The sequence below is a fragment of the Drosophila persimilis genome, unplaced genomic scaffold (assembly GCF_003286085.1).
Source record: "Drosophila persimilis strain 14011-0111.01,24,50 unplaced genomic scaffold, DperRS2 tig00000477-arrow-pilon, whole genome shotgun sequence".
Lineage (NCBI taxonomy): Eukaryota > Metazoa > Arthropoda > Insecta > Diptera > Drosophilidae > Drosophila > Drosophila persimilis.
The window spans coordinates 3,437,278-3,581,456 of NW_020825313.1; the positions used below are offsets into that span (position 1 = coordinate 3,437,278).

A 144,179-nucleotide genomic window follows, 5' to 3' on the forward strand; every position below is an offset into this window, starting at 1 on the left:
GTGAGATCTTACAGAAGTGCGGATACCAAATTTGGTTACTCTAACGTTAATAGTCTCTGAGATTTGTTTATATCTCCAAATTTTCGTCCTTTGCGGGGGCGGAAGGGGGTGTGGCGAAATTTTGAAACAAACTCGTCCCGGTCCGATATCTTGGGAGTGTGGATACCAAATTTGGTTTCTCTAGCTTTTATAGTCTCTGAGATCTAGGCGCTAATGTTTTACTCTAATCAAAGCCGCCTATGCTACGTGTGTGTTAGAGAGAGACAGAGCGAGAAAAAATGAAATTGTTTCCTTGATGCTGGCTATAATAATAATACGATCCAATTCAGATTCGGCAGTCTAAGAGATATGGTCATTCTCTACGATTCTGCGTTTTTGGTTTTCTCATATCTTCAAAATTGTGGATGCCACAGATTTTCGTCTTTTGTGGGGGCGGAAGTGGGCGGGGCGAAGTTTTGAAATATTTTTGTAGCAGTGACATATCACAGAAGTCTGGATCCAAAACATCGTTGCTCTAGCTCTTAAAGTCTTTGAGCACTAGGCGGTAATAGGGATGGACAGACGGACAGACGGACGGACGGACAGACGGACAGACTGACAGACAGACAGGGCTCAATCGACTCGGCTATTGATGCTGATCATGAATATATACACTTTATGGGGTCGGAAACGATTCCTTCTGGACGTTACACACATCCACTTTCACCACAAATCTAATATACCCCAATACTCATTTTGAGTATCGGGTATAAAAACGGAACTCCCGTTAAATTATTTATAATATACATACATATATTCAACCCGGATCCGGTATACACCACAAAAGTGTGATCAGTCAGCTCTCAGTGCGTTCGGTCGTGTTTTCGCTGTCGCTTTATTACTGCTCGGAATGCAATTCGGACGTCACTGCCACTTAGTTTCGTTGCTTTGAGGCTGTCCGCTGTTCTTCTTTGCGTTGCCTAGCGTTTCATCTGACGTGCATCGATTTGCATGCAGATGCAGTTAAACTCTTAATAAAACTGTATAATTTGTTGTGGCAGTGTGATAACTGTGTGGTTGCGAATGACTCGCATTCGAAAATAGACGAGCTTAACGACAAGGTTCTGAAGCTTGAAAGCCTTTATCGCGGTCTTAAGTCTAATTTTCAGAATGCCCTTTCAATTAATTCTCATGAGCGGGTGAAGCCGTTTGCTGCAAGGAAGGATTCCAATAGGCCAAACCCGACATCCGACTTAATGTCTCCACGGTTAGTGGCCGCCACCTCGCCTGAGGTCATTGACTTGGGATCAGCTCCCCCACCTGATTTGGAGGGCTTCGTCACTGTCAGAAAGAGAGATAGGAAGAATCGGGAGAAACATGTAAACACTCAGCGAGCAGCTGAGTGTGACGCAGAGCAGCAAATACCTGCATATTGGTAGATTTGCTACTTGGGGTCCCTGAACCCCACTTCCCCGTGGTCTTTGATGATAGATTCTGGCCAGTATCGGTAAGGGTTTCCCGCTTTGTGCATAGACAGAGACCGGAAGCTGATTTGACGGCAGTTAATCTGTGCCATTGCGGACGTCCACGCCGACTCAGAACCAGATAGAACCAGTTCTATCCACTACAAAAAACCCCCAGTGAGCGGCGCCTCTGGTTTTATGATCGCCGCTTCTTCACAACATATATTGCTTGCACTTTTTCGCCTTTTTGCTATGTGCAACAGCCCGTTTTTCATTTTTGGCAATCCTCTTCCACACAACAACAAAACATTGGTTTTTCGGTCTGCGCTTTGTGCGATATTCGCTCAGCTGCTGCTGGATCAGATGACGATGCTCTTGCTGGCACTCTCTCTATGGTCGTCTGTAGACCGGGTCTTCATGTTGAGTTTTGATCTCGTGCTTGATTGTACTTGTGAAAGTCAAATTGTCACCTTCTCTGTACTCATATAAGACCTTCTATAACTCTTCCCTCTCTTCGTCGTTTAAGTGTTCCAATCTTAATTGATTACATTACCTTAATTCACTGTCTAGAGCGGAAGCGAAGTATTGATCTCCCTCTGGAGATGGGTCAAGGCACTTAGGTGCGATCTTCTCTTCTTTTGTAGAGGGATCAGTGCACTTCTGTGCGGTCTTGCCGGCTTCAATAGCTTCTCCACTCTGAATGATTGGGTACGACCTAGCTCCTAGTGTTACAGTGTCATTTCTGTAATTGATGACGGCTTTACTTGCCATCAAGTATTCTCTTCCTAATAAAATATCATAATTTTCGGAAAAGTTATGTATGTAGAACTTTTGTTCGGACGGACATGTTTTGTTCGCATTCCTCATTATACTCTTAGTTAAACGGACAGGTCCATTGATGGTATGGACCGTGGGGTTATCGTCTTTTATCTCGGAATCTGTATAATTTTCTTTCATCATGTTGATCGATGATCCCGAGTCAGCGATACACCTTAATATTCTTTTATTAATGGTAATGTTTATATAGGGTCCTCCTCGGTTTCTTCCGAGGCGGCTTGATGAAAATTTACATCCATCTTCGTTTGGCCACTCTGGCTCTCCCTCCCTCTTTTAGTAGGTTGGTTGGGTCCACTCCCACTAGCTTGGTTTTGAGATATTTGCTGATTGAATGGATTCTGAGCCCTACCTTGATTCAAGGAATTTTTGAACTCATTGTATAATCCAGGATTTTGGGAATTTTGATTTTGATTTGTTCGATTAGTCTGACCTGTTCCAGATGAACTCTGAGTTTGATTGTGATAGTTAGTAGTATTATAATTTGGATAATAGTTTCCAACATTCTTTCGATTTGATTGAGACGATTTCGATTGATCTTTATTTGTACCTGAATCTGTTGTACTAGCTTCGTACAATCCTTCTTCTTGTGCTGCCTTCTTAAGATTAGACAATGTGGTAATATCTTTTCTTGCTAAGGTCATGAACATTCTGTCAGGAAGTTTTCGAGTAATGACATCTTTAATTGTTTGTTTTCTAAGTTTAGCTTATTGTTTATTAATAATGCTTTTATCTCTAATTCTTCTATAAACTTACGAAGACTGCCGTTGAATCTGGTGGTGTATAGTTGTCGTAAGAGTTCTTCATATGGTGTGTGATTTTTGAACTCGTTGATCAGCGCCGTCTTCCGTTCGAGCCACGTGTTGGGTTGTATCATTTGCGATATGCGTTGTGCCTCTCCTGACAGTTGGATCTCGGTCGCTCCAAATAGGATCCTTTGTTGGCGAAGATCTTCAGTTGGATATAATCCGCATACATATTCGATTCGTTTGATAAATGAGCTTAGCTGTCCAGATGAACCGTCATAGGCAGGTATTTGTCGGATCGACAGCAGTGCCTGGTTCAAGTGGATTTCGCTCAATGATAGTGGTGGTAACGCCATGTTGTTGGTGTTGATTGGGTTTTGTTTTGTTGTAGTTTTTAACTTTATTTTGGTTCACTTGTAAGTTTTTTTGATTTTGTATTAAGTGTTTCACTGTCCTTGGTGATTCACTATCTCCGCTTACTTCAGTTCACTTAAATTAGTTTTGCAAATCGTATGTGCTTGCAGCACATAGGTTCTTTGGCGGATTTCACAATTTTATTAACGATTCCGGGATTACGTGATCACAGTAATTATAAATTACACAAGCTGACCATTACCGAAATATAGGTGTTAATTTTAAACGAAATCCTACCGACTGCGCCAGTTAAATATCCGCAACTCGATTTTAAGTTTTTTAAAAAAGACTTTTATTTTACAACTTAAACATCTTTATGTCACAAGATTTAAATGAATTCCCCGACTTGACTTTGGGTCTGCTTGTCTCAAACGGAACTGCTCTCTCTGCTGCTGGCTGGTTTCCATGAGCCCTTCTCTTGGAACTCCCGACTCTGGCTTCGGGCGTTGCTTTACTCGGCTGCATCTTCGTGTCGGTGGCGTACGTGCCTGGATCGATATTTGGGGATGCGTCGGCTTTGATGAAAGGCATCCACTGCTGGCGATCGGTGTTGCATTACATGACGGAGCTAGGAATGTGATACTCCTTGGTTTTATGTCTAGCTTTGATTGGTCCTCATGAGTGGCGTGATTCTAAAGAATCGATTTCTCGAGAGTGGCGTGATTCTAATGTTGATGAAACAATGTGGTCCATTGTTTATATTATGGAGGGCCCTAGCTTGGAGTATGGGAAGAAACAGTTATTGATTCTTGAGTGGGGTCCTGTTACTTGTGTGGATGGGGTGGATGAATTGTACATAAACATAATGTGTATGGGATGTGGGGAATTATGGATATGTCGCTATATATGTATTATTTACTGTGAATGTCAAATAATACTAATTAAAAAATATACTAAATAAATACTAAAAAAAAACAAATGGACAAACGAAAAAAATTGTAAGAAAAAATTAAGAAGTCAAATTTTTAAAAAATCATTATATTTAAAAAGATGTTCGATTCAACAAAAACGAAGGGGAACGTTGTGAGTTGCTGCGTAGCGACCGAAAATTGATTTGTTACTTTTGGCCATAATAATAATCCGATCTTATCAAAATTCGGACATCTGGTATATATGGTCATTCTCTATGATTATGCGTTTTTAATTTTCCCGTATTTTCAAAATTGTGGATGCCACAAATTTTCGTTTTTTGTGGGAGCGGAAGTGGGTAGTGCGAAATTTTTAAATAAATTTGTAACAGGGAGATCCAATAGGAGTGTGGATACCAAATTTTGTTGCTCTAGCTCTTATAGTTTCTGAGATCTAGGCGCTCGCTTTTAGCGATAGGCAAAGCTGACCATGAAACCAATGTGCTAGAGAAAGACAGAGCGAGAGAAAATGAAGTCGTTTTCTTAATTCTGCCTATAATAATTATACGATCTGGTTCGTATTCTGCAGTCTAGAAGATATAATCATTGTCTTCGATTCTTTTTTTTTTGTTTTCTCGTATCTTCAAAATTGTGGATTCCACAGATTTTCGTCCTTTGTGTGTCCTCATACAGAAGTGTGGATACAAAATGTCGTTGCTCTAGCTTTTCTAGTCTTTGAGCAATAGGCGCTCATAGGGACGGACAGACGGACGGACGAAAGGAAGGACGGACAGACGAACAGACATTGTTGAATCGACTCGGTTATTAATGGTGATCAAGAATATATATTCTTTATGGGATCGGAAACGTACGGTTTTAAAGCAATAAGGCAAAATATGTAGGCTAACGGACACTCCAATTGAATGGGAAACACGAACATAGATACAACAGCCATGCGCTCGCGTGGACGCATCTGCAAACCTCTGTATCTGAAATCACGTTTTTGCAACCATTGCATATCTACAGCCATTGATTCCCAATTTAGTTGTAAGCTTCGATGGATGCGATCGTCCCAACCAAGGCTTAGTAGCAAAAATGTCCTCCAAAAATATATTTGCATTGGTAACCACTGGGCATAGCAGATCCAAGGGATCCCAATGACAGGCTATGGCAGACAATATTGCTCTCTTGGTAATGGTTTCGGACGAGATTATTGGCTTCAAACAATATTTGAAATGAATTCCAAATCAGAACAAGAGTTTTATAATCTTGCTTATCTCCATTCAGGGGGCACACAGAGGCACACCTCAAGGTGGAGTCCTGTCGCCACCACTGTGGAATTTGGTGGTCGAAGACCTCATGAAGAGATTTGAAAGGAAGGCCCAAAAAATAACAGCTTATGCAGACGACATAAGCATACTTATTACGGGTGTATGTCCATCGACCCTCAGCTCCATAATGGAACGTACACTCAGGAAGATACGTGAGTGGGCGGAAGAGGTAGGACTCAGTATCAACGCGGACAAGACGGACCTCATCCTCTTTACCAAGAGGTACAAGGTACCGATATGGACCCCCCGAAAATTGACAAAACTAGGCTGACTCCAAAATCACAGGTGAAATACCTAGGCACAGTATTGAACAGCAAGCTGGCATGGAGGCCCAATGTAGTGGAAAGGGTGAAGAAGGCTACCATTGCGCTTTATGCATCCAAGAAGATGCTCAGCAGCACATGGGGCCTGTCACCTGCTCTAATGCACTGGATCTACATCTCGGTGGTGCGACCAGCTCTGCTGTATGGAGCCGTAGTGTGGTGGCAGGCTACTGAAAAGAAGACATACCATAAGCTTATGGAAAAGACTCAGCGACAGGCTCTGCTCTGTATTACAGGGGCGCTGAGGTCAACCCCAACAAAAGCACTCGAAACTGTATCGGAATCGACCCCCTGGACATTCACGCTCGCCTGATTGCGGGAAAGGCAGCACAACGCCTTATAGGATAAGGAAATCTATCGATACAAGGATACGGGCACAGTTCAATTGGCAGGGACATGACCAGATCAACTGATTACATGACCCCCCAAACCTGCCTTGACGTCAAAACAACCACATCTTTGGGACCTGAAGACTGGACAATTGGAAGGGACCAAACTGAGCACCTCAATATATACACAGACGGCTCCAAGATGGACGGAGGAGTAGGAGCGGACCTATACTGTACAGACCCTGAGATAAGGCTGTCGTATAAGCTAAAGGACCAATGCAGCATATTCCAGGCAGAAGTTTTTGCCATCGGGAAAGCAGCGGAAGTCGCTCTCCTCACAGAACGAGCACACAATGCGGTCAACCTATTCGTCGACAGCCAAGCGGCGATAAGATCCATGCAGTCGTCCGCGGTCAGTTCCAGAAGTGTCTTGGCGAGCAGGTAGGCATTAGACATCCTAAGCACGACAAAGACAGTGCGGATCTATTGGGTTCCCAGCCACCAGGGCATCGAAGGAAACGAAGCGGCGGACGTACTAGCTAAGGAAGGCGTCGGGCTGGAGAATAGGAGAACCGAGAACGTGCCTGTCTCCCTTAGAACGCTGCAATGCGATCTAGAGAAGCCGGCTAGAACACAGACTGATAGCAGGTGGAGCAGTACCACCACCTGCAGAACCTCGAAGATAATGTGCAAGGAACGCAATGAGAAACTTAGCCACTACCTACTGCACCTACCACGAAAGGACTGTAGATTGCTAGTGGGAATACTTACAGGTCACTGTCTGGCTGCTGCACATGCAGCTAATCTAGGCATCACCAACAGAGACAGTTGTAGGAAATGTGATGAACCTGGGGCTATCGAAACCCTGGAACATCTCATCTGCTACTGTCCGGCTCTCTCAAGGGCAAGGAGGAGATACCTGGGCGCCCCAGTGCTGGCATCACTGGAAGATGCCTCCAAAAGGACGCCACAGGAACTGCTGGCCTATGCTAAAAACACCTCGATTCTCGGGGACTATAAAACCAGATAAACACTCCCGCGAGGGTTCATACACCCCCCCCTATCCGGATAACTAAGGGCCACCTAACCTTATCTCCATTCGAAATGACCAAATTTTTGTCTCTCAAGTAGTTGACAATTAGCAGACCATTTCGTCAGCATAAGTCCCGCTGGATATAGGATTTGAACTAGTCGTCGACGCAATATTCTTAGCTCGGATTTCGTGTCTGCTCCTCTAAGAAAAACGTAAGCATCAAAATCTCAAACAAGAGCAAGAGTGCCATGTTTATACACGGAGCGTTTTCCGCATTAATGTTAATTCACGGATGGGGGTGTGTTAGTTTTTTCTGCAAACGAATTAAAGTCTATATATGAAAGAGAAAATTCGATCGATCCAGTTGAGCATTTGGCAATAACTATTTATTACAAATCTTAGTGCTTGAGTACTGGTCATAAGAGAGAGAATACAGTGGTGAATTTAGTACAATAATGGTGAGTGTAAATACAAAAAGTGAGCGTAGGCTCTCTATTTTACGAGGGTCATTTGAGTACTTTGTTCCTTAAAGGAGTATGACCGAACATGCCCCTCACAGCAAGAAGTGGAGTGCTGACGGTGCCATAAGTCACAGTATTGAGACGGACACTTCCAAAGAGTCCGAGTTTTTTCGTCTTCAAATAATAAATTGGAATTTTCGCTGCGCCTTCTCAATGTGGACTGTTCATTTTTGTAATGTCTGTGCGAACGAATTTGCAAGATCGAAAACTCAGGAACGTGGCGTAAAGGCACGGCTGAATGGTTCCTCCAACCATGAGTAAATCATTGAGCGCGAGTCGACTCGTTTTTTTTTTCAAGTAATCGCCTTTGGCTGTCTCAAATGAGGAGCCGAGTGTTGTCGGGCTTGATCTAAATGGCAACGGACTTTCAATCGACCGGAGGGAAATCGTGTGCTGGTTTCAATGAAGGATTTCTCACACATGAAATCGACTTTTTGTGGCTTATTAAAGACAGGATCAGCTAATGGATAGTTCCCAGTACCAGCTATTAATGAACCCGGCGGAACAGTCTTTTCTGGGTGATGCGAGGAAATTTATTTTAAGATCACACAATCTGCCACCATTTCAAATGCGTGTATGCGGGAGCAAATTTTTGTTTGCACAACTTGATGTGCCCATAAGCTGGACTTTCCTATACCTTACAAGCTTATCCTTTCAAGTTCTCTATAGCGGCAGACTTTTTGTCAATTCATCGGTGGTAAGATTCACTTAAGAACCGGAGTCCAGAAATACTCTGTCTGGCTAATGTTGGCTTGAGCTGCAAATGCAGGAACCAAGCAATCCAGCAAAATCCAGAGTCCGCCCGGTTGCGCCAAAGAGGGCTGTGCAAAATCAGCTAATGATTTTTGGTTTTTGAATAACACTTAGAATTGTACAGACCGAAAGAAAAACTTGTGCGCTGCTTCGACTTCAAATTATAACAGTTACTTTTATGCGGAGTCGCTTTCATCCTGAACGTCCGCTGCCAGCAAACCTTCGTTTCTTAGCAGTGTATAAGACCTGTGATGTGTAACTGCATTATACAATATATATCTCTCGCTTGCAGTTAGTCCGTTAGCAACGTCTAACATCATATGGCCACAGCGATATCAAAAGACAGAGAGAGAGAGAGAGCAGGCGGCAGTCATCGGCTCCAATACAAAAGCCAAAACGGAGCTCCAAAGCATTATAAAAATAGTTTAAATAATAACAGTACATATTATCGTATATTTTCATTTGTGTTAATTTTAAGTATTAAAAATACACGACCTAATAACAAAACGAGGGGGAACGTTGCTGCTGCGTACACCGCAGCTCTACATTTATACCCGATACTAAGTCAGTATGGCTCTCCTCCGGCAGACGCCGCTAATATTAAACTACACGACAAAGAGTGCGTGCGAGAGAGACAGAAAATCAGTCTGAGCGTGACGTCGGGCGCTGCCTAGCCACTGCAAATTGATTTGTTCCTTTTGGCTATAAAAATGATCTGATCTCATTCAGATTCAGCCATCTGATAGATATGGTCATTATCTATGATTCTGCGTTTTTAATTTTCTCGAATCTGCAATATTGTGGATGCAACATATTTTCGTTCTTTGTGTGGGCGGAAGGGGGTGGGGCGAAATTCTGAGATATACGTTTTATAGTGAGATCTAACAGGAGTGCGGACACTAAATTTGGTTACTCTAGTGTTAATAGTCTCTGAGATTTGTGGATGCCCCAGATTTTCGTCCTTTGCGGAGGCGGAAGGGGGTCTGGCGAAATTTTGACACAAAACGGTCAAGGTCCGATATCACAGGAGTGTGGATACCAAATTTGGTTGCTCTATCTCTTATGGGTTCTGAGATCCTTGAACTCATATTTTGCAATTGGCAAAAGCGACCATGAAACCTGTGTGTTAGAGAGAGACAGAGCGAGAAAGAATGAAATTGTTTTCTTGATTCTGGCTATAATAATTATACGATCTGGTTGAGATTTTACACTTTAGGACATATAGTCATCCTCTACGATTCTGCGTTTTTGGTTTTATCGTATCTTTAAAAATGTGGATGCCTCAGATTTTCGTCTTTTGTGGGGGCGGAAGTGGGCGGGGCGAAGTTTTGAAATATTCTTGTAGCAGTGACATATCACAGAAGTCTGGATCCAAAACATCGTTGCTCTAGCTCTTAAAGTCTTTGAGCACTAGGCGCTAATAGGGATGGACAGACGGACAGACGGACGGACGGACGGACAGACGGACAGACTGACAGACAGACAGGGCTCAATCGACTCGGCTATTGATGCTGATCATGAATATATACACTTTATGGGGTCGGAAACGATTCCTTCTGGACGTTACACACATCCACTTTCACCACAAATCTAATATACCCCAATACTCATTTTGAGTATCGGGTATAAAAACGGAACTCCCGTTAAATTATTTATAATATACATACATATATTCAACCCGGATCCGGTATACACCACAAAAGTGTGATCAGTCAGCTCTCAGTGCGTTCGGTCGTGATTTCGCTGTCGCTTTATTACTGCTCGGAATGCAATTCGGACGTCACTGCCACTTAGTTTCGTTGCTTTGAGGCTGTCCGCTGTTCTTCTTTGCGTTGCTTAGCGTTTCATCTGACGTGCATCGATTTGCATGCAGATGCAGTTAAACTCTTAACAAATCTGTATAATTTGTTGTGGCAGTGTGATAACTGTGTGGTTGCGAATGACTCGCATTCGAAAATAGACGAGCTTAACGACAAGGTTCTGAAGCTTGAAAGCCTTTATCGCGGTCTTAAGTCTAATTTTCAGAATGCCCTTTCAATTAATTCTCATGAGCGGGTGAAGCCGTTTGCTGCAAGGAAGGATTCCAATAGGCCAAAGCCGACATCCGACTTAATGTCTCCACGGTTAGTGGCCGCCACCTCGCCTGAGGTCATTGACTTGGGATCAGCTCCCCCACCTGATTTGGAGGGCTTCGTCACTGTCAGAAAGAGAGATAGGAAGAATCGGGAGAAACATGTAAACACTCAGCGAGCAGCTGAGTGTGACGCAGAGCAGCAAATACCTGCATATTGGTAGATTTGCTACTTGGGGTCCCTGAACCCCTCTTCCCCGTGGTCTTTGATGATAGATTCTGGCCAGTATCGGTAAGGGTTTCCCGCTTTGTGCATAGACAGAGACCGGAAGCTGATTTGACGGCAGTTAATCTGTGCCATTGCGGACGTCCACGCCGACTCAGAACCAGATAGAACCAGTTCTATCCACTACAAAAAACCCCCAGTGAGCGGCGCCTCTGGTTTTATGATCGCCGCTTCTTCACAACATATATTGCTTGCACTTTTTCGCCTTTTTGCTATGTGCAACAGCCCGTTTTTCATTTTTGGCAATCCGGATGGGGGTGTGTTAGTTTTTTCTGCAAACGAATTAAAGTCTATATATGAAAGAGAAAATTCGATCGATCCAGTTGAGCATTTGGCAATAACTATTTATTACAAATCTTAGTGCTTGAGTACTGGTCATAAGAGAGAGAATACAGTGGTGAATTTAGTACAATAATGGTGAGTGTAAATACAAAAAGTGAGCGTAGGCTCTCTATTTTACGAGGGTCATTTGAGTACTTTGTTCCTTAAAGGAGTATGACCGAACATGCCCCTCACAGCAAGAAGTGGAGTGCTGACGGTGCCATAAGTCACAGTATTGAGACGGACACTTCCAAAGAGTCCGAGTTTTTTCGTCTTCAAATAATAAATTGGAATTTTCGCTGCGCCTTCTCAATGTGGACTGTTCATTTTTGTAATGTCTGTGCGAACGAATTTGCAAGATCGAAAACTCAGGAACGTGGCGTAAAGGCACGGCTGAATGGTTCCTCCAACCATGAGTAAATCATTGAGCGCGAGTCGACTCGTTTTTTTTTTCAAGTAATCGCCTTTGGCTGTCTCAAATGAGGAGCCGAGTGTTGTCGGGCTTGATCTAAATGGCAACGGACTTTCAATCGACCGGAGGGAAATCGTGTGCTGGTTTCAATGAAGGATTTCTCACACATGAAATCGACTTTTTGTGGCTTATTAAAGACAGGATCAGCTAATGGATAGTTCCCAGTACCAGCTATTAATGAACCCGGCGGAACAGTCTTTTCTGGGTGATGCGAGGAAATTTATTTTAAGATCACACAATCTGCCACCATTTCAAATGCGTGTATGCGGGAGCAAATTTTTGTTTGCACAACTTGATGTGCCCATAAGCTGGACTTTCCTATACCTTACAAGCTTATCCTTTCAAGTTCTCTATAGCGGCAGACTTTTTGTCAATTCATCGGTGGTAAGATTCACTTAAGAACCGGAGTCCAGAAATACTCTGTCTGGCTAATGTTGGCTTGAGCTGCAAATGCAGGAACCAAGCAATCCAGCAAAATCCAGAGTCCGCCCGGTTGCGCCAAAGAGGGCTGTGCAAAATCAGCTAATGATTTTTGGTTTTTGAATAACACTTAGAATTGTACAGACCGAAAGAAAAACTTGTGCGCTGCTTCGACTTCAAATTATAACAGTTACTTTTATGCGGAGTCGCTTTCATCCTGAACGTCCGCTGCCAGCAAACCTTCGTTTCTTAGCAGTGTATAAGACCTGTGATGTGTAACTGCATTATACAATATATATCTCTCGCTTGCAGTTAGTCCGTTAGCAACGTCTAACATCATATGGCCACAGCGATATCAAAAGACAGAGAGAGAGAGAGAGCAGGCGGCAGTCATCGGCTCCAATACAAAAGCCAAAACGGAGCTCCAAAGCATTATAAAAATAGTTTAAATAATAACAGTACATATTATCGTATATTTTCATTTGTGTTAATTTTAAGTATTAAAAATACACGACCTAATAACAAAACGAGGGGGAACGTTGCTGCTGCGTACACCGCAGCTCTACATTTATACCCGATACTAAGTCAGTATGGCTCTCCTCCGGCTGACGCCGCTAATATTAAACTACACGACAAAGAGTGCGTGCGAGAGAGACAGAAAATCAGTCTGAGCGTGACGTCGGGCGCTGCCTAGCCACTGCAAATTGATTTGTTCCTTTTGGCTATAAAAATGATCTGATCTCATTCAGATTCAGCCATCTGATAGATATGGTCATTATCTATGATTCTGCGTTTTTAATTTTCTCGAATCTGCAATATTGTGGATGCAACATATTTTCGTTCTTTGTGTGGGCGGAAGGGGGTGGGGCGAAATTCTGAGATATACGTTTTATAGTGAGATCTAACAGGAGTGCGGACACTAAATTTGGTTACTCTAGTGTTAATAGTCTCTGAGATTTGTGGATGCCCCAGATTTTCGTCCTTTGCGGAGGCGGAAGGGGGTCTGGCGAAATTTTGACACAAAACGGTCAAGGTCCGATATCACAGGAGTGTGGATACCAAATTTGGTTGCTCTATCTCTTATGGGTTCTGAGATCCTTGAACTCATATTTTGCAATTGGCAAAAGCGACCATGAAACCTGTGTGTTAGAGAGAGACAGAGCGAGAAAGAATGAAATTGTTTTCTTGATTCTGGCTATAATAATTATACGATCTGGTTGAGATTTTACACTTTAGGACATATAGTCATTCTCTACGATTCTGCGTTTTTGGTTTTATCGTATCTTTAAAAATGTGGATGCCTCAGATTTTCGTCTTTTGTGGGGGCGGAAGTGGGCGGGGCGAAGTTTTGAAATATTCTTGTAGCAGTGACATATCACAGAAGTCTGGATCCAAAACATCGTTGCTCTAGCTCTTAAAGTCTTTGAGCACTAGGCGCTAATAGGGATGGACAGACGGACAGACGGACGGACGGACGGACAGACGGACAGACTGACAGACAGACAGGGCTCAATCGACTCGGCTATTGATGCTGATCATGAATATATACACTTTATGGGGTCGGAAACGATTCCTTCTGGACGTTACACACATCCACTTTCACCACAAATCTAATATACCCCAATACTCATTTTGAGTATCGGGTATAAAAACGGAACTCCCGTTAAATTATTTATAATATACATACATATATTCAACCCGGATCCGGTATACACCACAAAAGTGTGATCAGTCAGCTCTCAGTGCGTTCGGTCGTGTTTTCGCTGTCGCTTTATTACTGCTCGGAATGCAATTCGGACGTCACTGCCACTTAGTTTCGTTGCTTTGAGGCTGTCCGCTGTTCTTCTTTGCGTTGCTTAGCGTTTCATCTGACGTGCATCGATTTGCATGCAGATGCAGTTAAACTCTTAACAAATCTGTATAATTTGTTGTGGCAGTGTGATAACTGTGTGGTTGCGAATGACTCGCATTCGAAAATAGACGAGCTTAACGACAAGGTTCTGAAGCTTGAAAGCCTTTATCGCGGTCTTAAGTCTAATTTTCAGAATGCCCTTTCAATTAATTCTCATGAGCGGGTGAAGCCGTTTGCTGCAAGGAAGGATTCCAATAGGCCAAAGCCGACATCCGACTTAATGTCTCCACGGTTAGTGGCCGCCACCTCGCCTGAGGTCATTGACTTGGGATCAGCTCCCCCACCTGATTTGGAGGGCTTCGTCACTGTCAGAAAGAGAGATAGGAAGAATCGGGAGAAACATGTAAACACTCAGCGAGCAGCTGAGTGTGACGCAGAGCAGCAAATACCTGCATATTGGTAGATTTGCTACTTGGGGTCCCTGAACCCCACTTCCCCGTGGTCTTTGATGATAGATTCTGGCCAGTATCGGTAAGGGTTTCCCGCTTTGTGCATAGACAGAGACCGGAAGCTGATTTGACGGCAGTTAATCTGTGCCATTGCGGACGTCCACGCCGACTCAGAACCAGATAGAACCAGTTCTATCCACTACAAAAAACCCCCAGTGAGCGGCGCCTCTGGTTTTATGATCGCCGCTTCTTCACAACATATATTGCTTGCACTTTTTCGCCTTTTTGCTATGTGCAACAGCCCGTTTTTCATTTTTGGCAATCCTCTTCCACACAACAACAAAACATTGGTTTTTCGGTCTGCGCTTTGTGCGATATTCGCTCAGCTGCTGCTGGATCAGATGACGATGCTCTTGCTGGCACTCTCTCTCGGATACGTTCGCTTCTGACGTCTTCATTACAACAACAACAGCTATTGCATCGCTTCGTGTGCTATGCCTGCGCCGTCGCTGCTCTCGGCATTTGGGAAGAGTCAGCAGCTCGTCGTGCGCTCTTATGTGGAACACTCTCTTCAACACTCTCTTCAGCATCATTACCTAGATTGGCCGCCCAATCTGCTGCTTCCCTGCCCAATCTTCTTTACGACGATGGTGTGCTGCTGGTTCGGATGGCGGCACTTGGGCAGGTTTTAAGCACGGGTCTCAGCACTTTGGCTCAGCGGGATACCCTTGACTCTCCTCTGGATCCATCCTCCGTGACCGCTAATTGGACGGTCCCGCTACTTTCTGCGAGCGTGCCGTTGGACGGTGCCAGGTTGATACGAATTTGTTTCCAAAATATTGCGGGCATGCGCACCAAGGCTCAGGCTGTCAGCTTGGCTACCTCTACGTGTGACTTCGATGTTGTCATTTTGGTTGAAACCTGGCTTAACGCAAACTTCTTCGACAACGAATACTTCGATCCTAACCTTTTCCAGATGTTTCGTAAGGCCAGAGATTGTGCCAAAACGAAGCGCTGCAGAGGAGGTGGGGTTATTGTGGCCGTCAGACGCACCCTACGCTTTGATCCTATTTGTCTCCTGGATGGGAACTCTGTTCTGAATCAGATTGGTGTGGCGGTGGCTGGCCAGTCGGAGACGCTATTTGTTAGCGTATCGTATATTCCTCCGAATAGCTGCTATGCGATATACAAGACGCACACTCAAAACATTGATGAAATATATGGTAGTCTGCGAGATCGTCAGTACCTCTGCGTTTTTGGCGACTTCAATTTGGGTTCGTTGGTATGGTCCGGCGATCCGCAGTCGCTGGCTATGATACCAAGTAATGTGCATTTGCCGCACGAGATTCTTTTGATAGATGAATGTTTTAGTAATTTAGTAAACTAGTAATTTGGGCTTAGCCCAAGTAAATAATCTTTTTAATAGTCTAAATAAGATTCTAGACTTAATTTTTGTTAGTTCAAAAATAGATTGCCATGTTACATGTTGCGAGCTGCTTATCGCAGATTGTGACATGCATCATATGCCGTTGGAGTTCTCAGCTAATTTCCACTCTTATTTGCCCTGGGCGGAACCATATTATGAATACTTCTTTTCAACTTTAAGCCTGAATGCTATTCGGAATAGTATGTTAAGCGTTGACTGGGCTTCTCTTCTCTCGCATCCTAGCACTGACACTTCCTATAGTATTTTCCTGCATACGGTCCGTCGTATTATTGGTAATAATGCTTCTAGAAGGGTGCATGGCTCCTATAGGCTACCGTGGTATACGAAGGATCTTGTGAAAGATCGTAACAAGTATTTTACGGTAATTCTTTTGGTAAGACCCGGAACCCTGTGGAGTGGGCGACGTATGTGCAGCATAAGCAGGAGTTTGCTTTTTTAAGCAAATTTTTGTTAAACTGGTATGTTGCCGACGTTGAAAGGGGACTTAAGATCAATCCGAAGTCGTTTTGGCATTTTATAAATTTCAAAAGGTCGACGAGCTCTCTTCCTTCAGCTTTGAACCTGGGTAGCTTGAGCGCTAATACAGATAGTGGTATAGCAAACCTTTTTGCTTCTTTCTTTAGCTCAAATTTTTAGCCATACGCAGCTTGGCATAGTTTCGATGTCTTAAGCGCTATCCCCGCGGTGGTGAATATTGGCTTGATGTATAGGAGGTGGATATTTTGGAGTCAATGAATGATTTTGATTATTCTAATAAACCCGACTGTTAAGCTATTAAGCGTTTTTAAAAACTGTTGCAATTTGAAGTTAATGAAAGTCGAGAGGCTGTTTATAAATCACAATTTATTTGCATATGTAAACCAACTTATCGCGTATGTACATATGGGAATGATTGGGGCGAACGATTGATGCGAGGATATTAGTCTAAAAGCTGCAACGATTAACTCAAGACTGCCCATGCAAGGGCTGACGGGCCAAATTGCCGGGCCCTATCCAGCAAGCTTAGACGCGAGCGAGAGCGTATTTGGGACTCATCGGGAACCACAGAGCTGCAGTTCGAGAAAATACGCATTCCGACGTTTTCGGGCAGATACGAGGATTGGTGTCAGTTTAGTGGCTTGTTCTTAGGCTCAGTCGACAAGAGGAGTAGTCATTATTTGTAGTTGTATTGTAGTAGTTTCATTATTTGAAATCCTATCTGGATGGTGGAGCGTTGTCTAATTACCAGTACTCATGGGAGTGTCTCGAAAATCGCTATAACAAAAAGTCACTGATTGCTCGTTCGTTCATTCAAAACATTCTTTCGTTGCCAACCGCAAAGGGTTCAAACATCGCCGAGGTGCGTAAAATAGTCGCCGACGAAAGTATACGTGGTCTACATGCGCTGAGCTGCGACAGCCGCGATGTGTGGCTGATCCATATCTTGCTCTCAAAGCTAGACCCGGAATGCAAGGAAGCTTGGGCCACCTCCAGTGAATCGTGCAAGGAAAATGTGACGATAAATGACCTGTTCGGCTTTGTCTTCGCCCGTTGCGATGCCTTTGAGTCTTGTCAAGATTCATTTGAGCATCAATAGTCTAAGCCGATCTCATCAAGGAGTGTAATTCCACAAACACGTGCCGTCTGTGTAAGTTGAGGCAGAACACTCTTATTGATCAAGAGGATATACGCTCTGTCACGGCTTCCGCTGACGTCAATACATCCGCTGACTTAACCGCCCGCTCGTCCAGTTTCCCTGCTGATGCTGATCCTGCCGTGGTCAGCCATCATACATTGGAGAGAAAATTCGTGGCCAAGAGTCAGGCCATATTGCCAACGATTTTGGCCACTATAGTCGACTGCTGGGGCAACGAAACTACCTGCAGGATATTGCTGCATACTGGTTCAATTATAAGGGTGGTCGCCGAATCAATTATTCAACGAATGGGATTGCCGCGCACGCATGCTCGTATACCAGTGGTTGATCCAGGCGCAAATCCTACTGGGGTTACTAGAGGTCGCGTCACATTCACGCTGCTCTGCCGCACAAGCTCAGCCTCAGTGGTGGTAACAGGTCTGATTATCAACACTTTAACATCATCGATTCCAGCCCAGAGGATAGAATCTAACACACCGATGTGGAAAAGGATTCGTGATCTACCCTTAGCGAACCCTACATTTGGTAAACCAGGCGAGATCGACGTGATTTTAGGAGCTGATCAGCTTTGGAACATTTACACTGGACAACGCAAAGAGTTTGGTTCTTAATATCCTTTTGCACTTTATACTAATTTTGGTTGGGTCATTACAGGCAGATACCATCTCAATAGTGATGCTCACAACCACCCACTAGCACATCACGCTCACGAGGATCTGGACACTTTGGTTCGATCGTTCATGGACATGGAACGAGCTCAACCAAGTGACGCTACCATTGATGCTAGTGATCCCGCTGAGCAACACTTCGTTCATACGCACACCCGCAGAAACGATGGCGTGTACATCGTCCAATACCCGTTCAATGAATCTGCCCCTCCGATGGGATCCACACTGCCACAAGCACTGCGCCACTTATCTTCTCTCGAGCGGAAGTTTCGAAAATTCCTGCGCTCAAACAACAGTATGTCGACTTTATGGAGGATTATATACAACGAGGACACATGGAGGTGATTCCTTCTACTACCGTAGAAAACGATCCCGCCAATCACACTTACTTAGCACACCACGCAGTATTTAAACCAGATAGCACCACCACGCAATGCCGAGTTGTATTCGATGGCTCTGGGGAGGACTGAAATGGATCTTCACTTAATTCACGACTACACATCGGACCACCTATTCAAAGGGATTTACTTGGAGTATGTCTACGTTTCCGTCAGTATCGTTATGTGTTTTGAACGAACATTGAGAAAATGTTTAGAGGCATCCTGGTTTCAGAAGATCACACGCAGTACCAACGGATTGTCTGGCGAAAGGAGGAGACTGCTACACTCGATCATTATCGACTGCTGACCGTGACGTATAGTTTAGCGTCTTCACTGTTCTTGGCGGGTCGAGCTCTCAAGCAGATCGCGCAAGATCATGCCAATTTGTATCCGAAGGCTGCTGCTGTGCTTGTACGAGACGCGTACGTGGATGATATTCCTACTGGTTGCGATAATATCGACGATCTCATTGTACTCAAAGATGAATTAATTTTGCTATTGAGTCAAGCTCAATTTAAACTTCGAAAATGTAGTTCAAACTGTTGGTCACTACTCAATTCGCTGCCAAAGGACATTTGTGAGTATCCACTCGAAGCCCTAGAGGGAGATAGCCCGACTCAATATGTCAAGGTTCTTGGAATGCGCTGGGACCCGGCTGTGGACGAGCTTTCCTTCAAGTTGACCATTCCTGACGACACAAGGATTCTGACAAAACGGATTTTGCTGTCTGAGCTTGCCAAGATCTACGATCCACTGGGGTTGCTTGCCCCACAACTGTATTTCTGACGGTTCTCTTTCAAGATAGTTGGCTGAGCTCGGTCGAATGGAACGAACCAGCTATGCGCACGGTGGCAACAGTTTGCCGCTGAAGCTCATTTACTGGAAAGCTGTCGCATACCTCGCTACCTATCCTCGCCACTCCGAGCAACGGAGCTGCATAGATTCTCTGATGCTTCGTCTCATGCACACGCCGCTGTCATCTACAGTCGCGTGAGATTCAATAATGACTATGCTGTAACACTGATCACTGATGCTGAACACTTATGTGTGTAATCGCACTGCTGAGATTCTGGAAGCTTGCCCACGTAGCTGCTGGCAACACATTCGCACTGAGAACAACCCCGCGGACTGTGCATCACGCGGACTTCCACCAAAGGATCTGTTAGAACATCAACTGTGGTGGAATGGACCACCGTGGCTTTCCCAATCACATCGCACTTGGCTACCTGCTAAGGCAAAGTTCGCACTGTCGACTGAGGATACTGCGCGGATGGAAGTAAAGGTGAAGCCCCAAGTTAATCTACACATTTCCGATGAAGGCAATGATCTTAATTGTATGATCGACCAAGCTTCCTCCTGGTCACATCTCTTACAGACAATTTTGCAAGGACCACCTGTCATCGTTTTTATCGTCATGGGAGCTTCAATATGCTCGCTCTAGGGTAATCAAACATGTCCAGATGGAGTTCTTCCAAGTGGAGTACAAACAGCTGAGCACTGGACAAGCCCTTTCTCAAAAATCCAAGTTGATTCCCTACACTCCATTTGTTGACGATTTGTTTCCTCCAGCGCAAAGGTAAGAGCACACAACTCATGGCTGATCTTCCCGCCTTTCGCGTTCAGCCCACCCGCTGCTTTCTACATTCTGGATTGGATTACGCTGGACCAGTTAACATCAAGACATCAGCAGGTCGGACACCAAAGTTTGGCAAAGCTTGGTTTTTCCATCTTTGTTTGTCTGTCCACCAAAGCAATTCATATCGAACTCGTCAGTGATTTGACGACTCCTGCATTTATCGCCGCTTTCAAACGGTTTTGGTCTCGACGTGGCCCATATCCGATTTGTACTCAGACAATGGCACAACATTCCATTGAGCCAGAAAGGAACTAACGGAGATGCAACGGATAGCTGTATCTCAAAGTCAGGACGAGGAAATTGCTAATTTTCTGACGAGTCAGTAAATCAACTGGCACTTCATTCCGCCGTGTGTCCCGCATTTGGGAGGTCTTTGGGAGACAGACGTGCGATCTATCAAACTCCACCTTCGCTGAGTAATTGGTAGCTGTGCGTTGACTTTCGAGGAATATTCAACAATTTTAACCCAGAAGGTTTACTCAACTCTCGCCCACAGTGCGCGCCCAGCGATCACAGCATGGATCCCCTTACCCCCGCTCATTTTCTTACAGGTCAACCTCACATGTCGGTACCGGAGTCGTCCTTGTTAGACGTCAAAATTAACAGACTGCAGCGTTGGAGACAACTGCAAGCCAATGTTCAAGAATTCTGGAAACGTTGGAGTCTGGAATACCTTACTTCCTTGCAACCTCGCACGAAATGGCAGCAGGAGTCCAACGACATAACCGTGGACACTCTTGTGGTACTGAAGGAGCCGAATCAACCGCCTAGCAAGTGGCTGCTTGGGCGAATCACCGAAGTTCATCCTGGCCAAGACGAGAGGGTTTGAGTGGTCACCGTCAAAAAAGCCCGAGGAGTTTACAAGAGACCTATTACCAAACTTGCTGTGCTTCCCTTGTTCTGAACCCTTGTTCTGTTCAGGGGGGCCGGTATGTTGAGAAATGAGCCTCGTAGTTTTTGGTTCAATGTTCATGTATATTATGATTGACATATTCATACGCTCATGAGTGTATTGCACCGCTTAAGTAGCTAGTTTTACGCGCATAGCTGTGTTGTTATTGCGCGGGTCCAGAACATAGCAGTAATGTTCTCACACGCATGGCCAGACTTGCAGCTGCACACGCATACAACGATATGTACCGTTTTGCATTGGACCGTCACATCGCCTGATCTTTCAATTCCCTTTTGGCTCGACTTCTTTTGTGGAGTGGAAGTCAGTCGAAATCTCTAGATAAAACCAACCGCACGCATAGTTTATACCGCCGCATCATAGACACCCCCCGCTATTCATATACATGTGTAACATAACCACCCATATTAAATAACCAATATATGAAAATAAATAAGCTCAATATATTAAAAGAATATAGTATAATTATTATACAGTCCACTAATTCATAACCAATTACATTAGTGTTATTTTAGGACTGCATTGGTTCAGTGTGCTCTCCACTTGTATTTTTTTGTAGTAAGTATCTTTTAATGGGTTATTTTTTTAGTGGCTGCTGCTTCCCCTTTGTGTAGCATAGGTATTGGGATCGCTCTCTCTCTCGGTGGCTTTTTCCTCTCCTTGTAGCTTGGGTATTGGGATCGCTCTCGGCTACCATTTGCCCTTCGTGTGACAAGGGTATGGGATCGCTCCAGCCCTGGCTCTCTCTTGGCTGCGATTTCCCCTTCGTGTGACGTCGGTATTAATGCTAGTGATGCTCGTCGTGTTTCCTGTGGGATCTGGTTCCGGGGTTGCTCCCCCTATTGTTTTAAATGAAAAACTCTCTCTGGGTTCCGCGACGGCGGCCTCTCTCTCGGTCTCCCTTGTGGGCGTTGGCTTCCGGCTGGCCGGGGAGAGTAGTTGCTCACATCGGCGTCACTGGTCGGAGTGGAAGAGATCCAACTATTCCCCTCTTCGTGGCTCTTGTTATGGCTGCTGCTTAGATATTTAACTACTTAAAACCAACGTGGAGTTATAAGTGTTTCTAAAATTCTCTGGCTAGCAAACCATCAATAGTCATTTTGCTTTAATATTTTTTAAATTTAAAGCGTAAACACAGACTGTCCCAGACAGTCCCAAAAAAAAATACGTTTGTCAGGGTTGTTGTTGGATTTTGCCGCCCGATATTTAGCCGCCAAATCCTTAAATTATAGCCAGTGGTGCAATCTAAAGAAAATCTCTTTAAATGTTCGCTATGTTCACTGCCCACTTAAAATAAACTTTGTTAACCGCATAACATTTCGACTCTTTATCCGCCTTCTTCGTTCCTGCAGTTCCTCTTGAGTTCTATCTATCCTTTGTTCTCGGCTTAGCTGTGGCCCGAGCTGCTCTAGCACTCTCCTGCTATTCCTCTTTTTCGCTCTCTCACTTTTATTAGAGCACGGAGAATTCGGTCCGCTTGCCCTTGGGAAGTTTTGCACCGATCGTCATACAATTAACATACAAGTTATCCGATCCAGCCGGATACCCCTCCCTGTGCATTTAGTTCTCGACCCTATAGCGGGTAAATGAGCTTAAACATTTTCATATGAGCCAAATACAGCACATGCCTCGTCGCGTTACACGACGGTTGCAGCGTTGACAGAGACACTTGCCCAGACAGCCCAACAACAACTATGGGGCCGTGGAACGTGGGAAACTGCCGCTGCTCAACATAACACCGGCGCGTTTGCCATGTCAGCAGATTAATGCACAGGCGACTGCGCAGCCGGCGGCCGGGGACTTAATATTAAGAATTTCATTTTCATGTAAATATAGATTGTCTAAGACCTCCAACGAGGAACGATAATTTTCGCTTCGACGGAATAAATAATAAACATTATAATAACCGTTGATTCTACTTTACTTACATACAAGCAACATACATACTTTCGCTTTCTCGACTTTTCATCAAACCTCAACAGCTATTAAAACATCTTGATAGCTTAACAGTTGTCTTTCAAGTGCTTTAATTGAGCGGGAACAAAATTCCAATTTAGTTCTTTACAAATTGTTCACAAATTAGAGACTGGCCAAATGCATTAGTACCTTTAGGTAACTCAGATCCCTATGAAAACCAACAAAATAAATAAAGAAAATTTTACAAAGCTATTTTTAAAATACTATACTATACTCTGGGCTAAAATTCTTATTTCTGCGCTTAAACTTTGAAAAATGAGTTCTCTAGAGATCCTGTGGTACCTACGGGTTTTTCGGTTGTTTTGGCAAACCCCTCGAGTAAAAATCGTTAGGGTTTTCTGTGGCACTCCATATACATACATATAGTTAAATATCCGCAACTCGATTTTAAGTTTTTTAAAAAAGACTTTTATTTTACAACTTAAATATCTTTATGTCACAAGATTTAAATGAATTCCCCGACTTGACTTTGGGTCTGCTTGTCTCAAACGGAACTGCTCTCTCTGCTGCTGGCTAGTTTCCATGAGCCCTTCTCTTGGAACTCCCGACTCTGGCTTCGGGCGTTGCTTTCCTCGGCTGCATCTTCGTGTCGGTGGCGTACGTGCCTGGATCGATATTTGGGGATGCGTCGGCTTTGATGAAAGGCATCCACTGCTGGCGATCGGTGTTGCATTACATGACGGAGCTAGGAATGTGATACTCCTTGGTTTTGTGTCTAGCTTTGATTGGTCCTCATGAGTGGCGTGATTCTAAAGAATCGATTTCTCGAGAGTGGCGTGATTCTAATGTTGATGAAACAATGTGGTCCATTGTTTATATTATGGGTGGCCCTTGCTTGGAGTATGGGAAGAAACAGTTATTGATTCTTGAGTGGGGTCCTGTTACTTGTGTGGATGGGGTGGATGAATTGTACATAAACATAATGTGTATGGGATGTGGGGAATTATGGATATGTCACTCCCCCAACGTTTGTTATTAGCCTGTCCCTAGGCGATTACCCTCGGGTATAGTGACGGGGTGTCAAGTGCGGTGGCTGAGGTTGGTTCCTCTTCTGCTTCTATTATAGGGTTAAGACATTTAACCGTGACTCTTTTAGAAGTTTTCTTAAATTTAACAGCTACATAACTTAGTAGTACTAACATAATTATGACAAATGAAATTAGTAGACTTATTTGTAATAGGTTACTATATTTGGTGAATTGCATAATTATTTCATTAGTTTGGACATACGACAGTGGTTTTATTTTAGTTATGTTGTTGTTGACATAAACATTCTGGGCAAAATCTAACATTGTGTTTGATATTGTAAATTCATATAATTGGATTGAACAGTTGTAGATTTTTATAATGGTATTTCCTTCCGCTATGATTTCTAGGTTTACACAATTCTGGTTTAGCGTTGTTTTTGGAAGATTCCATGTGATAAGTATATTGGGTTCAATAAAGTTTATTTGAAAGTTTTGAAAAGTTTTGGATTATGGACATTTAGTGGGAGTTTGCATTAAAATTCCTTTTATACAATTGTCATTGGTTTTCAATCTGGTTTCTTTAACAAATACTTCTTCATTTTTTATGTAGTACTTGTCGTATGTCATATCTGTTAACATGTTATTTAATTCGTCTGGATACGGAACGATTTTATAGATTGGTACTTTTGTAATGTCTTTGGGAATGTTGGAAATTATTAGAATTTCGTTGGTATCGGATTTTAGCCATGTGGAGGTTTTTATATTTAGTATTTTCTCAGAATTTATTTGTTCCAGGTAGTCTTGTTTTAATAATTTTGGATTAAATATACCGAGCATAGTTAATTGCATACCTAGTTCTATATCTTCGATATATTCTGTGAAATGTTGTAGATTGGATATCAAAATTTCTATTTGTTGATTCCATTAACTTCCTCGGTTTCTCTGGAATTATTATATTTGCTTCTATTAGATTTCTTCTTTTTCTTGAATTTTCTATTCAATTCTTCCTATTCTTTTCTTCATAATGTTTTTCGTCTACCTGTCTAATTTCGCCCGTCCTTTTGAAAGGATTTGTTACCTTAGACTTAACTAGAGGTGATAGTTTATAGCGGGTATCTACTTCATACTCTATGCGGTTTTTATTTAATTGAGTGATTTTATTCACTTTATTTAGTTGTGTGTCATAATCAGGTGAGCCTGCATAAATGAATATATCAGCTGGTGTCCTATTTGTGGTATTATGTTTGGTTTTATGATTATAAGTATAAAGAATTAATTCAAACTTCGTGAATCTATCTTCTGTGTTATCCTCGCTAGATATTATTCTTAATGTTTCATTTACTGTTTTATGAAATCTTTCTACGTCAGATATTCCATTTTTGCTGGAAGTGATCTCTATTTTGACGTTTTCCGCATTCAGCCATGCTTGCAATGCTGTGCACATAAAAGCTGAATCTTTATCGGCTTTGATTTCAATTGGTTTGCCCATCTCGTTAAAAACTTTCATGATGGCTCTTTTTGCTTCTAACCAGTCACGACTTTTTACTTCTACAAGAGTGGCAAACTTCGAGTATACGTCAATACATGATAGGAACTGTTGGTTACCAACCATATAGAAATCCATGACGTATTTCTCTCTGATGTTAAGTATTTCCGGTGTAGTTTCGAATGCCAACTTCGTGTTTCTATGCTCTGTTTTGGCAATATTACAAGTAGGACATTCGTTTATGATGTTTTTGATTAGTTTTTGATAATCCGGGTAATAGTATTTTCCCCTAAACCAATTGACGGTTTTCTCTATCCCTGGATGGAGTAAGCCTTTATGATTCTTTAATATGGTTTCTTTAAATTCAGCGTAATTCTGAATATCTAGGAGTTTCGTGCTTGATTTAATAGCTTTGGTTATATTGTTAGAATTAATGATTTCTAAATAGGCTTTTTGGAATGGAGGAAAATCTGTTTCGTTATGGAAATATAATGCGCTCTTTTTGGTGCATAGATATTCCTTTATTATATCCTTCGCTAAGGTGTTAGTCATTTCCTTATACGTGATCTTGATGATTAGCTTGTGAAAATAACGAATTGTTTCTACCTTATCTTCATTGCCTTTTATTAGCTCAATTTGCCGATTGTAATAGTTAATTGGTCTTTCCGTGATAGCAATTTGATTTAGATTGTCTTCCTGTGCGCTATGTACAGTTGCACCAACGCTATTGGAAGCTTCTCCCAGGAGATTTTCATTAATCTTTACCCTTGATAAGGCATCAGCTACATGATTTTCTTTGCCTGGTAGATATTTCATTTTAAAATCAAACTCATTAAGCTTTATTTTCCACCTTTGTTATTTCATATTTGGCTCCTTGAGGTTGTTCAACCAAATCAAGGGTTTATGATCGCTTTGTATCTCGAATGTTCTACCGAACAGGTATGAACGGAAATACTTGGTTGCCCATACGATCGCTAATAATTCCTTTTCGATGGCTGAATAGTTTATTTCATGTTCATTTAGGGTTCTGCTAGCGTAGCAGATCGGTTTGTGTTCTTGTGACAAAACCGCTCCCAATGCTATGTTACTAGCTATGTCAAAGTCTGGGAACGCAAGGATAGGGTCTGAGGTGATGAGTACTTTTAGTCTCTCAAATGCCTCGACGTACTTTTCTTCCTTGGGGTCTATGACAGTTCCTTTCTTTAGTTTGAGTGTCATGGGTTTTGCTATGTTTGCAAAATTAGGAATGAATTTCCTGTAGAACCCGCACAGACCTAAGAATGACTTTATTTGTTTAGTCGTTTCTGGTATTGGAAATTTGACAATGGCAGAGATTTTGCCTGGATTTGGTACTATTCCTTCAGTAGTGACTACATGACCTAGGAATTCAGTTTCCTTTTTCATGAATTCACATTTATCCATTTGTAGCTTCAAGTTGGCGTCTCTCAACTTTCCAAATACTCTCCTTAGTGACAACAAGTGTTCTTCCAATGAAGTGGAAAATATAATGATGTCATCCAAGTATACAAAGCAATCTTTGAAGATTAACTCTTCTAGCAGATTGTTCATACATCTTTGGAAGGTAGCTGGGGCAGTGGTTAGCCCAAAGGGCATACGAGTGAACTCGTAATGTCCATGCTTAGTGGAGAACGCAGTTTTGGGGATTGAGCTAGGTTCCATGGGTATTTGATGGAAGCCTTTTGCTTTCCTGAAGCATCTATCTTCTTCGGAATCATAGATATGGGCGAGCAGTAAGGAGAATTCGACTTTCGAATTATTCCCTGCCTGATCATATCTTTGATTTGCTGGTTTACCTCCTGATCATGTATCTGGGCATATTTGTATGGTCGTCTGTAGACCGGGTCTTCATGTTGAGTTTTGATCTCGTGCTTGATTGTACTTGTGAAAGTCAAATTGTCACCTTCTCTGTACTGCACATCCTTAAACTCATATAAGACCTTCTTTAACTCTTCCCTCTCTTCGTCGTTTAAGTGTTCCAATCTTAATTGATTACATTACCTTAATTCACTGTCTAGAGCGGAAGCGAAGTATTGATCTCCCTCTGGAGATGGGTCAAGGCACTTAGGTGCGATCTTCTCTTCTTTTGAAGAGGGATCAGTGCACTTCTGTGCGGTCTTGCCGGCTTCAATAGCTTCTCCACTCTGAATGATTGGGTACGACCTAGCTCCTAGTGTTACAGTGTCATTTCTGTAATTGATGACGGCTTTACTTGCCATCAAGTATTCTCTTCCTAATAAAATATCATAATTTTCGGAAAAGTTATGTATGTAGAACTTTTGTTCGGACGGTCATGTTTTGTTCGCATTCCTCATTATACTCTTAGTTAAACGGACAGGTCCATTGATGGTATGGACCGTAAGGTTATCGTCTTTTATCTCGGAATCTGTATAATTTTCTTTCATGATGTTGATCGATGATCCCGAGTCAGTGATACACCTTAATATTCTTTTATTAATGGTAATGTTTATATAGGGTCCTCCTCGGTTTCTTCCGAGGCGGCTTGATGAAAATTTACATCCATCTTCGTTTGGCCACTCTGGCTCTCCCTCCCTCTTTTAGTAGGTTGGTTGGGTCCAATCCCACTAGCTTGGTTTTGAGATATTTGCTGATTGAATGGATTCTGAGCCCTACCTTGATTCAAGGAATTTTTGAACTCATTGTATAATCTTGGGAATTTTGGGAATTTTGATTTTGATTTGTTCGATTAGTCTGACCTGTTCCAGATGAACTCTGAGTTTGATTGTGATAGTTAGTAGTATTTTAATTTGGATAATAGTTTCCAACATTCTTTGGATTTGATTGAGACGATTTCGATTGATCTTTATTTGTACCTGAATCTGTTGTACTAGCTTCGTACAATCCTTCTTCTTGTGCTGCCTTCTTAAGATTAGACAATGTGGTAATATCTTTTCTTGCTAAGGTCATGAACATTCTGTCAGGAAGTTTTCGAGTAATGACATCTTTAATTGTGTTGTTCAAAGCGTTTTTATAAATGACATTATTTTCTGGTATGTTTTCTAAGTTTAGCTTATTGTTTATTAATAATGCTTTTATCTCTAATTCTTCTATAAACTTACGAAGACTGCCGTTGAATCTGGTGGTGTATAGTTGTCGTAAGAGTTCTTCATATGGTGTGTGATTTTTGAACTCGTTGATCAGCGCCGTCTTCAGTTCGAGCCACGTGTTGGGTTGTATCATTTGCGATATGCGTTGTGCCTCTCCTGACAGTTGGATCTCGGTCGCTCCAAATAGGATCCTTTGTTGGCGAAGATCTTCAGTTGGATATAATCCGCATACATATTCGATTCGTTTGATAAATGAGCTTAGCTGTCCAGATGAACCGTCATAGGCAGGTATTTGTCGGATCGACAGCAGTGTCTGGTTCAAGTGGATTTCGCTCAATGATAGTGGTGGTAACGCCATGTTGTTGGTGTTAATTGGGTTTTGTTTTGTTGTAGTTTTTAACTTTATTTTGGTTCACTTGTAAGTTTTTTTGATTTTGTATTAAGTGTTTCACTGTCCTTGGTGATTCACTATCTCCGCTTACTTCAGTTCACTTAAATTAGTTTTGCAAATCGTATGTGCTTGCAGCACATAGGTTCTTTGGCGGATTTCACAATTTTATTAACGATTCCGGGATTACGTGATCACAGTAATTATAAATTACACAAGCTGACCATTACCGAAATATATGTGTTAATTTTAAACGAAATCCTACCGACTGCGCCAGTTAAATATCCGCAACTCGATTTTAAGTTTTTTAAAAAAGACTTTTATTTTACAACTTAAACATCTTTATGTCACAAGATTTAAATGAATTCCCCGACTTGACTTTGGGTCTGCTTGTCTCAAACGGAACTGCTCTCTCTGCTGCTGGCTGTTTTCCATGAGCCCTTCTCTTGGAACTCCCGACTCTGGCTTCGGGCGTTGCTTTCCTCGGCTGCATCTTCGTGTCGGTGGCGTACGTGCCTGGATCGATATTTGGGGATGCGTCGGCTTTGATGAAAGGCATCCACTGCTGGCGATCGGTGTTGCATTACATGACGGAGCTAGGAATGTGATACTCCTTGGTTTTATGTCTAGCTTTGATTGGTCCTCATGAGTGGCGTGATTCTAAAGAATCGATTTCTCGAGAGTGGCGTGATTCTAATGTTGATGAAACAATGTGGTCCATTGTTTATATTATGGGGGGCCCTAGCTTGGAGTATGGGAAGAAACAGTTATTGATTCTTGAGTGGGGTCCTGTTACTTGTGTGGATGGGGTGGATGAATTGTACATAAACATAATGTGTATGGGATGTGGGGAATTATGGATATGTCACAATATATGTATTATTTACTGTGAATGTCAAATAATACTAATTAAAAAATATACTAAATAAATACTAAAAAAAAAACAAATGGACAAACGAAAAAAATTGTAAGAAAAAATGAAGAAGTCAAATTTTAAAAAAATCATTATATTTAAAAAGATGTTCGATTCAACAAAAACGAAGGGGAACGTTGTGAGTTGCTGCGTAGCGACCGAAAATTGATTTGTTACTTTTGGCCATAATAATAATCCGATCTTATCAAAGTTCGGACATCTGGTATATATGGTCATTCTCTATGATTATGCGTTTTTAATTTTCCCGTATTTTCAAAATTGTGGATGCCACAAATTTTCGTTTTTTGTGGGAGCGGAAGTGGGTAGTGCGAAATTTTTAAATAAATTTGTAACAGGGAGATCCAATAGGAGTGTGGATACCAAATTTTGTTGCTCTAGCTCTTATAGTTTCTGAGATCTAGGCGCTCGCTTTTAGCGATAGGCAAAGCTGACCATGAAACCAATGTGCTAGAGAAAGACAGAGCGAGAGAAAATGAAGTCGTTTTCTTAATTCTGCCTATAATAATTATACGATCTGGTTCGTATTCTGTAGTCTAGAAGATATAATCATTGTCTTCGATTCTTTTTTTTTTGTTTTCTCGTATCTTCAAAATTGTGGATTCCACAGATTTTCGTCCTTTGTGTGTCCTCATACAGAAGTGTGGATACAAAATGTCGTTGCTCTAGCTTTTCTAGTCTTTGAGCAATAGGCGCTCATAGGGACGGACAGACGGACGGAAGAAAGGAAGGACGGACAGACGAACAGACATTGTTGAATCGACTCGGTTATTAATGGTGATCAAGAATATATATTCTTTATGGGATCGGAAACGTACGGTTTTAAAGAAATAAGGCAAAATATGTAGGCTAACGGACACTCCAATTGAATGGGAAACACGAACATAGATACAACAGCCATGCGCTCGCGTGGACGCATCTGCAAACCTCTGTATCTGAAATCACGTTTTTGCAACCATTGCATATCTACAGCCATTGATTCCCAATTTAGTTGTAAGCTTCGATGGATGCGATCGTCCCAACCAAGGCTTAGTAGCAAAAATGTCCTCCAAAAATATATTTGCATTGGTAACCACTGGGCATAGCAGATCCAAGGGATCCCAATGACAGGCTATGGCAGACAATATTGCTCTCTTGGTAATGGTTTCGGACGAGATTATTGGCTTCAAACAATATTTGAAATGAATTCCAAATCAGAACAAGAGTTTTATAATCTTGCTTATCTCCATTCAGGGGGCACACAGAGGCACACCTCAAGGTGGAGTCCTGTCGCCACCACTGTGGAATTTGGTGGTCGACGACCTCATGAAGAGATTTGAAAGGAAGGCCCAAAAAATAACAGCTTATGCAGACGACATAAGCATACTTATTACGGGTGTATGTCCATCGACCCTCAGCTCCATAATGGAACGTACACTCAGGAAGATACGTGAGTGGGCGGAAGAGGTAGGACTCAGTATCAACGCGGACAAGACGGACCTCATCCTCTTTACCAAGAGGTACAAGGTACCGATATGGACCCCCCGAAAATTGACAAAACTAGGCTGACTCCAAAATCACAGGTGAAATACCTAGGCACAGTATTGAACAGCAAGCTGGCATGGAGGCCCAATGTAGTGGAAAGGGTGAAGAAGGCTACCATTGCGCTTTATGCATCCAAGAAGATGCTCAGCAGCACATGGGGCCTGTCACCTGCTCTAATGCACTGGATCTACATCTCGGTGGTGCGACCAACTCTGCTGTATGGAGCCGTAGTGTGGTGGCAGGCTACTGAAAAGAAGACATACCATAAGCTTATGGAAAAGACTCAGCGACAGGCTCTGCTCTGTATTACAGGGGCGCTGAGGTCAACCCCAACAAAAGCACTCGAAACTGTATCGGAATCGACCCCCTGGACATTCACGCTCGCCTGATTGCGGGAAAGGCAGCACAACGCCTTATAGGATAAGGAAATCTATCGATACAAGGATACGGGCACAGTTCAATTGGCAGGGACATGACCAGATCAACTGATTACATGACCCCCCAAACCTGCCTTGACGTCAAAACAACCACATCTTTGGGACCTGAAGACTGGAAAATTGGAAGGGACCAAACTGAGCACCTCAATATATACACAGACGGCTCCAAGATGGACGGAGGAGTAGGAGCGGACCTATACTGTACAGACCCTGAGATAAGGCTGTCGTATAAGCTAACGGACCAATGCAGCATATTCCAGGCAGAAGTTTTTGCCATCGGGAAAGCAGCGGAAGTCGCTCTCCTCACATAACGAGCACACAATGCGGTCAACCTATTCGTCGACAGCCAAGCGGTGATAAGATCCATGCAGTCGTCCGCGGTCAGTTCCAGAAGTGTCTTGGCGAGCAGGTAGGCATTAGACATCCTAAGCACGACAAAGACAGTGCGGATCTATTGGGTTCCCAGCCACCAGGGCATCGAAGGAAACGAAGCGGCGGACGTACTAGCTAAGGAAGGCGTCGGGCTGGAGAATAGGAGAACCGAGAACGTGCCTGTCTCCCTTAGAACGCTGCAATGCGATCTAGAGAAGCCGGCTAGAACACAGACTGATAGCAGGTGGAGCAGTACCACCACCTGCAGAACCTCGAAGATAATGTGCAAGGAACGCAACGAGAAACTTAGCCACTACCTACTGCACCTACCGCGAAAGGACTGTAGATTGCTAGTGGGAATACTTACAGGTCACTGTCTGGCTGCTGCACATGCAGCTAATCTAGGCATCACCAACAGAGACAGTTGTAGGAAATGTGATGAACCTGGGGCTATCGAAACCCTGGAACATCTCATCTGCTACTGTCCGGCTCTCTCAAGGGCAAGGAGGAGATACCTGGGCGCCCCAGTGCTGGCATCACTGGAAGATGCCTCCAAAAGGACGCCACAGGAACTGCTGGCCTATGCTAAAAACACCTCGATTCTCGGGGACTATAAAACCAGATAAACACTCCCGCGAGGGTTCATACACCCCCCCCTATCCGGATAACTAAGGGCCAGATTGGCTTATTCGTGGCCCCGCTGAGGGCCGTCCGGGTTAACCTAACCTAACCTTATCTCCATTCGAAATGACCAAATTTTTGTCTCTCAAGTAGTTGACAATTAGCAGACCATTTCGTCAGCATAAGTCCCGCTGGATATAGGATTTGAACTAGTCGTCGACGCAATATTCTTAGCTCGGATTTCGTGTCTGCTCCTCTAAGAAAAACGTAAGCATCAAAATCTCAAACAAGAGCAAGAGTGCCATGTTTATACACGGAGCGTTTTCCGCATTAATGTTAATTCACGGATGGGGGTGTGTTAGTTTTTTCTGCAAACGAATTAAAGTCTATATATGAAAGAGAAAATTCGATCGATCCAGTTGAGCATTTGGCAATAACTATTTATTACAAATCTTAGTGCTTGAGCACTGGTCATAAGAGAGAGAATACAGTGGTGAATTTAGTACAATAATGGTGAGTGTAAATACAAAAAGTGAGCGTAGGCTCTCTATTTTACGAGGGTCATTTGAGTACTTTGTTCCTTAAAGGAGTATGACCGAACATGCCCCTCACAGCAAGAAGTGGAGTGCTGACGGTGCCATAAGTCACAGTATTGAGACGGACACTTCCAAAGAGTCCGAGTTTTTTCGTCTTCAAATAATAAATTGGAATTTTCGCTGCGCCTTCTCAATGTGGACTGTTCATTTTTGTAATGTCTGTGCGAACGAATTTGCAAGATCGAAAACTCAGGAACGTGGCGTAAAGGCACGGCTGAATGGTTCCTCCAACCATGAGTAAATCATTGAGCGCGAGTCGACTCGTTTTTTTTTTCAAGTAATCGCCTTTGGCTGTCTCAAATGAGGAGCCGAGTGTTGTCGGGCTTGATCTAAATGGCAACGGACTTTCAATCGACCGGAGGGAAATCGTGTGCTGGTTTCAATGAAGGATTTCTCACACATGAAATCGACTTTTTGTGGCTTATTAAAGACAGGATCAGCTAATGGATAGTTCCCAGTACCAGCTATTAATGAACCCGGCGGAACAGTCTTTTCTGGGTGATGCGAGGAAATTTATTTTAAGATCACACAATCTGCCACCATTTCAAATGCGTGTATGCGGGAGCAAATTTTTGTTTGCACAACTTGATGTGCCCATAAGCTGGACTTTCCTATACCTTACAAGCTTATCCTTTCAAGTTCTCTATAGCGGCAGACTTTTTGTCAATTCATCGGTGGTAAGATTCACTTAAGAACCGGAGTCCAGAAATACTCTGTCTGGCTAATGTTGGCTTGAGCTGCAAATGCAGGAACCAAGCAATCCAGCAAAATCCAGAGTCCGCCCGGTTGCGCCAAAGAGGGCTGTGCAAATTCAGCTAATGATTTTTGGTTTTTGAATAACACTTAGAATTGTACAGACCGAAAGAAAAACTTGTGCGCTGCTTCGACTTCAAATTATAACAGTTACTTTTATGCGGAGTCGCTTTCATCCTGAACGTCCGCTGCCAGCAAACCTTCGTTTCTTAGCAGTGTATAAGACCTGTGATGTGTAACTGCATTATACAATATATATCTCTCGCTTGCAGTTAGTCCGTTAGCAACGTCTAACATCATATGGCCACAGCGATATCAAAAGACAGAGAGAGAGAGCGCAGGCGGCAGTCATCGGCTCCAATACAAAAGTCAAAACGGAGCTCCAAACCATTATAAAAATAGTTTAAATAATAAAAGTACATATTATCGTATATTTTCATTTGTGTTAATTTTAATTATTAAAAATACACGACCTAATAACAAAACGAGGGGGAACGTTGCTGCTGCGTACACCGCAGCTCTACATTTATACCCGATACTAAGTCAGTATGGCTCTCCTCCGGCAGACGCCGCTAATATTAAACTACACGACAAAGAGTGCGTGCGAGAGAGACAGAAAATCAGTCTGAGCGTGACGTCGAGCGCTGCCTAGCCACTGCAAATTGATTTGTTCCTTTTGGCTAAAAAAATGATCTGATCTCATTCAGATTCAGCCATCTGATAGATATGGTCATTATCTATGATTCTGCGTTTTTAATTTTCTCGAATCTGCAATATTGTGGATGCAACATATTTTCGTTCTTTGTGTGGGCGGAAGGGGGTGGGGCGAAATTCTGAGATATACGTTTTATAGTGAGATCTAACAGGAGTGCGGACACTAAATTTGGTTACTCTAGTGTTAATAGTCTTTGAGATTTGTGGATGCCCCAGATTTTCGTCCTTTGCGGAGTCGGAAGGGGGTCTGGCGAAATTTTGACACAAAACGGTCAAGGTCCGATATCACAGGAGTGTGGATACCAAATTTGGTTGCTCTATCTCTTATGGGTTCTGAGATCCTTGAACTCATATTTTGCAATTGGCAAAAGCGACCATGAAACCTGTGTGTTAGAGAGAGACAGAGCGAGAAAGAATGAAATTGTTTTCTTGATTCTGGCTATAATAATTATACGATCTGGTTGAGATTTTACACTTTAGGACATATAGTCATCCTCTACGATTCTGCGTTTTTGGTTTTATCGTATCTTTAAAAATGTGGATGCCTCAGATTTTCGTCTTTTGTGGGGGCGGAAGTGGGCGGGGCGAAGTTTTGAAATATTTTTGTAGCAGTGACATATCACAGAAGTCTGGATCCAAAACATCGTTGCTCTAGCTCTTATAGTCTTTGAGCACTAGGCGGTAATAGGGATGGACAGACGGACAGACGGACGGACGGACGGACAGACGGACAGACAGACAGACACACAGGGCTCAATCGACTCGGCTATTGATGCTGATCATGAATATATACACTTTATGGGGTCGGAAACGATTCCTTCTGGACGTTACACACATCCACTTTCACCACAAATCTAATATACCCCAATACTCATTTTGAGTATCGGGTATAAAAACGGAACTCCCGTTAAATTATTTATAATATACATACATATATTCAACCCGGATCCGGTATACACCACAAAAGTGTGATCAGTCAGCTCTCAGTGCGTTCGGTCGTGTTTTCGCTGTCGCTTTATTACTGCTCGGAATGCAATTCGGACGTCACTGCCACTTAGTTTCGTTGCTTTGAGGCTGTCCGCTGTTCTTCTTTGCGTTGCCTAGCGTTTCATCTGACGTGCATCGATTTGCATGCAGATGCAGTTAAACTCTTAACAAATCTGTATAATTTGTTGTGGCAGTGAGATAACTGTGTGGTTGCGAATGACTCGCATTCGAAAATAGACGAGCTTAACGACAAGGTTCTGAAGCTTGACAGCCTTTATCGCGGTCTTAAGTCTAATTTTCAGAATGCCCTTTCAATTAATTCTCATGAGCGGGTGAAGCCGTTTGCTGCAAGGAAGGATTCCAATAGGCCAAAGCCGACATCCGACTTAATGTCTCCACGGTTAGTGGCCGCCACCTCGCCTGAGGTCATTGACTTGGGATCAGCTCCCCCACCTGATTTGGAGGGCTTCGTCACTGTCAGAAAGAGAGATAGGAAGAATCGGGAGAAACATGTAAACACTCAGCGAGCAGCTGAGTGTGACGCAGAGCAGCAAATACCTGCATATTGGTAGATTTGCTACTTGGGGTCCCTGAACCCCTCTTCCCCGTGGTCTTTGATGATAGATTCTGGCCAGTATCGGTAAGGGTTTCCCGCTTTGTGCATAGACAGAGACCGGAAGCTGATTAGACGGCAGTTAATCTGTGCCATTGCGGACGTCCACGCCGACTCAGAACCAGATAGAACCAGTTCTATCCACTACAAAAAACCCCAAGTGAGCGGCGCCTCTGGTTTTATGATCGCCGCTTCTTCACAACATATATTGCTTGCACTTTTTCGCCTTTTTGCTATGTGCAACAGCCCGTTTTTCATTTTTGGCAATCCTCTTCCACACAACAACAAAACATTGGTTTTTCGGTCTGCGCTTTGTGCGATATTCGCTCAGCTGCTGCTGGATCAGATGACGATGCTCTTGCTGGCACTCTCGCTCGGATACGTTCGCTTCTGACGTCTTCATTACAACAACAACAGCTATTGCATCGCTTCGTGTGCTATGCCTGCGCCGTCGCTGCTCTCGGCATTTGGGAAGAGTCAGCAGCTCGTCGTGCGCTCTTATGTGGAACACTCTCTTCAACACTCTCTTCAGCATCATTACCTAGATTGGCCGCCCAATCTGCTGCTTCCCTGCCCAATCTTCTTTACGACGATGGTGTGCTGCTGGTTCGGATGGCGGCACTTGGGCAGGTTTTAAGCACGGGTCTCAGCACTTTGGCTCAGCGGGATACCCTTGACTCTCCTCTGGATCCATCCTCCGTGACCGCTAATTGGACGGTCCCGCTACTTTCTGCGAGCGTGCCGTTGGACGGTGCCAGGTTGATACGAATTTGTTTCCAAAATATTGCGGGCATGCGCACCAAGGCTCAGGCTGTCAGCTTGGCTACCTCTACGTGTGACTTCGATGTTGTCATTTTGGTTGAAACCTGGCTTAACGCAAACTTCTTCGACAACGAATACTTCGATCCTAACCTTTTCCAGATGTTTCGTAAGGCCAGAGATTGTGCCAAAACGAAGCGCTGCAGAGGAGGTGGGGTTATTGTGGCCGTCAGACGCACCCTACGCTTTGATCCTATTTGTCTCCTGGATGGGAACTCTGTTCTGAATCAGATTGGTGTGGCGGTGGCTGGCCAGTCGGAGACGCTATTTGTTAGCGTATCGTATATTCCTCCGAATAGCTGCTATGCGATATACAAGACGCACACTCAAAACATTGCTGAAATATATGGTAGTCTGCGAGATCGTCAGTACCTCTGCGTTTTTGGCGACTTCAATTTGGGTTCGTTGGTATGGTCCGGCGATCCGCAGTCGCTGGCTATGATACCAAGTAATGTGCATTTGCCGCACGAGATTCTTTTGATAGATGAATGTTTTAGTAATTTAGTAAACTAGTAATTTGGGCTTAGCCCAAGTAAATAATCTTTTTAATAGTCTAAATAAGATTCTAGACTTAATTTTTGTTAGTTCAAATATAGATTGCCATGTTACATGTTTCGAGCTGCTTATCGCAGATTGTGACATGCATCATATGCCGTTGGAGTTCTCAGCTAATTTCCACTCTTATTTGCCCTGGGCGGAACCATATTATGAATACTTCTTTTCAACTTTAAGCCTGAATGCTATTCGAAATAGTATGTTAAGCGTTGACTGGGCTTCTCTTATCTCGCATCCTAGCACTGACACTTCCTATAGTATTTTCCTGCATACGGTCCGTCGTATTATTGGTAATAATGCTTCTAGAAGGGTGCATGGCTCCTATAGGCTACCGTGGTATACGAAGGATCTTGTGAAAGATCGTAACAAGTATTTTACGGTAATTCTTTTGGTAAGACCCGGAACCCTGTGGAGTGGGCGACGTATGTGCAGCATAAGCAGGAGTTTGCTTTTTTAAGCAAATTTTTGTTAAACTGGTATATTGCCGACGTTGAAAGGGGACTTAAGATCAATCCGAAGTCGTTTTGGCATTTTATAAATTTCAAAAGGTCGACGAGCTCTCTTCCGTCAGCTTTGAACCTGGGTAGCTTGAGCGCTAATACAGATAGTGGTATAGCAAACCTTTTTGCTTCTTTCTTTAGCTCAAATTTTTAGCCATACGCAGCTTGGCATAGTTTCGATGTCTTAAGCGCTATCCCCGCGGTGGTGAATATTGGCTTGATGTATAGGAGGTGGATATTTTGGAGGCAATGAATGATTTTGATTATTCTAATAAACCCGACTGTTAAGCTATTAAGCGTTTTTAAAAACTGTTGCAATTTGAAGTTAATGAAAGTCGAGAGGCTGTTTATAAATCACAATTTATTTGCATATGTAAACCAACTTATCGCGTATGTACATATGGGAATGATTGGAGCGAACGATTGATGCGAGGATAGTAGTCTAAAAGCTGCGACGATTAGCTCAAGACTGCCCATGCAAGGGCTGACGGGCCAAATTGCCGGGCCCTATCCAGCAAGCTTAGACGCGAGCGAGAGCGTATGATAGCCCGAGAGCGTTAGAGCTGCTCGGGGACGCTGTTAAGCCGAGTCCGAGAGATTGCGACATAAGGAGACGAAAGAATTCCGCTGCATGCGCATATGCGGTAGCAAATGATCTTTGCAGTGGGGGCATTGGAAACGACAACACCAAAATGCATTTCCTTTGGGCCGCACCACTGGCAATAATTTAAAATATTTAAGCTGCTTGACCCGACATACTCCCACCGTTGGAAGCCTGATTTTCAACAGCATCTTTAAGGGGCAGCAGCTTGTTGACGGCGCGCTTGGTGATTCCAGATGACGTCTTCAGCACAGCAACTCGGGAAACGCCATCTCGTCCAGGCAAAAGCTCGACCACTCTCGCCAGTGGCCACTTCATGGGAGGAAGAATCTCATCCTTGACAAGAACCAAATCTGCGACTGCTAAACTACGCTGCTGCAGGGACGTTATGTACTCCTCCTTCCACCGGGACCAAAAGAGCTGCTGCAGGTGCGAAACGCGCTGCCAGCCGTCCAGGCGATCGAAGTTTAGCTGCGTGACGTTAGGCTCAGCGAACGAAGCAGGAGGGCCACCATTCAAGAAATGCGCTGGAGTTAGAACATCTAGATCGGCAGGGCTCTCTGAAATTGAAGCTAAAGGTCTTGAATTAATCACTGCCGTGATGTGGCACAACAGCGTCAAATCCAAGAACCGAGTTGCCTATCGCACGGTAGAAGTGGTACTTGGCCGTCTTCACTGCAGCCTCCCATAGACCACCAAAATGAGGGGAGCGCGGAGGAAAAAAATGCCAGTCTATAGCCTCGACCAAGCAAAAATCCAGCAGCGCCTTCTGATGGTCATCGCTGAGGACCAGGCGCTTTAATTCCATCAGCTCATTCTTAGCGCCGACAAAATTGGTTGCGTTGTCTGACCAAATTTGCCGCGGCTTTCGTCTGGTACATATGAAGCGCTTTAGTCCATGTAGAAAAGCAACTGTGGATAAGTCCTTTATAAGCTCCAGATGAACAGCCTTGGTAGCGAAACAAATGAAGACGCAGACGTAGCACTTGATTGGAGCCTTGTTGCGTGCCTCCGGTTTGTAGAAAAACGGCCCACAGAAGTCCACGCCTGTGATCTCAAAGGCATGAGAACCATCGAGCCGCTCCTTTGGAAGATCCGCCATAATATGCTCCAATACCCTGGGCTTCAGTCGGGCTTACGCACTTGTTTACTGCCTTGTTTACCGTCTTCCTCCCCCCAATAGGCCAATATTGGGATCAAATTAGTCCAAGCAAAGCTCGAGGACCAGCGTGCAGATTCCGCTCATGAAAATGGGAGATTATTGCAAGAATCAGTTGATGGCTGCTGGGCAAGATGATTGGATGACGGCCATCAAAATCCAACGAAGAGTTTTTCAGTCGACCATCTACCCTGAGAAGTCCAAACTGATCCATGAATGGCGATAACGATGCGATTGAGCTCGATGAGGAGACTGCTCCCCTTGCCCGCAGTGACTTCATGTCCTCCCATAGCTGAGTACGCTGGACTAGTCGTAGCAATACCTGTTCAATGTCTGAGACAGTGAGTCCGGGGCGCCGAATTCGGTTGCAAAACTTGTGAATGTATCCGAAAACACGTTGCAAAGAAGCAAATGAATTCGCATACTTGGAATCAGCAATAATGTCCATGAGCTCAAAGAGGTGACTCATTCAGCTCAGTCGGATGAGCCCCTCCAGACAGAATGTCGGCTGGGTTTAAAGCTGTGGGAACATAGCGCCATTCCATTTTTTCGGTCATTTCCTGAATCGTTGACACTCTATTTGCAACAAAAATATTAAATCTTGACGGCTCGTCCCGAATCCAAGAGAGCGCAAAGGCAGAATCACACCAACAGTAACACCTTCCCTTGAATACATTCATTCCAGCTATCTCAGATATGAGCCTAGCCAGCAACTCCGCTCCACAAAGCTCCAACTTTGGTACTGTAAGTGTCTTCAAAGGAGCCACACGAGATTTGGCACAAAGTAAGTGACTGCTGAAATGCTGACCCTTGGACACGACATAAATGCATGCACCATAAGCCTCGATGCTGGCATCGCGAAATCCGTGAATTTCCAGCGTAGAGTCTGGAAGGAGCACAAGCCGAGGAAATTCAAGTCGACGAATCTGACCAAAACTGGTGCATATTTCCTGCCACTCGGTGTTCAGTGCGACTGGAAGGCTTTCATCCCAGGACAACTTCTCTTGGCACAAACGCTGGAGAAAGATTTTGGATTTAGTAATTACGGGACCAGCTAGCCCGAGAGGATCGTAGAATCGCGCTATGGATGTCAAAACAGAGCGCCTGCAGGAATTCAAAGAAGATTGAAGGGCCGAGAACGAAAATAATAGTAGATCAGAAACCGGATCCCACGCAAGTCCTAAAGTTTTAGTCACATGGCTGCCATCGTCGAACTTCAAAAATGTTTCCTTGTCCTCTTCCGGAACTCCATCCAGCACAGCAGGGACGTTCGAACACCATTTCCTCACTCTGAACTGACCTCTAGACAAAATTCCAGTATCTTGCTCCCGAATTCGGATAGCCTCCTCCTGCGAGCTGGCTCCAGATATCAAGTCATCCACGTAGAAGTCACGGCGAAGGATTTCAGCTCCAACTGGAAACGCCATCTGCTCGTCCATTGCCAACTGATGCATCGCTCGCACAGATAAATAGGAGGCAGACTTCGTCCCATAAGTAACGGTGTCCAATTGAAACACACGCAAGTCTTCTTCCCTTGAGTTTCTCCACAGAATACACTGCAAGTTGCTATCCTCGGTCGAGACTCTTACACAACGATACATCTTACGAGCAAGAATATGAAACAGTTTGGGTTGGATTACGGGACCAGCCATTAAAACGTCGTTCAGGGAATATCCAGATGAGGTTGAAGCGGATCCATCAAAAACGACGCGAAGCTTGGTCGTAGAACTATCTTCCTTCATGACGCAATGGTGAGGCAAAAAATATCGGCAGTTGCTGATTGACTGGGTAGGAACCTGAGACATATGGCCTAAATCAAGGTACTCCTTTATAAATGCTGCATACTGAGATTTAACATCAGGGCGACGATCTAACTTTCTCTCAAGGGTCAGGAATCTACGAAGCGCTTGATTGTAAGATTCTCCAAGGAGATCCAAATTATATTTTGCTGGCAACCGAACACAATAATCGCCTTTATGTAGTCGACGGAAATGCTGCACAAAGTGTGCTTCACAATCTAGCTCTTCTTTGGTAGACTTTATTATTGGTTCGATGCAATTTTCTACCTCCCAAAACCTCCGAAGAAGCACCTCAAGCCGATCCTCTGGACTATTATCCTTAGCAGCTACGGCCCGAGCGCGAGAGACCATTAACGAGGAACCTTTTAAACGCGAACAACCTCCAGACACGACCCATCCCAAGCGCGTTTTCTGAATTAAAGGCAATCCTGGCAGTAGCTTGACCTGACCAACACACAGGAGCTCGAAAAACAGATTTGCGCCAATTAGCAGATCGACGCGCTGCGGCTTATAAAACTCCGGATCAGCTAGTGGTATGTTCCATTGAATGTTCCAGTTTTGAGTGTCAATTCCAAAGCTTGGCTGTCGATCGGTTATGCTAGAGGCTACAATGGCAGTGATGAGAGTTGAGTAATCCAATGAGCGAGAGTGCAGGCTAACGTTGACCGAAAATCCATCCGTGACGAAGCTAGAGTCGCCTATTCCCGAGACTGCAGTCGATGATTTAATTTTTCGAAGCTGAAGCTGATTCGTGAAACGAGAAGTTATTAGATGCAACTGGGAGCCGGAATCCAGCAACGCTCGGCAGGGAACTAAAATTTCGGAACGATTTTTGACTAAGACCGTGGCCGTGGCAAGTAGAACAACACCATTCCTGAGATCTTGGGCAATAAGGGCAGACGAGGTAGACGCTGAAGTAGAGGGCTCAGTGGTATGCTCAGACGGCGTAGACTCAGACAGTGCAGACTGAGATGGAGTATACGGCGCTGATTTCCCTTGGACTGCGGTATCTTCAGGGCTACCAATATGAAGGAAGGTATGGTGTCTGCCCCCGCAGGTACGACAGTTGCTCGAGGTGCACTGAAGTAATCGATGCCCTGTTCTGAGACAATTTATACACAACGAAAGCCGCTTGGCTTCTTTATGGCGATTTGTGGAGGACAGCGCTTTAAACTTCTGACAGTGGTGGACCTCGTGAACACCATCGTTGCACAGCGTGCAGCGTGCTACGGTTTGGTTCGTTGTAACCAATGTGGACCTAGAATTATTATGCTTTCAACTTCTGCCCATCTGATTGCTCAACGCATAGCTTGCCATAGAAAAGTCCATCGTCTCCAATGATCTGCATCGCTGCTCCAAGAACGAGGCCATAGATTCCCACGACGGAATTAAGTTGGCGAATGCGGGGTCGTTGAATCGTTCCTCCCACTTTTCTTTTGGCTCGCTGGATCCAGTTTTCGGAGAAGCTCCTGCACGATGATGCATCCTGCGATCTGCTCAGTGGTGCCCAAACCCTGGAGCGCGCGCATATGTGAATTGAACTTGTCTGAAAGCTCCCGAAGCATGACCACTGACCCAGGTTCCACAGCCTGAAGCGCCAAGATCTCATTGATGTGTGCCTAAAAAACCAATCGCCGATTATTGAATCTGTTTTCCAACAAATCTAATGCCACAGCATAATTGCAATCTGAGATTTCCAGCGACCGAACAGTCTCCAATGCCGAGTCCCGCAGACAGGAACGCAAATGATGGAGCTTTTCTATGTTTGTTAAGTCCGGATGGCTGTCGATGATGGTGTCAAACATTGAATAAAAGTCCGTCAAGTTCGCATACCCGCCGCTAAACGTCGGCAATTGTATAGGAGGCAGGGATGGTACTTGTCTACGGTGAGGTAGAAACTGCGAGCCGGCAAACTCAACCGTAGTGTTTCCTCCAGCCAAGGTAGAATGAAACGGCATGCGGCCGCTACTCTTAGCCATTTCCCTCATAATCGCCGACTTCAGCGAGCTTGCAAGTGACTGAAAAATGTCACACAAACCACTGTGAATTTCGCTTCGATCCAATTCCTCACGCTCGCCGTGAAACATCTCAAATTTGCCGATCAACTTCTCGACTTGCTCTTGCTTTACCACGAGCATGTAGTAGTCACAGTCGAACGACTCATTCTACCAAGCGGTAGCTAACCTTTTCATTTTCTCGCATAATTCCGTTGACTTAAGCTTCAAAAAAGACAGCCTGTTTTGCTCACTGGTCATTGGAATTTCGTTAGCAGCATTAATTTCCATGGTAGCGGCAGCGTTAGCAGAAAGACCAACGTCTCTAGCGGGAAGATGATCGCAAAGAGTAACACGAGCAATAGACGACAAGAACCGAGCCCAGCAAGCGAACAGCTATGTACCAACTGTATATACAACGGCGACCGGTGTAAGAAACATTTCTTGCGGGAAGATGACCGAAAAGAGAAGCGCAAGCCAACAGCTACGTGCACTACCGAATATGCAGGGGAGGCCGGTGTATATATGTATGGATAACTTATGTGGTCGATGACACTGGTTGAGATGGCAATTAGTTTAGATCTTTGAATGCTATATTAGTTTCTGATTGCACTGATGGATTATTTATTGCACAATCACGTAGGGGTCACCAAATGTTAAGCTATTAAGCGTTTTTAACAACTGTTGCAATTTGAAGTTAATGAAAGTCGAGAGGCTGTTTATAATTCACAATTTATTTGCATATGTAAACCAACTTATCGCGTATGTACATATGGGAATGATTGGGGCGAACGATTGATGCGAGGATATTAGTCTAATAGCTGCGACGATTAGCTCAAGACTGCCCATGCAAGGGCTGACTGGCCAAATTGCCGGTCCCTATCCAGCAAGCTTAGACGCGAGCGAGAGCGTATGATAGCCCGAGAGCGTTAGAGCTGCTCGGGGACGCTGTTAAGCCGAGTCCGAGAGATTGCGACATAGGGAGACGAAAGAATTCCGCTGCATGCACATATGCGGTAGCAAATGATCTTTGCAGTGGGGGCATTGGAAACGACAACACCAAAATGCATTTCCTTTGGGCCGCACCACTGGCAATAATTTAAAATATTTAAGCTGCTTGACCCGACACCGACTGTGATGACATTTCTGCCTTCCTGCTTCGAAACTGTGATGTTGCCTTTTGTGAACCTCTCAAAATTCTCTTCACAAATTCGCTGTCAACGGGTCGGTTTATTGGAAAGTGGAAATCTGCCTCGATTACGCCAACTTAAAAAAGAAAAGGTGCCAAAAATCGTATCTCCAATTATAGACCAATCGTCAAACTCAGCAAAGTTTCAAACTTTCTAGAGCGAATCTTTGCCAGAAAGATCACTAAGCTCATCGCTTTCAGTAATTTCTGCACTCGTGTCTTTGAAAGGCACTCTCAATTAGATGTTGTGTATACTGACTTTGCTAAAGCTGTTGACAAAGTCTGCCACTGTGCCTTAATAGCCAAGCTGCATCGGTTAGGGATTCATTCCTTCCTGCTCAGTTGGTTTAGGTCATATCTTGAGCGTCGAGAGTATGTCGTATTGGTAAATGGAAAGCCTTCGGACCCATTCTTGGCTACCTCCGGCCTTCCACAGGGAAGTGCACTTGGTCCACTTCTCTTCTCAATTTTTATCAACGACATATCTCTCAGCATTCAAGCTTCTGAACATCTGCTTTATGATGATGATCTTTAAATCTTCCGATCGATCAAAGCCTTAGGCGACAGCATCCTTCTTCAGCGCGACCTGGATAGAGTTGCTCGTCGTTGCAGACTTAATTCGCTCGCCCTCAACGTTAGCAAATGTTGCTTTGTTTCCTTTAGCAAGTGTGTCCTCACAGTGCTGGCCTCATATTCTATTGATGGCAATCCTCTCTTTGACCTAGGGGTCTTATTCGACTTAAGATTTTTTTTTGCTGAGCATCTGAATTTGATATTGCCAAAAGCATATGCCATGTTTGGCTTTGTTAAGCGCAATTCATCCCAGTTCAGGGACCCATATACGAGGTTAAGCTTGTACTCATTTTTTGTTCGATCGCGTCTGGAGTACGCTTCCATGGTCTGGAATCCCACTGGTGTCGTTCAAATCTCACGCATCGAAAAACTGCAAAGAAAATGTCTTAAATTTGCACTTCAGCCTCTGCCCTTCTTCATTCCGTTGCCGTCGTATGAGTGCAGATGTCGCCTCGTGCATTTCTCCTCTCTCGAGGATCGAAGGACCATTGCAGCTCAGATCTTTATTTATGACCTTCTAGTGGGTAACATCGATTGTCCTGACCTGCTTAGTAGGATTAGCTTCAGTGCGCCTGCCAGGAGCCTAAGGACCCGTGCCCCCTTTGTAGTTGATCTCCACCGGACCAATTATAACTTTAATGAACTCATTTGTATGGCCCTTCGGCAGCACAATGCGCTGCCAGCTGGGATTCATTTTGACTTTTGCCAGGGGAAGGGAGCCGTCAGACAGTTGCTTGTAGATTTCTTCCTTTTCCATAATTAATTAATTTTATTCATTGTTATTATCTTAAGTTCGAAATAAGTTAGTCTAGCCAGATAAGGATATTTTATTCCGTTGGCGAATAAATAAATAAATAAAAGTTGTCCGACTTACTTTCAAATTCATAAAAATTGGTGCTCACATTCCGCAAGATTGCTTCGTTTTCAAAATGAAAACATTTTCCCCGACGAAATGAAAAATAAACGTTTTTACTTCAACAAAAAGAATCTTAATTGCTAAAGGGAAGAAGAAATGACTTTATTGATAATTGGTCAGGGAAACAACTCTTTTCGTTTTCGTGATAACAGCTGACGCAGTCCGATTTGGTTATCGGTAAAGTCCGCAAAAGTAAGTGAGAACCGTAGCTTGCCTGAATATGCCTTCGTATGGCAATTGGCATCAATTTTATTCCACACTCGCTATTGATATAGATATTTTTTTAATAGTCAACGGGATTTCGCAATTTGTTGATGTTTTGGTTGAATTGGGTCAAGTCATATTTGAGTTTTGATTAGAAATAAATTTGTTATATGGCAATAAAACAAAATAAATTCTATATGTGCAATCAATTTGTAAAGCTCTCATTGGCGGCCGTTTTTTAATTGTAATTCGTACACCCTCTTCAAACAGGCCACCATTCTTTTCTGGGGTGTTCCAAAAATGTCTCATTTTGTCACCACCCTCATGGGACTTGCTGTTTCAATTTACATGGGAGTATGAATAAACAAGTAAATGAAAACAATGAGTACGTACATATGTTGAGGATGTACAAACATATGTAGTCTTCAAAATTTTTTTTAGCTTCTAATAAGGTAACGCGTTTCCTTGGTTGATCTAATATGATCCAATAATATACCAATTTATTATTAAAACTAGTTGAAAATTTATTATTAAGACCAAACATTTGTTATTGCTATAGTCGTCAGCAGTTTTTTCGCAGGATGGTTCCAGTACACAATCATTATATAGATCTACAACTTCATATAAGTAAACCGCCCTAACAGGATTTATAGCTTCGGCTGGAAATTCTCGAGTGACTTCAGGTCGTGCAGCTTCATAGGGCAGAGCATATATGCGTAAATACCGGTTCGCACACACAAAATGCTCTTCCAACATACGACTGTAGGTGTTTTTTAATATTTAATGCTTGGAACGTAATTCGATTAAGCCATTATATTGAGGCTCCAGCGTATTTGATTGTATGCGTGCAAACGTATATTCACACAAACGAAAATTAAATTAAATTTATGTTTTCTGGGCTCACTAACCTTTAGTTAAAATTTGTTTAAGTATTCAAGCAGGCTCCGGTTTTTAATTTCACAAAAGTTTTCCAATATAGTTATTAAAACGCAGAATTGGATGCTTCCGTTTTCACAAAACGCAAGATTTCTCCTTGCAAATTGAAAGCAAACGGCTCTTTATACAGCCAGCTTATCATTTATACAAAATATAAATTATTGATGCATTAACATAAATCTGCACCATTAATAATTCAAGTTAGCTTGTTCTTTATATATATATATAATTTTTTAACAAAATTTAGTTCGAAAATAATTATTCAGGCCAACAACTCTTTTCGTTTTCGTGCAAACAGTTGATGCAGCCTGATTGGGCTATCGGAACGTTGGCAAACATAGATATATGTATATGTATATATATATATGAGCTCAATATTAATAGATAAAATGTGTACGTTAGCTATCAGCTATTTTAGTCTTCAGAATATATGAGAAAATAAAAAATATCGATAACAAAAATTTGTGAAAACGGGAGCACTTAAAAACGAAATGTTTTGACTGAAAACGTAAAACGCAAAAGTTTTACGCTAAAGTTTTCGAAATCCAGATCAACTGCTATATTTTGTAAGTATTTCGGATTTTCAACTATACACGGGTGAAGCCATTCGATATTTTTTCGAACGTAAATCTACTTGCTACATTTATCGGACAAGCTGCCCTTCTCTGACTCTTGGTGTTGATTCTTCGTGGTTAAAAACGTTTCGGGATATAAATAATTGTTCTTAATGCAATATTTAATACAGTATAGGCCCAATAGCTGTACGTCTTACACAGGCTAAGCTATGTGATTTCCGCAATGATATCTGTTTTAAGTTTAAAATATTCATGCGCAATTGTGTTCGTATTACAAAAGGTCCCTTGTATGTATGTACGTGTTGTGTAGTGCTGTTTGCGGCGCTGCGTACACAACACGTCGGGACGACAACTATGTATGTTGACTGCAATCTCAAGTGTAAGCGAGATGACTATTGTTGCTAGAGACGTTTTATGCAGTCTCACAAATACAATGTGACTAGCGCGCGAGCGCTCTAGCAGCCGACTACGCCGACTGTGACATAGCCGACACAAGCATAGATAAAAAAAAAACGAGCTGCCATACATATGTAGAATGAGTATATGATAAAGAATGAAGTAGTGCAAAATATTCCATTTATAAATACATATGTATATGAACTACAAAAACAAATAAATGTGGAGAATTATGTGAAAGAAATTTTTGAAATAGTGCATACGCAGTAGTTGTGACGTCTAATAGTCTACAGTTCATTAGATTCTTTGTTTTGTGTAATAAATTTGAAATAAAGCAAAGTATTTACATTGTCATTTTATATTTTATATACATATGTATATAATAGGGTTAAAATGATTGGGACTAGGTAATGCAAATGCTACATATAAATTAATGTTTCTGAAGCAAAAGTATTTCAATAATAATAATAATATAAAGATAAATTTACTTGTGTCAACTATACAATAAATAAAATGCGGGGCCAATATCGAACCATTCATCAAGCATGCTGAAAGTTTTTTGGTTGTCTAGAAGTGGCTTTACTGCGTATAGTAATTGAATAATGCAAAGAAAAACATAAAAATAGATACGACTAATCGATTTTTGCAAATTAAACGCGTTTTAATTGACCATTGTCGCTACCGGCTAAGAGACTTCGGAACCGGACGATTTGAAAACTGTTGTTTTCAGGCGGTGTTGGTTTTTTTGTTTGCCTTTGGCAGAATATGTCTAATGGATATAGATAGTTCTCCCTAAATCGGAACAGAAAAATAAGAACAATTTAAATTGTAGGACTCTGAACCCGATCCCTAAGCCACAAAGTCATGGATCTGGAAAATACCAATACAAGCGCTAAATTAAAGGCGTCAGCAACTGGAAACGGCATTAATGGATCTGGATCACAAAATCAGCAGCTGTCGTTACATGACGGTGCAACCGCTACAGCAGCAGCTGGGGCTAGAGCAACATCGTCCCAATACCAAGATGATAAAAATATGACGGCACTTGGTGTGACGACAGATATACCAACACTTGCGACGGGACTTGCGACGGCAGTCCTAGACCTTCCTCCACCTTCTGCTACTCTCTCAGAACAAGAAAACGTGGTTATCTCTGAAGCAGCAAAACTTCCACCAGAAGGAGAATCCACGGTTATACCTTCAACACAAGAATCGATTGTGTCGATTGAAACAGAAACATATACATCAGGATGCCCTTCTGTGTCAACTTCTGCCTGTCCAGTATCAGTTTCAATAGGGCCCAGTGCAAGTGATTTCGACTCCGATACGGAACTCTCGATAGTAGCTGCTGCGGCTGCGGCAGCCGTAGCTTCAACGGAGATAGATTTGAAGTCACCATCCTCATCTACAACAGTATCTACACTGGCTTCTGGTGCAGTGCCTTTAGCAAGTACTCAAATCGGATCAGGATTAGGAGCGGGTGCTGTCAACACAAATGGATACAATGCCAATAATAACACATCCAGCAGTGCTCATCTTAGTCTTAACGCAAAACAACAGCGTCAACAAAAGCGACGCCGTGAGCGTGCCCAGCGTCTGCAAGCGGAACGCGATAGTCGGTGTAGCTCAAGTACCTTAAATGGCACATATATTGCTGGATCTATGGGAATCAGTGGATGCAGTGCTGGTAGTGTCAATGTAGCTGTTGCAGGCGTTGTAGGTCAAGGAATCGGAGCCATAGCTACTGGTGCCTCATCAACTGTTCTGATAGGTAGTGGACCGGGAGGACCAGGCAATGGCATGATATACCACATAAATAGCGCGGGCAGCATGGGCGAGGACAGTAATAATTCCAACGGAAATTTTACCAGCAGTAGTAATGGCAGTAACAACCTTCTGCCTCCTACAGATAGTATTGCATCATTATTGTTAAATCCGCCACATTCCCCCGAGTGCAATTCCGGATTAATGGCCACGCCTAGTGACAGCGAAGGCGAATCCCTCGATGAAGATCTTCTTTCAACGTCATCATCATCAACGCTGTTGCTTCCACGTGACAAGCCACCCCCTCGTCCTCCGCCCCCTGTTCGTAGAAAATTACCTCGCTCTCCAGTGCTTGAAGAGGAAATCATCGATGGTTTTGCCATATTGGAGTTTAAAACATATGAAGATCTCGAGGTAAGTTGATTGCAAATTATCGCCCCATTGCTATATTAAGATTTATCACTTATCTTCTACCGAAAATACAGTTCGCTATTAAATTGGGTCAAAAACGAAAGGAGAAGCGCCTATCCGCACTCGAAGAGCTAACGTCAACCTACTGCATTGAGGAAATGAAAATTCCAAAGATCATCGATACTGGTCAACCACATCCACTGCGTGCTAATAGCTTATCCACGCTGTCTGTTAATAACAGCAATCAAAAGGAGAACACTCAGGTTCATCATCGCAATGCTGGCGTTGTCGTTATTAACAACAATTGTACCACATCTAACAGCAATATTAACAGCAGTTGTAGTGCGGTATACATGTTGCCTTCAGCAAGCACAGTTCCCGATACGCAAGCGGAATGTGTAGCACATTGGCGCTCTGAATACGGACAACAGCAAGACCAAATGCAATGCGCCAATAGTGTCAATGTTAAAAGTAACATCAGCAATGAGAATCAAATTAGTAATAGTTGTAGTCAACAAGTGAATCCCGCCAAGCTATCAGGCAAACAATCGGATGACGTTGGTACAGTAGCTAGCCTTATTAACAGTACAACTAATTTTCTAGAGAACGGTAACGAAGCGCTCATTTTGGATATCAGCCGCACAACGGTAACCGTTGGAGTTGGGGAAAATAGAAAAGATTGCATGAAGTTGAGCACGATTAGCGAAAGCTCTAAGATCGACGCCAATAAATCTCACAATCTCCCTGCTAGCATTAATAAAACTGTTGAGTTACCTTGTAATGTTGTAACATCAGTCGATAACCACAACAACAGCATGGAATATATTGGAAAAAAAGGCATAAAATCAAATGATGCTTCTGCAGTAGCAACAGCCACCAATAATCACAAGGGTGTGTGTAAAATATCATCGCAGCCGACGCAAGCTATAGAAGTATGTTTCGAGTTTACCGCATTTTGAGATAAAATAAATACATACAACTTTAATACACCTTAGAAATCAAACCAATCCAAGGATTTAGAAGTCCCCACATCGGCAACCTGCCAAAAGTTGAATATTCAAGATTTAACTAACGGTACAGCGCAGGACGTTCCCACTAATAATAATAAAAAGGACAACGAAGAAAATAATATTTTTATTGAAGTAAGTTTCAAGATATATAAATCTGCAAGAATAACATGAATAAACATTTATGTACCGCCAGGCTCCAAGATGCAGTAGTAAGGGAGATAATAACGTATGTACCTTTAAAGTAAAAGGCATATATTTTTGTATTTACATAAATGTTAATAATTTTCATTCCTCTTTCTAGTGTGATAATGGCTGCGGAGAGAATAAGGTGAGTTTTTTCACTATAGAATTATGTAGTTGAACGGAAAAGCCTAATTTGTTAAAGTTTTTATACACCGTACTCAAAAAGTATAGGATTATTTTCGTTTCAATTAGTTTAGATGTATGTAACAGCCAGAGGGAAACATTTCCCACCCCCATAAAGTATTAGATCGTGGCCAGAAATAACTGTTGCATTTGTTAAGGCAAACAGCTACAAAATTCCAAATTCTCAACTCAACTGCATTATGCATTATCAATTCTTCTTACGTTTCTTGTAAAATTAAATCAATTGTGATTTCGATCACTAGATATTGAAAGCATTTCAGCGCCGGAACAAAAAGTCCGGTTAGCGCAATTTTTTAATTCACAAAAAAATGTAGAACCTAATCGTAGGTTTATGCATTGCACTGTATTTTTTGGACGTTGATATGCAATGACTGCATCCTACCACTACACTTACTAAGAAACTAAGAATGCATTCAAAATACAAATACAACTACAAATACTAATTATTAGAATGGTGTGTGAGGATTAGTAACTTAATATGAGGAAGAGAATGTAATATGGTAGAGGGAATTATAGTCCGAGCATACGACCCTAAACGGTTCGAGGAATAATTCGATCTACAAAGTGAAAGGAAAAACGGTATAGAATTTCTAGGAATCGTGAAGTTTATGCGGCCCAACAGATCAGGGCTGTCTATGTCACCCTATGTCAAGTTGTGCACAAAAATCACACCAAGCATTTTTCTACGGTTAACTAAGGATAGGAGGTATACTAATAGCAGTCTACTAGAGTAAAATGGCAATCTCACACCTGGTCTAAAACGATTAAATTTCATTACTTTGTATTTCGAGGAATTAAGGTGTAACAAGTTTGCTCAACACCGTAACTAAAACTTATTGAGATCGGATTGCAACCGCAAATGAAATAAAATGTCCTTATACTGGACACAGAGTTTAATATCATCCGCATACATGAGAACTCGAGAGTATATTAATACCGAAGGCAAGTCATTAATAAGGAGTGTAAATAGTAAGGGGTCTATATGGCTGCCCTGTGGTACTCCCGAAGAAACCTTGACTGGTGAATAGAGGGAGTTTTGAAGAGGACTCTTTGAGACCTCCATCTCAGGAGGTTGGGCGGACAACCTAAAAGGTCAAGTTTATGTGCTAGAAGGGAATGGTTTACTGAGTCGAATGCTTTACTAATGTCTGTGTAAATACAACCGTCTGTAAGTTACCTTGAAAGCCTTTAATATTAAAAGAGGTAAACTCTAAAAAATCCGTGGTGTTTGGTCGGCGCCTTATAAATCCATGCTGTTTTGGAGATATAAGTGACTTGCAGAGATGTTGCAAGTGCAGAGTTAAAATCTGAAAAATTTTATATATTTTTTTGCGTCAGACTTGCTACCTTTTTTATGGACAGGACTTCCTCCATATCGGTGAAAAGCAAGAAGAATCAATTCACAGGGTGACTAGTTTAAGCAAGAGTCCACACAAAGCCTCGGCGCAGTACCTGTCGAAGATCATGAAGTAGAGAACGTTCATTTAACAAGGGACTGAAAATGCCGTTCGGCCTCGGTAAACCGTATGGGCACGGATGACCAGAGTAGCTTTCCTCAGAATAGGTGGTTTGGAAAAATTGCCGACGTATTACGAAATAATAGCGATGATGGGCTTGCGGAAGTTCTACGCTTACTGTTTACGAAGCAGTAAAACTGTTTAGGGTCCTGAGAAAAACGTATCCTGCATCGAGATAAGTAGTTCTTATAGAATTGAGCATTAAGAACGGAAAAGTTTGACCGAGCTATTACATAGCGAGAGAGAGAAGTAGGAGAACCAACTTCTTGAAATTTGTTATAAAGTCTTGATTTAGACTGGATAACTCTTTGGTAAAGCAAGGGTTTTTCCAAATCGAATCGGACAAGAAAGGGGGACACAAAAATGGGTCAAGGCAATTATAAGTGTTGCAATTTTCTACATAGGAGATCAAAAATTAACAGTTACAACACCTGGCTGGGTAAATAGTTCATTGAGCAGTTCAGTTTTGGGAAGACAAATGGCCAAGAAAATTAAATGTGAGATGTACGGCCATGCAATCCGTAATTAAAAATTACGACTCATTTGATATCACCCTAAAAAAATTAGTATTTAAAAAATTTCGCCACGTCTTTAGGAAGGCCTAAAACCTTTGGCACCCACACAATACTTGAAAACAAAAAAACGCAGAATCATAAAGAATTTTCCCGAATCTGGATCACATAGTATTTCCCGTTGCTCGCTCTCTCTCTCTCTCTCTCTCTCTCTCTCTCTCTCACTCTCTCTCTCACTCTATCTGTCTCACACTCTTGGCAGCCCCTTGGCAGAGTGAGCGAGATCTGAGATATGTGAGAGAGAGAGGGAGTCGCTTAATACATTTAAACGAAAAATCTACTAATTTATTTTACTTGGAAACAAATTACATTTTTAAATCACACGTTTGTATCACTTATTCGGTAGTTTTGAACCAACGGAAGCAGAAATTGAATTAAAATAAAAAAAAAATTTTAAAACCAAAGGTAAATTTTTTCCAATAAGTCCATTTGTGTCTTGTAAACTAATAAAAAGTTCAATATAATCCACTAGTTTTTTTTTTTTTAATTGGTAATTAATTTATATTTTGTGGTACCAATATTACCAATGGGGTAAGAAAAGACTGTGTTATTATTAAACGAGCCTCAAGATCAGTTACAAAATTATGTTAAGACAGCATCAGCACTGCAGCAACGTTTTGCAAATGATATTTCGGCTCGAACTGTTCAACGTCGGCTAAAGGAGATGTCTTTAATAGCAATGAAACCTGATAAAAAGATACTTCTGCATAGTCGATTGAAGAAAGTTCGCTTAAATTGGTTTTATAAAAAAATCAAATTAGGGTGAGCTTGAGTGGAAAAAATTGTTGGGGATTCATATCTAAATATAAAACTGAATCGTTAATTATGATTAAGGGTTTCGACTATTTTTCAACGACAGATGAACATTTTGATAACGGAATTGCACATCAAGTCTCTAAATTGGCCATCTAACTGCCCCGACCTCAATCCGATAGAGATATCTAGGCCAAAAAAAGAAAGCGAAAGCCAAAAAGTCAGGGGAAATTATAGAAGATGTTAGGTTTGAGGATATAACGGATGAATACATATTTGGTTGGATGCCCAATAGCATCAAATTGTAATAAAAACCAACCAAAAATATGAATTAATTTATAATTTGAAAAAAAGTTATGCAGTAATATTGTTTATTATTAGCAAATAGAAAACAAAATATCCTATTGGAAACTATTTAGTTTTTGTTGAAGAAATCGTTTTTATAATTTTACTAAATTTGTGTCCTTTGTTTGATCAAATTTCTAAATGACCGTTGAAAAATATTGTTTCTTGGAACAATATATTTTTTTTAATTATATGAATAATACATCACACAATTTAGTATGTACTTTTGTTAAGAATTGATTTATCGGCAAAAAAAATTAAAATTAGACGAATCGGATAATATTTAAGGAAACCACACGGTGGAGAAGTAAAAATGCATAAAATATCAGATTCCGTTTTTTGTCGCTGGGTGTATGTTTCCCTTTCTCAATATTTACCCCATCACCATTGTGTCTTCCCTCCTGAAAAGTGCAAGGGCAGTTTATAGAGATGAGCGGTCTAACTTGTCCATGTCTTACCGTAATCAGCCCCTTGGCCGCATTCACTCACAAATCAACCTGTATCTTTTTTCAAGAGCAGGCGGTAGTCATCGGCTTTGATACCAGATAGGGAGTTTACGTATTATTACGTAGAAAATGTATTGTTACATAGGTTACATAAAAACATACAGGTACTCTGGTATGTCTGTGCTACAACCCACACCGTCCCTTTTTTTAAATGATTGAACGTTGACATGCAATGACTGCATCTTACAAGTGGCGATGCAATTACTGCACCGTCAAGTGGCCCGTGTGACACCAGCAGAAGGCTGTTACGCGCGGATCCCAGGCAAAACGCAGCCCTCCTCCCACCCAATCGACAGAGGGGCGCTGCCGCATGACGCGCGGCGCGTAACCGAACTGAACGCGAACATGCAGGAAAGATAGTTGTTAGACTAATATTCGACGAAAATGATCACTACACTTACTAAGAAACTAAACACGCGTTCAAAATACAAATACCACTACAGTTACTAATTATTATATAGGTGTGTGAGGATAAGTAACTTAATAAGAGGAAGGGCCCTGTCTGTTTGTCTTTCGCCCTTTGTGGGGACGGAAGTGGGCGGGGCGAAGTTTTGAAATATTCTTGTAGCAGTGACATATCACAGAAGTCTGGATCCAAAACATCGTTGCTCTAGCTCTTATAGTCTTTGAGCTCTAGGCGCTGAAGGGGACGGACAGACAGACATGGCTCAATCGACTCGGCTATTGATGCTGATCAAGAATATATATACTTTATAAGGTAGGAAACGATTCCTTCTGGACGTTACACACATCCACTTTTACCACAAATCTAATATACCCCAATCCTCATTTTGAGTATCGGGTATAAAAACCGGCATTTAAATTAGCCATGTCCAAATTAATATAATGAACTCGAATGTAATATATATAACTAACTACACTACATTCGAACGATTGAACGCATTAATTTGAATGCAATCTATTTTTTTGCCTCTATATTTGGGCAGCAATCAAGAAGAAAAATAGCTGTTTTGTGGTAAAATGATAAAATATCTTGTTTTTTGGGTGCAAGTTTTGCAGACAGTTTCAGAAAACAAAATATAGATAGCAAAACATAGCTAAATATATATTTTATATAATCAGATTTCCGGCTAATATTAATTTTCAAATTTTTGAGAGAACTTGAACTTACAAAATAGTCAGAACTAGCTATACAATAGCTGAATTGGCAACAGTGTCAGATTCGTTCGTTCTCTTAGTGACCAATCGTGTTTTTGTTTTGCGCTCCGCTTCTCTTCCCTTTATTTTGTATCAAAGGCCGGTGTTTTGACAAAATAATAACTCTCTATTCAGCCTTAAAATCTGAAAATCTTTTCTTTCCTCTCTTGTGTAAAAGCTTAATCTAATTAATTTGTTTCGTGTGTCGGTTAGTAGTGTGTTTGTTTTTTGTTGCTGCTTGCAAGTACTACGCTCTCACATTCTAGCCCGCACTCATCTCGTAGAGTTTGGTGGTCTTTTACCCAATGAGAACTAGCTGCTCTTCCTCTCTCCCTCACGAAACTTTCTGGGCAGAAGCACTCTCTTTTATTAGCTCTTGGTATAGAAGTTTGTTTGGAAATTTTTATTGCAAATTTTCAAATAAACAATTAAACAATTAGAATGGAATTCGCTGCGGTCTGCGCCAAAAAAACATCGAAGAAGGAGATACCACATGACCAGCCAAATGTCTCATGCTGGCTCTGCGACAGCGTAGCAAAATGCGCGAGATTTTCAGGCCCCGTGGGTGATGCTATCGCCAAACATAATGGTTTGCATTATACTTAAGAGGGCCTGCCGGACGGTTGGAAAGATGTGGTAATTTTTATGAGGCAGACGCGGAGTGGCTTTAAGGAGCTCCCCGTTGGTTTCAAAAACAAATACGATCGGCTCTTAACTATCGAGTCTTAGTTTACCGGTTTGAAACTGCTTAATAAGTCTCCGCGGAGCAAAAGGGTCACTCCGCACGATCTCCAAATACCAACCGTCACTCAGCCGCTCGTTGCCGAGAAATTGACTCTGACCTCTCTCGTTTGTCGATCCAAGGGCAACGACAGCTGCTGGCGACGCAAATTCGGTAACCAAATTTATCGCCTCGGAGAACGTGCAGCCAGTAATGTTTGTAGCGTCCGTGTCCGCAGTGTCCGCAAGCTAACTAGCTTGCGTTTGTTTTTGTTTCATAGCTGTCACCTGACCTCACATCTAATGACGTAACTGCTTTTATACAAAGCAAATCAAAAAATAAAGGTGGAGTAGTATAACTTCTTTTATGCGAGGGAGATAGCCTCATTTAAGAAAAGCATTTCTCCAACTCAATTCGACACCATTTTCTCTACCAAATTTTGACCGGAGCGTTTGGTGGGCCACGCATAAAGCTCCCAAGTAAGCCCATCCACATCTTCCCATCCTTTTTCCAACCATTCAAAAAACTAACTTCCTTCTTATTAACTTACCAAAATGTTATATGCTTACGCAGTAAGCTCGGCATTTTCAAGACAGCATGGATTTATAAGGCGACCAAACACCACGAATTTGTTAGAGTTTACCTCTTTTATTATTAAAGGCTTTCAAGGTATTTACACGGACATTAGTAAAGCATTCGACTCTGTAAACCATTCGACTCAGTAAACCATTCCCTTCTAGCACATAAACTTGACCTTTTAGGTTGTCCGCCCAACCTCCTGAGATGGAGGTCTCAAAGAGTTCTCTTCAAAACTCCCTCTATTCACCAGTCAAGGTTTCTTCGGGAGTACCACAGGGCAGCCATATAGACCCCTTACTATTTACACTCCTTATTAATGACTTGCCTTCGGTATTAATATACTCTCGAGTTCTCATGTATGTGGATGATATTAAACTCTGTGTCCAGTATAAGGACATTTTATTTCATTCGCGGTTGCAATCCGATCTCAATAAGTTTTAGTTACGGTGTTGAGCAAACTTGTTAGACCTTAATACCTCGAAATACAAAGTAATGAAATTTCATCGTTTTAGATGTGTTTTAGGTGTGAGATTGCTATCTTACTCTAGTAAACTGCTATTAGTATACTTCCCATCCTTAGTTAACCGTAGAAAAATGCTTGGTGTGATTTTTGTGCACAACTTGATCAGGGGTGATATAGACAGCCCTGATCTGTTGGGCCGCATAAACTTCACGATTCCTATCAGACTCACTAGAAATCTTATACCGTTGTTCCTTCCACTTTGTAGATCGAATTATTCCTTGCATGAACCGTTTAGGGTCTTATGCTCGGATTATAATTCCCTCTTCCATATTTATCGACCACTAATTCTCTTCCTCTTATTAAGTTACTTGTCCTCACACACCTTTATATTAATTAGTAACTGTAGTGGTATTTGTATTTGTATTTTGAATGGATTCTTAGTTTCTTAGTAAGTGTAGTGGTAATTTTCCTCGAATATTAGTCTAACAACTATCTCTATGTTCGCTTTCGGTTCGGCTACGCGCCGCGCGTAATGCCGCAGCACCCCTCGGTTGGTTGTCGGGAGGAGGGCTGGGATCCGCGCGTTACAGCATTCTGCTGGTGTCACTTGATGGTGCAGTAATTGCATCGCCACTTGTAAAATGCAGTTATTGCATATTAACGTTAAAGTTGAAAATATAATTTCAATTATTGCTGCTTTGCTGTGAGTAAGGAAAAGAAGAACAAGAAGAACGAAAAGTCTAAGCAAAGAACGAATACATCGAGTGCGCATGCACAAATTTGGGTAATTATAATGTTTGCGTTCAACTTGACGAACATTAATTATTGCATGTCTTCTGTTATTTAAATGAGTTGGGACGTAGGCATTGATAACCTGATAATCTTACTGTCGGCATTTGATCTAAGTAGCGATTCTCGCACCCTCTTTTCGCTTGGTACTTGGACTTTTCCTTCGGACTTAGTCCTTGAGTTGGCGCTCGGATTTTCCTTGATCGTTTTTCCCCGAGATTGTGTCTTGTGCAGCTAAATGCCTTGGCCTTTGGTTCTGGCGCAGTAGTTCAATCTGTATCATCAACATGACATCTGCGTGTGCAATATGGAACAAATTGTCATAACGGGGTTTTTTTATCGTCAATTTCTCGTCCAGCACTGCTACGCAAATTGCAGTTCTTATTATAAATATTATTAGCAAAAAGTTAAAAAAAATTATATTTGAACATGTTTTCGAGATATGTTTTAACAATATTCCAAACTTAAAAAACTTAGAGTTAAAAATCTTCCGTCGATACTCTTCTGGGTTGATTGAGAATTTACACAATATTGATATAAATATATAGTAAATATATTTTATCGCTTCCGTTCTGTTTCGAGTATGCTAATATGCAAACCCATTTCGTTTCATATTGTTTCCATATATTTTTCTTATCATCATTTTATTTTTATCATCGCCTTTGATGTTCCAAGTCTTTATATCCATTCGGTAAGATATGCTCAAGACAGACTCCATAAATCTAATCCAGGCATTTATTTTCCGTATTTTAAATAGTCAGGGTTAGGTCGAAAGGTTTCAGAATTAAGGCTGTGATTTCGTTAATCCGTTTAGTATTTACAGCACAGATTGGGCAACATTAATTAGATTTTGGGCCAGTTATACTTTTAATAAATTTAATACTTTTCCATCAATTAATGTAATATATGTTTTAAAAGCCACAGAAATATTTGTAGGTTGCCATTTGAACTTTTCCAATTTCGCTACTTGCAAATCCAAATTTTCTTTTTCTAATCATATTTTTGGGGAACTTTCTTTTGTGTCTTCAATTTTTAAAGGCTTGCAAAACCTAACTGACTGTGGACTTCTATTTCCCCAAATTAAATATTTAAAGAATCAATTAGACGTATTGGTATAACAGTTGATACGAATAGCGATTGATCTAAGAAATCAGGCTCATTCGAATCAAATATTTGCTTATACGGACTTTGACCCGTCGATCCATCAAACCCATAGCTTATAATAAGGGTGCAGTCCGTTACATTTTCCATTTGCTGCAAAAAATCATTTTTTAAATCAATATTCTTTCAGCTGTGTGGTTTAGCAAATCCTGCGCAGAAACACTTACCACAGTTTCTAAAATACTAATTCCTGATGGTCTGCATTGCAACTGTGTAGTTCTTATTGAGTCGTACCCAGGACATATATTGCGGCCATGCGCCTTGTAGAGTTGTGTAAAATTTATATATTGTTGCTTTGTAAGATTATTCTCCAATTCTCCAAAAAAGCTAATGCTTCATTATAAGAGATGCGATCTTGTCCCGGTCGTTTTGTTATTTCGAGATTCTCAACATTTTCTTCTGCCATAACATTTTGCAATACGTCAACCACTTTATTATACCCGATACTCAAAATGAGTATGTGAAAAAATGGATATGTGGTGAAAATGGATGTGTGTAACGTGCAGAAGGAATCCTTTCCGACCCCATAAAGTATATATATTCTTGATCAGCATCAATAGCCGAGTCGATGGAGCGCTGTCTGTCTGTCCGTCCGTCCCTATCAGCGCCTAGTGCTCAAAGACTATAATAGCTAGAGCAACGACATTTTATATCCAGACTTCTGTGGTATGTCACTGTTACAAGAATATTTCAAAAGTTTACCCCGCCCACTTCCGCCCCCACAAAGCGCGAAAATCTGTGGCATCCACAATTTCAAAGATACGAGAAAACGTAGAGGATGAAAATATCTTCTAGAATGCAAAATCTGAACCAGATCGATTAAATGTTATAGCCAGAATCAAAAAAACAATTTTATTCTTTCTCGCTCTGTCTCTCTCTAACACACAGGTTTCATGGTCGGTTTTGCCAATTGCTAAATATGAGTTCAAGGATCTCAAAGACTAAAAGCTACAGCAACCAAATTTGGTATCCACACTCCTGTGATATCGGACCTTGACCGTTTTGTGTCAAAATTTTGCCACACCCCTTTCCGCCCCCGCAAACGACGAAAATCTGGGGCATCCACAAACCTCAGAGACTATTAAGGCTAGAGTAACCACTTAGATCTCAGTTAGATCAGTTAGAGTTAGATCTCACTATAAAACGTATATCTCAAAACTTCGCCCCACCCCCTTCCGCCACCAAAAAGGACGAAAATCTGTGTCATCCACAATATTGCAGATTGGAGACAACTAAAAACACACAATCATAAAGAAAGACCGTATCTATGAGATTGCTGAATCTGTATCAGATCGGATCATTTTTTTAACCAAAAGAAACAAATCAATTTGCAGTGGCTACGCAGCGCCCGACGACATGTTCAGACACGTTTTCTCTCTCTCCCGCACGCACACATTGTCGCTCAATGTAGCCATACTAAGTATCGGGTATAAATGTAGAGTTGCGGTCTCCGCAGCAAGTCACAACGTTCCCCCTCGCTATCATTACTTTTACGCGCAGATGCAGAGGCGGCATGCAAAAGTAAGGCAGTGGAACAGTCAATTCGTAGTCTAGGCCCGGCCTCTGCATATGCCAATTTTGGACGACCCATCTTGGATGGTGATCACTTTGCAGTCTCCTCCATATCAAGTGTTACTTCCAAATGTTTTGCAAGCCATTCTGTGTGAATCGACTTGAATCGCTCAAGATTTCTATTGTATTGGCGCAAGTAACGTTTTATATAATAGACGAATTTGGTCAATTTAGCTATATATATATTTATCTATATTAATTTCCTTCATTATGTACGCAGTAACAGCATCAGAATTGCGGTTGTTGTTGCTCCAAATATCAAAAAGCGTGTAGTTGGTGAACGCAAAAGAAACTTTAGGTGAATTTTTTTGAAAGGAACAAAAACGATCAGATTAGATTATTACTAAAATAAACTAGCCACATTGGTTTGTAACTTTCCATTTTTAGTTGCATGTTTTGATATGCACTTTTTAAGAAATACTCCACGGAACACAATTAAAATTGTTCGATTTTTGCTAAGGAATGTGCCGAAAAGAAACTGCACACTTACAATCGTCAATTGCTCTCAGTGCGAGCTTTCGATCATCCCGTTCGATGCACCGTTAGAAAGATTGAGAAATTCTGCGTTTTGTTTGCATGTTCCGTTTTCACTATTCGCTTATCAGTTTCAACGATGCCTCGAATTGAAGAGCAAGTTCGCAAAAAAATTGTGCACAATTATTGCACAGAAAAAGGTGTGTCTTACAGACAATTAGCTAAACGCTACAAAGTTAGTGTTAATAGTGTTAAAAATATTATAATTAAGTTTGGAGAGACATGTTCTTTAAAAGATTTACCAAAAACTGGGAGAAAAAAGGGTCCAAGGGATCAAAATATTGATGAAAAAGTATTAGCCTTAATCCACAAACATAACACGATGTCCGTTCGAGAATTGGCAAAAAAAGCGCGAACAAGTATGAGTATGGTTAAAAAAAAAAAGGAACGCCATAATTTAAAGACATACAGAAAAACAAAAAGTTCCGAAAAAAAGTCTGCGACAAGTAGAAGTCGGCAAAACGAGAGTGCGAAAGCTTTATGATCGCTTGCTCAATGATGCAGTTCAATGCGTTATTATGGACGACGAAACGTATGTCAAATTGGACTCGAAAACTTTACCCGGCCCTCAGTTTTATACAAAAGTTAAAAGTGGAACTGCTGACGAGTCGGTGTCAACAATTCAAGTCGATAAATTTGGGGAGAAAGTGCTAATATGGCAGGCCATTTGTACCTGTGGCCTAAGAACCAGTGCTTTTTTCACAAAAGGGACAATCAACGCCGATGTGTACATGAAGGAGTGTTTGAAAAAGCGTCTTATACCTTTTTATGAAAAACACAATGTGTTAAGAATATTTTGGCCAGATCTGGCGTCCGCGCACTATGCCCGCTCAACTTTAGCGCTACTTGACTCAAAAGGCATCAATTTCGTGTCAAAAGAGGAGAACCGACCAAATTGCCCAGAGCTCCGGCCAATTGAGCGATATTGGGCATTAGTTAAAAGAAATTTAAAGAAGGATGGTAGTCTCTCCGAAAACACGGAAGATATGAAAAAAAAAAACTGAATGCGTGCGACCCGTAGGATTACCAAAGAGTGTGTGCAGAACGTAATGAGCGGTGTTAAGCAAAAAATTCGATCAAAAATAAGAGGCTAGACATTTTTTTAAATTTATTAACAAAATTGAAAGTTAATGTTTTTCTCTAAAATTTAAAAAAATAAAAATTGAAATCGGAACGAAAACATCGAAGTTATAAGAAAAACAAAGTGTGCAGTTTCTTTTCGGCACATTCCTTACAAATACAATCAACAATAACACCAGACAATAAAAACTTCATGAACATTTATGCACAATAAAAACATTGCGCTTTGTTTTCCATATTGGTCTTATTAATTTAAATGAAAAAAATGACAATTAGAGCATTTAAAAAAGAAGAACATTTTCACGCCCATTTATATAAGTGAATGCTTCAACAGATTACCTGATTTTTAAGCGGTGTCACAAATAAAGAGTTGCTAACAGATTAAAAAAATAGTTTTTCAGCTAACTGAAGTGTTTACTATTAATATATAAGAACATTTACTTAATATTTCACCATCAATTTTATGACTTTATGCCACCTATCATGGAAAGTCGCCTATAGTGCGTTTTCTAAATAAGCAATGATATTATTGGAGACTAGTAATTCCCGCCCTTTTCAAAAACATACGTGTTTTTTTTATAGCAAGTGCTAAGCTCCTTATACCCGATACTCTATATGAGTATAGTCTCATGTCGTCTGCTCTACTGGACTATAAGAACTAGAGCAAGGAAATTTTGTATGCAGACTTCTGTGTAATGTCACTGTTACAAGTATATTACAAAATTTCGGCCCACCCTCTTCCGCCCCCACAAAGAACGAAAATCTGTGGCATCCACTACTTCGAAGATACGAGAAAATTAAAAATACACAATCATAGAGAATGACCATATATACCAGATTGCCGAAATTGTATCAGATGGGATCATTATTATAACCAAAAGGAGAAACTTAATTTGCTGTGGCTACGCAGCGCACGACGACACGTTCTGACTAATTTTCTGTAAGCGCCGCTTGGCGGAGGAAATCCATACTGACTAAGTATCGGGTATAAATGTACAGTTGCGGTCACTGCATAAACTCGCAACGTTCCCCCTCGTTTTTATTGGCTTTACTGTGATTGTAGAAAAAGGCAGCACTTGTGTTATTGACGGAAACTTAGCTGCCAAAATTCTTGGAGATTCATTACCCAACGAAAAAACTTCCTCACTGGACCACTATTTCGCCATATTTACTAATTTAGCTTTCTCACACATACTTTTGGAGGGAATAAAGAATTTTAGTAAGAATATAGTCGTCTAGACTAGACTGTAAACTAGATATTTTAAAACAATGCACTGCACTTTAGTATGAAAAGTTGAATGTTTACTATTTATTGTTGACTTAAATTTTAGATCTGGATTTTAGTCATCCAGACTTCCAAATTCCAGTCCTTTTCTTTAAAACCCCAATAGGCGAGAAAAAGATAGAGCAAGGCGCGAGAGCGACTGGCAACTTGTTTTCTTCATTGTCTTTAATAAAATTATTTACATATTTTATTATTAAAATTAACTTTTTGGAATTAATATTCCAACTAATTAAGCTGAGCGCTTAAGCGGGGTTTTTCAATCGAAAGGGATGGACAAAAAAGAATCCTCATTCGTAATAAAAATTCAATTCGTTTAAATGTAAATGTATCTTATGTATTTCCAGGCTATTGTGATATCATACTGAATCGAGATTATTTACAAAAATGTGTTCGCCCTTCTGCCTTCTCAAATCGATGTTACATATTTATTCATGTTGAGATATTATCATTATATAAATGAGTTCTTCAACTTGGCTGACTTTTCCATGCCGGGCAATCTCTTCTTCTCTTACTCTCACTTTCTTTCCTTCTCCCTCACTCTCCCTCTCTGTCTCTATATCAATGTGGCTTAGAAATGATGCAGAAAATTATCTCTCTCTGTCTTTCTACTTTCATTACCAGACTAGTACATACTTTTGAAAATATCCCCATTCAGCCATCACATCTTTGATATGTCAATGCATACATATCTTGAAATCTTGAGGTACGTGTACGCCGAGAGAATGGTTTTACTTCGAGATTTTTAAATTTTTTAATATTTTAATTCTAGAACACCAATTCAAGTTGAGTCCCACCAATTTTATTAAAAGCGAGAACCAGTATAGGCTAAAAGTAAAATAAAACAGTCGCAAACTATTTAAATTATGCTATCATTATGAGTCAAGAAGCGATGATAATACTGCATAGAAGGTGCTTTTACTAAAAGAAATATTTACACGATCAAGATTTCTGGATTGTTAGATACAGTAGACGCTCGGAAATTAGAACCACTTTGTAAATGACGTGGTTCTAATTCTCGAAAGATTCTAATTTCTGGACGGATTTTTTTTCAAACAATACAAAAAACTACTCTTTTTATACCCGATACTCAAAATGAGTATTGGGGTATATTAGATTTGTGGTGAAAATGGATGTGTGTAACGTCCAGAAGGAATCGTTTCCGACCCCATAAAGTATATATATTCTTGATCAGCATCAATAGCCGAGTCGATGGAGCGCTGTCTGTCTGTCCGTCCGTCCGTCCGTCCCTATCAGCGCCTAGTGCTCAAAGACTATAATAGCTAGAGCAACGACATTTTATATCCAGACTTCTGTGATATGTCACTGTTACGAGAATATTTCAAACTTTGCCCCGCCCACTTTCGCCTCCACAAAGGGCGAAAATCTGTGGCATCCACAATTTCAAAGATACAAGAAATCTGAAAACGCAAAATCGTAGAGGATGACTATATGTTCTAGAGTGTAAAATCTTAACCAGAATTATTATAGCCAGAATCAAGAAAAAAATTTCATTCTTTCTCGCTCTGTCTCTCTCTAACACACAGGTTTCATGGTCGGTTTTGCCCATTGCAAAATGTGAGTTTAAGGATCTCAGAGACTAAGAGCTAGAGCAACCAAATTTGCTATCCACACTCCTGTTAGATTTCACTATAAAACGTATATATTTCGCCCTTCCCCCTTCCGCCCCACAAAGAACGAAAATCTGTGGCATCCACATTATTGAAGATACGAGAAAACTAAAAACACACAAGCATAGAGAATAACCATATCTATCAGGTGGCCGAATCTGGTTCAGATCGGATCATTTTTATATCCAAAAGGAACAAATCAATTTGCAGTGGCTACGCAGCGCCCGACGACATTTTCAGACACGTTTTCTGTCTCTCGCACTCACTCTTTGTCGTGCTGTTTAATATTAGCGGCGTCTGCCGGAGGAGAGCCATACTGACTAAGTCTCGAGTATAAATGTAGAGTTGTGGTCTACGCAACTCGCAACGCTCCCCTCGTTTAAATTATTTTTACTGTACATGATACAATTTTCAGTGCTTCAGTTTTGTTTCATATAATCTAAGATACTGGCTTGTTTTTTGAGCTGCTTCAAATTATACATCACTATATCACTACGAAGGGCCAAGAGATTGGATATATGTTTATTTGTGTAAGTCTTTTTGCACTATTTTAGTATGTTGCTTGCGTTTTCCATAGCAAGGTTATGAGAAATTGGTTCTTCAATATCAACACTTTCGTCATATGAATAAAGTTGGATTTTATCAACTCGTACACTGGCTTTTCTGAACTGAACTGTCTTTACTTTGTACGCACATGCTAATATTCCAGAAAACCAAAGTGAAGTAAAAAAAAATACCCTCTGAAATTAGAACTACTGGTTCTAATTTTGAAGAGTTCAGTGCAAAAAAACGGTCGGTTCTAATACCTGGAAGATTCTTATTTCTGAGATTTATAATATCCGTGCGTCTACTGTAATACGAATATTCATACAGCCATGCTTCGGTTATTGCAAATCGCAACAAATTTCGAATTGACTGTCAAATCTCAAAAATGCTTTACGATTTAAAACCGGTTGATAATGAAAAAAATGAATACCACATAGCACATAAATACACATATTTATGAGGGTAAAAAAAATATGAACATGTTTTCTGACGTTTTAAGTTTTTATGTATACAGTTGGAAATTTGTTTTCGTATATCTCAATATATTCAGTAAGTTTTTTTCTAATCGCAAATAAAATGTTACTTTACCCAAATAAACCAGAACAATACAAAATTTTAAATTCCCGTTGACAGATAAAATATCGATATAAATTGTTGGCATGGGTTACAGATGTCGTTTTTCTAGTTTTACAGTCTCTTGATGGTTAAGGGGCCAACAAGCGGACGAACAGATAGACATGGCTATATCAACTCGGCTATTGAAACGCTATTTACCATAACAAATATGGCATTTTTCGATAGTTACAATGTTAAAGAGCGTATTATAGGCATACATTTTTAAAATAAAGTGATTTTACCTTATATGTTTTATAGAATTCTGCAAGCTTAGTGGGTATAGATTACCACTCGGCGGAAATGCATGGTTCGCATGCTTCACCGAATCAAGATCGCAAAGGTCATAGTAAGCCTTCGGATCTTTCGCTCTTACAAATAATTGGACCGGCCGTGCCTTCAACACCGACATTAATCCCTGGGTTCTTAGGGGGGTCAGACAGTGATGCACGTGGTATTACCAAGGAAAATACGATCGCAAGTTCACAACAAGTTGTTGCTGTGATTACCGGTGCTTCCGTGTCTACATCTGCAGTCGTTCTTACCGACAGCGGAAGTAAGGAATGTAATGCAATACACAAATGTGTTCAAGAAAATCCGCTGTATCCCATTTTGTGCGTTGCTTCATCTACCTCTCGACCCCAAGTAAGTTTCTTTTGCGTTACCATATCGTTAAAATCTAGTTTTTTTTTTGTTTATTTAAAAAATTGGCTTATTCTTTATTTCTAATAGCATCCCAATTCTGGAATATCTGCTAGAAATGACACCAGTGTGACTGCTTCAACTAATAATGATCAATCCATTATTTTTGCTACAAAGATTTCTGCACCAAACGGACTACCATCAGCGGGCCAACGGCCACTTGTTCCATTATTACCTTGTGGTCAAAAAACTCCTGGTAGTTTAGGACTTGGCTGTCAATTTAGTGCGCGCATCTCAACTTCAAGTTCTGGATTACCAATTTCGTCGCCGTCATCGGGTGTAGTGCTAGCAAACAACCTGAAATCAAACGATACCGTTACAAGAAGTATAAGTCATAATAATGTTACAGCCAGTGGCACTGGATTGTTCTCATCTTCGATATCAACATCTTCCGTAGAAACACTAAAAATCACCAATAGTTCAACATCTACATCGAGCAATCCAGTTATCAATGGTTTTCTTGGTGATTTTCCGACGATTAGTAGTACAGCAAAAACCCCAATTAGTACACAGCCACGCGTTTCTCCTCATGCTACAACTAAACTGATGTCGGCAGTTTCTACAACAATATCGATCAGCAATAGCACAGTTGGAAATTCTAGTTCGGTTTGTAGTAGTGGAGCTTCAAGTGCTTCTGGGTTGGGCAAAATAGTCTTTGGAGTAGGGGCAGGTGCACTTGGGACTACGGGGCCGCCATTACTTTTTCCCGGAGTCCCACCCCCTCCAATGTCTCATGTGGCTACGGGCTTGCCTATGCTTATTCAGGCACCCCCATACCGTACACCTTATCCTAATTACTCTTTGTACACACCATACAGCAACATAACGCACGGACCGTACCTGCCGCCAACATTGCCGACTGCATCGCCCAACACATCATCCTCTCCGCTTCGTATCTCAGATGCACGTAGCAGTCGAGATTCACCAATAGTCCCGGCATCTTTGAAAGCTGCATCTTTAAGTTTCACAGTGCAACAGAGTGTCTCATCGACACCGGCGATGCGACCTATCACTCCACTCAATAACATCAGCGTTTCACAACCCGTTTCACAGTCGGCTGCAGCGACAACAAGTTTCCTTTCGGCAAACTCCACTGCTGCTCATTCGCTAAGCCATTTGCATGTATCACATTCCCATCATGTGCCTGTATATGCCAGTGGTGGCTTTGGCAATGCAACTACTGGGCCAAATACCACAACTTCGGTACCGTCTACTCCCGCCGTAACTTCGCTTGCAGCTACTACGCCACAAGCACATCCCCCTCCATCTACCCAAATGCTTCCACAGTCTGGGCAGTTTCCATCTGTGTCTCATTTGCTACCTACGCATCCACAGTTAGCGGCACCAATGCAATCACAACATCAACAGTTTGTGCGTTGCGGAGGTACACCTTACACATCAACTGTTCCTGCCTCCAACTTAAGCGCTACAGTTCTCACCGTCCAAAGTTTAACGACAGCAACAACGTCGTGCTCATCATCTGTATCTGCGTCATCATCGTCATCTGTGATCCAAAAAATAGTTTCACCCAAGGGTGAAAGTCCCTGCAGCAAAGATCGAGATCCCGTATACAGGTAATGTGAAAGTAAATATATGAAAGCATAGATAAAATATAAATTAAAGACGTTATAAATTTGATAAAACAAATTTAGAATTATTACATAAACACTCTTAAGATTAGGTATAAAATGAGTTATCTTAGATCGCATTACATCGGCATTTAATTTTAAAATAGCTTAGACAAAAATATGTTTTCCACAGTCTTATATCTTGACCAATCCTTTCTACCGAAGCTATGTTTTAGTGATCTGATTTGTTCTGCGGGCAAAACCAAAAATTCTCCAAAAAAGTAATAATAATTTTTAAAATAGCTGTCGCACTTTTTAAAGCCGTCTTGTACAAAATCGAAAATTCTAAGACGTGCAACCGTTATGAATTCTTATTCTGACGTTAATTGTAAAATAATTCTTAGCATGAAACCTTACAAAAAACGTATGCACAGTGTCAATGAAGGTCAAGAAAAAATTTTGCAAGAAAGACGATATGACTCTTCAGTGACACGAAAACTGAAAGAAACACGAAGTTACATCTGCTACAGAGAAACCAAAAATCAGAAAATCATGAATCCTGTATCCTTTCCGGAACTGAATTCAACCAACATGAGTTAGAGCAGAAAATCGGAGGAAGAAATTCTCGATGAAGTTTGCCGTGCCACTTGAATCTGTCTCTATTTTCTCTATTAATTTGAAATAAAATATTAATATATATACCTTTTTGAAAAGGTAATACTGCGGGCTTTGTTTTTACATTTACAGTTGAAATTTCAAAGATCAATACAACCAGACGTAAGATACTTTAATGCTGTTCTAAAAAAACACTACCTCTGAAAATAACAGCAAAAAAACCTGATTTCAATAATTTAAAAAAAAAACGACTGATCTTTGAAAAATATAAAAATTTATTAAACTATTTTAAAGACACAAATCAATAAACAAAAAAACGTTGGTTTGGTTCACTCGGAATGATCTTTGATAATTTTTTCGATGTCCGCTCGCGACACCAGCTAAAAAAGACTAATTGTCTATGTGAGTGTCGTATTTAAGTTTCGCACTTTTGAAGAACGGAATTTTGAGTTATTTCAATTTACATTTTTTCCTTAATCGCCTTTAATGGATATTTCTATCAATTTTCTTAAAATTGCTGCTTAATTTAATAGAAATCAGAAAACAAATTTAATTCACCATTTTTTTTAAATGGTGCTGTAAATACTAGTGCCGTTAAGTTAATTTTTAGTGTGTGTATTCAAGTGTCGGGGAGTTTACAGTGGCGAGCACATGTGGATCCATGCTTATCACTTTTCACCATAGCTCGCAAACAACGGACAACACTTTTTCCCTTTGCTGTCTCGTCACTGACGAAACAGAAAAAGACCACGCATATACGGTCTCTCACTGAGCAGAACACTTTTTGTCTCTTCGCTTGTGTTTCGTGTTTTTGGTTGAGCCCGACACACGATCGTGTCTCACAATAACAACTTAGAGAGACACTTTTGGATCAAGCGCTCACAGCAAAAGTTTCTTTAGATGAGCAGAACCAAAAAAGTGTCTGAGTAAAGTGTTTTTAGTTTTTTATTCGTGTTTATTTATTTATTTATCTTTTCCGAATCTTTTGGGCTGTTGTGTTGTAATATGTATATTTACACACATCGGCATAAGTATTTTGACAAAAATTATGCACAACATATTCGGTTGTAACTTCTTATTTTTTCAAAGTAGAAACTATATTTATTTATCGTAGATAGGTATTATATTAAGCTATTAACAATATCTAAAAAAAAGTATGATAAGTGGGTTTATTGTGAAATGAAAATTAATTATCCCCAAACAGACGGTGGCATAAGTATTTTGACATTTTATAAAATGTAAAAAAAAACAAAAACGAATGGAACGAACTAACTTTATATGATGAATCAGCAAAATATATATCCTCCCTTTGCCTCTATCACCTTCTGCAGACGTCTCGGAACTGACTCTACTAAGCTGTGGATATAAGCTAGCAGAATTTCTCTCCAGAGTGATTTCACCTCTCAGATTATATTCTCACGGTTCCTTGTCAAATTTGGAGTCCGGTTTCTTTTTATATAAGACCAGAGATTCTCGATAATGCTTAAGTCTGGGCTCTGGGGCGGCTAGTCCAAAGTATTAACCCCAATGTTCTTCAAGAATTGGGTAACGACTTCAGCTTTATGACACGGGGCGTTGTCCTGTTTAAAGGTAAAGGACACCCCAATAAAATAATCTCCAGAGGAGAAAGCGTGATTGTTTAGCTTCCAAATATTTGTCTTTATTCATGCTACCATCAACAGGAACTAAATTTCGCGAGCCGTTGTAGGCGACGCATCCATAAAACATTATGGTCCCACCTCCATGGATCGCTCTTACACATATAGGTGCCACTTTTTTGCGACGTTCTTTTAGGTTTCTTACGGAAACTATTTTTTTTGGAAAAAGCACTTGCATCGCTCCATAAAAATTTTTTCCAAAATTAAAATTATTTGCCGATTAATTTTTTGGCAAACTCAAGGCGCTTTAAATTATTGCGCTGTGTTATTTGCACTATAGCTCTGGTAATATATGTTAAAAAATCAGTTTCCTTAAGACCTCTACGTATTGTCCGTTCGCTGACATCAAAATTTCCTGTTTCCTTCAAGTCATTTTCAACCGATCGAGGAGTTTTCAAGACATCCTGCTTAAATTGCCGTAAACTAAAAGTGTCTACCTTGACAGTTGTCTTTCGTGGTTTGCCACAACGTGTAGCGTTTTAAGCAGTGTTGGTTTTTTTAAATTTGTTTTTTTTTTAGCAGTTTGTCTGACGTGAAATATACTATAATCTACTGATATTTTGCACTGAAATACCAGAGTTGAACTTCACTATTATTTCATTTTTAAGAGATTCACTGAATTCCTTTCGGTTACTCATATTTCACAAATTATTGAACGAAAACAATTTTTATCAGCATTTACAATCTCTAAACTGAGATAATCCGAAATAATGGTTTCGCTTTCTATCAACAGCAGATCAATGCAAATTAATTGAAGTTCTGACAAAATACTTTTGTCCAGCCAAGATCAGATTACGAATGAGAATAAGAAGCATATTAACAAAACGCAAAATGCAACTACGAAGATAATTTGCAATATACTTTATGCATTCATGTAGTTAGCGGTAAATCAGATAAGAGAGCTGTAACACGTAGCAATTCGTCAAAATTCAACGCTAAACGTTGCGTAGAGCTCTGTCAAAATACTTATGCCGACGTGTGTATTTGCAAACTGAAGAGACATGATTAAGAAGAGATGTGATGATAATGGAGGTTATACCCGTTATAAATTATTTTGTACATATGGATGTATGTATATATCATTTTTTATTAATAAAAATTAAGCTTAACCACTAACAAGGAGTTAATATTTTCCGCACTTAAAGAGCTAAGTTTTTCAAAGTTTTTGAAAAAATCGGTCTTTGCTTGAGCGAAGAGCTAGTTGAGCAAAAACAGATTTGATCGGGTCTTTTCAGTCCCTTTTCTCAATGTGTCCTTAAATGAGAGGTTTTTATCAGACACGCCGAAAGTGTCAACTGTTATTTGCGAGGTCTGCAATCCTTGTGATTTTTTTTTGTTATAGATTCTTTAATTTAGTGAGAAAAAAAAACAAAACGATTTCAATTTAAAGAGATTTTAATTTTTTCATGAAAAGTCCATGTAGTCACTTTTTCAAGTTTCCAATTTGTTTACTTTAATAATTTGTTTAAAATATTTGTTCCAAGGGCCTTAGCTTTTGTCACATTCCGAATAAGTTTTGGAATACTTTCGACTAAATTTAGTATGTGCTTGCAAGGTATCATGTGCCACATACTAATATATATGTGCTCTAAAACTACAGTCATAGGTTTTTATTTTTTGTGCGAATAAAAGCCTTAGTTAGAAGTTCTTTTTATACCCGATACTCAAAATGAGTATTGGGGTATATTAGATTTGTGGTAAAAGTGGATGTGTGTAACGTCCAGAAGGAATCGTTTCCGACCCCATAAAGTATATATATTCTTGATCAGCATCAATAGCCGAGTCGATTGAGCCCTGTGTGTCTGTCCGTCCGTCCGTCTGTCCGTCCCCTTCAGCGCCTAGTGCTCAAAAACTATAAGAGCTAGAGCAACGATGTTTTGGATCCAGACTTCTGTGATATGTCACTGCTACAAAAATATTTCAAAACTTCGCCCCGCCCACTTCCGCCCCCACAAAAGACGAAAATCTGAGGCATCCACATTTTTAAAGATACGATAAAACCAAAAACGCAGAATCGTAGAGGATGACTATATGTCCTAAAGTGTAAAATCTCAACCAGATCGTATAATTATTATAGCCAGAATCAAGAAAACAATTTCATTCTTTCTCGCTCTGTCTCTCTCTAACACACAGGTTTCATGGTCGCTTTTGCCAATTGCAAAATATGAGTTCAAGGATCTCAGAACCCATAAGAGATAGAGCAACCAAATTTGGTATCCACACTCCTGTGATATCGGACCTTGACCGTTTTGTGTCAAAATTTCGCCAGACCCCCTTCCGCCTCCGCAAAGGACGAAAATCTGGGGCATCCACAAATCTCAGAGACTATTAACACTAGAGTAACCAAATTTAGTGTCCGCACTCCTGTTAGATCTCACTATAAAACGTATATCTCAGAATTTCGCCCCACCCCCTTCCGCCCACACAAAGGACGAAAATCTGTTGCATCCACAATATTGCAGATTCGAGAAAACTAAAAACGCAGAATCATAGATAACGACCATATCTATTAGATTGCTGAATCTGGATCAGATCAGATAATTAAAATAAAATAGCCAAAAGGAACAAATCAATTTGCACTGGCTACGCAGCGCCCGACGTCACGCTCAGACTGATTTTCTGTCTCTCTCGCACGCACTTTTTGTCGTGTCGCTTAATATTAGCGGCGTCTGCCGGAGGAGAGCCATACTGACTAAGTATCGGGTATAAATGTAGAGTTGCGTTGTCCGCAGCAACTCACAACATTCTCCCTCGTTATTGTTATTTCAGAGTTTTCACTTCTGGCATTTTGAAATAAACCACTTCTAATTGAATCTCAGAGAAATTCATTTCGCAGTCCGCAGTTGTATCATTTGTAAAAAAAAGACTTTTAATGGAATCATAGATTTCCTCTTTGCCAAGATGTAAACAAAATTTTTAATTAAATACCTATTCGGTTTCGAAATCTTCCAATCAAGTCCAAAATAAAAAAGGTCCAAATTGTAAAAGTGAACATAATAAATGTTACGGGTGCATGTCATCCTAAACAATTGCCGGATAAACAACAAAATATTCAGTGTCTCCTTTTCTTTTAAGGTTTTTTTTTTCGCTTACATTAGATATTGAAATTATTTTTAGAAATTTTGGGTCCGCTGTGACATTTTGGAAGATAGCGCTATGCCACTTTTAAAAGCAATATAACGCACCCAAAAGTTACACCAAAAAATAGAAAAATATGTTTTGTATTAATAAAACTGGTCTACACGCCAAATGGTTCAAAGATAGGAAAAGGATATTCTTATAGTATTTTCATCGCTGAACACTAACCTGATCTCCAAAAGTTCCAAAGTCAAGAAATGGACTCAAAGTTTCAAGACCTCTGTTTTTTTTTTTTACACTTTTTCGATCATTTGTAGAGAAGAATGGCGAGGTGCTAAACGTCTCTAATTAGGCTTACATAAGTTGCACTCATAGAGCGGTACACAATGGCACAATTCGCGCACATAAAAAAGCTACATGAAAATGTTGGATTGATTCAAAGCTTTTTCGTTTTGTTTCACTTGGTTGACAGTTCAAGCTTTTATTTAAGCCTCATTAGAGACTTCGGCATTACAAAGCCTTTTCTACTTTTGGAAGCCTTGTGCCGCGATGAAAATCCTATAAGAATATATCCTCGTCCGATTTTTGAACCAAAAAAAATTGTTTTTTTGTCGACCAGTGTAATTTTTAACTGTTATTTACTTGGCGCCAAAACTCTTTCACAAACCCAACATATCTTAATTAGAACTGAACTCTGTTAATTAATTTTGTACCCGACGTTTCTTTTTTTTTCCCCGAACAGACTTAACTTTTCTTTCGGATCTTGACTAGACTGACGATCCTTATTATTTGTATCGATCCGAGCTTTAAGTTCTCAAAGCTTTCGATAATGATGCAATGGTTTCGTGCCATTATTAAATTCAATTAATGTCTCTCTGAGATTTAATAAGAATGTTTGTTTACAAATGTCACAACGCTGGACTTTGAAATGAGTTTTTCTGAGATTCAATTAGAAGAGGTTTATTTATGAATGCCAGAACTGAAATCTATGAAGTAAATATGGAAAGAATTTCTGAGTAAGATTGAATTGAAAAGAACTGTAAAAAGTACACATCAACAGGTTGGTTAATTTGCACTTAGGTTTTGGTAATGGTTGAGTCAAAGATTATTAGTCAAGATTATTACATTACACATAACATAAAATTTTAAAGTTTAATAGCCGTCTATTTTGTAGCTCTTGTTTAAATAGTTAAAAAAGAGTCGAAGTTCCAAAGAGCATTCGTCTTAAAGATGTATTCCCAATAAATTTTCAAAAAAAATATTAAACTATTTTGATTAAAAGCAGAAGGAATATATTAACTTCAAAGTAGTTCCCTTGCTCTAAATGATTCTGTTTTAAGTGGACTTGTGGATACTTAATTTTGATAGACATGATTCGGCAGGGTTTTTCACGGTATAAGTAATAGCAACTCTTAAAAGAATTTTTCTAATCATAGCTAATATTTTTCTCCAGTACTACAAATCCGCGATCGAATGCCACATCATCAACTGGCCTTTCACAGGGTGTAAACATAAGTACACCATTTTGTGCCATCGCGCCGAGTCCATACGCTGGTATAACCATTTCATCATCAAATTCATCAATAACAGGACCAGGGACGGGTCTACCAGCCTATTCTCCAAAGACTGGGTTGTGGTTAAAGTAATTTCTTGGTTAACATATTTACTATTGAAATAACGTTATACTTTGCTTACAGCTCTACCTCTTCCGCTTTGGTATCAACACCCATCTCATCCACATCTGTTATATTTAGTGGTAGCGCCCGTCCAACTCCCCCGCCATTAAATATAGGAGCAGGAATGGGTATGGTGGGGACAGTGGCTCCGACGACAAGAATCCCATCCAATTCAATATCACCACGTGATATGTCCTCTGCTGGTGTCAGTGGTCATGTGACAGCCACAAACTTTCAGCCTACTTCGTACTTCCCCGCACATTTAGCACAACCAACGTCTTCTCCAGCAGCTCCAACCTCTGCTATTAACAGCTCAATTCCGCAAATGTCATTAGTGTCACACACATTGACCACTATTTCAACAACGGCAGCAGTTTCTGCTACCACGTCATCGTCCAACATACAAGGTATAACTCAACCTACGGGCGCAAATACAATTACACCCACACCGCATCCGTTTTCTGCAGAATCTCTTTTTCAGCCAAGTAAAAGTATGAGGACTAAAATTCCTAGAAAAATTAAACAAACGTTTACGTAAATATTTTTATTATTCGCATAGATGATCAAGCGGATTTGCTACGTCGCGAGCTAGACAGCAGGTTTTTGGATCGTTCTGGCTTGTCTGTCCCTCCTACACCACCATCGTCAACATATCTACGACAAGAGCTTCACCATCATCAGCACCAGCATACTCACTTGCACCAGCATCAGCAGTTGTTGCCCACTGCATCCGTATCAGCAACAGCAACGTCCTTGCATACAGGCCCAACAACTTCAGCACAAATTTTTCCGCCGCCATTATTTAAAGACATTCCCAAACTCACGACTGTTGATCCTCAGTTTTATCGTGCTGGTATTGGATTACCTCCTGGCGGCTATACGGGTTACAGTTCGGCAGGTCTTTTACATACTGGTTTGGGGGGAACAACACCGTTCATGCCCCCGAACCATTTGACCGCTTTTGCTCCCAAGGTAAGCCAAACAAAAACCTGATATATATTTTATATTTAATAAAACGCATTTAACCAAAGGTAAGAAAATAAAATTTCCATAAATATTTTGCATACAGACAGCTTTCATCCTATCTTTGTGCGGGTCGTTTAGAGTGTAAGCTTTTTTTTAGAGCTTTTTTTAAACTAAAATATAACAGTGATGGAAAAAATAAAAGAAACGACTTTATTTTAAAACTATAAGCTTTTTGTATTGAGAGAGAGAGGGAGCGAGAGGGAGTCGGGACGAAATTTTTAAATACTCTTGTTACAGTATGATATCACTGGTGTATGGATACAAAATATGGTATCTTTAGTTCTTGTAGTCTCTGAGATTGGACGCTAATCAAGCCGGACGGACAGACAGAGTTGGCTACATCGACTCGGTTATTGATGCTGATGAAGAATACTATATATGGGCATTTTCAAAAAGTCCAAAGGGACAATCGGGACGATTTAACAGCTAATGAAAATATATATATCAATTGATGAAATTCGCTTAGTTTCAATATTTTTGAAAGAAAATATCGGGAAAAAAGTATATGGAAATGTGTTTTTATTAAATTTTAATTTGTGACCCTGACAGACTTTCCGTGAAAAAGTCCATATACTTTATGGGGTCGGAAACCCTTCCTCCTGGATATTATACGCATACAAATGCATCACAAAATTAATATATCCCTAAATTTTTCGAGTACTGGGTATGAAAACTGAACACCATAAGATCCTTAACGAGTGATTGACGCATCGAAAATCTACTGTAAAAAGTAAAACTAAGAAACAAACTACGACACGCCGAAATTCGATTTATCTTCACCAGAAATAGCAGCATAACCTGGAAAAAATTCGTTTTTTCAAACAAGCTTGATTTTAATATCATTTTTGAATTCATATTTATCTAATAGCAACAAATTTGTCAAGAAAAAAGCATAAAAAAAAAAATGAATGAGTTATAGCAATTACGAAAAAAAAAAAACGGCGCCGACTATCTCCTATGCCTCTTATTTAAATACTAGCTACTCAGTGATTATTAACTATTTATTTATATTTAAGCTCAACGGAAAGTCAAAAAAATGCTATGCTAAGTACTCGCCAAGGCAAATTTTTTTTCTTAATTTTGGCTATATCAATGATTTGAACTTAATGGTCAGTAATTTGTTAGATAATTCTTTCATTTATTATGACATTAAGATTGGATTTTGATGCTGATCTGGAATACTTTATTGCGTCGGCAACACATTATTTTGTGTGTTTCATAGATTTATATGAAATTTTGTAGCTCGGTATCGGGTATCGGTGTATCGGGTATAAAAATGAGAATATTGAAGACAAATTTTTGTTTAGAGAAGAAAATTTAAATATAAAAAAAAAGTCGTTTCTATTATTTTTTTGTCATCGCTATAGTATGTGTATGTACACTTCAATGTCATTATAAGCTTTTTATTTTCGTTTTTGTTTTTCTCATTTACTAAAAGTATATACGTATATGAATTTATGCTTGCACTCCTTACATTAAAAGTAAAACAAATTAATAACAAAATTATTTCATAGTTTTAGGACATATTTTGTAAAAACAACGTTTTTCTAAAAGTTGTTTGGTTGTAAGCTATTGCGAGTAATTGAATAATTTAAAGTTTCAATATTCATAATAAGAAGAGGAGTGTAATGATGGATGCAAAAAAAAACAAGACCTGTGAAAATTCGGAAGAGTTTTTCCAAAACAAACGTTATGATGACTCCGGTCCAGCGGGCTCTAGTTTCGGTTTTTTACGTTAAATTGTCAGGTAATTTATGACTAAATAAAACAAGTGCTCGACTTCAAAGCATTTATTGGACTGGTCGCAGCCAGAGATAGCAATAACTCCCCGACTCCACCGTCGAGCCGATCTTGAATGCGCAGAGAGCAGTACAAGAGCGCGGCGTGTGAGAGCAAAAGCTCTGCTCACAACATCGCACACGCTAAGATAGGGTAATTAAGATCGTCTGCTGCAACATTCCGGCCCCGTTGAAGACCTCCGGTACTTCAACCATCTATTGGCAGTTTTGCCAATTTGTGTATGTGGCGTTTATTTACGCCCGCGGGTGTTCGCACCTCGGCGACGCGCACTCTCCCATCTTCTCCCTTGATTGCGGCCACCACTCGTCCTGTGGTCCACTTCTGTGGCGGTGTGTTGTCCTCGTGGACGAGCACTAGACAGCCAATGTCCAAGTCTGGCCCTTTGGTAGCCCACTGGTGACGCACAGGCTGACCAGGTAGTCCTTGGACCAGCCCTGCCAAAACTGCTGCTTGAGCGCTGACAGCATTCGCCACCGCTTCAAGTACGCGAAGCTTCCCCTGCTGCATCTGTCGTCGTGATCTGATTCGGGCGGCAGCGAAAGAAGCGGCTGCCCGATCAGCAGGTGCCCTGGCGTTAGCGCTTCTCCATCGCTGGGATCGTTGCCTGGGGACGCGATTGGCCGGGAGTTGAGAAGAGCCTCTACCAGGTGGGTGCACAGCTCGTCCGCGGTGAGCTTGGCGTTGCCCACTCCGCGTACCAACCTCTGCTTGGCTGATTTGACGGCTGCCTCCCACAATCCGCCGAAGTGTGGTGCTCTCGGTGGTATGAAACACCACTCGACGCACTGCGTACGCCTTGAGCCGGTCCTGGTCCCTCTGGTACGCTTGATACAGCTCGTTCAGCACCTTGCTCGCGCCCACGAAGTTGGTGGCGTTGTCGCTGTACACCTTCTCCGGAAGGCCTCTTCTCCCGATGAACCTTTTAAAAACAGATAAAAAACTATCAGTGGACAAATCTGCTACAAGCTCCAGGTGAACAGCTTTTGATACAAAGCAGACGAAGACGGCTACATATGTCTTAATAGGGGGCCTGCCGCGAATCTTGAGAGACACGTAGAATGGGCCGCAGAAATCTACCCCACAAATCAAAAAGGGCCGAGCTCTTCGCACTCTATCAGCTGGCAGGTTTCCCATGATCTGTCCCTGTAGGACTGGCTTGTATCGGAAGCAGTGCACACAATTTCTCAGGATCCTTGTACATGCTTCTCGAGCATTGATTAGCCATATCTGCTGCCTTAGCAACGAAACCATGACTTTGGCGCCTGCATGGTAGAGAGTCCGATGCAAATTGCGAAGATAAAGCGTCACGAATTGCGACTTTTGCGACAGCAGCAGAGGAAATTTGGCGTCATACGGAATCTCTGCGTTGAGCAACCTTCCTCCCACTCGAATCAGTCGCAGCGTTACTCCGTCGAGTTCGCTCGTATGTATGAACGGGCTTAGTCGTTGAAGATGCGGTGACAGGATTTCCGACCTCGCTAGCTTGTGGAATTCTGGTCCCAACTCGTGTCTTTGGACTACTTCTACCAGCCTTAGAAATGAGACCTTAAATTCTTTGGCTGACAGAACGACCTCTCGACTACGCTTGCTTCCTTTTAGGAACCGGTTTACATATGCCATAATCCGAAGCAATTTCTCAAAAGAAGAGCATCTTTCAATCAACTCGATGAAATCATTGGCCTGACACTTTGCCACTGAATGTGTTGCCAAACACTTCTTGTTTTCCGACCGTTCCATTTCTGGGGACAACTCAACCCGATGTAGACATGGCCACTCCTCAGAATTCCTGAGCAGAAATTGGGGACCATCAGTCCACAATGAGCACGTTACACCGTCTACGTCTGTGCCACGTGACACCAAATCGGCTGGGTTTTGCTCAGTAGGAACGTGCCGCCAAGTCACACCGCTTGACGATTCCTGGATTTCAGCAACCCTATTAGCCACAAACGTTGCGAGCGTGGCTGGATCCCTTTCCAGCCAGTACAAGGTGACTTGGGAGTCCGACCAAAAGTTCACACTTTCGATCATGAACTTGTCCAGGAGCGGTTTTACTTGAGCCCATAAAGTGGATAACAGGAGTGCTGCGCACAATTCGAGTCTTGGAATCGATTTCGTTTTGAGAGGAGCTACTCGAGACTTTGCGGTAAGAAGCTTAGACACGACATTTTTACCATCACTGGTACGGATGTAAATGCAGCATCCGTACGCTTCACCTGATGCGTCTGCGAATCCGTGAATCTGAACGCTTTTATGCGTGGGAAGGCCAATGTAGCGAGGAATGGTTATCTTGTCTAATTCAAACAAATTTTGCTTGAAGTGGTTCCAACTCGTGTGCAAACTCATGGGAACCGACTCGTCCCAATCCAACTTTTGCCGCCACAATTGCTGCAGCAATATTTTTGCCCTCGTTATTAAGGGACATAATAACCCTAATGGGTCGAACAATCGGGACGCAACTGACAAAATGTTTCGCTTTGTAGGGGTCAATGAATCAAATGAGTCATCTAAATGATAATGGAACAAATCATTTTGCGGATTCCATCTAATTCCGAGCGTTTTAACAGACGACGAAGGATCAAACTGCAGCGATTTCTCCTGGCCACTATCGGATAGCAGCTGGGGATGATTTGACGCCCACTTGGCCAACTTAAAACCCCCGGATTCTAAGACCTCACACACTTCCAGCCGAATACGTTCTACATCTTCCAGACTGTTTGCTCCAGTAAGCATATCATCGACGTAAAAGTCACTTTTTATGACTTGTGATGCAATAGGATGGGACTCAGCATAAACGTCTGCCAATTCAACGAGACAGCGGATGGCCAGAAATGGAGCTGAGGCGGTCCCATAAGTAACCGTATTCAGGCGATACGTTTGAACATCTACATTTGCCTTATCCCTCCACAGAATCAATTGGAAATTTCGGTCTTCTTCGGCGACCTGAACTTGCCTATACATTTTGGAGATGTCAGCTGTGAGCGCAAAACGATTTAATCGAAATCGGGCAAGAGTTGCGTAAAGCTCCCTCTGAATAGTTGCACCCACCATCAAAGTCTCATTTAATGAGATTGAAGTCGATGTTTTGCTCGATGCATCGAAAACGACGCGTAGCTTGGTGGTTTTACTATCAGGTCTCAGGACACATTGATGTGGAATGTAGTAATGGCGTCCTGGAGGAGTGCCTGGAAGCAATGACATGTGGCCAAGGATGAGATACTCTTTCATAAACTCCATATACAGATCATGCAAATACTGATCTCGTGCAAGTCTGCGTTCTAGGGATAGAAAGCGGCGTTTTGCCGTCTCGAACGAGAAACCCAACACGTTGGGATTTATTTTAAATGGCAGCCCCACTTCAAAACGACCCGATTCGAGCCTGCGTAAAGTCTGCTTAAAGTTTTGTTTGCAAGCCAATTGTTCAGCTGTATATACAGCCTTCGACTTCTCTGGGACCTGTTCCAATTCCCAAAAGCGCTCCACCAGAGAGTCCAGAGAACAATGATCGCTACCAACAGCGATATTGCAGACAGCATCCTGTGCTGATGCCTTATATTTTCCTGATACAATCCATCCCAACAATGTTTTCTGGATTGTTGGATGTTCGGAACTTGCCTTTAATTGGCCTACACACATTAACTCAAAAAAGGTTTCTGCCCCTATCAATAAGTCAACCTTAGCAGGCTTGTAAAACTGCGGGTCTGCCATCTGCAGGTTTGCTGGTATCTTCCATTGGGCGAAATTGCCAACATGATCGGGTTGGTATGTGGATATCGACCTTAACACCCAAAAATCGGAATCAAAGTTGTGATCGTTGATACGAGATTGGACAGAAGTATGAATCTTGTGCTTTATGACGGACGAGTTTTTCCAACAGTTGTGATATTAAGGCACGACTCATCACGGCGCAATCGTAAGCGATGGGCTAGATCCTCGGATATAAAATTAGTTTGGGAGCCGGAATCTAGAAGTGCCCGTGCATACTGAAATTGTCCGGACCGATCTTGCACCTTTACAACAGCGGTAGCAAGAATAACCTGGTCAGCACTTTTCTTCAATCCACCAATATTCCGCATATAATAAATATTTTATGGTGCTGGCTGTTCACTTTGGTTTATTTTATTACTTTGTGTTTTATTTAATTGGTATTCCAATTCAACGAGGTGCCAATGAAATTGAGATCAGTGGCCAAATAGAGAAACACAGCGCACAAAATGGTGGCTTGGTTCTAGCACTCAGTTTTTTTTTCGCACTTAATACCTGAGAATTCGGCATAGATTAGCCGAACACTTTCCTTTTTTGTTGAGTAAAGATGAATCCAATTTGTCGCACAAAACCAGCCAGCTAGAGCTCTATTCGCAACAGAACAAAAAAACCAATGACTTGTGCCGAGACAACGAAGATGCACTGTAGGTCACTGGTTTGTCGTGCGAATTTCCACGAAATGCTGGATGCCGATGTCCCTGCTCGGGCGCCAATGAAAATTCGGAAGAGTTTTTCCAAAACAAACGTTATGATGACTCCGGTCCAGCGGGCTCTAGTTTCGGTTTTTTACGTTAAATTGTCAGGTAATTTATGACTAAATAAAACAAGTGCTCGACTTCAAAGCATTTATTGGACTGGTCGCAGCCAGAGATAGCAATAACTCCCCGACTCCACCGTCGAGCCGATCTTGAATGAGCAGAGAGCAGTACAAGAGCGCGGCAGCAAAAGCTCTGCTCACAACATCGCACACGCTAAGATAGGGTAATTAAGATCGTCTGCTGCAACAACCTGGACAAAAAACAAAAATATCCAAAACTTTTGACTAAAATATGCTGAGATTCGTGAGGCAATGCTGATTTATATTTTTGCTAATAAAAAAAAAAAATTCTATGGAGGCAAACCCTTCTAAACTACCTATAACACTAATACTTATAATAAAAGATATGATATCTGACAATCTAGTGTCCAAAAGAACCACTTAAAAATTATATCTTTTCTATCGAAGAAGGATGTACCCAAGATGATGATTTATTACTATTTTTATAGCCTAAAGAGTATGAAATTAGGAAAAAAAATTATTTATTTATTTTTTCACCACTACACTTGGAATTTTTACTTTTACTTGAAGGAGTGCAAACATAAAAAAAGTCACAAAAATTAAGATCACTTTAAATTTGCTGAAAATTTTAATTTTATAGAGCTTTTGCTGAAACATAGCCAAGTGCCCTTATTATTTTGTACACCACTGTAAGTACACTGCCCCTCCCTTACATAGAAACACGATTACTTTATTATACCCGATACTCAAAATGAGTATTGGGGTATATTAGATTTGTGGTAAAAGTGGATGTGTGTAACGTCCAGAAGGAATCGTTTCCGACCCTATAAAGTATATATATTCTTGATCAGCATCAATAGCCGAGTCGATTGAGCCATGTCTGTCTGTCCGTCTGTCCGTCTGTCCGTCTGTCCGTCCCCTTCAGCGCCTAATGCTCAAAGACTATAAGAGCTAGAGTAACGATGTTTTGGATCCGGACTTCTGTGATATGTCACTGCTCCAAAAATATTTCAAAACTTTGCCCCGCCCACTTCCGCCCCCACAAAGGGCGAAAATCTGTGGCATCCACAATTTCGACGATACGAGAAAACTAAAAACGCAGAATCGTAGAAGATGACTATATCTTCTAGAGTGCAAAATCTGAACCAGATCGTATAATTATTACAGCCAGAATCACGAAAACAATTTCACTCTTTCTCGCTCTGTCTCACTCTAACACACAGGTTTCATGGTCGGTTTTGCCAATTGCAAAATATGAGTTCAAGGATCTCAGAACCTATAAAAGCCAGAGCAACCAAATTTGGTATCCACACTCCTGTGATATCGGACCTTGACCGTTTCATGTCCAAATTTCGCCACACCCCCTTCCGCCCCCGCAAAGGACGAAAATCTGAGGCAACCACAAATCTCAGAGACTATTAAGGCTAGAGTAACCAAATTTGGTACACACACTCCTTTAAGATGTCACTATAAAACGTATATCTCAGAATTTCGCCCCACCCCCATCCGCCCCCACAAAGGACGAAAATCTGTTGCATCCACAATATTGCAGATTTGAGAAAACTAAAAACGCAGAATCATAGAGAATGACCATATCTATCAGATTGCTGAGTCTGGATCAGATCAGATAATTTTTATAGCCAAAAGGAACAAATCAATTTGCATTGGCTACGCAGCGCCCGACGTCACGCTCAGCCTGATTTTCTGTCTCTCTCGCACGCACTTTTTGTCGTGTCGTTTAATATTAGCGGCGTCTGCCGGAGGAAAGCCATACTGACTAAGTATCGGGTATAACTGTAGAGTTGCGGTGTCCGCAGCAACTCACAACGTTCCCCCTCGTTTTTACTTGTGGTACAGCCCCGTTTTTGCAACAAATTAATTGAACAATATTTTTCTGGAACGATTCAATTCAAAAATCTCCGTTAAAAAGCGACAAAACCACTGTTCTTACTCAAGTGAAAATTCGAGGAATTTTACAATGAATCATACAAAATAATGGTAATCGTTTCTGTATTAAATTTATTTATAATAAAAAGAGTTTTGAATTTTACTTTTAAGCAAAAATTTGACCGGGGCTGTTTCAGTAATGGAAGATTTGCCAAATTAAAAAGGAAAAGTTTTCCATCTCCCTATAAAAGTAAACGGATAAGTGTATGAACATGTGTAAGATTAAAGTGCACGTATGCAAAATCGGTAAAGTTGCAACACTCATGCACGTTTATTTACTATGTGTACAAAACTATTAACAGCAATTATCAACAACCAAATGCAGAAAGGGTTTTTCGACAACATGACTTATTGACTTAACATTGACTTATTTAAACACTCACAACCAGGCCAACTATTTTGCCTCAAATGAACTATCTTAGCATTGTTATTTATGGAGAATACATAATAATTTTAAACAGAAAACTGGTCGTTGGAATGCCATGCATGTTCGTATTGCGTGGGAAATTTATTACCACCAAAACAAGCAATGTTCTGATAAGACAGGATGTCCTACAGGCGGAAATGGTGCAAATGGAAATTTGACCTCCAACAATACGCCAATCACCGCAAGTAACCTGGTAACCGGAGCCGGTGGAAGTAGCATTGTTAGCACTGCCAGCACAATTAATAATGTTGGTTCTTCCTCGGCTATTGGAGGCGGTATCGTTAGTGCAAGTGGGCCAACACCGTCAATTGGTATTAAATCATCAACAGCTATTGCAATGAATACAACACAACAGCATCTTCTTCAAAGGACGAATGAACTTCCACCACCTGCAGCGTTTGCAAATGCATTACCAGGACGTTCTTCATTTGAAACGTCTCCTTTGGCGGCGAGTTTTATTGGAGCACCGCCTAGTCATATCGGTAAACTGTAAAAATTGTAAATAGCTAATTTTAGTTAATAACTGAAAACATTTTGACAGGTACGGCTGTTTCTCCTTTTGGACGCTATGTAGCTCCATTTGGGTTCACGGGTATGACGCATTTCGGCGGACATATAGACGCATGGAGGTAAGTGATGTCATGTATTTACATATATTTATAAATGATATCCATGGGTAGGATTACTATATAATATCTCTATTAGATATTATAAAATAAATATTATAGAAGCCATATTCTATAGTTATATAATTTGTATCCAGTTTAGCTGAGATGTGGAAAATTAAACTAGATCAGGAGCATGATATTTTAGTTTAGGAACAGTCCAACAAAACTGAAAAAAAAAAACCCTATGAGCGAGGCTCAAATCATGTAGCGGTCACACACTGGGCTCTCACACGACATGTATTTTTTTTTCATTCTGGGTCCTTCACTGCGTTAGATCCCACGCAATTCAAAAATCGACCAAACGTTCGTATCGATTGGTGTAAGAAAATGATCAAGAATTACGATCGTGGTGCTTCACAAGCTGTGTATAACATTTCTACAGGTGACGAATCATGGACTTATAATTACGAAACAAAACATTAATCGAAGGTTTGGGTGTTTTAAAACGAGCCAAATGCTACAATAGTTTTCGCAACGAATTATGAGACCAATTATGAGTGGTAAATAACCATTTTTGACCTGAAGTTATTACACAATTTCGAAAAAACCAACCTCCAAATACGGACCAAATTACTGGAATACTACTAAAAAAAAAATAATTCTACCGCAATCCGAGCTCTTACGCCCGAGCTCGCTCCACTCAACAGATTTTTGAACACCAAAAATATTGGATTAAGGGGTCATCTTGGGCCTTGCCAACATTTCCTCACATCTAAAGGGATCTTTTTGTTTACAGCTGTAAAAAAAATTGAGTGGTCAACGTGACGTGAAAAAGTTTCAAAATAGGTATTAATATTGTAAGAGAAATTTTTGCATAGCTAGGGAAGAAAAGCAACGTGCGTACACATGAAAAAAAATAGCAAGCAAAATAAAACTTAAAAAAGTCAAATTTTGTTGCCTAATTTTAATTAAAGATAACATGATATTTACAAAATACCACAAATATTTTTAAGTATTGGGTAAATTTGTTTTAAAAGATAAAAAAAAATGTAGAAGATAATGTCGGGACAGAATTTTATGGAAATGGTTTATTTTATACTTTTCTCTCGTAGGACCTTTCCAGAGAAATTTGTTTAAGTATTTACTTTTTTTAATTTAAAAAAATAGGCTTTGGGGTTGCACTTCTAAGTATGGGCATGAGACTTCTCAACCAGGCCTAACCATATTTTTCGTCACGTGCAAAGTATATTCAAAAGTTTTCATTTTGTAGCACAGTGTTATTATTAATATTATCAATATGGAAATGTCAAATAAGGACAATATAAACCATTTTGTGCAGGTGCGTTATATAGTCGTGCTTGCAAGGGTACAGGCATGGCTCCGAGCATTTTCGTGTACACCATTTCACCACAGGTAGCAATATGTGAGTCCCCAACATTTCGGAAAAAATTATTTTGGCAATAACAAATTAATGCCACCAATTTTATTATTCTAGCTGTAAAACTGATACCACAGTTACGACAAGACACGAATTAAATTAGTGAGGGGCTCTTTCCGAATTTATTCAAATGCTTTCAGTTGAAGAAGTGGAAGAAAGAATAAAGCGTTTCCGACCCCATAATAGACAGAGTCTGTCTATCGGACGAGTGTTTAAGCCGTCGCGAGTGTTTTATGAAGTTAATAGGAAAATAAGCATTCATTCAAAATACAAAAACAAATACCACTACAATTACCAATTATTAGAAAGGTGTGTGAGGATTAGTAAAATAATAAGAGGAAGAGAATTAGTGGTGGATATAATATGGTAGAGGGAATTATAATCCGAGCATAAGACCCTAAACGGTTCATGTAAGGAATAATTCGGTCTACAAAGTTGATGTTGAATCGTGAAGTTTATGCGGCCCAACGGATCAGGGTATATGTCACCCCCGATCAAGTTGTGCATAAAAATCACACCAAGCATTTTACGGTTAACAAAGGATGGGAGGTTTACTAAAAGCAGTCACTCACACCTTCATCCCAGTTAAGGCCCCGCAGAGCAAAGAGTACAAAGTTTTCCTGTACTTTTTCTATATGGTCCTGGTGTACTTTGTACTGAGGGCACCATACACTGGAGCTAAGCTCGGACAAACAAGCGAGGGGTCGTCAAATTCCTTTGACCACCTCTTTATAAACACAAGAAGGCCCATGGCCTTATTTACCATTGTAGAAATGTGTTCAGAAAACTTTAGCTTGGCGTCTAATATAACACCAAGATCATCCACCGGGGTAATTCTATCAAGAGATCCACCACATTATTGTGTATCGAGTTTATACAACACCATGACTGAAAGTTATTGAGATCGGATTGCAAGCGAGAATGAAATGAAATGTCCTTATACTGGACACAGAGTTTAACATCATTCGCATACATAAGTACTCCAGAATATGTTAATACCGAAGGCAAGTCAGGGTGCCTGCCCTGTGGCACTCCCGAAAAAACCTTTACTGGTGAGGAGAGCGAGTTTTTGAAGAGGACTCTTTAAGACTTGGAACAAAGATAGCTAGAAATCCATCTCAGGTTGGGCGGAAACCCTTAAAGGTCAAGTTTATGTGCTAAAAGGGAATGGTTTACAGAGTCGAATGCTTAACTAAAGTCGGTGTAAATAACATCTGTCCGTAAGTTACCTTGAAAGCCTTTAACAATAAAAGAGGTAAACTCTAAAAAGTTCGTGGTGGTTGATCGCCGCCTCATAAATCCATGCTAAGTTGGAGATATAAGTGACTTTCAGAGATGTTGCAAGTGTGGAGTTAAGACCTTCTCAAACATTTTATGAATAGCGGATCACTTTGCTGTACCTCTATAATTTTTTTCGTCAGACTTGCTACCTTTTTTATGGAGATGAATTATAAAAGATCCCTTCCAGATCGGGGGAAAGCAAGAAGGATCAATGGACAGGGTGAATCAAGGGTCCATACAGAGCCTTGGTGCAGTACCTGAGTACACAACCTTGAACCCCGTCTGCACCCGAGAAAATGCCGTCTTAACTAGTGAAAATCATGAAGTAGAGAACATTCATTTAATAAGGGACTGAAATTGCCGTTCGACCTCGGTAAACTGTATGGGTACGGATTACCAGTGAGTAGTACTTTTCCTCAGAATAGATGGTTTGGAAAAATTGGGCAAAAAATTCGGCAATTGCCGAGGTATTACGGACGTTCTACGTATTTGTATTCCGGGGATTTCTATAGATTGTTATACCCGATACTCAAAATGAGTATTGGGGTATATTAGATTTGTGGTGAAAATGGATGTGTGTAACGTCCAGAAGGAATCGTTTCCGACCCTATAAGATTTATATATTCTTGATCAGCATCAACAGCCGAGTCGATTGAGCCATGTCTGTCTGTCCGTCCCCTTCAGCGCCTAGTGCTCAAAGACTATAAGAGCTAGAGCAACGATGATTCGGATCCAGACTTCTGTGACATGTCACTGCTACAAAAATATTTCAAAAGTTCGCCCCGCCCACTTCCGCCCCCACAAAGGACGAAAATCTGTGGCATCCACATTTTTAAGGATACGATAAAACCAAAAACGCAGAATCGTAGAGGATGACTTATATCTTCTAGAATGCAAAATCTGAACCAGATCATATAATTATTATAGCCAGAATCAAGAAAACAATTTCATTCTTTCTCGCTCTGTCTCTCTCTAACACACAGGTTTCATGGTCGGTTTTGCCAATTGCAAAATATGAGTTCAAGGATCTCAGAACCTATAAGAGCCAGGGCAACCAAATTTGGTATCCACACCCCTGAAATATCGGACCTTGACCGTTTTGTGTCAAAATTTCGCCACACCCCCTTCCGCCCCCGCAAAGGACGAAAATCTGGGATATCCACAAATCTCAGAGATTATTAACGCTAGAGTAACCAAATTTGTTATCCGCACTTCTGTTAGATCTCACTATAAAACGTATATCTCAAAATTTCGCCCCACCCCCTTCCGCCCCCACAAAGGACGAAAATCTGTTGCATCCACAATATTGCAGATTCGAGAAAACTAAAATCGCAGAATCATAGATAACGACCATATCTATCAGATTGCTGAATCTGGATCAGATCAGATAATTTTTATAGCCAAAAGGAACAAATCAATTCGCAGTGGCTACGCAGCGCCCGACGTCACGCTCAGACTGATTTTCTGTCTCTCTCGCACGCACTCTTTGTCGTGTCGTTTAATATAAGCGGCGTCTGCCGGAGGTGAGCCATACTGACTTAATATCGGGTATAACTGTAGAGTTGCGGTGTCCGCAGCAACTCACAACGTTCCCCCTCGTTATCTTTTGTAGAGTGTAGCATAAAGTCGCCAAAAGGTGCTTTTCCTCACTTTACAGCATCACTACTGTCAGGTCATCCGTGTTGTAATGTAACGTAAGGTAAGAATGGTGTCGTTATGGGTGGCTGGCTCACCTGCACATAACGGATTGACTACTATCGTCAGGTGCCGTCTTCCTCTTGTTCCGAGTCCTCTATCACACAACCCTGGACTGACTCGACGATGGTCTCCAGCCTTACTCGGTCTTACCAGGTCTTACTCGCCTGCCTGCAGGGTGTCAGCTATACGCTGTCCCACGTCATCTTCCTGAAGCTGGGGTAGAGCAGATCCTTCACCTCCTTGTTAATTTGGATAATGACGCACTGCCCCAAACCGTTGGGTAGTGATCTTCCATTGTTCAGAGCCTTCAAGTTCTCCGTTGGTACTTCTGAGTTCTAGCGCTGTATAATCTTCATCATAAAGAATATATATTCTTGATCATCATCAATAGCCGAGTCGATGTAGCCTGTCTGTTCGTCCGTCTTTTTTGGAGCCTAGCTCTCAGAGACTATAAGAGCTAGAGCAACGAAATTTTGTATCCTGACTTCTGAGATAAAACACTGAATCAAGTTTTTTTTTAAATTTGACCACGCTCTCTTCTGCCCCCAGAAAGTACGAAATCTGTGGCATCCACAATTTTGAAGATACGAGAAAACCAAATGCAGAATCATATCTTCCAGACTGCAGAATCTGAATCAGATCTTATTATTATTATTATTATACCCGATACTCAAAATGAGTATTGGGGTATATTAGATTTGTGGTAAAAGTGGATGTGTGTAACGTCCAGAAGGAATCGTTTCCGACCCTATAAAGTATATATATTCTTGATCAGCATCAATAGCCGAGTCGATTGAGCCCTGTCTGTCTGTCCGTCCGTCCGTCTGTCCGTCTGTCCGTCCCCTTCAGCGCCTAATGCTCAAAGACTATAAGAGCTAGAGCAACGATGTTTTGGATCCAGACTTCTGTGATATGTCACTGCTCCAAAAATATTTCAAAACTTTGCCCCGCCCACTTCCGCCCCCACAAAGGGCGAAAATCTGTGGCATCCACAATTTCGACGATACGAGAAAACTAAAAACGCAGAATCGTAGAAGATGACTATGTCTTCTAGAGTGCAAAATCTCAACCAGATCGTATAATTATTACAGCCAGAATCACGAAAACAATTTCACTCTTTCTCGCTCTGTCTCACTCTAACACACAGGTTTCATGGTCGGTTTTGCCAATTGCAAAATATGAGTTCAAGGATCTCAGAACCTATAAAAGCCAGAGCAACCAAATTTGGTATCCACACTCCTGTGATATCGGACCTTGACCGTTTCCTGTCCAAATTTCGCCACACCCCCTTCCGCCCCCGCAAAGGACGAAAATCTGAGGCAACCACAAATCTCAGAGACTATTAAGGCTAGAGTAACCAAATTTGGTACACACACTCCATTAAGATGTCACTATAAAACGTATATCTCAGAATTTCGCCCCACCCCCTTCCGCCCCCACAAAGGACGAAAATCTGTTGCATCCACAATATTGCAGATTTGAGAAAACTAAAAACGCAGAATCATAGATAATGACCATATCTATTAGATTGCTGAATCTGGATCAGATCAGATCAGATCATTTTTATAGCCAAAAGGAACAAATCAATTTGCAGTGGCTACGCAGCGCCCGACGTCACGCTCAGACTGATTTTCTGTCTCTCTCGCACGCACTCTTTGTCGTGTCGTTAAATATTAGCGGCGTCTGCCGGAGGAGAGCCATACTGACTTAGTATCGGGTATAACCGTAGAGTTGCGGTGTCCGCAGCAACTCACAACGTTCCCCCTCGTTTTTATTATTATAATTATTATTATAATTATTATTATTATTATAATTATTATTATTATTAGAATTATTATTATTACTGACTGAGTATCGGGTATAAATGCAGAGTCGTGGCCGTAGTAGCGACTCACAACGTTCGTTACTTATGTATTGGTGGCATTTTGACCAATTTTGACCCACTCAGCAAGAAGAATCGTTTTCCAGGATTCTTTCGATGATACCTATTCCCCCAACCCTTATGTTCCCTACGTCTTGCTACTTTTTTTTTGTTCGCCAAACTGTGTAAGGCCCGTCATACCCAAATATGTCGTTTTTGCTTTCCAAAATAAATCAGGCTTTTCCAAATGGTCTTTGGCGAATTGCAGCACTTTTTTTTTTGTTGATGGCAGAAATTAAAGGTTTGCGTTTTGCCATTCGTCCATGATAACCGGTATTGTGAAGTCAGCTTATTTGTGCCGTTTTTTTCGAAATTTTGACGAATCGTTGTAATTGTTGTTTTTGGATGAAGAATAACTGCTGAGTTTAAACACGTTTCTTTCATAAAAAAGTTTTTGTTTGTTCAAAAATGATTAGTTAAACTGTATAAAAAGAAAAATGTAGATCATAAATTACTTTACTAGCGGGCTATGGCAAGTTCGCTGACAAAATTCAAGAAAGAAGAATGTTAACTTAAATTATTCATTAAAGTAAATTTGATTGTGGTAGCACAAGTGTCAAAGGAAAATAGATGGAAAAATGTATTTTAATTATCGCAAAAGCTACAGAAAGATTCATGGTTAGAGTAGTTTGAAGAACAGAAGAAGACGGAGAGGAAAGTAATGCCTAGTCGGGCGTGGAAGGGCAGCAATACTTATGTATGCATAAGACTAATGAGGTCACTGGATTCGACCTCACCAGAGAGAAGTCCTACGGCTTTCAAGAAAGTGCATGTTAATAAAACGCAGACGACTCTCATAAAAAGGATTGAAGAATAACGGGGACTCGGGATCACTATAGAAAAAACATAGCTTGACATCGTCATCATACATTAGGACTCGGGAATGAGTTAAATCTTGGGGTAGATTATTGATAAACAGGTTAAATAACAAGGGACCAAGATGGCTACCCCGAAGAGACAAAAACAGGTTTAGGGAGAGAAGAGTTGAAGCAGACACGCTGAGAACGATTGCAAAGGTACGTATTAGTCCAGAGAAGTTTAGTTGGAAATCCGAGGAGAGATAAGTTGTTGATCAGAAGATTGTGATTAACTGAATCGAAAGCTTTACTAAAATCAGTATAAACTACATCAGCTTGACACTGTTATGTAATTTAAGGAGAAAATTCAAGGAGGTTAGCCAAAACTGAGCGACGTTTTACAAATCCATGCTGGGATTCTGAAAAATGTGTTGGAGCTAAGAAGTAATACTTTTTCGAATGTTTTAGGTATGCCAGATAAATTAGAAATACAACGGTAGTTTGAAACATCTAAAGTAGTCCCCCTTTAATGAATGAGAAATATGTAAGATTCTTATATGTTTCCACCATATTTCGACCTTATTGGTTTTTTATGTTTTGAAAAAAAATACTCACGTGATGGACTAAATTCGACCTTGGATTCTGGTTCAGGGCCCCAAAATACATGCTCTGGTCAGCCGCGCACGACACTTTTTTGTGACGCTGTGTATTTAAGCTATAGCTACTGAGGCCGTAAGCTCACTAGGTTTTCATCCAAAACGTACCGTTTTCGTTTTTAGGTGCTCCCGTTTTCACAAAATTTTTTCATCGATTTGTTTCATTTTATCATGGTTCCTGACAAATAAAAACAGATAACCTGGTTGTTTCGTGAAAAAGGGCAATACAAATTCCTTTTATTTTTTCAATTGCTGATAAAAAGATAAAAGATAGATTAAAATAAATAAATAATATAATTCGCTAATTACACTATTCAACACCACATTTCCGTTGTGAACCAAATTGACTTTTTATGATAGATTAGGGGCTTTAAAAATGTTTAATGTTTTTTTTTCAAGGTGTGGTTTTGTATCTAAATATACTTCAAATCTGGTATTTTTCATGTTCTTTTCATAGGTTGTGCTTATTTTTTTGCACACCACTTAAGTGTCTTACTCCTGGTTGTATATAAATTTTACAATTATGAAAAGCTCTGAGTCAAGCAAGACGGACAGACAGACATGGCTCTGTCGACTCGGCTATTGATGCTGATCAAGAATATATATACTTTATGGGTCGGAAACGCTTCGTTCTGGACGTTACACACATCCATTTTCTTTTTGAAGATCGGGTATACAAATAAAGCCCAATATACCATATTTTTCCAAGTTTTCAAAGCTAAAATTAGGGGGAAAAAAATATTGCAAAAAGTTGTCAATTTTGAATTTGATATTTTTTCTAGACGGTAAGCTTAAGCTTATATGTAGTTGCATTTATCAGATTTTCAGAATTTTAAAAGTTCAATACAACCTGTGCAAAGCGGGACAGCGACCCCATTTTTTTACGTAAATTAAAATAATAAAGCTAGAGACTTCAAATTTTTTACACAAAATATTTCCGACGTATGTACACTACTGGCCAAAATAATAAGTACACGCTTATGAGCTTTCTTTCACGTCCTATAAAACTTTTCTAATAAACATAATTAAAAAATCAAATTTAATTTTAGTTTTCTAACCTACAATAGACTATAAAAATGTTTATCATAAGCATTATTCATTTCAAATATATATTTTATGATCGATTAAACCTTAAAATCATAAATAAGGGCTGGCCAAAATAATAAGTACAGCAATTCTCCAAAGCGAAAAACTAAAAGCGTATACAAAATTTGTACACTTTTTTCTTATAATTTATAATCTTTTAATAGTATCCTATATAGCAACACTTATTTTGGATGATTTCGGCCATTCTTCTTGGCATACTAGCAATAAGTTTGCGGCAAGTCTCCACTGGAATCTCACACCACGGTTTTTTGCACAAATTCTCCAAAATTATTTTTCTTTTCGAAAAGCATTTTTACCAATTCGATGTTTTAAGTTACCCCAAAGGTTTTTAAATGGGTTTAAGTCAGACCAAGCCTTCACCACCTTTGAGGTGTGCTTTGGGTCATTTTCTGGTAGAAAGACCCATCTCAACGGCATGTTTTCCACAGCATTAGGTTGTATAATGTCTGTCAATATGTTTTTATACCCGAATTGGATCACATGATCAGTTATGCGATGTACCGGCTAACGCCATGCCAAGAAAAATAGCCTCAGATACCTATACATCAGCCTCCGTTCTTAACCGTTTTCTTTGTGTACCGGAAGTCGAATTCTTTGCCTTTGGGTCGTTGTATAGATCTTCTGGAGTCATTATCAAAAAGATTTAGTTTTGTTTCATCTCTCTATAATATATTATTCCACTTCTAAGACCCATCTGACCCAGACCATGCCAAATGATTTTCAACGACTTTTTGCATCATCTTCAAAATTTTTACTCGGAGTAAGGGAACTTTTTGGACTATACGTCCTGTTAGGTCTGTATATTGAAGTCTCCGACGAACCATTAGACCCGATTTTTCTTTGCCAATTTGAGCGGATATGGCCTTGGAAGATATGAACTGATCTTTTTTTGCAAGACTGATGATGCGGGTGTCCGTTGTTTGTAAAGATTTCTTCTTCCATCCTCGATTTTCAATAAGCACTTTAGATTTGAAAGTATTCTGAACCTAAAATACCGATCGTCCAAGACTTTTCGCAATTTCCCGGAGAATTTTCCTTTCTTTTTGAAGACTTATGGAAAACTTCCTTTCTTCTGGAGTACGGCCTATCTAAAGAATTTTTTTTAACTCTCATGTACTTAAATATGAAGGAACTCAATAAAAACCAACAATCCTTTGACCAAATCCTTATCCAATCCTTTCAAATATATAAATAGCACCAGTGTACTTATTATTTTGGCCAGACCAAAAATGCCCATTCTGCAAAAATGTATGAATAGAATTTTATTAAGATGGTTCCCCACTCTAATTTTTGATTTAAATATTTGGCAAGACTTAAAACTTTCCAAATATAAACAATTGGCATCCATACACTTACAAACATTCGAGCTATTCCATAACGAACTAGCACGACACCGATGTACTTATTTTTTTGGCCAGTAGTGTATATATACATATACGGGCGCTAGGAGTTGGCGGGGTCAGAAAGGTCTAAAATTAAGATGCATATACATATGTGCTAGAATATGCTTTTAAAATTCTTACAATTTAACATTTTTGTATTAAAACTTAATACACTTTTAAGGTTTTGTAAGTTACAACGAATTTATTATTAATCTTCTACATCTATTTTTATTCGAGTTTCTATGAAAACATTATTGTTGTTAATATTATTATACTAAATATTTTCAAAACATGGTAAAAGTTCAATAACAGCTTTCCGCAATGGGTCTTTTATATTTCAACCCAATCTTTTTATCAGATCGATGCTCGATACGAGAGGATCAGAGAAATCCATTGCTCTTTGGAAAACATCTATCATATTGTTGCGTCGTGAATCCTTTCGAGCATGTAATCGTCTGTCACTCTTATAGTATTTATTGCGTGCTTTCGAGGCGTTTTCTATTATTTGGAAAACGTGAATTAAAACTTGGCCTTCAAAATCTAATAGACTGAGGAGTACGATTTAACCACAATATATTTCTAATATCATATATTAATTTGAGAGGAACCATTGTTGTCGCGCTTTAGTCCGGTTGTTTCGTCAAATCCATAGCTTGCAATTAGAGTCACACTTAAAACATTTCCAAAGTTTTCGAATATATCTTCTAGCATTTAAATTATGCGACAACTTTGTGGTTTAGAGGGCTTTGCAATGGGACTTGAGCAACTGTTTCGGTTACAGTAATATCAAGAGGCCTAAATTTAGATTTAGCTTCTCTTATTTTTTTGTAAACTGAAAGAAAATCACACCATTTTCTATTGCTGAGTTCGCGAATGTTGTTATATTGGCTTTTAGTTAACGAATTTTTTAAGCAGATATGCTAAAGCCTCATCCGACGTTAGTGATACCGACTCATTCTTTACGGTAAAAAGATTTTTTTGTTAACCGTATTGGGGTTTTTCGAAGTAAGAAATGTGTTTCAACAATTGAGCGGTGTCTTTTTCGTTGGATTTTTCGGCCGAAAAAGCAAAAGCATGCACAAGAAGAGATACACTCCCCGACACTTGAATACGATACACTTTACACACAATGTACTCTTTAGGCACCAATATTTCCGTCACAAGCCAAAGAAAACGGTGAATTTGAATTTTCCTCAAATCTCGATTCAATTTAGCATAACTTAAAAAAAAGGAATAATAGCAATATTCATCAAAGTAGATTGAGGAAAAAAATTTAATTGACATAACATAAAAACACCTCAACTTTGTTGCACACTTGATAAACTCGACTTAATGGAAAATCAACTGGTCCACGACGTTTTAGGATCTTGCTCACCACAGAATAATAGCGCTCACACTGCAGTGAAAACGATCCAATCGTAATTCTTCTTTACTCCTCACTTCTTTTACTTCCTTGAGTCCTTATAAATATAAAAAAGAAACCCTTATGACCCTTCAAATTTAAATTTTTGTTCCTTTGAAAATGCTATATATATATAGTCTCTAAGTTTTCGTTCGTTGACTGAGGTTTTTTTATTAATTACAGTCCCTTATGGTGTGGAGTCTTCGAAAAAACATGATTTATTATTTTAGCACTAGCTTAAAGTACAGTTTTAGATTTTTAAATCGAGTTTTAGTCGTGTTTTTTAGATGCGGCAAGCAGATGAGATCTCATAGCGGTCTGGGAAGTAGCAACTTTGGTTCGGTTTTTTATGTTTTTGCCATAATTTTACCCGTTCTTTATGAAATCACTCAGAGCACACATAGTTTTACCAATTTTATGACTAATTTTCATTATTAATGGACCTACTTCCTTCGAGGCTTTTATTGTCGATTTTTCGTCCTTTGAAAAGGACTTACCACAACCCAAATTTTTTTCTCGTAATAAGGACACTCTAATTGATTTTTGAGAATTTATTCGATGTCCGGACGCGACCACATCCAAGATAACAAATTTTTCAATGTGAATGTCGTTTTCAAGTGTCGCATTTTTTGAGAACGGAAATTTGAGTTATGTCAATTAAATTTTTTTTCCTCAATCTACTTTGATGAATATTGCTATTATTTTTTTTAAGTTATGCTAAATTGAATCTAGATTTGAGGAAAATTCAAATTCACCGTTTTCTTTGGCTTGTGCCGAAAATATTGGTGCCTAAAGTGTACATTTTAGTGTCTCGTATTCAAGTGTCGGGGAGTGTATGTTGTGATCTTGATCGCCAGCTAACTCTGATGCTAATTTTCTCTTCAAACGGGATCCAGCGTTTATATATTCAATTGGTGGGCGTCCAAATGATCTTGATGTTAGAGTCATAGAATTTGATGACGACGTTCTTTCAACTTTGATAACCATCTTCGACAAAAGCCATTTGTTATGCTTTTTATTAAATTTAGACATGCATTCATGCTTTTCCCGCATTTTGCCAAATACTTTTGAATGTGTAGATAAAAGCTCCTTACTATATTATTTATTTCATCATTTTTCTCCGAGCTTATTTTGTATGCCTTCAGTTCTTCGAAAATCTAACTCGAAAAAGCTGCGGCGCTTCGAATATTCTCAATGTAAATACTAAGCAGCTTTTCATAAGTGAACTCCACTTCACCTAAAAATAAATTAAAATGCGCAGATCGGCGCAAAATGGCGTAAAAACTAGCTTTAGGATTATTTTATACACAGTTTGCACTACCATAATACATAATTACTTTTTCGCACAATTGCGCAAAAAATTAGTTATTGACCATAACAGACGGGCACATTGGTTCAGTATTCTCTACCTCTGGACGACACAAATTAGTAAACATAAAAACATATTAACAAACATGAGCACAAATTTTTTTAATATAATCAATCTACATACCCTGGCCTTTCTTTTCCATTACTTTGATTTATTATTATTATTATTATTATATAAAGCTAATAAACAGTTAAAACTAGGTATTAACAAGGTATGGGGCTATAGCTACTGAGGCCTTAAGCTCGCTATGGTATAATTATACACTTGAGTATGTATGAATTTATATACATATGTACAGGATTGGTCTTATACGATATTATATGTTGTAATGGAATTATTATCTAGTATACTAGTTGTGTATATGTATATGTACAAGGATGATAGTTTTTGAGTTTATGTAGTGAATGATTTTGGATTGAACAAGGTAGTTGAGGATTATTTTTGCGTTATTGTTGTTAGGGTTGGAGATGTATTGCATGGGGTCGGTGTTATGGAATATTGAGGATCTTTGTCGATAGAGGGCGGGGCATGTGTATAGTATGTGTCTTATGTCTATGGTTGGGTTGTGGCACAGTGGTCATGCGTTGGAGGATGTTTTATCCATGTAGTGGGCATTGGTGAATCTTGTGTGCCCTAGTCTCAGTCTGTTTAGGATGACTTGGTGTCTTCTGTTAAGGTTGTTTATGTTTTTGGGGGGAGGATGAGTGGAAGATAGATTGATAACTTGTTAGTACCAGGGGGAAGTCTTAGTGAGGAGGTCTGTTCGTTTCGATAGGAGGATTTTCTTAAGGAATAGTGAGATGTCGGGAATGTGTGAGAATTATGATTGGTGGTATATATGAGGGGTTGTCTGGAGGTAGTTTTGGCTGCGGTGCCAGCAATTTCATTCCCTTTTATGTCAATGTGGCTAGGTATCCAGATATTTGTTATTTTTGGGAATAGTTTAGTGACGATGTTACGGATTGTGGTGGGGTAGTACGAGGAGTTGTTGGGATTGGTAATTGCGGAAATAGAAGAGAGTGGATATGTGCAGATAGCGTATCTTCCACGTTTGTTGCGGCTTAATAAAATGGCTTCGTGGATAGCTATAATTTCGCTGGAAAGGACTGAGGAGTACTGTGGAAGTAGTCCGGATTTTATGGTTGATGTCTCACTGCAGATGCTATAGCTGGTAATGCCTGCTGCTTTGGACCCGTCTGTGTATAGGAAGGTGTGTTGGTGGAGGTTGGATTTGATGGTGTGGAAGACTATTGGGGGGGTGTTTGGCTCTGTCAATCGTGCTTAGCAGTCGGTGTTTTTTTTTATAGGTTTTTTGGGATTTAAGTTTTTGTACTTAGATGCAATTTGGTAAGCTTTCATGGTAAACAAACAGTTTTTACTATCGCTTTCAGCTTATTAAAGAGCTGACTTTAAAGCGTTGCGTTAAAAAAAAATACACTAATTAATTTTTTATATTTTTATACCCGATACTCAAAATGAGTATAGGGGTATATTCGATTTTTGGTGGAAATAGATGTGTGTAACGTCCAGAAAGAATAGTTTCCGACTCAATAAAGTATATATATATATTCTTGATCAGCATTAATAGCCGAGTCGACTGAGCCCTGTCTGTCTGTCCGTCTGCCCATCCCTATCAGCGCCTAGTGCTCAAAGACTATAATAGCTAGAGCAACGACATTTTATATCCGGACTTTTGTGTTATGTCACTGTTACAGGAATATTTCTAAACTTCGCCCCGCCCACTTCCGCCCCACAAAGAGCGAAAATCTGTGGCATCCGCAATTTCAAAGATACGAGAAAATAGAAAACGCAGAATCGTAGAGGTTGACTATATCTTCTAAAGTGGAAAACCTGAGCCAGATCGAATAATTAATATAGTCAGAATCAAGAAAACAATTTCATTCTCTCTCGCTCTGTCTTTTTCTAACACACAGGTTTCATGGTCAGCTTTGCCTATTGCAAAATGTGAGTTCAAGGATCTCAGAGACTATAAGAGCTAGAGCAACCAAATTTGGTATCCACACTCCTATGATATCGGACCTTGACAAGTTAATTTCAAAATTTCGCCACACCCCCTTCCAACCCCGCAAAGGACGAAAATCTGGGGCATCCACACATCTCAGAGACTATTATGGCTAGAGCAACCAAATTTGGTATCAACACTCCTGTTAGATCTCATTATAAAACGTATATATTAGCAGCATCTGCCGGAGGAGAGCCATACTGACTAAGTATCGGGTATAAATGTAGAGTTGCGGTCTCCGCAGCAACTCACAACGATCCCCCTCGTTATAGTTCATACCTTGACTAAGAAAAAATGAATTTTTCATTTCAATACATTACAGAAATGAAATATTGGCAGCCCATCAAATTCAGATGTTCGATTAACTTCGAGTTGGTGTAAGAATAGACGGAACCTTTTTCTTGATTTTGTGAGCTCGTTAATTTAAAGAAAGTGTGAATGTAAATAATTAATATGATCTTTCCAAAATTAAAGAAAAAAACCAACTTGCCTGTCTATGGTAGATACAACCTGTCTGTGACATCTTGTTCCTAAATTTAACTATGTTAATTTTATGTAGAAAGTGTATATTTACTAACATTTATTGAATTATTAATAAATAAGTCCAAAAGAGGCTTGCCGAAATGCGGAAGAAATATGAAAAACTATGAAGAGCCATTTTAAATGGCTTTCGTCTAAAATAACCATTAAAAGCGTTTTAGTAGTAGCTCCTCTCCAGAAAAATTTACTTCTAGCCAATATATTGGCCGCCTATTCTGGCTCTTAGACCTGGAGGATTACAAGTATGAGAGTGCCAAGGAGATAGCTCCATCCTTCTGTACGATTCCCTCATCGATATCATAACTTCTCATCATATTGAAAATGAAAATATTGCGCTTCAGCAAGTTTGTAAATCGTTAACGAACAAAAAATGACCATATCCTACGGTCCAGCCCTGAAGATATAATTAACTTTTTAATTATAGACTGCCCAATTGGCGATAACATAACAGAAGATAACAAGGCGCGGGCAGCTTATTCTGTTAAGTGTATGAGCGATAGATAGATTGATCTAAGAAACGGCTACGTTCGACTAAGAGACCGAATACACTAAATGCTACGGAAGATGGAAAATATTATTTTATTTGGCTTCATGACCCAACAATTCATATGCATCAAAAAAATATTTTTTTTCTAGTATGTATAAAAAAGAAATAATATTTATATATATATATTTTTTTTTTTTTAGATCAAATGCTATACAACGCAGTGTTGCATATCATTCATCACCCACTTCTGCGCCTAGTTGGCCTATAAAGTCTGATTCAGCTCTGGACAATGCACGACGTGAAGCAGAGGAACGCGAGCGGGAGTCACGAGAACGTGAACAGCGAGAGCGTGACCGACAGCGTCGCGAGCGCGAAGAGCGAGAACGCAAAGAAAAAGAAGACAAACTAAAACGGGAGCAACAAGAAAGAGAGAGAGAACGAGAACGCGAGCGTGATAGAAAAGAGCGGGAGCGCAGGGAAATGGAGCGCCGAGAAATGGAACGGGAGCGAATGTTGCAGCAGCAGCGAATTAATGAGAGTAATAAGCAAGTTGCAGCGGCACAAGCTGCAGCTGCCGTGCCAGCCCCTACACGAGATCGCTCTCCACATCGAAGTGTGGGAGAATTCACCTCGGAGATACGTATCAAAGAAGAACATACGCGCACAAAAGAAGAACAGGATATTATGCTAATGCGTGCATCGGCAGCTGCCGCCGTTGTTGGAGATCCACGCTACCATCCGAACTCGTTGGCAGCAGTACAGGCAAATGCAGCTGCTGCAGCCGTGCATCACCATCATGCTAACTTCATAGTGGCTGGGCGACATGGGTTACCACCGCCATCATCGCATCTTTCTCGAACTATGATGCCATCCAACTTAAGTGTCGGTGGTCCAATTAGTCATTTTGCTACTCCGGGTCCTCCAGGCTGGGGCATAGATCCGTACCGCGATCCGTATCCTATTCTGCGCTATAATCCCATAATGGAAGCAGCATTTCGGCATGAAGCAGAGGAACGTCAAAAAGCAATGAATATATATGCTGCGCAATCTGCTGCTCATTTGCGAGGTAAGGAGCCGAGTCCCATTCCACCTCCTTCAGCAGGGGCTTTGGGCCCTCCGTCGTCACATCACCGATTACAAACGTCATCTTTAGCCACCAGTGTCGGTCAACCGGATTCACAACCACCACTGCAAAGCTTACAACATACATCACTGTCGCAGCTGTCTACAGGTATAGTGGTCGGAAAGAGCCCCGCACCATCAACACCAATAGTCATTCCTGTCCAACATATGATTTCGGTCGATTCATTGAGCCACGCCACCGTGAATACAAAAAAAGAATCAGATCACACTATGGGCATAGTGGTAAGTGCCGCGGGGGTTGGTCTTAGTACAGTACCAGGCGGTCTCACGGGAATATCTCCAACATACCAACACAAAACTTAGGAAAAAGGCGATGTTATAATAGTTTCGGGAACTTTAACCCCTCTTTGAACATTCACAAGACCAGCTCCTTTCTTTTACCTAGAGTTATTTCAGCCTAATCATTTAAAAATAAAATAAATCGCAACGCGTTTGTAAAGTAATCAAAAAGAAGAGTGACACACAAAGTATTGTGTTTTTTTATTATTATTTTATATTAATTGAAAGCACATAATAAGCTGTTTTGTCCAAGAGTTAATTAAATTAAAAGGCATAAGAAAGTGAGGACTTCCAATTTCTTTAAACCCACACACTGACCCTCATATTACGAAACTTGGTGGGTCCAACATAAATCTGGTCGCTTTGTTAAACAGCACTTAATACGAACTTTACTCATTTACATATTACTGAAAACTAGTTTAAACTAAATATTTACGTTCGAAAATTTAGTTTTAGTGCATTTATATTATTTTTATAATGTGACATTAAGAATGGCCAAAAGAAATGTTGAAAATATCTTTTAATTTGATTGTACATATATAGAAAAACGATAAAAGAAATGATATACTAAATGTATTTCCGCAGAATGAAACTGATACAATCCAAACTATAAATTACATGATATACATATGTAAGTATGTATGTATAACTGTGACAGCTTCGATCCCTTCTTGCATTGTGTTTAAGGACATTAGCACATCTGCAATAAATGTAAAAATGAAAAAATCAATAATAGAATCATTGGTAACAAATAATATAAAGTTTTTCACTCGCCCATTGTGTTCCTGTTTGTTGTGGGTATTATACAAACATTTTTTGTAACTCCAAAGATAACACGGAATTTATTAATTTTAAAGACAAAACGCTTGTGGGAGCACTTAAGACATTTGTAAATCGACACGAACAAATATATATTGTATTTTGGTTTGTAAGTAAAGGCCTTTAAATATATTCAGATAATCCATAAAACTATTTCTTATGGAACTCCGCTTTGACTCGATTATATACATAGAGCAGATGAACCCGCCGCGACCTTGTCCACGTGCAATTTTTTTTAATAATAAATGTAAAAATGGATAACATAAATATGGATGGATCCTTTCTTGATTTCGCCGGTTCCGGCGATTTGACGAATTATTTTCGGTAGTAGTTGGTATTATACTATCAAAGACTATACACAAGGGACCAAAAAGCTGTTCTTCGTCTGTTCAGTTCGGCTGAGCAGCTGATTTGGTCCCAGAATCTTAGAAAAAATACACACTCTTTGGCGACGCGAAAACGTCCTATGGGTGTAAAAGTTTTGGAATTGCTTGCATTTCCGGACTATTTCGTTTACATTTCGTTTTCTTCCTTTTACTTTGAAATTGTTTGAGCAGTATGACACTTTGAAGATGCTTGCCCCATAATATCTGAAGATCTGGTATTTTATATATGCCTTAGGTATTAGTTTTGTTTAATCTAGAATATATAAATATGATGAGCGGATATTACATGCATGACTTCACATTGGAATAATTTTCTATTAGGATTTTCAAAGTGCGAAGTGTGTATAAGAAAAGTATTTTAATTGAATATATATATTTTTATTTACATATTGTAAATTGCACAGCCCCACAAAAAAGTGTCGTGCCCGTCTGACCAGAGTATCATATCCCTATCTACTTGGGGCGCCGAAAACGAACTTAAGGTCAGATTTTCTCCATTTGCTCCTTAGAAAACCAATAAGGTCGAATCATGGTGCAAACACATTTCAAAAATGCATCGGATTTGCTTGGATTTACGTTCTGAAACGGTGTGCAAAGCTTTTACCAAAAAACAAGCTATTTCAGTATTTTACCACAAAAACATATTTTTTTTTTCTCAAAAGTTGAGAGCACTGATTGATGTGTTATGCGTCGCCGCACTCATTTACTCGAACTCTATCGGCGTGGCATTCGAGTTCATTCAATTCATTTTGCGCATGGTTAATTCGAATGTCGGTTTTTTGTTCATGCATACCTCTAGTACACACATATGTGTGTGTACTTGTGTAGAGGCGCCGAATATTCAGCCGAAAACATGTCTATGCAAGTTAACAACAACTTGACAAAACATCAAAAACCGACACAGGCCGCTCCAGATAGAAAAACTTCTCGCCAACGGCGCACAGTGGTGATTTAGACGAAAAGACGTGGGAAAAGTCGTAGTTTTTTTTCGCTTTGGATAAAGTCAATACACGTATCTAGAGAATTTTCCAAAGCTTTTAAAAATCAAACTTTCAAAGTATTCAGACTTTTAGTTAAGAAGATATGAGCACTCAAAAACAGCCATCACAGCTGTTAAATCCCATACAAAATCATATTTTGACCTTTTTCGTTCGAGGTTGTGGCAGGTAAATCGGTATAGAAGCTAAACGGCTCCGAAGCGCAGAAAGGGCTTTTAGACTTGGGTAATAAATAGTTCAAAGAACATATGCAAAAAAAATTTGTTGCTAAATGCAGTCCAAGTCAAAGAAAAACTGCTCAAAATGTAGGTACTAATGAATTCTTATGCTCAGGTACACTCAATATTAGAATAATTTTCCATTTCGCGCTACCTTAATAATGTTGTTGGTTATGAATGAATATGCAGGCTAGTACCTTTACCTGTCTTTTTGACCAGGTTTTGCATGCAAGAATTACATGTAAGGAGTTCATTTTAAAACTTGCATATACCATTCCGCGAGAGGGAGACAATCTCCCTTGAGCTGACAACAGCTCGCCAGCTAAGGAAATACAAAAGACTAGGAAAAAATGATTCAAGAACAATTCTTAGACAAGCTATCATTAAATGTGGACTGCCCCAAGCAAGGATTTGGAAACACAAACGATGGAAAAAACGATATAACTGCAAAAATAACTGGGGTGGACATTGACATATACAAAAGAGCATATAGTATCAGCTCAGAAACTTTATTTCATATTTAGAGCCCGCGGGGCGAGAAAATAAAAAGTGTAAAGAAAAATAAAAAACATAATTGGACCGAGGACCATTCTACATTTCCACATAGGTGGGCATGGTCATTACGCCGCAGTTGTTCTTGCGGGCTGACATAAGGATGTAGCCATCGTTGCCCCAATAGGTGGACCAGGAGTTCTTTACCAGCCAGTAGTCCTCGCCCTTGATGGTGCCAAAGCCCACGGCCAGAACGGCATGGTCCAGGCCATCCACATCGTTCTTGCACTCAGGCTCGTAGTAGACGCCGTGCGAATAGAAGCTGAAAGTTTTTGGTGAGGCATCAATGGCCACCGAGAGGGGTCCGTGCTTCAGGAGGGCCAGCTTAAACGCATTCGGATCGTTGGAGGTGACATTTACAAAGCCCTTGATGGGCGCCACGAGGGTGACGTTGTTGATGCGGCAGTAGCCGTCCTGGCCAAGGTACGGTCCGTACTCCTCTTCGGTGGGGACGCCGCCCACCTGCATCATCCACTGATAGACGCGGAAGTCCTCGCCGCCATCGCAGCCGTTGTTGCCAAACGGCCAGGAGCAATCGATCAATGCCTGCTGGGAGAGACGGACCAAATCGCCGCCGTTCTTGAGGAAGAAGGCGCCCTCCAGGTGGCCAATGGTACCAAAGGACCAGCAAGATCCGCACACCGATTGGTCTTTGACTGGGGTAACAGCACCGAAAAGACGCCAATCGTACTGGGCGGGAATCTCATCCTGGTGCTTAGACACATCGTAGGGGAAGGGCTTGCCTGTGTTGTAACCGCCTGACGATTTGTAGCCGCGTCTGGCCTTCAGCTCCTCCTCGGTCTTGTCGGCCAAATGATTGACGGCCAGCGTGTAGGTCAGCTTAGCCCGGTTCTTAGAGTGAATGTAGCGCAGGTTCTGGCGGAAGATGTTCTTCCTGTGCTCGTGCTCCTGCTCAGTGCGGTAGGCCATGCCGTGCTTGTGTTTAAAGTGGTGGAAGGCCCTATACATATCAAAAGATTGGGTGTCATTTTGAATATTTTTAACTGCAAAGAAAAAATAAATACCCGAAAGTTTGGTGAATATGCCTCGAAAACTGCAGAGCTGTTACTGGAAAAATATCCTAAAAGGAAGCTAACTCGCACGCCTCCTAAAATACTGACACATGGTCAAATTTTATTTGAACGTCAGAGCCTGCCAATTGGAGAGATGTCAGAGGAAGCCCAGGAAATGAGAAACAAAGATTACAAAAAATACAGGAAAATGAATACGTGCAAGACATCACGACTTAAGCAAAACCAAGACCTTTTCAACACGTTGGCAGCCTCTTCAGATCCATATATTTTATCCATTAGATATGTGAGATATGTTATTCTTCAGAAATTACAAGTTTATTAGATATTCCTCCCACTAAACAGGAAGTAAAGGGTTATTTTACAGAAACATTATTTATATTTTTATAATTTAGGTTAAGTTGAAAATTAAATACAAAATAATATTTTATAGTAAAAAACACTATAAAAAGTACTTTATCGATACAAAAATGAATAATATTTTACATGGGAAAATATGCACCAGCAATAGAGTTCAACTTTAACCCATTATTGTGAAGCTTTTAGACATTGCAGCACAATGTTCTTAAGCGGATTAGATTTTGAAAGTTTTTTCTTTCAAATGTAGTTTGTTTCATGAAAATATCTTTTTTTGTTCAGAATATGTAACATGTAATATATAGCGCTGCCCTCATAGGGCTCGAAAGTTTTATAGGCCGCCAGCGCTGCCTGGCGCCAAGCCACATAATTTTCCTGTTTGCCGTCGAACTCGGGGACGGACTTAACCATGTCCAATGACTGATCACACTGGACAGCGGGATTTATTGCTCTGTCCTTATACGCTTCAACTTTCGGGGCAGGTGTACCTGAGTCAACTGAGCAATCTCGGCTTGTAATTGCTGTAACCTGGTCTCGAACCGCGAGGCCTGATTTTGCAGTGCAGCCTCTATAGCTACTGCGGAAGTAGCCGGATCCATGATGTCAGGGGAACGTTCGTTGCTTCCAGTCAAATGGAGGCCCCTCAGACACAAACGTAAACTATCGTCGCTATCGGATTTTTCTTGCTTGCTATCCCCTGGGTCTTGCAGGTCCCCACACAGTGAAACTAAGCTATCGGACCGCTTAAAGGACTTGAGGTCACTATTGGAACTGTTAGGGCTATCGCCCATTAGGAACTTCTTATTTTATTTGTATTTTTTATGTTTTTAATGAATTTGATTTTGATTTTAAATATCTCAGCTGCACCACTCAGTACTATTTTATTTTTATTGGGTCGCGATTACCAAAATGCTTGAATAAAATTTTACAAAGAGAGCTCACTTACATGGTTTTCTGCGCCTTGTACCGTGTTTTATTCGATCTAATTATTAGTTTTCTTCAACTAACTATTAATTCCTTTGTGGGTGGCGATGTGAGAAGCGAGGGGTTGCTCTTCAGCTTGTTGTTTTTACTTTTTGAGGCGAGGGATTGCCCTTCAGCCTGTTTTTCCTTTCGTAGGCGTTGATGCCGGGAGCGACGGATTGCCCTTCAGCTAGTTGTTTTTATTTTTTGAGGCGAGGGATTGCCCTTCAGCCTATTTTTCCTTTTGTAGATGTTGGTGCCGGGAGCGAGGGATTGCCCTTTAGCTCCTTTAAAATGTAGGTTTAATTATTAATTTCACCTCACTTGTTGTTTATTTTATTTTTGTTAAAACGAACCGAAGCGTTGGCTTACGAATTTTTTTTTTAAACAATCACTCGCGTTGGATAAAATTCCGTTGGGCTCCAGTAAAGTAGAATCAACGGTTATTATAATGTTTATTAATTATTCCGTCGAAGCGAGAATTATCGTTCCTCGTTGGAGGTCTTAGACAATCTAAATTTACATGAAAATGAAATTCTTAATATTAAGTCCCCGGCCGCCGGCTGCGCAGTCGCCGGTGCATTAATCTGCTGACATGGCACACGCGCCGGTGTTATGTTGAGCAGCTGCAGTTTCCCACGTTCCACTGCCCCATAGTTGTTGTTGGGCTGTCTGGGCAAGTGTCTCTGTCAACGCAGCAACTCTCGTGTAACGCGACGAGGCATGTGCTGTATTTGGCTCATATGAAAATGTTTAAGCTCATTGACCCGCTGAAGGGTCGAGAACCAAATGCAGAGGGAGGGGTATCCGACTGGATCGGATAACTTATAAAGCAAAACCCCCACATTTTCTTTACCGATCAGATCGGTATAGATCAAATCCATTACACAAAATGACATTATCACATAGATGCTTATGCCGCATCAAAAATATTTCGCAACTCATTAATCTTACCATACAGACTCTGAGCATATGACACTCTGGCATCTGGCATCTTTTTGTTTTGCCAGCGTACGAATCAATATCCTACTATTTCTGGAAGTCTATTCATATAATTAAAATCACTTCTAACTCTATAAAAACACTAAAACTTAAACATTAATATTAACATACTACTAAGGCTAAGAAAGATATAATACAGAAGAAAGTAATTGAAATTCGCATTAAAATTTTTTGAAATTTTAGTAACAAAGAAGGTTGTTCTGGTCTGTTTCAACTGGCCTGTCAACTTCACCTGGATCACCTGCTGCAAAGTAATCTTCGGAGGTATCCCGTAACAATTTTGTTTTAAAGTGATATTTAATATGTATTTTATATAATTATCATTAACTTACCAGCTCTGTGGGGCTAGCTTCTGATTCGCATTAGTACGCCATGGTCGTACCAATCATGCTTAGGTAATTATGTGGCACTCCGTAGTCAAAACAGCACTTTCCAAGTCTGCGTAGGCCATACCTCTATATTTAAATAAAAACAAGTAATATTTTGTCACTTACAATACAACTTTATCTTGTGTACAAGAATGCTATTGGTCCTGCTTAGTTTCATGGAATTCCTTAGTTTTGTCTTAACCAGATTAATATGCCTTAATACGCGCTCAATTTTCGCGTTTGACCACGGAAATTATTAGGTTATTGCAGTAGGCAAGCTAATGTTCCAAAAAATATGGCTTTGGTAATTTATATATTAATATACTTGCTTATTTTATCTTTTCATCTGCACGTACTCGTCGCTTACAAAAAGTGAGCTCAATTAAAGGAGGGAGAAGCAAAGAGCGCAAAAATTAGTACATGACGCCATTGTAATATTCAGCTTTTTCATGTCCTCTTTTGCACACATTGCGAGAGCATTTGCAGTGCTATTGCGGCTGTTTTCACCAGAATCTTTGTAGAAGTAATCCTCCAAAACCTAGGGCTATCGCTGAAATTTTCTCTCTTTATTAAATTAATATCGCTATATTTGCATTCAATTTCTGAATATTTTCAACTTTAAGGTAATCAAAAATTTAGCTAATTCCATTTTTTTAACGCACATTTTTTTGGTTGACGGAAAAAGGTAAAAAATAATGATGAGGCCACATTTTCTTACTTTTTTTGTAACCGGTGGCAACATCAAAAAAGTTGAAAAAAATCCAAGAACATTTATTAAAAATCCAGAATTCCCGCAATTCACAAATTATTCCCGTATTTCGTCTTCAAAAAAGCCAGATCTGATGGGAAAAACGCGTAATCGGCAGCACTGCATGCACGATCGCCCGACTAGTAAAAATAGTCGATATTGCTTTTCCTTTTTTCATTTTCATCGCATCTTTGGAAACAGAAAGAATCGCTACTCATTAATATAAAAAGCAGCCTGCGAGTCGAATTCCATTAGGTCCAGTGATAGCAGTTTCTTCGATTCCCTACGATAGTTGCCAACAGCTCGCAACAACGCCGCCTTCTCTTTTACACTCTCTAGTCACAGGATTATCACTGAATCAACCGCTGTTTCGTGAGTTCTCTGTTGGATCCTAAAAATTCCTTTCAGTAAACATTCTGTCCAAAGCTTTTTGTATTTTATCTGGTATTTCTTTAGAACTCTTCGAACATTTAAGATCAGTTCCAGATGGTTCTCTCAGACGTTTTGATACTGGAGCCCTGTTCAAACGTTTTTCCGTTAGATAATTTAGAAGCATTTGGATAAGAGATATTAGAACAGATGATTAAAATGTCTTAAAAGCTATTGAATACTACTGCCCCGAACCCCCCAGTTGCTTTTTCACTGCCACTCGAAGCAGACGTGTTTTTCAAGCGGTCCGCTATACCGTCGTTCGAATAAAGTAAAAAGTGATTTTTCCAAGTGGAAAATACATCAAAATTGCCGCGAGATCACGCGCTGTTCGTGAGTGAAATCGGGTGTTAATTCGGTGAAAAAACAGAGCAGATATTTGCAAATTAATATTTGCAAAATAAACGCTAAAAACAACCACGTGCGGAACCCTAGTTCGTAAACAAGTCGAAATAGTTCGACAGCACGTTCGAGTTCGAAGCTTTGGCTCGAGTTCGGAGCGTTCGGTTCGTGTCTCCGCTGAGACGTTGGTTCGAGTCTCCACTAAGTGCCGATTAGTTGAGTCACGCCAATAGAGGAAGCCACAACTCGCCGGGCTTTGGAAATAGAGACGGAGGCCGACGCCAGCGACACTAGCCTGGCTAGTGTAGGGGCGAGCTCGTCGTCGAGCGTTCCCGCCCGCAGGCGGGGTCGGCCGAAGTCCTCAGCCGCCAAACAGGGAGCCAAGAAGATCGGGCTTGGGATTGGGCTAGCTGGAGAGCGGCCGATCCCAGCCGAGAGATCGCCGCCAACGTCGCTCCCCTTTGAGCAGGCTCCATGCACCTCTGCCGCTGCCACCACCGCTGCCAGTACTTCTGCCGCCGCTGCCACCACCGCTGCCGCCACCGCTGCCGCCACCGCTGCCGCCACCGCTGCCACCACCGCTGCCACATGCCCGGCAACTGGCATTGTCGCGGCAGGCTACTCGGCCATCATCGCAGAAATGTCTGCGATAAGGATGGCGGTGAGCGAGGCTGTCCTTAAGGGGCTGATGCCGCCCGAGGCCTCAATGGAAATCCTCGTCGCGACCAACCGGTTCGACGAGTTGGTCATGGCCCTGGCTGGGGAAAAGGTGCGCCTGGAGGAGAGGGCAAGGATGCCGCCTCCACCGAGACCCGCTGCTGCTGCCCACACGGGCACCACTGCCGTCACACCCGCTGCGTAGGCGACAGCCTTCCCAGGCCTGCCCGCACCGAGCGCCGTCGCTGCACCGATCCCAAAGCCTAGGGATACCTGGTCTGCTCTAATAAAGAGCAAAAACCCGGAGGAGACCAGCAAGGAGCTTGTGGAGCGAGTTAAGAAGACCGTGGTGCCGACTCTTGGAGTCCGCGTACACGAGGTTCGCGAGCTGAAGAGCGGAGGAGCGATTATTCGCACCCCTTCAGTGAGCGAACTGAGGAAGGTAGTGGCCAGCAGCAAGTTCACCGAAGCAGGATTGGAGGTCAAGAAGAGGCCGGAGACCAAGCCTCAGGTCGTGGTGTATGACGTGGACACGTCCATAACACCGGAAGAGTTCATGGAGGAGCTCTTCACAAAGAACCTGGAGGAGACCATGACTGCCGCGGAGTTCAAAAAGTCGGTTCACCTGGGCAGTAAACCCTGGTCGGTCACCGACGGCGCCACGATCAACGTGACGCTAGAGGTCGACGCAAAGGCACAGGAGGCGTTGCGCGAATGCGTATACATCAAGTGGTTTAGATGCCGCTGCCGCTCCTTGGTCAGAACATACGCCTGCCACAGATGTGCAGGCTTCGACCAGAAGGTGTCGCAATGTCGCCTAAAGGAGAACGTGTGCCACCGGTGTGGACAGAACGGCCACAACGTTGCACGGTGTCCCAACCCCGTGGACTGCAGCAACTGCCGCTTCAAGGGGTACCCTGCAGCACATTCCATGCTGTCAGCGGCGTGCCCGATCTACGGAGCGGTACTGGCGATGGAGCAGGGCGGATTACCGGCCTTCCTTCTGGAATGCGAGTTTTCCAGGACCGCCGAGGAAAAGCTGCTATCATCGTCGACGAACCGGACGCCATCTGCATGCCAATGGAGACCCTTACCACGGATTTTGGAGTATGCGTCAGAGTTACGGGAAGATTCGGCTCAATCTTCCTATGCTCCGTGTACTGCCAATTCGACACCGACTTGGCGCCGTACCTCAGGTACTTAGATGCGGTGCTGCTGCTGGGCAGCCGCACTCCTGTCATCTTTGGGCTCGACGCGAACGCAGTATCCCCAGCGTGGTTTAGCAAGCTCTCCGAACACAATCGGGGGCAAGCTAACTATGCACGGGGTGAGCTGCTGTCTGAGTGGATAACCGAGATGAGAGCCGGCGTGCTCAATGAAGCCAGTCGGGTGTTTACATTCGATAACCGTAGAGGCCAAAGCAATATCGATGTGACAATCGTCAACCAAGCTGCGACTATGTGGGCCACATACGATTGGGAAGTGAAGGAATGGGACACCAGCGATCACAACATGATCCATGTTGTGGTGACGACTGACCCGAACGACACAGTTGAGCCCATTGCTCCTGTGCCGTCATGGAAGCTTTCCAATGCGCGCTGGCGATTGTTCGAGGAGGAAGTGGTAAGGGAGATTGCCGAATTACCGGAAGACATCGCCGAATCGCCGTTGGACAACCAAGTGTCTGCACTGCGCTCTGTAGTGCACAGTGTGTGCGACAGAGTGCTGGGACGCAGCACACCGAGAGCCGCGAGAAAAGTAGTTTGGTGGACTGCCGAACTACACTCCAAACGCCGAGAGGTCAGAAGACTGAGGCGAAGGCTCCAGGACGCTCGTCGGCATGAGACCGACGCAGCAGAGGAACTTGTGCTCGCGTTGAGGATCTCCTCTGCGCAGTACAAGAAGCTCATCCTGAGATCGAAGGAAGACAACTGGCGACGCTTCGTGGGAGAGAACAGAGATGATCCATGGGGGCACGTCTACAGGATTTGCCGAGGCCGCAAAAAGAGCACGGAGATTGGATGCCTTCGAACGGATGGTAGGCTGGTCGCAACATGACGCGACTGTGCGGGTGTGCTCCTTCGCAACTTCTTTCCTGTTGCGGAGACGAATGCACACATTGCCATCCCGATTGAGGCTCCACCGGCCCTCGAAGCTTTCGAGGTTGATGCATGCGTCGCCAGGTTGAAGAGCAGACGCTCTCCCGGCATGGACGGCATCACAGGTGCCATTTGCAAGGCATTGTGGCGTGCCATCCCTCAGCACATGACAGCAATGTATTCCCGCTGCCTGGAGACAGGGTATTTCCCAACGGAATGGAAGCATCCCAGGGTGGTTCCACTCCTGAAGGGACCCGATAAGGACCGGACCGATCCTACCTCATATCGGGGTATCTGTCTGTTGCCAGTGCTGGGCAAAGTGCTTGAGGGCATCATGGTGAATCGTCTGAAGGACACCATTCCGGATGGCTGCAGATGGCAATTTGGCTTTCGCCAAGGACGTTGTGTGGAGGATGCTTGGAAACACGTCGTGAGTACTGTTTCGGCCAGCCGGTCGAAATACGTGCTCGGAGTCTTCGTGGATTTCAAGGGAGCCTTCGACAACGTTGAGTGGAATGCTGCACTACGCCGCCTCCTTGAGCTGGGATGCCGAGAAGCAAGCTTGTGGCGAAGTTTCTTCTCCGGCCGGAGTGCGAGCATCGTCAGTAGGCATGGAGTAGCCACTGTTCCGGTGACAAGAGGTTGCCCGCAGGGGTCCATAAGTGGTCCATTTATATGGAACATCTTAATGGACGTGTTGCTCCAGCGCTTAGAGCCCCTTGGTGCGCTCAGCGCGTATGCTGACGACTTGCTCCTCCTCATCGAAGGGAATGCCCGAACAGAGCTCGAACAAAAAGGAGGTGAGTTAATGTCCATCGTAGGCGCTTGGGGAGTTGAAGTCGGCGTTGCCGTTTCAACTAGCAAGACGGCGATCATGCTGCTCAAAGGCATACTTAGACGGCCGCCAGTGGTACGGTTTGCTGGAGCAAGCCTGCCATATAAGCGCAAGTATCGGTACCTAGGCATCACGGTCGGCGAGCGGTTGAGTTTTCTCCCGCACATCACGGGCTTGCGTGATAAGCTGACCGGAGTCGTAGGGGCATTGTCGCGCGTACTGCGGGTCGACTGGGGACTCAGTCCCCGCGCAAAGCGGCAATATATGCCGGACTCATGGTGCCCTGTGCACTATTTGGTGCCTCGGTTTGGTCTGTCGTGACGACGACGCAAGTGGTTGCCAGGAGGCATCTGCTTGCGTGCCAAAGGATCGTCCTGATTGGATGCCTACCGGTATGCCGAACAGTGTCCACCATGGCGCTGCAAGTACTAGCTGGAGCCCCCCCGTTTTATCTGGTTGCCAGACGCCTGGCAATCAGCTTCAAACTAAAGCGTGACTACCCGCTGGAGGAGAGCGATCGGCTGTACGGCGAAGATTTGGCAAATCTTAGCTGGAAGCAGAAGATGGCGCGACTAGACGAAGACCTGTTGTGCGAGTGGCAACGCAGATGGGATGATGGTGACTCCCCAGGACGGGTGACGCACCGCTTCATCCCGAACGCAGGCTTCGTCTACAGCGAACGAAGGTTTGGATTCACGCTGCGCGCTGGGTTCCTGCTGACGGGCCACGGATCGCTCAATGCATTTCTGCATGGAAGAAGCCTTAGCGACACGCCAGCATGTCTATGCGGCGCAGAACGCGAGGATTGGCAGCACTTCCTATGTGCTTGTCCCCTCTATACAGACTTGCGAGACCTCGATGGACTTGGAGTGCAGTACACGGATGGCGACTGGACCTTCTCCGATGTGACGGCTTCTCAGGAGAGAATGCGGACTCTCGACAGGTTCGCCGGACTGGCGTTCTCCAGGCGACAGCAGCTGCTGAATGCGCAAGCGGCGCACGGGCTGGGTGGATTCCCTATCCAGGCCGGTCGGGGCTAAAACGGAGGATCGAGCTGAGTCCTTAAGATCGGTACCACGGGTTGTGCAGTTCCAAGGCTGCACATTGAGGTCGGCCCCCTAGTGGGAGTATCGTGGTGGCTGTGGTTGATACCCAAACGTTACGCGGGGAGAGCCGCTAGGCTCCTCGTGGAGTTGCGCTCTCAACCGGGTGCCGAGACCCATAGATCGGAAGACGTGTTAGATACACCTCGCCCCTCACCAAGGGGGATTGTATGCCCGACCAGGATACTTTCAATTGGTACCAGAAGAGTCGCTATGTACATAGCTATAGCTTCTTTTTAGGGGCGCTAACTGGCGCATTGTAACAGGTTCCTGCGTATGTAGCGGTGGTGCGTGATGGCGTGATATATGTAAATATATCGCACTAATCGAGGCTAAGCTGCAAATAAACATTAGACGCCGTGGTTGAAATCCCTCCCTGAGGAACCGCCACGTAAAATAAAGCTGAGAGATCAGATTCATTCTGCCCCGAACCCCCGAGTCATTATTTTAAAACTGTAGCTTAATCAGAATAAAGAAAAAAAGTTTATGGGTAATAATATTACTGTTCGGGCGAAGCCCGAGTGTAAATTTTGTAGCATCGTTCTATTGCCTATCAATTCACTTTCCTTTCCATTTTGGTCATTATACTAAACTAACGTAACGTAAGCGTAGCTTTATCTATGCTCGCTCAGCAACATGCCCTCATTTAATCATCTAGTTTTTATCTATGCTCGTTCTTGTTATCTTTTCTTTCCTATGCCGTCGCTAGGCCGTCAGCAGCTGCGCCTGCTCTAGCAGTTACCGCTTGATATAGTTGGAGAACAGACCTTTTTTGTCCCCAATCCATTACTTTGGCTCGAGATCGGCTCGCTTGCCTCATCCAAATGTATCACTCTAATACTATTGCAAAAGGCTCTGGCATCTTCGGCCACCCTCAACACACAAAATACCTATAATAAAATTTATAACGTTTCGAAATTATTAATTCGTGAAATTATTGAACAATCATAGTCAGCGAAAAAGCTCGTTGTCTCAACATTTGGTGACCCCGACGTGATCGTCAATAACAATTTGGAAATAAACAATTATAAACAGTGAAAATTATCCACTAAACATAACTGTTCGAACGCGAAGCGGTTAGTTCCCATTTCGTCGCGCGCTTGCTTTCAAGCACTAATACAGCTACGTGCATTAGCGGCTTCGGGTTCGCTGCACTTGCGCTTGCATACCAAAAAAAATCAAACGGTTGGTTCTTCGATTCTTCTTTGTGCTTTGCTCGCAGCTGCCTGTCGAAAATGGATGAGTCTAATGACTTGCCGGCAAACAGGGTGTATTTTTACACACTAAAGGCACTCTCAATATACAAAAAAGCCGTTTCACTTCGAGAGACGATATTGAATGATGAAAACAACCCAATCAGTGACGGTCACGATATCATATTCCTAACATTAAACTTCCCATTTTCCGTGGAGGTTACACTAAGTGGATAGACTTTTACTCGATGTTTAGCACAGTAATAGATCAGGAGCCCTTTCTATCAAAGATTGAGAAGTTCCAGCACCTGCGCTCATGTTTGGATGGACCTGCCCTGGAGGCTGTTCGCTCTTTGGAAGTATCGGAGAGCAATTATGATATTGCAGTGGACATTTTAAACAATCGTTTCAATAATAAACGTTTAATCTTTCAGGCACACGTCGCTGAGATTCTGAGGCTTGAGAAGGTTGAAGATGGGTCAACTACAAAGCTACGTACTTTATCGGACAAGCTTCATTCTCACATGAGAGCGCTTAGGTCGATGGGTACCATGGAGGAAATAGCAGGATGCATCATCGTTCACTCCACATACAAGTATCTCCACTCTGATACCAGGACCAAATGGGAGGAGCTGTTACCCCCTAACGTCATACCAACATGGGACCATTTTTCGGTTTTTTTGGAGAGGAAATGTCAAGCCATGGAGACCATGGATGTCGATGTTGATTATGTTGATTCAAACCCAGAGCAGTCAGGTTGGAAAACATAAACGAATCACTCATTCAAAACACAGTCTTGTTGCTACAAATACAATCGTATTGGAATGCGTATTCTGTGATAGTAAAGGGCATAACATTTACAGCTGCACTCGCTTTGGAAACCTTTCGCCATCTTTGCGTCTTAGAGAGGCAAGGAAGCTTAGAGTTTGCTTCAACTGTTTGAAGAAGGGACATCGGAATACCTCCTGCAGTTCAGGCTTTTGTCGCACATGCGGTGAAAAGCATCATACCCTTTTACACATAGTTCTCCTGTTGCCGCTTCATCACCATGCTCGCCGCCTGCTCAGAATCTTAGCTCAGACGTAGTGCTTCTAGCCACGACAGTCATTATGATAAAGAGTCGATTTGGTGATCTTCTTCCTTGCCGGGCTCTTCTGGATTCAGGCTCTCAGATTAATTTAATAACCTCTCGCTTTGCTCAGAAGCTTCAGCTGAAACGAGCCAAAGGGTCGGTATCAGTATCCGGTATCGGCGCTGATTCGGCATTTCAAGATCAGGATTTGGTGTTCCAACGATACATCTGTACTCGATCAAACACCCCATGAAGATAGGGAAACATTTGTTAAATTTACTGATGGCAGCGATGTAACTAAGACGCTAGGTTTAGCATGGAATCCCACTTCGGATGAGCTATTATTTTCATTCTGTCCCAATCAAGTCCCTTCAAAACCAACTAAGCGAGTTGTATTGTCAGCTATTGCACGATTTTATGATCCACTCGGACTTATAGGGCCAGTAATTACTAAAGCAATAATATTTCTACAGCAGCTGTGGAAAGAAAAGCTTCATTGGGATGAAAGTCTGCCAGTCTCCTAACGCACAACTTGGATTCTTCTATCTTCCAGATCTCGTGTAGCGTCACTGAAGACTATGACAATACCCAAGTTAGAATTATGTGGTGCAGCGCTACTCTTTGATGAACTTCAATTGCTCTTATTATTGCTGGTGTGACTCCACAGTCGTTTTGGCTTGGATCAAGAATCAACCATCCAACTTCAATGTATTTGTCGCTAATAGACTTTCTGTTATTCAGGAACTCACATCTGGAATGTCTTGGCTGCAAGTGCCAACTGATCTAAACCCTGCCGATATGCTTTCTCGAGGATCATTACCAGCTGAGCTCATCAATTCTCATCTTTGGAAGTATGGACCTACATACTTGACAGCCAGTAAGGATCAATGGCCAAGTGCGCCTGCTCTTCCAAAGCCGGTTTTGGAGGCACGAAAAACCATACTAATTACAAACTGCGCGTCAAGATATTTGGTGGAAGAATCAAAGTTTGTAAATTCCTTCCCCAAAATGCAACGAATTTTTGCGTATGTATGCAAATTCATTCATCGACGAAAGTCTGGAATAACTGTGGAGGACTTGCGTTTAGGAACCGAACTGCTTCTTCGTCTTACTCAGCAATCTCGTCTATCTACTGAAATAAGAGCCCTGGAAATGCGAAAGGATATCACGGCTTCAAGCTCGATCGTCTCGCTTTCGCCATTTTTAGATGATTGCGGTTTGCTTCGAGTTGGAGGGCGTCTTAAAAACTCTACCTTGGACTTCGAAGCACGGCATCCCATAATATTGCCCAAGAATCATTCCATCACTTCTGCTCTGATACAGCACTTACACGAAAAACACCTTCACGCTGGACCCCTAGATCCTCCTAGATCGCCACATTTTGGAGGATTGTGAGAGGCGTCAGTCAAGCTTGCTAGACATCATCTTCGACGTTCCCTTGGATCCTCGCTTCTTGGATTTGATGAGCTGCGCACTCTCGCGTGCAATATCTGTGCAATCATTAAGTCAAGGCCATTGTTTCCTCTTTCAGAGAACCCTGCAGATCTCGATGTACTCACGCCCATTTGGTTCATTTAAACGTCGATCGCTTGGACCGTTGGCAGAAGCTCACACAGCTTTAGCAAATCTTTTGGTCTCGGTGGCGCCAATCGTATTTAACCAGTCTTCAAGAAAGAACGAAGTGGCGCACCCGGAATCCTGAGCTTCACGTCAATGATGTAGTTCTTGTTAAGGACGAGAACTTCCCTCCTCTGAAGTGGCCTCTAGCGAGAATCCTCAAGCTCATGCCAGGAGCTGATGGCGTATCTCGAGTCGCCTTGATCAGGATGGCTACAGGTGTTAGCCGAAGAGCACTTGCAAAACTATGTCTATTGCCTCTACGAGATGAGGTGAAAGGCATGGATCCTTCCACGGGGGGAGTATGTTCGGGCGAAGCCCGAGTGTAAATTTTGTACCATCGTTCTATTGCCTTTCAATTGACTTTCCTTTCCATTTTGGTCATTATGCTAAACTAACGTAACGTAAACGTAGCTTTATCTATGCTCGCTTAGCAACATGCTATCGTTTAATCATCTAGTCTTTATCTATGCTCGCTCTTGTTATCTTTTCTTTCCTATGCCGTCGCTAAGCCGTCAGCAGCTGCGCCTGCTCTAGCAGTTACCGCTTGATATAGTTGGAGAACAGACCTTTTTTGTCCCCAATCCATTACTTTGGCTCGAGATCGGCTCGCTTGCCTCATCCAAATGTATCACTCTAATACTATTGCAAAAGGCTCTGGCGTCTTCGGCCACCCTCAACACACAAAATACCTATAATAAAATTTATAACGTTTCGAAATTATTAATTCGTGAAATTATTGAACAATCATAGTCAGCGAAAAAGCTCGTTGTCTCAACATTTGGTGACCCCGACGTGATCGTCAATAACAATTTGGAAATAAACAATTATAAACAGTGAAAATTATCCACTAAACATAACTGTTCGAACGCGAAGCGGTTAGTTCCCATTTCGTCGCGCGCTTGCTTACAAGCACTAATACAGCTACGTGCATTAGCGGCTTCGGGTTCGCTGCACTTGCGCTTGCATACCAAAAAAAATCAAGCGGTTGGTTCTTCGATTCTTCTTTGTGCTTTGCTCGCTGCTGCCTGTCGAAAATGGATGAGTCTAATGACTTGCCGGAAAACAGGGTGTATTTTTACAAACTAAAGGCACTCTCAATATACAACAAAGCCGTTTCACTTCGAGAGACGATATTGAATGATGAAAACAACCCAATCAGTGAAGATGCGCTAAGTGTTCATTTAAAATTCTTGGAAAAAATTTCCGACTCATTTAATGTTACTCATTCTTATTTAGAAGAGCTTGATGTAAGCGAAATTGGCAGCGACTTAAGCAACAATTTTGAGGATTTGGCGATGGAAATCGAAGTTCGTATTCGCTCAACACTCCGCAGGACTACCCAGAACATGCCGCATCACTCAACGATACGACCCGAGCTCAACGTTACTGCCTCCGGAAATGTACGGTCACGATATCATATTCCTGACATTAAACTTCCCACTTTCCGTGGAGGTTATACTAAGTGGGCAGACTTTTACTCGATGTTTAGCACAGTAATAGATCAGGAGCCCTTTCTATCAAAGATTGAGAAGTTCCAGCACCTGCGCTCATGTTTGGATGGACCTGCCCTGGAGGCTGTTCGCACTTTGGAAGTATCGGAGAGCAATTATGATATTGCAGTGGACATTTTAAACAATCGTTTCAATAATAAACGTTTAATCTTTCAGGCACACGTCGCTGAGATTCTGAGGCTTGAAAAGGTTGAAGATGGGTCAACTACAAAGCTACGTACTTTATCGGACAAGCTTCATTCTCACATGAGAGCGCTTAGGTCGATGGGTACCATGGAGGAAATAGCAGGATGCATCATCGTTCACTCCACATACAAGTATCTCGACTCTGATACCAGGACCAAATGGGAGGAGCTGTTACCCCCTTACGTCATACCAACATGGGACCATTTTTCGGTTTTTTTGGAGAGGAAATGTCAAGCCATGGAGACCATGGATGTCGATGTTGATTATGTTGATTCAAACCCATAGCAGTCAGGTTGGAAAACATAAACGAATCACTCATTCAAAACACAGTCTTGTTGCTACAAATACAATCGTATTGGAATGCGTATTCTGTGATAGTAATAGGGCATAACATTTACAGCTGCACTCGCTTTGGAAACCTTTCGCCATCTTTGCGTCTTAGAGAGGCAAGGAAGCTTAGAGTTTGCTTCAACTGTTTGAAGAAGGGACATCGGAATACCTTCTGCAGTTCAGGCTTTTGTCGCACATGCGGTGAAAAGCATCATACCCTTTTACATATCAACAATCCGCTGCCTACGTCAGTTAACACGGAACCTGCAAACGCTACTACGTCTCCTATTCAGACAGACTCATGCTCAGGCCCCAATCTTTCAAGTTCTCTTGTTGCCGCTTCATCACCATGCTCGCCTCCTGCTCAGAATCTTAGCTCAGACGTAGTGCTTCTAGCCACGACAGTCATTATGATAAAGAGTCGATTTGGTGATCTTCTTCCTTGCCGGGCTCTTCTGGATTCAGGCTCTCAGATTAATTTAATAACCTCTCGCTTTGCTCAGAAGCTTCAGCTGAAACGAGCCAAAGGGTCGGTATCAGTATCCGGTATCGGCGCTGATTCGGCATTTCATACGGAAGGTTCAGTTAATTTGGTCATTCAATCCACGATTTCCGATTACTTCACGAGTCTCACAGCTCTCGTTGCTCCGCGTATTACAGGAAACCAGCCTGCTTCTTCATTTGATGTATCCAAATGGGAAATGCCATCCAATATCAGCCTTGCTGACCCACACTTCAACAAATCTCAGCGCATCGATGTACTTATTGGAGCCAGCTTATTTTACGACATTTTATGCGTTGGACAGATCAAATTGGAGAGGGGACTTCCTATAATACAAGAAACCCGTCTCGGCTGGGTTGTCCCAGGTGGAGGTCATTACTCCCATAGCTCAGTGCTCCTAGCTGCCTCTAGTTCGTCGGAATTGAGTCAAACGCCTACCGTTGGTTTGGATGAGCTAGTGAGAAGGTTCTGGGAAGTGGAAAACTGCCACGGTCCCGCTACAGAAGCAACAAAGGAGGAAATTGCTTGCGAGGAACATTTCAAAAAACATTGCGGTCGGCTTCCAAGTGGCGAGTACTGCTTTCAATTGCCTTTAAAGCTGAGTGACAGTCTTCTTGGAGATTCTTATCAACAAGCATATCGGCGATCCCTCAATCTAGAGCGCAAGTTGGTTCGCAAACCACTTCTCAAGGCCCAATACGCAGCATTTATAAAGGAATACGTCGATTTGAATCACATGTCCCCTGTCAAAGGTGACGCACTTAAACAATGCAAATTTTTTCTTCTTCATCACTGTGTCTTAAGAGAAGACAAAACCACCACAAGACTCCGAGTAGTTTTCGACGGATCCGCTTGTACATCTACAGGATATTCCCTGAACGATATATTGATGTCAGGCCCAACAATTCAGCCAAAGTTAGTTACGACTCTTCTTCGATTTCGTACCGTTCGTATAGCATTGACTGGTGAAATTTGTTAAATGTATAGATGCGTCCGTGTCTCGCCCCAAGATAGTTTTCTGCAGTGCATACTTTGGCGTGACTCACCCCTCGAGGAGCTAAGAACATTCAAGCTGGATACCGTGACCTATGGAACGAAACCAGCAGCATTTCTGGCCGTCCGTTCTATGCACCAACTAGCGGCAGACGAGAGTTCGTCATATCCAATTGGCTCTGAAGTTGTGCTGCGGGACTTTTACGTGGATGATTTGCTAACGGGGGGAGATACTACAAATGAGGTGCTGGAAATAATTCGCCAGGTGTCAGGACTCTTAGCCAAAGGAAATTTCAAGATCAGGAAATGGTGTTCCAACGATACATCTGTACTCAATCAAACACCCCATGAAGATAAGGAAACATTTGTTAAATTTACTGATGGCAGCGATGTAACCAAGACGCTAGGTTTTGCATGGTATCCCACTTCGGATGAGCTATTATTTTCATTCTGTCCCAATCAAGTCCCTTCAAAACCAACTAAGCGAGTTGTATTGTCAACTATTGCACGATTTTATGATCCACTCGGACTTATAGGGCCAGTAATTACTAAAGCAAAAATATTTCTACAGCAGCTGTGGAAAGAAAAGCTTCATTGGGATGAAAGTCTGCCAGTCTCCTAACGCACAACTTGGATTCTTCTATCTTCCAGATCTCGTGTAGCGCCACTGAAGACTATGACAATACCCAAGTTAGAATTATGTGGTGCAGCGCTACTCTTTGATGAACTTCAATTGCTCTTATTATTGCTGGTGTGACTCCACAGTCGTTTTGGCTTGGATCAAGAATCAACCATCCAACTTCAATGTATTTGTCGCTAATAGACTTTCTGTTATTCAGGAACTCACATCTGGAATGTCTTGGCTGCAAGTGCCAACTGATCTAAACCCTGCCGATATGCTTTCTCGAGGATCATTACCAGCTGAGCTCATCAATTCTCATCTTTGGAAGTATGGACCTACATACTTGACAGCCAGTAAGGATCAATGGCCAAGTGCGCCTGCTCTTCCAAAGCCGGTTTTGGAGGCACGAAAAACCATACTAATTACAAACTGCGCGTCAAGATATTTGGTGGAAGAATCAAAGTTTGTAAATTCCTTCCCCAAAATGCAACGAATTTTTGCGTATGTATTCAAATTCATTCATCGACGAAAGTCTGGAATAACTGTGGAGGACTTGCGTTTGGGAACCGAACTGCTTCTTCGTCTTACTCAGCAATCTCGTCTATCTACTGAAATAAGAGCCCTGGAAATGCGAAAGGATATCAAGGCTTCAAGCTCGATCGTCTCGCTTTCGCCATTTTTAGATGATTGCGGTTTGCTTCGAGTTGGAGGGCGTCTTAAAAACTCTACCTTGGACTTCGAAGCACGGCATCCCATAATATTGCCCAAGAATCATTCCATCACTTCTGCTCTGATACAGCACTTACACGAAAGACACCTTCACGCTGGACCCCTAGATCCTCCTAGATCGCCACATTTTGGAGGATTGTGGGAGGCGTCAGTTAAGCTTGCTAAACATCATCTTCGACGTGCCCTTGGATCCAGGCTTCTTGGATTTGATGAGCTGCGCACTCTCGCGTGCAATATCTGTGCAATCATTAAGTCAAGGCCATTGTTTCCTCTTTCAGAGAACCCTGCAGATCTCGATGTACTCACGCCCATTTGGTTCATTTAAACGTCGATCGCTTGGACCGTTGGCAGAAGCTCACACAGCTTTAGCAAATCTTTTGGTCTCGGTGGCGCCAATCGTATTTAACCAGTCTTCAAGAAAGAACGAAGTGGCGCTCCCGGAATCCTGAGCTTCACGTCAATGATGTAGTTCTTGTTAAGGACGAGAACTTCCCTCCTCTGAAGTGGCCTCTAGCGAGAATCCTCAAGCTCATGCCAGGAGCTGATGGCGTATCTCGAGTCGCCTTGATCAGGATGGCTACAGGTGTTAGCCGAAGAGCACTTGCAAAACTATTTCTATTGCCTCTACGAGATGAGGTGAAAGGCATGGATCCTTCCACGGGGGGAGTATGTTCGGGCGAAGCCCGAGTGTAAATTTTGTACCATCGTTCTATTGCCTTTCAATTCACTTTCCTTTCCATTTTGGTCATTATGCTAAACTAACGTAACATGAGCGTAGCTTTATCTATGCTCGCTTAGCAACATGCTATCGTTTAATCATCTAGTCTTTATCTATGCTCGCTCTTGTTATCTTTTCTTTCCTATGCCGTCGCTAAGCCGTCAGCAGCTGCGCCTGCTCTAGCAGTTACCGCTTGATATAGTTGGAGAACAGACCTTTTTTGTCCCCAATCTATTACTTTGGCTCGAGATCGGCTCGCTTGCCTCATCCAAGTGTATCACTCTAATACTATTGTAAAAGGCTCTGGCATCTTCGGCCACCCTCAACACACAAAATACCTATAATAAAATTTATAACGTTTCGGAAATGATTAATTCGTGAAATTATTGAACAATCATAGTCAGCGAAAAAGCTCGTTGTCTCAACAATTACTAAAAGCTTTACTTAATTCTTTTTAAGCTACATCAGTTTGACACTGTTTTAGGAAAGCAGCAGGTGCTGAGATTGAAAGGGACAGAGTAGCGAAGATGAAAAAATCGTGCGAGAAGTTGTATTTTAATTTGAAAATCCTACTGGAAGATTTCTACGTTGACGATGTTCTTACTGGATCAAACAGTGAGAATGAGCTACTACGCAACCGGAACGAACTTATACAACTAATGTCCTGCGCCAAGCTAGAGTTCGGGAAAGAGCCCACTTGTACTCTTGGCACCCGTCGTGGTTCATTTCAAGATTCTTTTTCAACGACTATGGCTACTCAATCTGGATTGGAATGATGCCCTTTCAACAAAATTGGCGGACAATTGGCTGAAGTGGCGAGCTGACCTCGACACATTGCAGCAGTTTCACTACCACGAGTTGCACGAATTCTCCGATGCTTCTTTCAAGGCATACGCTGTAGTTTAAAGCAGAGTATTACACGACGACGGCTCTGTGTCCGTATCTTTAGTGGCTGCAAAGACAAGGGTGCCTCCATTCAAGCAGCAATCCTTGCTACGCCAGGAGCTTTGCGGAACACTTCTCCTGAGCCAACTCATACGATCAATTCTTGATAAAGTTGAACAACTCAAAGTTTTACGTTACTTTTTCAGAAAATGGCAATTGTTTGTCTACATTGGCCAAATCAAAATTGGATAATCCACTGGAAGAACTAATAGCCCGAGTCTCCTCCTGGCAGAAGCTTGTGCACACTATTGGCTATGTCGTTCGCTTCATCCAACGCACGAAACATCCATCTCGGAACAGGAGCACCCAATCTGTTACATTTCATGAGATCAGGTTTGCACGGTTTCTGTGTTACCATTACGTGCAAACCTGCTTTCAAGATGACTACCAATTGCTACTTGTCACCAACCATTGACAATCATCTACTCAGGGTCGGCGGACGATAGCATCACTCACAATTGCCAGCAGAGGCAAAACATCCAGTTTTGCTACCAAAGATTCATCGCATCATGAAACTGATCTTGGAACTCGAGCACCGGGTCAACCTCCACCCTGGTGTTTCTGCACCCTTCGTATTTGTTCGGCAAAGACAAAGACAGCATACATCACAGCAACGAATGGCTGATCTACTGATCATTCGTATCACACAAGCACACAAGCCAATCCATCTCAAGGATGGCAAGGTTCGCTAACCACGTATAAGCAAGGGTTATATATACCTATTCGTTTGCCTAACACACCGACTTGGTTACTCACACCTTGGCGGATGCTGGCATCCAATGGGTATTCATTCCTGCTGGTTCACCTCATTGGGGTGAAAAATGGGAATCGGTAGTTCGATCGGTTAAATTTCACCTTCGACGAGTCGTCGGAACCTCAACGCGTACCCTACTTGCGTAGGTCAGCGAAGTGGTCAACTCACGTCCTCTGTGCTACACACCGGATACTGAGGTGAACTATTTATCGCCGGCTCACTTCTTAATTGGACGACCACTCACCACCATACTGGAGGCTGACTTTGGTCACATTCCTGTGGGTCGATTGGGGTACTGGCAGAGTATCCTGTCTATGTACCAAGGTTTCTGGAAACAATGGCATCAGTCTGCAACAGCGTCCAAAATGGACCACGTCAATCCCTAACATCTCGATCGGGGACGTTGTGCTTGTTAAGAAGTCCAACAGCCCACCGGCTTCATGGAACATTGCACGACTTATAGAAGCCTATCCAGGAACGGACGAACTGGTTCGAGCAGTCAAGCTCAAGACCGCATCTGACGAATTAACTCGACCAATTACTAAAATTTCGGTATTGCCCCGTTCAGAAACTGTGTTTCAGGGCGGGCCGGGATGTTGAGGAACGCAGACGATATTCGTGACTTCCCATATTTAGAAATAAGTCCATCGCTAAGCGAAGAAGCAATCGGGAAAAGGGAGCAAGAAGAGATTGGAAGAGACGCCAAATATTCTTTTTCGCCGCTGCGACGGCATTTTCAGTACCAAATAGACACCGTACCGGAAAAGAACAAAATAAATACAGTCCACAAAAATCACTCGAGCATATTATTCAAGAACATACCTCTTTATAAAATCGGAAATTCCAGGTGTTGTACTCTCCTCTTCTGGCGCTGGATGCTCATAGCTTTCCTTTGGTATATGTATGTATCTGCAGACAGGGTATTGTTGCGGTATTGTTGCACACGTCGCGGTCAATTTGGTAATTTATTTTGAGTACATATGCATGTATGTACATGTGTATGTTAGATTTTAATATATTCTTCACTCGTGTCACTATCTCTTTTAATTTGTTAGTCCACCCTGGGAGCTATGAAATTTTAGAATAGTTTTTCTAAATAAAAATACCGAAAACTTGGGTGGCTGAAAATCTTTATATTTTAAACGACGAAATGAGCGGTTGAATTCAAATAGCTTTTTTGGAAATTTAACAAAGTATTCAAAACAATTTCTTCTTAGCCTAGCTTACCTACAGTGGCAAAGCGGGGCGAATTCGCCAAGAGCGAGAGAGCGAGCTTTTATTGCGCTCCCGCTTTGCCCTTATCCTAACCTACACTAGACTTCATAAGATTCAAAAACCTAATAACAATAACACCAATTAGACGCCAAATGGCGCTACAGCTCTGTTTGATAAATTTTTTGGTCTACTATTATTGACTAGATGCAAGGACTTGAGTTTCTTATTGATGTATATAGCAAAACCCCCACCTTTTCTTTACCGATCAGATCGGTATAGATCAAATCCATTACACAAAATGACATTATCACATAGATGCGGCATAAGATTGCAAAAATATTTCGCAACTCATTAATCTTACCATACAGACTCTGAGCATATGACACTCTGGCATCTGGCATCTTTTTGTTTTGCCAGCGTACGAATCAATATCCTACTATTCGTTGGAAGTCTATTCATATAATTAAAATAACTTCGCACTCTATAAAAGCAATATAACTTAAACTTTAACATTAACATTACAATTTTTTTTAATTTTAGTAACTAAAAAGGTTGTTCTGGCCTGTATCAACTGGCCTGTCAACTTCACCTGGATCACCTGCTGCAAAGTCATCTTCGGAGGTATCCCGTAACAATTTTGTATTAAAGTGATATTTAATATGTATTTTATATCATTTTCATTAACTTACCAGCTCTGTGGGGCTAGCTTCTGATTCGCATTAGTACGACATGGTCGTACCAATCATGCTTAGGTAATTATGTGGCACTCCGTAGTCAAAACAGCACTTTCCAAGTCTGCGTAGGCCATACCTCTATATTTAAATAAAAGTAATATTTTTTCACTTACAATACAAGTTTATCTTGTGCACAAGAATGCTATTGGTCCTGCTTAGTTTCATGGAATTCCTTAGTTTTGTCTTAACCAGATTAATATGCCTTAATACGCGCTCAATTTCCGCTTTTGACCAATTATTAGATTATTGCAGTAGGCAAACCATTAATCCAAATAATAAGGCTTTGTTAATTTATATATTAATATACTTGCTTATTTTATCTTTTCATCTGCATGCACTCGTCGCTTAAAAAAAGTGAGCTCAACTAAAGGAGAGAGAAGCAAAGAGCGCAAAGATTAGTACATTACGGCATTGTAATAATCAGCTTGTTCATTTCATCGCCTCTTTGAAAACAGAAAGATTCGTTCCTCATTAATATAAACGAGGGGGAACGTTGTGACAAATACTCATTTTGAGTATCGGGTATAAAAAGCAGCCTGCGAGTCGAATTCCATTGGGTCGAGTGATAGCAGTTTCTTCGATTCCCTGCGATAGTTGCCAACAGCTCGCAACAACGCAGCCTTCTCATCGCAGGATTATCACTAAATCAACCGCTGTTTCGTGAGTTCTCTGTTGGATCCTAAAAATTTATTTCAGCCTCGTGGGGGGTGTAGTAAGTCCTGCTGTAAGTAGTTGTCCTGTAGTAAGAACACCAGCCAAGTACTTTGCGCGGAAAAATTATTATTTTTTTTTTTCTTATAATGGATGATGAAGATATAGCGATTATTTCGGCATATAGAATTAATCGGAAAAGGTCTTGATAGCCACCACAAAAATTATAGTGCCATAATATCTTGCTGTTGTATTTTACACAAAATTGGGAGCTTGCAACAAATGAGCAGCCGGATCAGCCCGATAGCAGCAACAGTTCTGCTGACTTTAATCAGCAGAACAGATACGATCTGAAATCGCAAAATATTGTGTAGACCGTAATGAAAATTAAAACTTATTTATTTTTATTTTTTAAAACTTCTAACAAGTCGTTCTGAAATTTCGTTTGGGTGCTGATTAAGTCCTGCACCATCTTCTCCTGCCTCATGTCGTGCTCCTCCTTCTTTCTGTGGTGGCCTTTCTGTTCTTCGAGTTGGTCTCTGGTGATCTCTGCCAAAAACGAAATGTCATCGTTTTTGGTTTTCTTTGGGAAATTTTCGGAAAGGCAAGACCTTACGGACCATCCCCGAAATGGATGGTAAATGGTCGTCAGTGTGAATAGCCTATAAGTCATAAGATTCGTGTGAATTGGTGCACAAAACATTTCATACAGTGGGTACGTTAATATTCGGCATTTTTTTTTCAACCTCAAACGCGAACAAAATCCATACAACTACAAAAAAAAATGTTTAATGAATAAAGCTTGAAGTTTTACCTTTTCAGACAGGTATATATAATAATGATCTTATGTTAAATGGATACAGAAAATATAATTAAACAAAAAGGCTCCAAATTTGCGTTACTTTATTATTCGGTATTTTCTTATATGACTAAAAAAAACCTTCTTAATCTCGAAAAAAAAACGTTATTTTATATCTTATTATGATACCCATTATTTTTTAATGTGTCGCTTAGGCGTTTGTCATATTTTTTATGATTTTTTGGGTATATTCGTGGCCGATTTTGGCAAACTCTTCCTGAAGCCGTTCCTCTAACGCGGATTTGGCCGATATTGGCGTTTTGCGTATACGGCAACTTGAACGTGTTGCCAATGCCCATTTTCCTTGCTGACTGCTTACATTTTTTTTTCAAAAATTTCAGATATTGATCTTGATTCATTATTTCTCCAATGAACACCAGATTTCCTAGTCCTTTTTCCCAAATCATAACGCTACCCCCGCCGTGTTTCACTGTTGGTCTTAAGTGATTCTTATGCAGCTCAGTATTTGGTTTCCGGCAACCCATAGTTTTGTTTAATTTGCTTTCGTCTAAGAATATTACATCATCACACCAGCTTTGGTCCTTTTTGGCGTACTCCTTCCTTAATTTTCGGCTGCGGTCAGAGAGCAAAGACTTTTTCTTGCGACTCGTCTGTTGTACCCATGTTTTTTTTATGGTACGTCGAATATATATATATATATATGTATATAACATATCAAAAAAACGGTTCACAAGGAATGGAAGCGTGCGGACAACTAATTCAGCGTCTTACGATCCGGCTATTATAAAAACTATTCCACGGGTATAAAATCATGGTGCTTCGAAGCCTACGGAACGGCACATTGGAAATACAGTCAATAGCATAAGTGTGTATACCCTGCCGCGGATACACACATCGACAACACGATTGCACTCCGACCAACTTTTTAGTCTACGAATTTGGGTGTATGTATATAAGGCTAAATACCATTTCCCTCTAGTACTGGCGGCAGCGGTTGACCATGTCCGAACTATTTATTTGACTGCTTCCTACATGGGTACTTTTCGAGCTAAACCAATGGTAAACGAACGCCGAACCACTCAAAAAAGAGAGAAAAAAAATGTTTCTCTGTATACTTTACAACCCACCGCGCACCAGCCACCGAACTTATTCGGTTGGGATGAAACGTCTCACCAGTAGACGAAGAAACGAAAAAACATGGGAGAATAATGATGAGATCAGGTAGCTAAAAATTATGCTGTCCTTTTTTTCTTATCTGTTTACGTTCATTGCAGTGCTGAAATGTTTTTTTGCATTTGGCTTTACCTCTTCAGGGAGAAGTGCAAGAAGTGCTGCTCTAAAAGTGTTTCTAATTAATTAATTTTTTTTTTTTTACGTTGACATGCAATGACTGCATCTTTGAAGAGGCGATGCAGTTACTGGACCGTCAAGTGGCCCGTGTGACACCAGCAGAAGGCTGTTACGCGCGGATCCCAGGCAAAACGCAGCCCTCCTCCCGCCCAACCGACCGAGGGGCGCTGCCGCATGACGCGCGGTGCGTAGCCGAACCAAACGCGAACATGCAAGAAAGATAGCTATTAGACTAACATTCGAGGAAAATTAGCACTAAACTTACTAAGAAACTAAGCATGCAATCAAAATACAAATACCACTACAGTTACTAATTACTAGAAAGGTGTGTAAGGATTAGTTATTTAATAAGAGGAAGAGAATTAGTGTTGGATATAATATGGTAGAGGGAATTATAATCCGAGCATAAGACCCTAAACGGTTCATGCAAGGAATAATTCGATCTAAAAAGTGGAAGGAACAACGGTATAAAATTTCTAGTCAGTCTGATAGGAATTGTGAAGTTTATGCGGCTCAACAGATCAGGGCTGTCTATGCCAAGCCGAACATTCGAGGAAAATTAGCAGTAAACTTACTAAGAAACTAAGCATGCAATCAAAATACAAATACCACAACAATTACTAATTACTAGAAAGGTGTGTAAGGATTAGTTATTTAATAAGAGGAAGAGAATTAGTGGTGGATATAATATGGTAGAGGGAATTATAATCCGAGCATAAGACCCTAAACGGTTCATGCAAGGAATAATTCGATCTACAAAATGGAATGAACAACGGTATAAAATTTCTAGTAAGTCTAATAGGAATCGTGAAGTTTATGCGGCTCAACAGATCAGGGCTGTCTATGTCACCCCTGATCAAGTTGTGCATAAAAATCACACCAAGAATTTTTCTACGGTTAACTAAGGATGGGAGGTTTACTAATAGTAGTCTACTAGAGTAAGATGGGAGTCTTACACCCGCATCCCAGTTAAGGCCCCGCAGAGCAAAGAGTAAAAAGTTTTTCTGTACTGATTCTATACGGTCCTGGTGTACTTTGTACTGATGGCACCATACACATACATACGAGGTATAGAGAGTCTTTGTTATATAGGGGTCGTCAAATTCCTTTGACCACCTCGTTATAAACCCAAGCACGCCCATGGCCTTATTCACCATGGTAGAAATGTGTTCGGAAAACTTTAACTTGGGGTCTAACATAACACCCAGATCATCCACCAGGGTAATTCTCTCAACAGAACCACCAAATAGGGTGTAGGGAGCCAACAAAGGGCTAGAACGATGAAATGTCATAACTTTGCATTTCGAGGCATTAAGGTGTAACAAGTTTGCACAACACCATGACTGAAAGTTATTGGATCGGATTGCAAGCGAGAATGAAATGAAATGTCCTTGTACTGGACACAGAGTTTAACATCATCCGCATACATAAGTACTCGAGAGTATGTTCATACTGAAGGCAAGTCATTAATAAAGAGTGTGAAGAGTAAGGGGCCTAGATGGCTGCCTTGTGGTACTCCCGAAGAAACCTTTACTGGTAAAGAGAGGGAGTTTTTCAAGAGGACTCTTTGAGACCTAGAACAAAGATAGCTCGAAATCCATCTCAGGAGGTTGGGCGGAAACCCTAAAAGGTCAAGTTTATGTGCTAAAAGGGAATAGTTTACAGAGTCGAATGCTTTACTAAAGTCGGCGTAAATAACATCCGTCTGTAAGTTACCTTGAAAGCTTTTAATAATGAAAGAGGTAAACTCTAACAAGTTCGTGGTGGTTGATCGCCGTCTTATAAATCCATGCTGAGTTGGAGATATAAGTGACTTGCAGAGATGTTGCAAGTGCGGAGTTAAAACCTTCTCAAACATTTTGGGAATAGCGGATAGCTTTGCTATACCTCTATAATTTTTTGCATCAGACTTTATGGAGAGGAATTATAAACGATTCCTTCGAGATTGGGGGGAAGCAAGAGGAATCAATGGACAGGGTGAATACTTTAAGCAAAGGTCCACACAGGGCCTCGGCGCAGTACCTGAGTACACAACCTGGAACCCCGTCTGGACCCGGTGAAAACACCGGCTTAACTAGTCGAAGATCATGAAGTAGGGAATATTCATTTAACAAGGGACTGAAAATGCCGTTCGACCTCGGTAATCCGTATGGGTACGGTTGACCAGAGTAGCTTCCCTCAGAATAGGTGGCTTGGAAAAACTGGGCAAAAAGATCGGCAATTGCCTGATCATTATTTGCCGAAGTATTACAAAATGATAGCGAGGATGGGTGTGCGGACGTTCTACGCTTACTGTTTACGAAGCAGTAAAACTGTTTAGGGTCCTGAGAAAAACGTGTCCTGCAACGAGATAGGTAGCTCTTATAGCATTGAGAATTAAGAACTGAAAAGTTTGAACGAGCTATTACATAACGAGAGTGAGAAGTAGGAGAGCCCACTTCTTGAAATTTTTTATAAAGTCTTGATTTTAAGTTTTTTAGACTGGATAACTCTTGGGTAAACCAAGGGGGTTTTCCAGATCTAATCGGCCAAGAAAGCGGGACAAAATGTGCCAAGAGCATTGTAAAAAATGTTTGTGCCTTTTGTGACATCAGTGCACAAGTACAAATCGGACCAATCAAAATCCCTAATTAGGTTATTAAGCTTCGCAAACTCGGCTTTACGAAAGCAGCGGACACGTTCAGGTAGTCTACTCGACCGATCCAATACAGTTGGTCCTATATCTAGCGACACCTCGAAAGTTGGGTGGTAGGCGTCTTCAGGTATAGTGAGCGGAAGGGCTCGGGTTAACAACACTATGGTCGGATCCGATACAAAGCCATAGATCAAGCAATCGACCCAAGGAATTTTTCACATGATTGACTTGAGACAGGGACAGGTCAAGCAAGCCGTCAACAAAGTCTTGTCGTGACATGGGCACTAGGATACTAGACTCGTTTACCGAAGACCAAACAGTTCCTGGCAAGTTGAAGTCATCAAGAGCTATCATACTATCTTTATCAGATCTTTATCATTCGCTTCTAGCTCTTGCTTAAGCCGGTTGTGTTTTTTTTCTTGCTCCCGCATTCTCCGCCCTTTGCCTAAATATCATACAACATTGTTGTGACTTTGTTTTGATATATTATCGCATATCTTTAATTTGATTCTACTTTGTGTTAACCACCAGTGTTTTGTTTGTAAACAAGTGTTTAATATAAATTCAATATTGCAATCGTAACCCATCGGACTCGTGCAGGCAATTTGTTATTGTTTTTTGCTCAGTCTGCTTTTCGTTATCGCTTCTTCGGTGTGCACTGTTCTCGCGCATCAGCGTTTGCATCGCCCACACTCTCTCGTGAGCATAAGCGGGCTGCTCGCATTGTTGCTATCACTCTCTCTGGATTGCCTATACTCTCCCTCACTGTGGACTTTTCTTTTGTGTCTCTGCTTTGGTGAGTTTACTGCTCGTTTTCTGCACTTCGTTGGATCATCTGCTTTGAATTATTGCTGCTGCAGCTGATTGTCTGGCTCGCTCTGCTGTCTGCTCTCCTACTTTACCTGCGATCTCACTCCGTTCTTTTATTATTCGTGCACAGTGATTCTATTGCTGTCAATAATGGCAATCGTTTGTAGTGCAAAGAAATGTGAATTCGGTGGTGTTATCATTGGTGATTCATTTCTTAGCTGCTGGCTGTGCGACAATTTTGCCCACATAAAATGTGCTGGTGGTGGAAATTTTGGCCGGCTGAATGATCTGATCTCGAAACGCATGGGCCTGTCTTGGTCATGTCTGGCTTGTCGGGAGATTGTGGCCGAAATGCGCACATTTATGAGACAGACTCGAACTGGGTTTCTGGATGTCCGGAAACAATTTGTGGCTCTCAACGAGAATTTTCTTGCCCTTGAATCACAGTTTCTTGGGCTCAAACTCTTGAGCGAATCGCCTAGACGGAAAATTCCGCATAATGATACCAATCTCTTGCAACCTAATCCGATTGGTACGCCTGCCTCCCACCTTCATCCATCGGCAGCATTTCCGTGTAGTCATGTCACGCCGTTGTCTGTAAATCCGCCAACGGTGGCTCCGGAGTTCTTTACACCGAGCAATGTGGCCGTCACTTCTGACGCGGTGAGTGCTCCTAGTGCGGGTGTGCTGGTTGCTGACGACGTCTTGCCAATTCCTGCTCCAATTCCTGCTCCAATTCCTGCTCCAATTCCTTCCCCATTTCCTACTCCGATTCCTGCTACAACCATTGCTGCCAATTCCTCTGCCCTTAGACCGAGATCTCTTTTAGGAGTGGCTCCACCATCTCGATCTCGCTCGGGACTTCAACTTAGAGCAGTGGTCCCTCGGAAAGCAATATTTGTTTCTCGTCTTATTCCTGAGGCTACAACAGAGGATGTTAAACAACATCTTTCCTCTAAACTTAACACTTCGCATGTTGATATAGTTGTGACTAAATTTACATTTAAACATAAGCGCAACATATCATCATTTAAAATTCTTCTCCCTGATTCTTTACTATCCCGTTCTCTAGAACCGTAAATATGGCCTGAGCATACAATTGTGCATGAGTTCCTTCTCAAAGATTCAAACTCGAATCCAAGAATTACCGAACATGCTCCAAAAAACTGATGTACTATTTTTCCATGCACTATCAGAACGTTCGCAGTTTGCTGGGAAAATTGCGTCAAATTCATACTAATAGCGCGTCCTTTGATTTCGATGCCATCGCGTTTACCGAAACCTGGCTTAACTCCTCTGTCAATGATCATGAAATTTTCATTGATAGTTACACTATTTATAGAATGGACCGCCCATCTTTTGCAGGTGGGGTTCTGATTGCAGTTAAATCTGTTTTCTCATCTGAGTTATTCCCATTTAATAACATTCACGGAATTTAATTTGTTGCAGTCAAAGTTCGTGTTGGCTCCGCATTTTTCTATTTAACCTGCTCTTACATTCCTCCCAGGTCTGATGCTGAGCTTTACTTACACCACCTCTCAGCAATTAATATTGTTGTTTCTGCATTAGGGTGCAATGATCGAATTATTGTCATGGGGGACTTTAACCTCCCATTTCTTTCTTGGCTGCCTTGTGATGACGCTAACCTGTTGTTTCCCAATTGTCATAACGACTTTATCAATGGGCTAACGGATATTTCCCTTGTCCAAATTAATGCCGTTAAAAACATTAGGGACAGACTTCTTGACCTCGTTTTTGTTAACGATGGTTCTCTTGCTACGGTATCTAGAGCAAGCCCAATATCATTCCCTGAAGATCCTTACCATCCAACTTTGTTGATATCACTGGAGTGTACACAATCTGGAGGTGCTGACAGTTCCATGGCTCCTTGTCACATAAAGTGTTTTCGCAAAACAAACTTTATCGATTTAGATCTACATCTCTCGCGTGTTGATTGGTCGTTTCTTTATTCATTACCGAACATAGATGCAACTGTTAACTCGTTTTATAGTTCTATTTACTCCGCCCTAAATACGTTTGTTCCAGATATCACTGTACCTGTATCGTCCAAGCCTCCCTGGTTCTCCAAGTATTTGTCATACTTAAAAAATAATAAATCCCGGCTCTATAAAAAGTACCAGAAGTCGGGCTCCACGTTGTCCTTAGCTCTATACTCCTCCGCTCGCTCTCTATTCCTTGCCGTCAATAGTCAGTGTTATAATCATTACCTTTCACAATGTAGTAGAAACTTTCGTAGTGATCCTAAAAAATTCTATTCGTTCGTCAACTCTAAGCGCAAGTCAAACGGTTTTCCTCCGTCCCTTCATTTCCAGAACAAAACAGAAGCTTCTGCTGTTGGTATTGCAAATTTATTCGCTAACTTTTTTCAAACAACGTACTCGTCTCATATTTACAACGCATCCACTCCGTATCCGTACCAGCTACCTCAAGCTAACAGCATTTTTCTGCCCTTTTTCGAGGAAAGCGTTATTCTGGAAGGTTTGTCATCTATGGACACGTCGTTTTCTGCGGGTCCAGATAAGGTACCAAGTTGCATCTTAAAACACTGTGCCCAGTCCCTTTGCAAACCCTTGACCTTTCTCTTCAACCTCTCCTTGGAACAATCTTGTCTCCCAGTAATTTGGAATGAGTCCTATATCATTCCGCTTCACAAAAAAGATTCAAGATCAAACATTGAAAACTATCGTGGTATCGCAAAGCTTTCCGCCATCCTGAAGCTTCTTGAGTTCCTAGTCACCCGGCAACTGCAACATCTTTGTTGCAGCTTGATATCTCCGTCGCAACACGGTTTTTTCAGACATCGTTCAACATCGACTAACCTTCTTGAGTTTTCTAACCTAATCCACCGTGGTTTTCAAATTGGTTCGCAGACGGATGTAGTTTTTACTGACTTCAGCAAGGCATTCGATTCTGTGAACCATGCTCTGCTTATTCACAAGCTCTCTTTATTAGGGTTCCCAACGAATCTTCTAGATTGGATTTTGTCCTATCTCTCTAACCGTACTCAACGTGTTTTGTTTTCTAACGTGTTGTCAAATACTGTAAATGTTACTTCAGGTGTGCCACAGGGAAGTCATCTGGGCCCGCTTCTGTTCATTTTATTTGTGAATGACCTTCCTCAAGTTATAACATACTCTACTACACTAATGTATGCTGATGATGTCAAAATCTGTCTTTCTTACTCTGATTGGTATTTGCACACACGCCTTCAACTTGATCTAAGTGAACTACTATTGTGGTGTTCAACTAATCTTCTTTTTCTGAACCTTTCCAAATGCAAACTTATGACATTTTACCGTCGCGCTCCTCATTTTGTCCCATATGTTCTAGGAAATCATGTCCTTGAGCGAATTTCGAGTTCAAATGACCTTGGAGTCCTTTTTGATCATAAGATGTGTTTTAACACCCATATAGCTGCAACTGTAAATAAAGCTAAGGGTGTTTTAGCGTTCATCAAGCGTTGGTCCAAGGAGTTTGACGACCCGTACGTTACGAAACAACTGTACATCTCGTTAGTACGTCCTATATTGGAGTATTGTTCTTGTGTGTGGAGCCCGCAGTATAAAGTACAGCAGGCTGTTATTGAATCCGTGCAAAAGCAATTTTTAATTTTTGCCCTTCGGAAATTTAACTGGGACTCAGGTAGAATCTTGCCACCCTACCGGTCTAGGCTAAATCTTATTGACCTGCCGTCGTTGCACCATCGCAGAATATGCAATGGCGGAATGTTCGTGCTCCTTCTTGGGACTGTTGACTCCCAAACTCTCTTGGGTCAGATTGACTTGGCCGTTCCATCTAGACCTACCCGTACTTTTAGGCCTATCCGTCTACCCATATGTAGGTCTAATTATGCTGATCATGAACCTTTTAGGGTTTTATGCCATAATTATAACTCCCTCTGTCAAACCCTATCCCCTGAACTGTCTCTTAAACTAATTGCATGCAATATTTATAATCATTTAAATTTAGCTAACTTTTAACTTATCTTTTCCGCCTTTAGTAACTAAGTACCATTATTAACAGATAATTGTTAATTTAATAAATAAATAAATAAATAAATAGCGAGGAAGAAACAGTGGTTAAAGCGGACAAGTGCTGCTCATAAATTGAAATATCCGAAGAAGGTGGGATATACGAGCAAGTAATGAATATAGCGAAAGCGGGAAGAATCAGTTTTACACACAGGAATTCCAGTTCCTGTTGAACTTGGACTGTGAAGTGTTCTGACGTGAAGTAAGAGTCCACTGCAATTAGAACCCCTCCTGCACGTCGAGACGAACGGTCCTTTCTAAAAGTTGTGTACCGACCTGCCAAAACCTCGGAACTAAGAATGTCCGGCTTTAACCAGGTTTCAGTAAACACAATAACGTGGGAAGCAAATGCAACACTATCCCGGAAAAGAATGCTGAGCTTACTACGCAAGCTCTTACATTCTGATAAGTTACTAAAAGAGAAGATAGTTTTTTGGTAAGGTGGAAGCAAGACGGGAAGTTGAGGAAGAGGAAGTTGAGGTTGAGGGTGGCACACTGGAAAGATTTGGTAGGGATATGGGGGGCCTATTCTTCTTCTTAGCCTTAAACTCCTTCACCACCAAATGCTCCGGCCAAAATTTGGCGGAGCAAATGGTGTAAAATTGAGTTGGGGAGATGCTTATCTTAAACGAGGCTATCTCCCTGGCATAAGAGAAGTTTAATTTCTCCACCTTTAAACCCACGGCTTTTATTTTGCTTTGAATAAAAGCAATTATATCATTAGATGTGAGGTCAGGGGCCAGCCGTGACACAAAAACTTGTCGTTTTGGTGGGAAGGTAATTAAATTCATAATGTACAGAAAACGGTATTTATGTATAATCAACAAGGAAGTAGAGGAGAAATATGAAGTAGAGCTGGAGAAGCATTGATGTTTGCGGACATCGATGTTTTCGAAGTTTTGAGAGCGATGAAATATCGATGATTTTCAAATAACAAATAAGTATATGTATTTTACACGAAACTACTTGAAACTATATACCGTTGTCCCTGCTCAGACCTTGATTGCTTTTAGAGGTGTAGAACTATCGATAGCACTATCGGCACTTTCGATGGTTTGGCACTATCGATAGGGTTCGAAATTTTTTTGTGAATGCTTTACACAGTGTTCTGTGTTGGGATCTGTTGGATTTTTGATTTTTTTCAAGAAAAGGCAATGGAAAACAAAAATACCGCCTCAAGTGAAGCCATTATAATAAAAAGTAAGTATTTGGAGAGGTCAACTGCCCCGGAGGGGACTGCTTTGGATAGAAGTAAATAATAATAAAATAATAAATTAAATTTTACAAAAAAACTTATTATCTTCCTATTTTTCAGGTCAACGAAAAAAAATTCGATAGTCCTTATCCCTTTTTAATCATTATGTTCAAATATTTATGCGTGCCAGCGACGCCTGTATGGTGGACCAAAGAGCGATAGTAAAACGGAACTATCATAAAATGTCCGGAAACGGACTTAGAAATGATAAAAATCCGGGAGCGATGAGTGGAGTCTCGCAAAATGCTCGCAGACGGACTTAGAAAAGAGTATTTACCGGACGAAAGCCGAGTGACGACAAAGTCTCGCAAAACTATCACAAACGGACTTAAAAACGGGTGAAAAATGGACAGAAAAGTGAAACATAACGGAAAAAATAGCTAGGTACGGGGGAAGTCTCACAAAATGCTCGCAGACGGACTCAGAAAAGAGCATTTACCGGACGAAAGCCGAGTGACGACAAAGTCTCGCAAAACTATCACAAACGGACTTAAAAACGGGCACAATACGCAAGAAACGCCGGATCACGTAATAGAACATGAACGAACATATCAAACTGCGGCCCGGCACAACGCCGCCGTTTTTTCGTTTTGTGTTATTTTGTGACTAAAAACCGCAGCAGAAGGACGTAAACGGGGAGTTAAATCGTAAAAATAGTGAAAAAAAGGAAAAATCGGTAAGTAAATTATTATTTATTTGATAGTATAGTATAGTGCACAAAATTTGAGTTTGGTAGCAGTATAAGACCCCAAAAAGACAACAATCTACACATTGTGTGTATATATTTTTTTCTAGCCATCTTCTTGTGCATCAGGCAACCTGCGTCAACGAATATAACAATTTCGCTGGAACTGACTTTACGCACCATTTATTTATACACAGGAGAGTACTAATATTAATAAAAAATGCCATTTAAGCGTAAAAGCCGGAAATATATATGCGAATCGAAGCATATCAATAAAAGTACATCGAACATTAATATTATTGAAGAAAATGCAGCAGACGTTCTGCCTTGCTAAAATTTCTAGCTAAATTTGAAAAATATATTCAAATATAATTCTGTACAGATCGCAGAATTAATGATGTCGGGCGAGAAAGCATTCGACAAATGGATTCGGAGTTCTTGGCGTTCAATTGTGTCCGACGAGGTCGGAATAGAAATAGAAATCTCTCCACCCCTGATGCTTTTGTTTCATGGAAAATAGTCGAAGAACTGTATGAAA

General features: G+C 41.4%; 1 protein-coding gene and 1 pseudogene across 3 annotated transcripts; one reads left to right on the forward strand and one right to left on the reverse strand.

The window, feature by feature from the left end:
- Positions 1 to 48,560: 48,560 nt before the first annotated feature.
- Positions 48,561 to 106,324, forward strand: LOC6603514 (mucin-17). 3 transcript variants are annotated; one of them, XM_002028456.2, is made up of 14 exons: positions 48,561 to 48,581; positions 49,624 to 50,969; positions 51,041 to 51,898; positions 51,962 to 52,108; positions 52,170 to 52,202; positions 52,278 to 52,304; positions 68,446 to 68,829; positions 68,917 to 70,460; positions 77,259 to 77,447; positions 77,503 to 77,972; positions 78,041 to 78,453; positions 87,256 to 87,703; positions 87,763 to 87,850; positions 104,131 to 106,324. In XM_002028456.2, the coding sequence occupies exons 2-14, from the start codon at positions 49,656 to 49,658 to the stop codon at positions 105,374 to 105,376; spliced, it is 7,161 nt and encodes a 2,386-aa protein (XP_002028492.2). In that variant the 5' UTR covers positions 48,561 to 48,581; positions 49,624 to 49,655; the 3' UTR covers positions 105,377 to 106,324. The 3 variants fall into 3 exon arrangements, with proteins under 3 accessions (XP_002028492.2, XP_026845799.1, XP_026845800.1); XM_026989998.1 differs by lacking the exon at positions 48,561 to 48,581 and having other exon boundaries at positions 77,503 to 77,888; XM_026989999.1 differs by lacking the exon at positions 48,561 to 48,581 and having other exon boundaries at positions 69,004 to 70,460.
- A 1,925-nt stretch (positions 106,325 to 108,249) lies between these two features.
- On the reverse strand, positions 108,250 to 110,504 carry LOC6603513 (annotated as a pseudogene).
- Positions 110,505 to 144,179: the final 33,675 nt, after the last annotated feature.

What these genes read in the sequence shown, in the direction of transcription:
- LOC6603514 (XM_002028456.2), top strand. Translation starts at nt 49,656, where the DNA reads ATGGATCTGGAAAATACCAATACAAGCGCTAAATTAAAGGCGTCAGCA. An exon ending in AAAATAATATTTTTATTGAA is followed by an intron (nt 52,109 to 52,169) that starts GTAAGTTTCAAG and finishes ATGTACCGCCAG; the next exon opens with GCTCCAAGATGCAGTAGTAA. An exon ending in GATCGAGATCCCGTATACAG is followed by an intron (nt 70,461 to 77,258) that starts GTAATGTGAAAG and finishes ATTTTTCTCCAG; the next exon opens with TACTACAAATCCGCGATCGA.